The 139,751-nt window shown below is 52.3% G+C and overlaps 6 protein-coding genes and 1 long non-coding RNA gene across 8 annotated transcripts; 4 read left to right on the top strand and 3 right to left on the bottom strand.

Moving 5' to 3' along the window:
* The first annotated feature begins 57 nt into the window (after nt 1-57).
* ANKRD34A (ankyrin repeat domain 34A) lies at nt 58-14,238 on the top strand. Its single transcript, XM_054011444.1, has 2 exons — nt 58-440; nt 8,068-14,238. The coding sequence occupies exon 2, from the start codon at nt 8,159-8,161 to the stop codon at nt 9,746-9,748; it is 1,590 nt and encodes a 529-aa protein (XP_053867419.1). The 5' UTR covers nt 58-440; nt 8,068-8,158; the 3' UTR covers nt 9,749-14,238.
* Nucleotides 14,239-22,387: 8,149 nt separating this feature from the next.
* Nucleotides 22,388-30,325, bottom strand: LOC128827267 (uncharacterized). The gene is made up of 5 exons (XR_008442949.1): nt 30,075-30,325; nt 29,604-29,690; nt 26,789-27,113; nt 24,559-24,774; nt 22,388-22,854 (listed from the first exon to the last, which is right to left on the bottom strand). It is a non-coding gene; the product is annotated as an uncharacterized LOC128827267 (long non-coding RNA).
* Nucleotides 30,326-36,077: 5,752 nt separating this feature from the next.
* On the top strand, nt 36,078-39,749 carry LOC128827205 (gonadotropin-releasing hormone II receptor-like). The gene is made up of 3 exons (XM_054011016.1): nt 36,078-37,432; nt 38,187-38,391; nt 39,126-39,749. Exons 1-3 carry the CDS (start codon nt 36,857-36,859, stop codon nt 39,614-39,616), a joined length of 1,272 nt encoding a protein of 423 aa, XP_053866991.1. The 5' UTR covers nt 36,078-36,856; the 3' UTR covers nt 39,617-39,749.
* Nucleotides 39,750-41,536: 1,787 nt separating this feature from the next.
* On the bottom strand, nt 41,537-50,398 carry RBM8A (RNA binding motif protein 8A). The gene is made up of 6 exons (XM_054011017.1): nt 50,248-50,398; nt 45,960-46,019; nt 45,267-45,344; nt 44,480-44,616; nt 42,888-43,024; nt 41,537-41,803 (listed from the first exon to the last, which is right to left on the bottom strand). The coding sequence occupies exons 1-6, from the start codon at nt 50,312-50,314 to the stop codon at nt 41,758-41,760; spliced, it is 525 nt and encodes a 174-aa protein (XP_053866992.1). The 5' UTR covers nt 50,315-50,398; the 3' UTR covers nt 41,537-41,757.
* Nucleotides 50,399-53,526: 3,128 nt separating this feature from the next.
* On the bottom strand, nt 53,527-73,981 carry LIX1L (limb and CNS expressed 1 like). The gene is made up of 6 exons (XM_054010582.1): nt 73,614-73,981; nt 66,843-67,006; nt 65,581-65,721; nt 62,916-63,011; nt 60,009-60,086; nt 53,527-59,794 (listed from the first exon to the last, which is right to left on the bottom strand). The coding sequence occupies exons 1-6, from the start codon at nt 73,900-73,902 to the stop codon at nt 59,552-59,554; spliced, it is 1,011 nt and encodes a 336-aa protein (XP_053866557.1). The 5' UTR covers nt 73,903-73,981; the 3' UTR covers nt 53,527-59,551.
* A 3,890-nt stretch (nt 73,982-77,871) lies between these two features.
* On the top strand, nt 77,872-90,860 carry PEX11B (peroxisomal biogenesis factor 11 beta). The gene is made up of 4 exons (XM_054011226.1): nt 77,872-78,525; nt 86,519-86,634; nt 86,920-87,121; nt 89,230-90,860. Exons 1-4 carry the CDS (start codon nt 78,470-78,472, stop codon nt 89,594-89,596), a joined length of 741 nt encoding a protein of 246 aa, XP_053867201.1. The 5' UTR covers nt 77,872-78,469; the 3' UTR covers nt 89,597-90,860.
* Nucleotides 90,861-98,648: 7,788 nt separating this feature from the next.
* LOC128827135 (perilipin-2-like) lies at nt 98,649-137,799 on the top strand. 2 transcript variants are annotated; one of them, XM_054010886.1, is made up of 6 exons: nt 98,649-98,738; nt 100,559-100,757; nt 101,852-101,931; nt 103,262-103,517; nt 105,538-105,725; nt 135,669-137,799. In XM_054010886.1, exons 1-6 carry the CDS (start codon nt 98,724-98,726, stop codon nt 135,840-135,842), a joined length of 912 nt encoding a protein of 303 aa, XP_053866861.1. In that variant the 5' UTR covers nt 98,649-98,723; the 3' UTR covers nt 135,843-137,799. The 2 variants fall into 2 exon arrangements, with proteins under 2 accessions (XP_053866861.1, XP_053866860.1); XM_054010885.1 differs by having other exon boundaries at nt 101,849-101,931.
* The last annotated feature ends 1,952 nt before the right edge of the window (nt 137,800-139,751 follow it).

Here is a 139,751-nt window from a genome sequence, read left to right as displayed (position 1 = left end):
ATGTATCTTGGTGCAGTGTGATTGCTCTGTGGAGTTGAATGGAATAGCTACTTCTGGTCTATGGGAAGGGAGCTAAAAATAGCAGCCCGGCTCTGTCTCTGCAAAGAGCCCGGCAGGCTGTGACAGTCAGTGGAAAACACCGGCGCTCGGGCCCCTACCCGCAGGGCTGCAACCGGCGCGGGGCGGGGGGAGAGGAGGGAAATGCCGCTAACAAAAAGATGCCGAGAAGGGCTTTGATGGAGCGAATGCTTCGGCCTCGCCGTGTCTATCCCCCCGAATGGGGTCGATTTCCTTGAAACACCCGCACGCACCCAATGCACAACAGGGGAGCAAAGGGCTCAAGCCATGAAAACTCTCCAGGCTCCGGCTCCGGTTTCCCGGGGGTGAGGAGGAAGGATGTGACCGGCAGCAGGTGACGGGAGCGGGTCCAACCACGCCAGGTACGAAACCGCTTTTAAAAAGGAAGAGAGCCGCAGGGGCGCTGGAACGAGGTGTGGAGTGGGGGCGCTGAGAGCCAGTGAACCAAACTGCAACCCCGGGATAGGAAGGAAACCACTTCAAGCCAGGGGCTGCGGCAGCCCCCCAAGTGCCAGCCCCTATGGAGAGCGGGCTATCAAAGAATGCTAGGGCAGCTAGTGGGTGATGAAGGGAGCAAACACCACCATTGCTTCTGGCCGGGGATCAGCGCCTGGGTCCTGCTTTTAGGCTAAAATGCAGACGCGGCTGGGAGAGAAAGTCTCCTGGCCAGTCTGAAGATCTTGTCTGTCTGTCACATTGTCCTAAAATCCCATCCCTCAATCGCTGCTGGTTTCCAGAACAGCCCCGTTTGCATGGCAACTCTGGGATTCTTTGGTCGCACTTATTTCATGAATGGTTGATTCGTTGTTCTTATTAAATGTGTTTCTTTCCCCTCAGCCTAATCATTAATTTCTCTGTGGCTAGATGTCCCCTCAGGTGTCTTTCTGCTCTTACCCGTTCTGGTCCCTTTGGTGTTTTATTCTGCTGATCCAAACCAAGCCAGAAATCTGTTTTATATTCAAATCTAATCACGTTTTATTGCCACTAGCTGGGGTATTGCTTTAAATCCACCTGGTTAATAGAATTAGAACAGGAATAGGATTAGCCTTTGATTTAAATGTATTTCACTCGCTGTACCCATCCTGAACCCAATATTCAGCATCACAAGTTCAAATTCCACATATATATATATATAATTTCTCTCGCTCCATTCAGTAGGTTGCATTCATGCTGATGTGGTTATGTAACCAGACGTGGGTGAAAGCTCTTGCTAATTTAGACCAGAATATTTTCTTTAGGTTTCTCTCATCACCCCCAAGAAAATCCCTTTGCATCTGAAATCCCAGATCCCTGCAAGAATTCAGATTCCAATAAATTCCCCTCAGACCATCTCTACCCCGAAATCCACTAGGCATTCCCAGTTCACCTCCGTAGCAATTTGCCAAAACCCGAATCTCTTCCTTTTCCAGTTGCAACCCACAAATGCAAAGATGCGGCAAAGAATCGATCTGGCTTTTTTCCCCTCTTTGTTTTCATCCATCGCATGCCTTGATATTCAGCGTCGCTGTCAGAGCTTTAAACCTTTGTTTCCTAAAGCCCTAGTGCTCTTCAGGGATTTGGGATGGGTTTTTTTAAACGAAAAAAAAGGGCTGCTTCGTCTGGAAAAGGCTGTGGTTTTTTTCACCCGAAAGCACGGGACTTGTCTTTGAAAGCTGCCAAAGGTAAAATGGCTTTTTATACTTAGAGGTCCTGTGGGGACAAACTGAGTGAGATCTTACCAGACCGTAGCTTATTTAGCCTGCATTCCTGGACAATAAATGATGAAGGGTTTACAGGATTCCCGAGCTGAAATTGCCTGTTTTATTACACCCCAACATGACAGATGGATTTTTCTGATATGATATAGGGCTCTCATAGATTTCCTATGGTGGAGCTCAGGAGAGAAACCGGAGGAATGAGAGAGGTAATTGCTCATTCATTCCCCGAGCAATGTGGAAGACAGTGTATCAACACTGCCTCCAAACTGAGACAGTAGCTGGGGTGGAAGGGGTGATGGTCTCACAGGGAGTAGGACCCAGACGATCTGGTTTAATTCCTGAGTCTGCTACAGATTCCCTGCGTGACCTTGGTCAAGTTGCTTCATCTCTCCTGGGCCTTTAGTTCCCCACCTACAAAACGGGGATAACCCATTTCTGATTGTGAAGAGCACAGATGGGATGCTGATGAGGGCAAGCTACATAGACAGAGGGGAGGGACATTGTCTAGGATGTTTAAGCCAGAAGGGGTCCAATCCTATGGTGATGGTAAATGGCCCGGTGTGGTCTGAAAAACCTATGAACCCTGAGCAGTTCCATTAAGCCCAGGGGAGAAGGGGAGATTCACACTGAAGCGGGCCCAAGCCCACTGAAGTCAGTCCAAAGGCCCTGCCTTTGGACCAGGGCCCGAGCCTCCCGCTGCCGCAACCCTCACTCGGGTGAGCGATCCTGGTGAATCCATAGAAGTGACCGAGGCGACTCAGGTGAGTAAGGATGACTTGTGGGATCAAGGGTAGCAGATTCAGCCTGTAGGAGCCCAACTTTGCCCGCCTTGCTGGAGCCAACCTCCCGTTGGGGTCGGAGCAGGTAATTGCGCAGGATATGGGTTCCCTTTGGCAAAGGACGGGGAGGGGGGCGGACATCCCAAGCTAACGACACAATGGGCCAGATCCTGAGCGGGTGCAAATCAGCACAGTTCCGGGGAATGCTAATGGACAACAGCTAGGCCTTGACCCATTGATTTCCTGGAGCTCTGGCCCAGTGGCACCAGTTGGGAATCTGACCCACTGACTCCAATGGGGCTCTGTTGATTTCCAGCTGGTGATCTGACTTAATCACCTCCTTTTATTTCTAAAGCCCGTGCCCCCCCACCCCCAGTCCCCACGTCCCCACTGGGGATCCTGTTAATGAACCATCAATAGTGCAGTCGCCGGTGATGCAAACATAGGTTGTAAGATCTCTGGGTCCGGGGCTGGCTTTTTGTTCTGCGTGCGTACAGCGCCTAGCACCCCGGGGGACCTGATCCATAACGGGCTCCTAAGTGCTACTGAGATACGGATAATAAATTATAACAACCAACCACCCAAGAGGCCCTGCTGGCACCAGTCCCTTGAAAAAGCCCCCAGAAAGTAGCAGCAAGAGAAAAAATAATATAAAATAAGGGGCGGGGTTTGAGCTTTAAATGGTGAATCTGACAGCTTTAGGTATATTCATGGAGGCCTCAGCAGGGGAGGTTGAGGGAACAGGGGTTGTTCCAGAGATGAACAAAAGCACCCCACTCTTGTTGCGCTCTCTTGCTTCCAGACTTGTGACCGTGAGGTCCAGAGGAGAGAAACTGACGCAGGAGGAGAGCGCCTCATTTTTGAAGCGTCTTGCTTGTCAATATCTCCTCCGGCATCTTGGGGGCTAGATGCTTTTCTGGAAGGGAAGATGGGCAGAAATGTTAGTGCTTGCTGCCTCTTATCGATCGACTTGTTTTCTCTTGCGTGCCTTTTGGTGTCACTGAAAAGTTGGCGGCTGCTCAGGATAAAATCCCTCAGAAATAAAATCCCCATCATAGGGCATCGCACTTCAGTTCTGATCCGCAGCCCGCTAAGGTCAATAGAAAGCTGTCGCTGACTTCAATGGAGTTTGGATCAGGCCCTTATGTGGCACTTTTCAGTTGGGCTTTTCAATGGGCCTCTGAGATTTAGGAGCCCACTGGGCATTGCAGGCACCTAACTCCTTTAGGTTTCTTTGAAAATCCCTCGCCTCCTGCTAGAGATCGCAAAAGTGCTTTGAAAAAGGTGGGTGAGTCGCTGTGATCCCCAGTCTAGAGTTGGGGGAAACTGAGGCACAGAGGGAGGCCATGATTTGGTAGAGCCAAGAAGAGAACCCAGGAGTTCCCAGTCCCCTTGCTCTAATCACTAGATTGCACTCTGGCCTACAACTGGTAATAGAACCCAGGAGTCCTGATTCCCAGTCCACTTTCCCAACTGCTTAACCGCATTCCCTGCTACAGATATTAAAAAAATAAATAAATAAACTCACGGAGTTCTGATCCTCAGACCCCTTCTGCCCGCTTTAACTACTAGTGTGCACTGCCTACAAAGCTGGTGAGAAAGCCCAGGAACACTGAAGCCCTGGCCCATGCTCAAACCATACTAGATTCCTTCCCCCCCACCCGTGAAAGCTCTGGGGAGTTAAATCTAGAAGTAATGAGGAAATGACTGGGTGCTAATAACAAAACAGATAAAGCAGGTCACTTAGTGTGGGTTAGCTGGCAGCTCAGTCATTGTCTGACAAATGACAAATGATTCCAGGGCCCTCCCGCGGCTTTGTGTTGCTGCACATGGCTGGGTTTTGAAATGACACTTTAACAGAGCTAGTCACTGCAAGTTAATCCAGTGTTTTCTCAAAAGGAATGCTACACTGGCTCAGAGGGACGTGCCAGCCTTTCTAATATGCTTAATTTGAAAGACTATAGGAAATGTTTCATGCAACAGATAGATGGAGAGAGATACAGACGAAGATTAGGTAGATAGATAGATGGGAAGATTAGAGAAGAAGGCTGAGATGTTTCAAGTTGCTGAGAGCATTTGGATGCCCAGTTCCTATTAGGTTCATTGGGAACTGACCATCCAAATCCCACAGAAAACACCAGCCTATCTATTTTCAATCTTCCCCCTTTTCTCCTCCATCAGCTGGGGCTATCAAACTGAGCTGGCCTCTTCCAGCTTCTCTCCCGGGTCCAGCCAGCCACATAGACTAATTGTCCTGGGCAGAATGAATGACCCGGCCGATCCTTGCAGAGAGGGGTGAGCTAGTTCGGGGTGGGAGTGGGGGGCGGTTCCTAGAAGGGTTTGAGAAGGCTACGTGAGAATGATGGTTCATATGCCAGGTTCTGACCCGACCCACAGGTGTGCACAAGAGACAAATCCTGAGCGTAAACCTTTTGCCTCTGTACCTACAGAAATGTCGTCTGCCTCTTTCACATTCACAGCCGCTCACCGTGTTACACGTTCACCAGGAGATAGGGATTCAGTGCCCAGCTCTGTCACAGACTCCCCGGGTGACCTTGGTAATGTCACATTGGACCAGATTTCCAAGCTCCCGGTGTAGCTACTCTAACCAGTCTTTCCCAGCGCCGTGCACAAAACCCAGGCGTCCTGGCTTGCAGTCTCCTGCTCTAACCATTGGACAACACTCCCTCCAGGACAGAATACTCCCTAGCACTTTAGGATAGGAAGCAAAGATCGTTGTGGCCAGTGACTACCCCGGTCGTGCCTCATTCAGGCCACCAGCTTTAGCAAGAAGAGGACTGCTGATGACCACATGTGGTGGGGCCTTCTGAGAAGAACAGCCCCCATTGAGTCACCAATACCACTGGGGGCAGGGGTCTCCCATCTAAGCCATAACCTCAACCAACCCTGCTTAGTCTGCGGCCCAGAGCCATGTGCTATAACCACAGGCAGCCTGCTGTCTCTTACTGGAAGGGCTCTGAGCAGGCCGATTCGGTGCCATTAATCTGCCGCGCTCAACGTCCGTGATTCAATCAGGCCCTGGTTCCCGGGGCACCGGGTCAGGGGATGGCGCCAGCCTCTGATGATTTGTAGGACGCTGCTCGTTCATTAGCCCTGCTAATTCGCTTTCCTTTTCTGCCTCTTCTCTTTCCACACCTCTTTTATCCTCTTCTACTTTGCTCCTCAGCTCTCCTCTGCGTCCCCTCTATTTACCCTCCGTCTTCCAGGCCCCTTTTTCTCTCCTCCTCCCCTGCCTTTCCCCCCTTGCGCCTTCCTTCTTCTCCTTCTCCTGGCCTTTTTGTTCCTTCCCCCTTTTCTTTACCTTCCCTCATCGCTTATTCTTTCCATCTATCTCATTCTTCCTCCCCTGCACTCTTCCTTTCTCTCCTCCCCCCGCTTCACCCCTCTTGCCTCTCCTTTGGCTTCTATTTCCCAGCGTGGGCCCAGGTGGGAGCCAGCGTGAATCAATCCCGCAGAACACGTGGCCGGGTTTTTCCAAAGAGCTGCGCAGGCCGGAAGCCAGGCCCTTCTGAAAAGTCGCTGCCCATCTGTGTCCCAGTGGGACCCACACAGAGGCCTTTGAAATTTGAATTTATTCAGGTGCCTACGCTGGCCGCTTGCCCTGATTTGGGGGGGAAGGGGAGGTCTGAGCCCTCGGGAATCCAACCTGCAGCTCTTTGGGCAAGCTAGCCTGGTTTGCATCAGACTCTGCAAGCTGTGTCACCTACACCCCCGAGTGAGATATTTCTGGTAAATGAGGCAGGACCAGCAGCCCTTCTCCAATGCCCCTCCAGCCAACCAGCTGCCAGGGCAGAAGGGGCTGGGGGCGGGCGGGGGGGATGGGATGCGCTCACCAGCCAAACTCCTTTTGATTAGTTAACTTGTTTTTTTCCAGCGTTGAATTAATTACCCTTTTCCACGCGGGCGCCAGCTGGTAGGATTTTGAGTCAGGCAGGCAGGTTGGGATGGGAAGCCAGGGGGATCTGCCAGCGCTCGGTGACATTTTTCACGACACATGCCTGGGAGTTGAGCGTTTAACGCTTTGGTAACCTGCTAATGGCTGTAGGGGAGCATCCCCCGCGGTAGACAAGAATCTAGCCTGGGCTGTGGAGAAGCGAAAGGGAGTAGACCGTGCTGCATAAGAACAGCCAGACTGGGTCAGACCAATGGTCCATCTAGCCCGGAATCTTGTCTTCCGATGCCAGGTGCTTTGGAGGAAATGAACAGAACAGGCAACCACTGAGTGATCCATCCACACGGAGATCCTGGCAATCAGAGGTTAGGGGCGCCCAGAGCATGGGGTTGCCTCCTTGCCTATCTTGGCAAATAGCCATCGATGGACCTTTCCCTCCATGAACGTGTCTAATTCATTTTGAAGCCCGTTATAGTTTTGGCCTTCACACGATCCCTGACAAGGAGTTCCACAGGTTGACTGTGCGTGGTGTGAAGAAGTCACCTAGCACCACCAGAGAGGGGCTGCTTAGGTCCTGGTTTGGATTAATGGACAGTGCATAAAGCTATACCTGAGATATGCAGGACAATGCCCCGGAGCTGTCCCATGTGCCATGAATGCAGGGTGAGTGAGACTCAGGCAAACCTGGATTCTATTCCCAGCTCTGCTGCTGGGTGGCCTTGGGCAACACCCCGTGCCTCGGTTTCCCCATCTGTAAAATGGGGGTAATGAGCCTCCCCTCCTTTGAGACCCACCAGTGATAAGAGCTAGAGATTAGTCTTGTCTGGATTGCTCTATTGCCACCCCTCCGTTGACAACAGAGTGGGACGAAGGTGGGTTTTTCTGCGGCAGGAACTGCTGAATTCCCCACTGTTTTGGCCTTGGTTCTCTGGGAAGTCTGAATATGGGCGCAGAGGTGATGTGGAAGGAAGGGGCCTGCAAACCAGACACATGGATGTGAAACTGAGGCCTTGTCCCGCAGAGGCCTTAAAAATCCCAGGGCACTTCTTAGCCAGGCCCAATTTCAGTATGAATAAGGAGATTCTGCCTGCCTAGTTTCACCCGTTGGAGCCTTCACTTCCTGTCCTAAACTGTTGTGCAGCCTTGCGGTACACCATTGAACAGCTCCCCCCCCCCGAATTGGCTGCACTTCAGTGTTGGGGGAGTGATCCCGGTGCAGCACTGCTATGTGGTCATCAAACAGGTGTTGTCCTCCACCTCAGAGGTGGCTGCATTCCAATGCTGGGTGAGGGTCCCTGTGGAGCGTTGCTGTGGCTTTTAAGCAGCTGCCATGCTGCACCCCAGAACTTGCTGCATTTCAGTATTGGGTGAGTGTTCCCTGTGCAGCATGGCTGTGCAGTGGTTAAACAGCTGCCCTGTTCCACCCCAGAGCAGGCTGCATTTCAGCACCGGCTGCGTGCTCACTATTAACCAGCTGCTGCATTGCAGCCCAGAGGTGTCAGCTCAGTGGTGAAGGGGTTGCTTGGTGATGAACGATGCTGGAGCAGGGTAAGATTTCATTATGTGCTCTCCCTCTCTCTCTCTCTCTCTCTCTGTCCAGGGAGGTGCTCTGCCTGTGCAATGCCCCGCCCCGCCGCCCACAACCCCGGCTTGCCCCCACGAGACCGCCCGGCCCCAGGCCCCGCCTGGCGATGAACGACCCAGCCGCCATGCCACACGCGGAGGGGAATGCCCTGCTGAAGGCCGTGTGGCAGGGCAAGTTTCGCCTCACTCGTCTCTTGTTGGAAGGCGGGGCCTACATCAACGAGGGCAACGCCCAGGGCGAGACCCCGCTGATCGCCGCCTGCCTGGCCCGCTATGACGACCCGCACAACAAGCCCCGCATGGTGCGCTACCTGCTGGAGAACGGCGCTGATCCCAACATCCCCGACAAGACGGGCAAGACGGCCCTGATGCACGCCTGCGCCGACCGGGCCGGGCCCTTGGTGGCTTCGGTCCTGCTGGAGCACGGGGCCGACCCCAGCGCCAGGGACTACGCGGGGGCATCAGCCCTGGTGTACGCCATCAACCGGGGCGACCGGGAGACCTTGCAGGTGCTGCTGGACGCCTGCAAGGCCAAGGGCAAGGAGGTGATCATCATCACCACCGACACGTCCCCCTCGGGCACCAAGAAGACCAAGCAGTACTTGAACTCACCCCCATCCCCGGGCCTGGAGGAGAAGTCGCCTGCCCTGTGCATGTCGCCCTCCGACATCGACGTCAAGACCACACAGTCTCCCGGGGCCAGCGAGAAGGAGGAGGCGAGGGACGTCTTCAACTTCACCATGGCCACCCGGCTGACCTGCCCCCCGCTGCCTCTTCCCAAGGGGCTGGAGGCTGAGGCCTCCGCGGAGCAGCCACCGGCAGCCCCACCGCCCAAGGGCCGGCCCAGGCAACTCAAGAGACTCAACTCAGAACCATGGGGGCTGGTGGCGCCCTCCACCTTGGCCGCCACCCATCTGGAGAAGGCCCGGACGCCGGAGGAGAGGATCACGGCCGAGATGAATGGCTTGAGCATCACCAAGAGGCCCGTGCTGTCACGGAGGCACAGCATCGAGGGCCAGGAGCCCCCCGGTTTCAAGACGCTTGCCCCGCAAGGCTTCGGGGAAGAGGCCCCAGGTCCGGAGGCACCTTGGGCCGAGAAGGTTCATTTTGGTCACCTCCACCAGCCTCTGTCGCGGCGCAACACGGCCCCCGAGGCCCAGGAGAGTGGAGGGGGCCCGGCGCCCGGCCTGCGGGGCGTGGCCCACCATAAGCTGGCCCGCATGGAGCACTGCGAGTCGGACGCGCACCTCTGCCCGGACTCCATCCCCGGCTCCCCGGATTCAGGCCGCGTCTCCCTGGAGAGGAGGAAATACAACGCCTCCCCCCTGACCCTGCCGGCCAGCTCCTCCCGGGAGTCCCTAGAGAGCATTCCCAGCGCCGTGTCCCCCATGACGGGGCGGCGTCGCTCCCCGGGGCTGCTGGAGAGGAGGGGATCGGGGACTCTCCTCCTAGATCACATCGCCCACACCCGGCCTGGCTTCCTGCCCCCGCTCAACATCAACCCCCACCCTCCCATCCCTGACATCCGGGCCAACGGCAGGCCCCCCTCGCCCGTGCACAGGGGGCTCATCCCCATGGCCCCCAGCTCCCCCAAGGCGAAGAAGAAGCTGTTCAGAAGGCATTCTATGCAAACGGAACAGATCAAACAGCTGGTCAATTTCCAGAACCTACTGGCCCAGGGCGACCCGGCCAGTTAAAGGAACAGAAGCCCCAACAAGGGAAAGGAGAAGAAGAGGCCTAGATTTAGTCTATCCCCATCCCATTGGCTGCTCCTGGAGTGGGGAGGAGCTGGAGACACCACCCCATCCCATCTCTCCCACCCCATCCTGGTTGGCGAGCCCATTGTGTCTGGGTTGCTGTGTATCCTCCGCCCTGCTGTGTATCTATCCTAGCCACGGGCCACGCCCAGGGTCCAGGGAATCTGACCGGAACAGGAGCACTCAATTGGGCCAGGATCCCCATGCGACCAGTTTCTGGATGGCACTGGGCCCCTTCGGTGGAGGCCGCGGCCTGGCAGCAGAACGCCCCCAAGCATTACCGCCCAGGACTGTGCCATGTGGCCACAGAGCGCCCGGAGTCCGCTGGGAAATCTGGCCTACGTTGGGGGCGGGACGGTGACAGCTTCTAACGGCTGCTCCCACGTGCCAGTCAGGAAACCAGAGGGGAGGCGCGTGGGTCCCGTCCCTCCGGGTCCTGCCGGGCACGGCCTGGAGATGCAGAGGAGGGGAAAGAAAAAGGGAATGAAAGGGTCGATTTGGGTTCGAGATCAGGAACGTGGCCAGCCGGAGCTTCTTCCAATTTCCAGCAGCGGTTTGTGCCCGATCCAGGTTCAAAGCCAAAGGCAGCCCTGCTCGGTTTGCACGGCTCTCCGACCTGGAAGGAAGAGGCGGCGATCCAAAAGACAGACACCCCTCTCCCCCACCCCCGGTGGCCTTGCACCCCACCTGCTGCTCCCTGCAATATCCTATTGATTAGTGTGAATGCCGTCGGGACTCCTGGGTTCACTCCCCACCTCTGGGGGGGCAGCGTTGTCTGGCGGGCCCAGTAAAGGGACACCTAGGGCTACGTTTGCAAAAAGGCTAGTGATTTGGGACGCCCAACTGTGCTGAGCACTCGCCCGCTGGAAACCAGGCCCCTTCGAGGCGTCTCAGACGGGAGCACTCAAAAACGGAAGCACTTTAGGCATGGGGCTCTGTTCCCAGCTCCAGGAGGGGGAGTGTTGTCTAGTGGTCAGAGGACTGGGCGCTAACGACTCTCAGGTTCTCTGCCTGTCTCTGCCACTGACTCACTGGGTGACTTTGGACTAGTGACGTGCCCCCCCCTGTGCCTCAGTTTCCCCCACCTGTCAAATGGAGGGAATGATACCGACCTGTGTCTGTAAAGCGCTTGGAGATCCTGGGATCAGCGGCGCTCTAGAAATGCTACATCCTATTTGTTATTTATTTAGCATTCGGTCTCTGGTGGAGCCGCAGCCCTAGACAAAGCAATATGACTGGGGACACACAAGAAGTTACCCCCAAACACTGGTGGGAGGGCTGGAATAAACCCTCTAGGCACATGGGGAGGGATTGACCAGAGCATCACTGATGCAGAGGGGAAACCATTTGGGGGGGGGGGGGGACTGACTCAGTGTAAATAGGCAAACAGACACCCATTGCTAACCCCACAGTGCAGACCCAGTGCACTGGCATGGGTTACCCTGCTTTTCCACTAGGGGGAGCTGTGGAATTGGGCATTGTCATTGTGCATTGCACAACCGCGGTGGTGCAAACAAACCCCGTTGCAAGCAAGGTTTTAGGCCCAAGTCCTCAAAGGTATTTAGGTGCCTGATTCCCAGCAGGAAGATCTGGCCCCTCGTTACCAAGCTATGAATCTGCAGATTGCTCAGGTTTCCCTGCCCTTCCCTGAGTGATGCTGCAAAGTTCGAGTTAACTAAGGGAGTTAACATTTGCACAGGTCTCCCTATAAGCACAAGGAGACTGTAATCAGGGCCCCGTGTATCCGCTACTCTGCAGAACCCACCCCCTAGCTGTGCTCCCTTTTCTGTTTGCAGAGATACACTTGTAGCCCTGATTGACATGTATCTGATGCCATGTGGCCTGACCTAGTCTTTAGACAGCCTACAATGATCACTCTAGATGTGAACCCATGGATGCCAAGTGGGCGTTGACTCTGAAACCTACTGACCACCAAACAGACAACAACATTGTTAACTATTCCACTGCTGATTTTAGCAGAAATGTTGCATTGTATTGTGCATCTCTCACAACTCCCAGTTAAATCCCCAGATGCCAAAAGCCCCCAACTGCCACCCCACCCCCTCTCCCAATTGCTCGTGCTAAGCACTTATGCCTTTTTTGTTACAAAATTCTGTAGCACATTGAAAATGAAGGGCCATATTCTTGGCTAATGTAAATTGGTGCCTCTCTTGACTGACGTCAGCTGAGAATTTGGGCTTAAAATGATAGGGGCCGCATCTGATTAAATTGGCCAGAGGATTAGCTAGCACACTTTATCCCGTGCTGATTGCGTTAGCCACTGCCATGTTTAGTTTAATAGAAACCTTATTAGTTCAGTGTATCTGACGCTGTTCTGGGATTTCCAGTTTCCTGCAGGATTTGGGGCCTTTTGCTGCAGGATTTGGGGGCTAGTTTGCTGCAGATATGTGGGGCCATCCTCGACTAGGGCAAATGCCCTCTCCGCCTGTGTATATCAGAGAACATACAGCATGTGAGTATGGTTTCAGGTCTGTATGTGGGACACTTGTAGGGGTTGGATCTGGGGTTTTCAGTCAGCAGGTTAGAAGGTGTAACGATGCGGGACTCACCCCTGCGGCGCCTCCTGCTGGTGTCTTCCGGGAATTAACTCTGCCAGCCTTGGAGCGCCTTCTGCAGGCCAGTATCCCGCTGCCACTTGGTCCCCATGTCCCTCCCTGGACTCCGGTGCCCCTTTATCTGGGGTGCTGCCCCCTGGCAGTACACCCCTCAGTCTCGGGGTCTCCCCCCTAGCCCTATCCACAGTCGTAGGCTACTGCCAGTCACCAACTCGCCCCTGCGCCCTGGGGCAGACTGCAGTGTAAGCCACTCATCATAGGCAAGGTTGGGTCTGGACCTGCTGCCCCCCTCTGCAACCCAGTGCCTCTATGGGGCCTTGGACAAGGCCCTGCAGCCTGGGGTGTTGCCAGCCTGGAGTTCCCCAGCCCTGCCTCACTCTAGGCACCCTGAGCTTCCCAGCAGCCAGCCCCCTCTCTCTCTAGGGCACTACAATTTGGGGGGCGGCGACCGTGGCGGTATTTCGGCGGCGGGACCTTCCGTCGCCTCTCTGGGGGGCAGCATTTTGGGGCGGGACCTTCCGCCGCCTAGAGCGGCAGAAAAGCTGGCGGTGCTCAGGGCAGGAGTGGGTGACCACCACGCTACAGCAGGATGGAGCTCAACTGTGAAATTTGGAACCAAATTCACGTTGAGATTTCAGAGGCCATCAAAACTGCTTTGAGCACATCTGTCTCCAGTATATGTGTGGCCATAAGCCACTGGTGCGTGTCCCTTACAGGCCCCCATCTGTGTCTGATTCACAGAGGACCTGTCTAAGGACTAGAGCTGGGTGGAACTTATTCCAGAAAACGATTTGCCGTCAGAAAGCGTTGAGTCATCAAAACCGAAACGTCCAGCAGGAATGTGTCAATTCGGCCGAATTTTTCATTTAGAAAAAAATGGAGATGAAAATGTTTTGAAAATGTCAAAATGCCCCTTTTCGCCAGCCTCGGAACGAAACGTTTCCGTTTTCCAGCTCCCAATGACCCTTTCCTTTGGCAGCATAGCTTATTCGCTAGTTTTAATGTTTAAAAGGTCAAAATCAAAACGAAATGTTTCAAATTTACCAAAACAAAATATCAGCCAAAAAGATTTGGGGGGGGGGGGTGGACGGGGGTGGGAACTGGGTTTGCAAAAAAAAAAAAAAAAATCGAGATTTTGGGATTTGGTTCCAATTTGGGACGAGAAATTTTTTGAAATCGCAAGTTTTGTCTGAGGATGGGAAATTCCCACCAGCTGTAGACCCCCAGGTATCAGCTCCTGCTTTTAGCTCTGGAAGTCCCTGGTTCAAGCCCTGATATGGCTCAAAATAGCAGCTGTCACACCTGGAACACACACATGCATTTCTAGCAGGCCTGGACAGATCCCCTGATGAATCTGTAACCATACACAGCTTATTAACCCTTTAAGAAGCAAGGCTCCTGGAACAAGCCTGTCCCAGGGTCTCCCACCCAGTACCACACTCCTCTCCCTGTGCCTATGGTGGCACTAGCAGAATGCTGCCCCCTGCTGGCCAAATGCGCAAACTGCTGGGCAGTGGTTTCCTAGCTAGGGGTTGTCTTACAGCTTTTAGGTAGTAAGTTCTAGATCAGTGATACTGAGACCTCTGCGGTTCAGGAGTCAAATTAGTGACCAACAGAGCCACAGGAGTGTGAATTCATTGTTTCACTTACCATATATATTTCATTTGCATAGCGAAATGACTGACCGAGTATGATTATTTTATCAACGACAATCGGTTAGTAACATGGTAAAAGCCTCCTGATTGGTTAATAACTTCGATTGGTTAATAATTAAATCCCCCAGTGTTTTAATATCATGTGCTGCAAAGAGCTGCAGGCGACACATTAAAGAGCCACTCGTGACTGCAAGCCTCAGTCTGAGCAACACTGGCCTGTATGGACAAAAAATGCACACAAAAGGAACTGATTTCTGTGTGTGTGTGTGTGTGTGTGTTACTCCCCCCCATTCCCGCCTTGGGTATATTGTGTGTGTGTGTGTGTGTGTGTGTGTGTGTGTGTGTGTGAGAGAGAGAGAGAGACCTCTTAACCCCTCCATCCCCACCTTGGATATATTGCGTGTGTGTGTGTGTGTGTGTGTTACCCCCTCCATTCCCATCTTGGGTATATTGTGCGTGTGTGTTACCCCCCCCATTCCCCCCTTGGGTATATTGTGTGTGTGTGTGTGTGTGTGTGAGACCCCTTGACCCCTCCATCCCCACCTTGGGTATATTGCATGCATGTGTGTGTGTGTGTGTGTTACCCCCTCCATTCCCACCTTGGGTATAGTGTGTGTGTGTGTGTGTGTGTGTGTGTGTGAGACCCCTTGACCCCTCCATCCCCACCTTGGGTATATTGCATGCATGTGTGTGTGTGTGTTACCCCCTCCATTCCCACCTTGGGTATATTGTGTGTGCGTGTGTGTGACCCCTTGACCCCTCCATCCCCACCTTGGGTATATTGCATGCATGCGTGTGTGTGTGTGTGTCTATTACCCCTCCATCCCCGCCTTGGGTGTATTAAAGGCAGCCACAGAGAACTGCAGATAATGAAGTAGAACTGGGTCAGTTTCTTAGTTCATTCCCCCACCTGTAGAGTTCTGGATGAAACCAGGTGGCTGGTCCCTTTGAGTTTTGCTAAATCAAAACCTGACGGATGAGGGGATGTTTGACTGAAACAACTTCCAGGGGCATTTTTACCCCTTTATCAACTAGCCAGTGGGGAATATTCCTGAGCATTAGGTGGCATCCCAACCACTGTGGCCAACCAGGAGGTCTCTACACCCTGTGCATATTGTGACACAATCAGTTTTACCCCTTCCTGTAACCCAGTCCCTGTGTGTGTCACTGAGCTGCGTCCTCTCTGACCCAATCCAGGCTCTAGCTCAGAAGTTCGCAAACTTTTCCATAGCAGGACCTTGCCCCCACCTACCCTTCCCTAGGGGGAGCCCGAGTTGGTTCTGGGGCTGCCCAGATGATGGTGGTTATAGAATCATAGAATATCTGGGTTGGAAGGGACCTCAGGAGGTCATCTAGTCCAACCCCCTGCTCAAAGCAGGCCCAATCCCCAGACAGATTTTTGCCCCAGATCCCTAAATGGCCCCCTTAAGGATTGAACTCACAACCCTGGGTTTAGTTAGGCCAATGCACAAGCCACTGAGCTCTCTGTCTAGCCGGGCTCTGCATTTAGCAATGTGGGAAGGGCAAGTAGGTCTTGACCCCCCTGGTTGTCTTGCAGTCCACAGACAGATGTGTGTAACTATGCTCACCAGTCCTCCTGATTCCCAGCTGTCCGTGCGGGAGCCCTGCCCCAACTCCATTCTAGGAGTCGCCCTCTGCCTTTGTGTCCTCCTGGGGCTCTGTTCCCCTTTGCCTGGGGGCTGTTCCCGTTGTGCCGCAGGTGGAGAGAGAAGCTGTAGCGTGGGTGCTGTGGCGGATCAGAACCTGCTTAGCGCAAGCTGGTTTCTTCAGCTGCCCAGACACAGCAGTGATGGGGGCACAGAAGTACAGAGCTAGCCAGAGAATTCTGTCGGGCAGGCCAGGCCTCAGAGCACCGTTGGGGTGGGCAGCTCGGTCATTCCATCCCAGCGCTGGTGATGCCCAGCGAAGCCGACCAGGGGGAGAGTCCAGGCACACGGTCTCCATCCTCTTCAGAGCTGAGCTAAAAAAATGGATCCAAGCAGCTGCCGACTCGGGGGAAACTTGGATCCAGACAGATGCTTCAGTTCAGCTTTAAATCCTTTACACTAAGGGTGAGATTTCCAGAAGTTCCTGACAAGGCACCTAATTCCCAATGGCTTTCAAGGAGAATTAGGCACCTAAATCACCACCGAGGCCCTTTGAAAATACCCCTCTCCCTCGGATACGTGGGGTTATCATCTCAGCAGCCACAAGCTCCAGTCGCCACCAGGGCTCCTGACACGCCACGCGAGGGACGATCGGAAATAATGCAGTGCCTGGTTCATCAGCAGGAACAAATGATTTTCCATTTCATCCCACCAGCTCTCAATGCTATTTGCAATATAGACAGGAATCCCCTTCCCCCATCCCGCCCAGGGCTGAAATGCTGCCCGTTCTGGGGTGGAGCGCGGCAGCTACACTGTACAGCCATTGAGGGCAGGACGCAAAGAGGAAGCATGTGACCCATGCAGGTCAAAAACGTGGGCAGGACAAAAGTGACCGGGGCTCGCTGATGAATACCAGGAATCGGTGTCAGGCCTTCCCTGAAGGCCCATGTGCAGCGTCGCCTTTCGGGGCTGGGGGAAGTGATTCCTCTGCACAGAGCTTGTGTAGGAGCTTCCGGGGCCCCGTGGGCTGAAAGCCCATAGGCGAAGCGTACAGCGAGTCCTCCCTGTTAGAAACGCAGCTGGGTGTATTTGCACGGGCCCCTGCAGCTGCGATGGGCCGTGTGCTAGGTTAGTGCAGGGTCCAGCCGTCTGTTCAGCCGATCGCTGGGTAATATTGCCAAGGGGCCGGGGCAGGCGGAGGACTCACACACTCCGCTGTGCATAGTCATACCCTCTGCCGATCCCTCGCCCCTCAGACCCGCCTCTGAGCTAGGCAGGATGGCAGGATTCCTGGGTCCACCTCCCCATCCCGCGAGGGAGCGCGGTCTAATGGTTAGAGCAGAGGAACTCGGCATCAAGATGCCCGAGTTATCATCCCAATGCCGCAAGGGGAGTGTTATCTAGTGGTTAGAGCAGGGAACGGGGCGTCAAGATGCCTGGCTCTGCCGCTAGGGTGACCAGACAGCAAATGTGAAAAATCGGGATGGGGGTGGGGGGTGTAATAGGAGCCTATATAAGAAAAAGACCCAAAAATCGGGACTGTCCCTATAAAATCGGGACATCTGGTCACCCTATCTGCCGCTGACTCACTGCATAACCTTTGGAGAGCTGTGGCCCTGCTCGGTGCCTCAGTTTCCCCACCTGCACCATAGGGCTAACAACCCTGATCCAGCCATAGGATTGAGTAGCTAATGTGTGAACACTGCCAGCTCTGCTCTAGAACACAAGACCCTCCCCAATTTAGCAAACGAGGCGGTGGGGGGGGGCACCCCTCTGAGCCGAAGTGAGTCGTGTTTGTGGTCACCATTCCACCCCAAAGATGGCGAGACTTGTATTGACGAGGCCACCTGCTTTCTCTGCCTTGGGCGGTGTCTGATCTCCTTCCTCCACCCCTTCTCCGCTGAGCTCTTCCTTTGGGCTGGCCAGGGTGCTCCTGTCCCCACTGGGGCGTGGCGGGCGAGGAGGAGAGACGGGAACGGAGAAGAACTCGGTTGGGGGAAGTAATTCCAGCCTGCCCCAGCTGCTCTCCCAGCCAGGGGATCTCCTGGTCTTTACGTAGCAGTGAATAAAAGCCCAACATAACTGAGTCTGGCTCGCACCTGCGTCTTCTTGGGGATGGGGGTGGGGGTTATTCTAGCACCTAGTGGCCTTGTAGTGGAACAGAAGGTTTTGGGAAAAAGCCACTGGTCCATCAGTGTCAAGTATCAGGGGGTAGCCGAGTTAGTCTATATCCTCAAAAACAACAAGGAGTCCGGTGGCACCAAAAATCCCACTTCTTCAGAAGTGGGCTTTTTACCCACGAAAGCTTATGCCCAAATAAATCGGTTAGTCTTGAAGGTGCCACCGGACTCCTTGGTCCATCAGTATCCTCCTGTTTCTTCCCTATGCCAGATAAGATAACCGGTCCGTCTATTCCTGTATCCCTCCGCCCGCTGCACCAGATCAACCCCAACCAATCCTTAGACCCCCATCTCCTCCTTGCACTGGTCCATCGATTCCTGTATCCCTCCGCCCGCTGCACCAGATCAACCCCAACCAATCCTTAGACCCCCATCTCCTCCCTGCACTGGTCCATCGATTCCTGTATCCCTCCGCCCGCTGCACCAGATTAACCCCAACCAATCCTTAGACCCCCATCTCCTCCCTGCACTGGTCCATCGATTCCTGTATCCTCTCTCGTGCAGCACCGAATCAGAGCACTGCTCCCTCTAGTCAAGCATCCCTCCACCTGCCCCACCAGACCCCCATCACTGGTGCATCCAGGCCAGTGTCCCTGCCTCCAGCAGTGGCCAATATCCAGTGTTTCAGAGGAAGGTTTAAATTGCCCTGGGCCTACCGTACATAGCTATGCACATGGGGATAAGAGGCAAATCCTGGCTGACCCCGGCACGTGTCCCACTTAGGCCCTGAAGCATGCTGGTTCCCCAAGCCATTATCACTGCTGGCATAGCTAGACGTGGGATCCTGGGTACTGTGTCTCCAAACACCTGCCTGAGGGGGAGAGCGCAGTGTGTGCATCTCCTCTGCAACACGCTGAGCAACCCCGGGGGACTCTGCACAGCAGAGCTTTGGGGAACTTAAAGCCCCCCCCCCAAAAAAAAACCAACCCTCCCCCCTCCTAGAATGATCCAGCCCTCACTGAAAAGTCTCCGTTCCTGGCAGGAGACCTGCAATGTGAGATGTAGATGGAGTCGCGCCTCTCTTGCTTCGTCCATGCCGGCGATGCTGCTCCCTCATGCACAACCCACCTGGCAGGCTGCTTTCGCTCCCCACCACGGTGCCCTGATTGTTGAGCCTGCATCTTTGTCCCATTCCCTCCCACCCAGGCGAGCAGCTGTTCACCCCCAACTCAACCCACTCACGTGGAGCAAGAGGCAGAGAGGAAAATCCAGGGCTTCCGTCTCCGCCTGGATCCCCGCTCCCTTCCGCCTGCCTAGCAGAGGCATTCCCTTGTGCTCTGGCCTATAGCCAGACCTCCGTGGGCTGCGAGCTCATTGGCTCTGCTAGGCAGGGGCTGAATGGGAGACCCAGGATGCTATCGGCCTCATGGAGAGGTGGATTAACCACCCCAACAGGAAACCCCCTTCTGTGGATGTAAGACGTGTCGACACGCAGCTGTCCTGATGTAACAGCCGTACATACCCCTAGGATGGGGCACAAAGTTCAGGCCCGGATGGTCTGCGGCTAATAAACCCAAGGCACTATTTCCTGAGCGGTAAGTTACTGGGCAGCCTGGTACCGTCCTGATTCCAGCTTGGATAATCCCATTCAGCCTCCAAAAACCCCTCCTGCTGTTTCATTTGTACGCAGGATTCTTTTTCCTTTTCTGCCCTAAATCCTCACCTCTTGTTGGTGAACGCGACTAAGCACCTGACACATTCCACCCCAGAGGCGACTGCATTTCAACCCTGGGTGAGTGATCCCTGGGCCGCAGGGCTAGGAGGCTGTTAAAGAGCTGCCCCGTTCCACCCCAGAGGTGGCTGCGTTTCGGTGGCTGCCAAGCCCTTTGGCATGGACGGTACTGCACGAATGTCAGCATTGATTGGTATTGTCCATCTGCGGCTCCTACAGCAAGCCCTGACTGGCTCGGTGGGAACAGGGAGACAAACACACCCACATATAATGACTAAAATCCGTGCCCACCCCCTCCCCACCATCACTGCATGTCCCTTCCAGGACCAATAAGGCCCTTATCTACTGCCTCCAACATCAGACACACCATTCCTCTCTTTGAGTCATGCTGCCATCTGGTGGCTCTAACCGGGGTTGCTACATCGCAAACACCGTTCATGGTTTCAATGCAACCCCATTGTTTGCATCTCAGATTCCCCCCCCCCCATTTGAAGTCAGGCCCATTTGGGGGGGACTCCACCAGCCCTGGCCACTAAGAGAGGCTCGCAGACTGCAGCTGAGCAGCGGCAGAAAGGACGTCAATTGCTAAGGAGTGTCACAAGTTCTTGGGACTTAGATGGGGATCGGAGCTTTCCCGTAGGTCATGATGTCTGAATCTAGGACGCTGGCTGTGGCCTGCTCTAAGTTGTCCGTAGGGAGGGATCCATTCATGTGTATGCTGACATGACACTGAAATCCACCGCAATTTCATCTCGTCCATACAGCTTAGCAGCCACACAAACGCCTCCCCCCGACTCGGTATGTTAGCTCTTGCCAAGAACCCGGTGTCGACGGAAGGGGATTTAAACCCTCAGTATGAACAGCCGTCGATGTGGGATCCAGCAGGGAACGGGACTCACGGGGGAAGCTGCTCGATACGAATGACCCGACACAGAATTAATTGGTTCAGGGACAGAGACTGACTCAGCGGGCTGAGATAGGAGCTTCCCCACATCTGGGGGCTGCTTGGATGCAGGGGTTCAGTTCTGCCTGTTATGGAGATTGGGGACTGGCTGCCAGGCTGGCCCTGGCTTATCTGGGGGGGCTGTTTCCATAATGAATATGTGAGTGCCTGGAAGTCAATACACGGAAGTCAACACTGCTGTAGTGTGGGAAGATGGGTAAATTTCATCCCCATTTTGCAGATGGGGAAACTGAGGCCTCTCAGGCTAAATCCACCCCTGGGGTAACACTTCTGCGGTCCCAGAGTAATGAGGGGACTTCCCCAGGGCCACACAGTGAGGTTGTGACAGAGCCAGATTAAAAACCTGGATGGGTCTTGGCTCCCAGCCCCCTGCTCTGACCAACAGACCATGGTCTGGTGTAAACAGAGGATGGGAGGGGAGAATTATCCCTGAGAAAATTGAGGCAGGGGAAGAATTATGCATGCAGTGGAGTGGTTTTGGTAGGGTCTCTCTTGTTTTCAATGCACTGCTCTGTGTTTATATTAGGAAAACCTGGTTAGAGGAGCGCCCTGGGGCTGTTGGGGGAGGTGAGGTTTGGGACAATCTTTCTTCCCCGGAGGGGTTTGTCCCACAGTCTGGGACCGGCCCCTGGGAAAGCTCCATCTTCCACACGAGATTTCCCCTGCTGGTAGAAAGTTCCACTGGGCCTGCCAGAGGTGCTGGAACTAGGGGGGCTGGGGGGCTGCCGCACCCCCTGACTTGAAGTGGTTTCCATTATATCCAGGGTTTACAGTTTGGTTCAATGGCTCTCAGCACCTCCACTGTACAAATTGTTCCAGCAGCCCCTGGGGCCTGCGGAGCAGAGCTGGCAGCCCCAGCGCCCCACCCAGCATTTCAGGCTCTTTGAGATACGCTGGGCCCAGGTTCCTGACCACCATGAAGCTTCGGACATTGCTAACAGGGTAGGTGCCAGTGCAGAGCTAAGGGGAAAACCCAGAGCTAGCGGGGGGGGGGGGGGCCTCACCTCTGCACTCCAGGCCTCCTTTCTGTTCCACGTGCTTCAACCATTTTTCCTGAGCTGTTCGGTTCTGGAACCCGCCCAGGAACCAGACCATCCAGCTGCTGGAACAGAGACGTGAACCCTTCGCTCAGCTATCTCACCGCTCCGTTCCCTGCCCGATCTGGGAATAGAACCTGGACCCCAGTCCTCTGCTCTGACCCTAAATTATAAGCTCTGTGGTGGGCAGGGACTGGCTTTTTGTTCAGTCTATACAGCACCTAGCACTGTCGGGTCTTGGTCCGTGACTGGGCTCGGCGCTACGGCTAGTGATCACACTCCCTTCCAGCTTCAACAGTCCCATGTTCACTCAGGGCCGGCGCAACCCATTAGGCAACCTAGGCGGTCGCCTAGGGCACTACAATTTTGGGGGCAGCGACTGTGGCGGTATTTCGGCAGCGAGACCTTCAGCTGCCTCTGTGAGAGGCGGCATTTCAGGGCGGGACCTTCCACCGCCTAGGGCGGCAGAAAAGCTGGCAGCGCTCCTGTGTTCACTGCACGAGACCGTATCATCCAAAGCGCCTCACTGGTTTGGGAAACACAGCTGCAATTCCCTTGGCGCCGGCCCAGCTCTCTCTTTTCAGAGCCGTACGGCAGAGCAGACGGAGCTCCGGCACCGCTCGCTGCTGGGGTGAGGGGGAGAAATCCAGTTTTCTCTCTCACTGCACCGGGGCCTGATTCGGCTCACCCCTGGCATTGTGGAGTTGTAGATGCCCAGGCCGGGAGGGATCACTGTCATCTAGTCTGACCTCTTAGATAACACACGCCAGAGACACACCCTGAAATCACTCTTGGGGGGGAAGAGATCTTTTAGGAAAAACAACCAGTCTTGAAAAACATCCCATCTGCTTCCCCCACCTGGGGATCGGGTGCAGGCTGAAACTGACAAACTGGGTGGCTGCAAAATGCCAATGAATTATTTACCGTCCTGCTGATCGAATCATCCAGGCAAAAACTCCTGACGCTGACTCGGCACCTGCTCCCATAGGTCCTCACCCCGCACAAGCCGGTCAAGGGGCCCGCGAGGTTTGATGGAGACATTTCCACCGGCCCTAATACAGTTGTGTCTTTAGCTCACCGTTGGGGCTCTCTCCCGGGGTCTGGGTGCCTTTAAGAAGCCATGCGGTGCTGAGTTCAGTGCAGATGGTGCTGAGTACAGGTGAGAGAGACACGCTGGGCTCTCACTCTATGAACAGGAGTGTCGTGGGTAAGACATGGGCAGGAATTTTGCCACTCTGCTTGGCACTGGCAAGGTGTCAACTGACGTCCTGCGTCCAGCTTTGGGCACCACACTTTAGGAAAGATGCGGACAAATTGGAGAGAGTTCAAAGCAGAGCAACAAAACTGATACTGACCTAGGAGGAAAGGTTACAAAAACAGGGCATGTTTAGTCCTGAGAAAAGAAGACTGAGGCGGGACCAGATAACTGTTATCAAATACGGTTACGGTTGTTATAAAGAGGGACCAACTGTTCTCCATGTCCACTGAAGTTAGGACAAGAAATAATGGGCTAAATCGTCAGCAAAGGAGATTTAGGTTAGAGATTAGGACAAACTTGCTAACTCTAAGGGCTTGTGGGCACTTAAAATGCCTCAGCGGCGCAGCTGTTACCGTCGGTGTAGGTAAGCCACCTCCCCGAGAGGTGGTAACTGTCTACATGGGAATTTAAGGCAGCTTAGCTCACTGGGGCCCAAGGCAGAAACTAAGGAGTGGGCCCCACCCCGCCGTGCGGGGCTGGCTTGGGGCTCCAGGCAATTGCCCTGTTTGCTACCCCATAATTCCAGTCCTGCGCTCCAGGTGTGGATTTTTCACACCTCTGGGTGACGTTATGATGACCAATTTTCTAGCGTAGGGGTTAGGCTCTGGAACAGACGTCGCAGGGAGGTTGTGGAATCCCCGTCATTGGAGGTTTTTAAGAACAGGCCGGACAAACGCCTGTCAGGGATGGTCTAGGTTAACTTGGCCCTGTCTCAACGCAGGGGGCTGGACTAAGTGATCTCTCGGGGTCCCTTCCAGCCAGACATTGCTATGATTCTATTTGCATTCTCTCCTCTAATTTAGACTAAAAGTCACTTGAAGCCAAAAGTGGCTGTGGGCAGGGAAACAACTGAATACGCTGGGCCGTGTGTGACCTCTGCTCATGAGGCCTGATGAGCATCCACACAGGAGATAAATGGCAGCATGGGTCAAAGACGCGGCGAGTGTCTGCTCTCCTCTGCCCCTGTAACCCCCCCACAAACTGGATACAGAACACGCGAGCGGCAGCCCAACCTGCTGATCCAACCAGCCGCCCAGTGCAATGCTGAGCCCAATGGGCCAGTGACGAGCCCGAACCAGAAGCGACAGAGAAGTGAACGGGAATCTCTCCTCGCAGCGTCTCTGCCCAGCACGGTAACTTGGATCTTACAGGGATGTGTTATTCTGTAGCCATGCTGGTGTTCGGGCTGGGAGCAGGGCCGGCTCTGGCTTTTTGGCCATCCCAAGCAAAAAAAAAAACAACAACCCTGCGGCACGGCTGGAGCACGGGTGCAGGGGGACCGGCTGGGGGGGGGAGGGAGTGGATGGGAGAGAGAGAGAAGGGGGCGTCCAGGGCTACAGCAGGGGTGCTGCCACGCGGCCCCTCCCACTGCGCCACCTCCTGCTGCGAGGGCTCCGCTCCGGTCGGCGGGGAGGGAAGGAAGAGGACTGCCCTGCAGGGCGCTCTGGTTCTCCGCGCCGCCACCCCGTACAGGGCGGCCGGAGCGGAACAAAAAAAAAGTGGCCGTGCCGCCCTAGGATTGGGCAGAATGCTGCCTCGAACCTGGCTGGGAGTAGGGTGACCAGACAGCAAGTGGGAAAAATCAGGACAGGAGGTGGGGGGTAATTGGTGCCTATATAAGAAAAAGCCCCAAATATTGGGACTGTCCCTATAAAATCGGGACATCTGGTCCCCCGAGCTGGGAGAGCGTAGGGTGAGATGGGGACAGGGCGCATGATGCCCCGATCAGTGGGCATGGACTCAGGGGACAGTTGTTGTTGGCCCATTAAGAAAACAGGGGGTTAGGCTGGGAGCAGCTCACCCCAATGAACAGAGCAGCACACGGGGTTTAATGCAGTTTCACTTGCCCTGATGAACCTGCATTCAGCTTCGCTCTTTGCAGCTAAAACACCCTCCGCTGGCGTGCTGATCAGACGGCCCCTTGGCTACCATCACGGCTGAATCCAGACTCCAGCGCTTACGGTCCAGTGCCGCCCGTCTGCAACCCCCCGTCACTGCACCTCCTCTGAGGGGTATGCTGCAAAAGAGGCAGAGTTGTCTAATGGTTAGAGTGAGGGGGACTGGGAGCCAGGACTCCTGGGTTCTATGCCCAGCTCTGGGAAGGAACATTATCTAGTGGCCTGAGCAAGGAGACTGGGAGCCAGGACTTCGGGGCGTCTACGTGCACCTCTAGGAAGAGGCATGGTCTAGCCCTGGCTGCAAACAACCAGGAGTCAGGACTCCTGGGTCCTATTCCCAGTTCTGATGCTGGTTCGTCAGGTGAGCATGGGCAAATTGCTTCCTTCATATTTTAATCCAACAGGAAGGCCAGGCCTTGGAGAGCACAACCCCGACATTATACAAGGCCCACTAATGGCTGGGCAGGGGGCTCCAGGGCGGGTCACTCAGTCCAGGAACAGACATTAACTCCAGTCCCTGGGCCCATGCTCTTGTTGTGCCTTGATGGAGCCTGGCCCAGCTGGCTGCAGATCCAGGTGGCTCGGGTCCCTGAGGCAGGGGCAGGGAGGAGAACCCCCCCAACCTGCCACTCCTTCTGCTACTCCAGCCCTGGGATCTCCCCATACACAGCTCTGCCGATGCCCCTCAGTCTGGCCCAGAACCCCCCACACACACTCTGCTGTTCCAGTCCTAAGATCCGCCCCGCCCCCCCCCCCCCCCCCCCACAGCTCTTCCAATGCTCCTCAATCCTGACCTAGAGACTCCACACACACTCTGCTATTCCAGCCCTGGGATCCCCCCATACACAGCTCTGCCGATGCCCCTCAGTCTGGCCCAGAACCCCCCCACACACACTCTGCTGTTCCAGTCCTAAGATCCGCCCCCCACCCCACAGCTCTTCCAATGCCCCTCAATCCTGACCTAGAGACCCCCCCCACACTCTGCTATTCCAGCCCTGGGATCCCCCCATACACAGCTCTGCCAATGCCCCTCAATCCTGACCTAGAGACCCCCCACACACTCTGCTATTCCAGCCCTGGGATCCCCCCATACACAGCTCTGCCAATGCCCCTCAGTCCTGACCTAGAGACCCCACACACACTCTGCTATTCCAGCCCTGGGATCCCCCCATACACAGCTCTGCCAATGCCCCTCAATCCTGACCTAGAGACCCCCCACACACTCTGCTATTCCAGCCCTGGGATCCCCCCATACACAGCTCTGCCAATGCCCCTCAGTCCTGACCTAGAGACCCCCCACACACTCTGCTATTCCAGCCCTGGGATCCCCCCATACACAGCTCTGCCGATGCCCCTCAGTCTGGCCCAGAACCCCCACACACACACTCTGCTGTTCCAGTCCTAAGATCCGCCCCCCACCCCACAGCTCTTCCAATGCCCCTCAGTCCTGACCTAGAGACCCCCCACACACTCTGCTATTCCAGCCCTGGGATCCCCCCATACACAGCTCTGCCAATGCCCCTCAGTCCTGACTCACAGCCCCCACCCTTTCACTCCTAGGCTCCCCTAACCTGCTGTCTCCCTCTTAATCCAGTCCTGGGATTTCCTCCCCGATCCCCTCGCTGCGCTGATGCAACCTCATTCCCAGCCTGCAGCCCCCTTCACTCCTGGGCCCTCTGAGGAGCGATTGGACAGCGGGAGCTAAAGGCGCAGCAGTTTGGGGCATGTGCAGAAGTGGGACTGGGCGAGAGAGACCCACCAAACTCACATCACTGGTGAGCTGCGCCCGACTGTGTCCAGCGGCCCAGGCAGCGCGGCACTTGTGACACCGTGGGCACTGGAAATGGAGTCTGTCAGGAAAACTGAGTGCCTGACAATGGGCCAGAACACGACCCTATAACCCAGCCTCTAAGCAGCTGTATTGCAGGGGAGGGGACAGAGATCTCAGCAGGAGGTCGCCTGACTCGAGGGGAGACGATGGAGACCGTTTACTATGGCGGGGAGCTCTGCCATATAACCACACAGGCAGGGTTCTATGCCTCAGTTTCCCCATCTGGACAAGGGGGGTAATGCTATTCAGCCAGCTTTGTAAAGTGCTATGAGATCACGGGCTGATTTAATAGCGGCACCTACAAATGTTTAACATCTAACCATCGGACGACTCGGCAAGGGACGTGGTGGATTCCCCGTCCTGGCACGTCTTTAAATCATGACTGGACGTCTCGTTCGAAGAGATGCTCTGACTCAAGCCGACGCCATGGGCTTGGTGCGGGAATCAACAGGGGAGGTTCTCTGGCCTGGGTTAAGCAGGTCAGACGTGATGATCAGGAGGGTCCCATCTGGCCTTAGACGTTCTGAACAAGCGGCGTGCGGTAGCAGGGGGCACACGCCAGACATTATTACAACCCTGCCTCAAACGACATCCACCTGGCGAGAGACAGTCCCTGCCGCAAAGCACCTACAATCGAAACAGAGAAGACAGACACAGGGGAAACAAAAAGGAACTTGCCCCAGAGCTAGGAATAGTACGCTCAGAAAGCAGGACCCAACACACCCACCCATACGATCTCCCTTCCCCCTGGCTCTGAATGCATTGTTCAGTGCCAAGTTAGAACCGATTGGCAGTGTTTTACATGCTATCAATAGCCGATTCATTTTATTATGGCTGTAGGGTTTGTGCCAGTCACGCCACCGGCTTTCAAATCAATGCAAACTAATACAAAGACTTTGCCTTTCAGAGAGGAGCTGAGGAAGAGATGTCCATTTCAGTGCACCAAGTTCTTACTTATTCAAACTCCCACAGCTCATCCCATAATAAGGGGCGTTAATCCCCATTATCCTGGCTACGTGCCATTCACCTTTCTACTGGACGCAGCCTTCGTCTTCCTTTCGGTCCTAAATGATTGTGTAGTGTTGCTGGGTGACATTAAATAGCTGCCACACCCCACCCCAGAGGTGGCTGCATTTCAGTGGTGGGTGAAACTGTTCCTTACACACCTCACCAGGTGGCTGAGATGAGAGTCCCGATTACTTAAACATTTTGTTAAGTGCTTTGATGCTCCAAGGTCAGGTTCTAAGAAAGGGGCAAAAAGGCTGGATTGGGAGTCAGGAGTCCTGACTTTTACCACAAGTTCTGGAAGAGCATATGATCAGCTGCTTAGAGCAGGAGCCTAGGAATCTTGAGTTCTGGTCTCAGATCTGCTATGTGAATGGGACGCCACCTCTCTGTGCCTCAGTTTCCCCAGATTGAAGAACTGGGGATGATGCTAAGAGCCTGAGGCAGTGTTTGTAAAGCATTTTGAGGTTCTCTGGCCTCATCCCGACAGCTGATCGGAGAGAGTCCCGCATCCCACAATGCTTGCAGACAGGGAGATTGGCTGCAGATGCTAACACGGGAGGTTCAATCTGCCAGGAACAGGGGCCAAAGGGCCGAGCTGAAAAAGATCAATCCTGCTAATTAAGACAGCACTGAGCGCCAACAGGGAGAACCCGGGGTGAGCAGCAGGCTATGGCGAGCTTTGCTAGGTAGCTCAGGGGATCGGGATCCTTTGGGCTGTAGGTTGCTGGTTCGAATGTGGGTCTGTGACTGGTTGGCCTCCCAAGGACCGAAATGCTTCAGTCTAACCCTCCCGATGGGCTCCCCAGAGGGGTAAGTGGGTGCAGTTCAACGCCTGTGCTATGCAGATCAGACTCAGGGATCTAAGGGTGCAGCCTCCAGGCTGACAGGCTCCCGCGCTGGGCAGACGCTGCAGCGTCAGTTCCCGCTTAGGAGCATAGGTTGTACCTTCCAAGCACTGGCTAGGCCGCTGTGTTTAGCAGGAGCCCCAGTCTGTCAAGCGGGGCTCTGAGGCTGCTGCCGGCTGTGTCCACAGCGTCCCCTTTGAAACGTTCTGGCTTTAAGGCCAGCAGGGCTCGGCAGATCACCCAGTCTGACCTGCTGCCTGAGAACCTCTCCCAGCGATTCTTGCGTCAAGCTTCACGGCTCACGGATTTCTTATAGGCAGTCACCTGGTCCTGAGTTAAAGCTTCCAAGTGCCGGCCAATCCACCGTGTCCTTTGGGAATCCAACCGCAAGTTACCCTCCCTCTGACAAAGACGCAGCTTCTTTGAGCTTGAATTTTTCTGCAAACCCCTCCCTGGGCTGTGGTGGTGCTCAGCCGACGAATTAGCCGGCACGACTGGCAGCATCGGGCCTACGGGGAGCAATCTTGCTGTGTCAGCCACTAACATGACCCCTCTGTCGCCTGGCCTCAGGCTAGCACCGTGCAAGAACTGGCAGCTCCTAGGCAGGGGCCATCTTTTTCTGCCGTGATTGTACAGCGCCTAGCGTAAAGGGGCCCGGCCCATGACTGCTAGGTGCTATGGTCACACAAATAATAAAATAGCCCGCCTATGTGGCTGTGCAGCGCCCACCTGCACTATTAATAATAAAAACACTTTGTAAAAAGCCAATGGAAAATAAGACAGAAATGCTAAGAGAGAAGCTGTCAGATGAATGGTGCATCTGGCCCAATACCCGGTGCCTGGGGCCAGCTGCTACCGGGGACAGCTGGTTGCAATTTTACAAACAAAACCAAATTTTCATTTTTTAAAAATGGCCTTTTTATACAAGTGAAACAGTTTGCAATTTTTTTTTTTTTTTTACTTCTCTAAATTTTTTTTGGATAAATCCGCAGAACAACAACAAAAAATGCAGTTTTTCCTTCTCCCATCTTCATTTACGAGCGCCAAAATGGAGGCGGGGGATGGGGGGCACGGAGAGACAGGAAAAAATAAAATCTAACATCCTCGCCCCTTTTTGAAACTGAAAATATCCTAGAAAAAGGTATGCCTGAAACGGCAACGGAAGTTTTTGTGCCAGATTTCCACCAAATGAACAACAGTTTCTTTTTTTTCAAAACAGGCAGATTTTGAAATTTTCAGAACCTTTCCCCCCAAAATGCATTACCTATTTTTCGACCAGCAGAGACAGGTGAAGAGAATGCTGCAGTCGCATCACCAGCTTCAGACATTCCAATGTCATGATTCAGGACCCCTAAAAAAAATCATCGTCAGTCATCATCATCACTAGCCTTCTTTTTAATTCAACTTCCGGATTTGGAGCATTTAGGGGTCAGGTTTGCAAGCTTTACTCTGCAACTCTCACGGCTAGAAACGTTTATGTTTTAACAAAAACTCGTGTCGCACGTCACATTAGTCTCACATCATCACATGACTCCGGGAGCTGGGGATGTAAGGAAAAGATCAAATGTTAACAATGATCCTGCACAACAATGTAGCTGCTGCAGAAAAATCTCTGTGGGGGGAAGTGAAGAGCCCTTATCTAGCATTTGTCAAAGCACTTTACAAAGGAGGACAGTATTCTTATCTCCGCTTTATAGATGGGGAAACTGAGGCACAGAACAGGGACGTGACTTACCCCAGCAGCAGAGCCAGGAATAGAACTCATCTCTCTCGAATCATAACCCAGTGTGCTTTATACTAGAGGTTAGTTTATACATTGGAGTAGATGGATTTAGAGTCCTGCTAAACTCCCTCTCATTTATAATTCACTAACTGAGGGGCTGTTGCCCCATAACTATCCACCGGGGGCATTTCTTGCACCTGCCTCTGAAGCAGTGGGCGATGCTGGTCCAGTCTGGGAATTCCTAGGGTGCTTGGATGTCTCCCTTAGCTCCAAACTCCTTGAGCCAAGAAGCATGTCCTCATTGCACGGGGCCCTGCCAGCCCATCAATAAATAATGTCCCGAGCGCCACTTTCCAGCGCAGCCTCTACATTTCCATCCATCTAGCGCTGCCTCACAAGAGCCAGCCCCTGCGGCTCAGCTGGCATCTCTCAGGGATAACAGCCTCCTGCCCCGCGAAGCCGGGGGCCTGACGCGGAGCCGGCCGGGGAGCGGTGCACCTTTAAATAGCCGGGAGAGGTGAAGGTGGAGGAGGGGTGGGGTAAGGCAGCGACAGAAGGCAGCGGAAGGCAACCAGGCACTGCAGTGACCTCCAGGAGCGTGAGGAGCAGGTCCGGAGCGCTGGGTAATTAACCGGCGGGGTGTCGCGGGACCAGGAGACGGGAGATCCAGCCTCGCAGCGGAGGGCTTTGTCAAGGAGCCGGGGTGCAGCGCTGGGAAGAAGCCAAGGAGCTCGGGGAACGCTCTTCCTCCCCCGTGCTGGAAGGATCTTGCTGCAGCAGTCGCGCTGCTGTGCAGGGTTGCAGAGGCGGCAAAGGCACAGGGATGGTAAGGGAAGTTCCACCCGCGCGGGCTGTGCAGGGCGGCCCTGAGACAGGGCAGAGGGAGCAGGCAAACCAAGGAGGCACCGCGAGGCAAACGGATCGTGCTGTGCTCCGAGCCGGGGGAAGCGGGAGCAGGTGTTGGGGGCGGGGTGGTTTAGAGGCAAGCTGCAAATTTGATTGGCGAGATCTATTTCTAAGGGGTGATTCAAAGAGCTGAAGAGAGAGCGTGAGGGTCTAGGTATCTGGAGCGTGTAAACAGGGATGGGGCAGGAGTGTTACATATTGGGGGGGATAATGGGGAATATTGGGGTGAAATATAGGATCAGATCACCCCTCAGAGTGAGATCTCCTAGGCTGCGGCCTTGTCTCCCCGTCGGAGCCCCCATCGCCTGGTGGGACTTTTCAAATTACACCAGGACAAGCCCTTGGGGACTGATCCCCTCTGGCTCGCCCTGTGCCTTCATTTACATCACCACAGCAAGGGGGGGTGAACCGCCACCCGGCCAGGCCAGCACGGGACCAACTTCCCCCCGCTGCGTCAGGTGCCAGGTGGCAGAGATTCGGCCCCTGGGAAATGGCCCTTAGGGCTTCTGAGAGCCAGCTAAAGGGAGGCCCAGACTAACTCCTGGGACTAGCCGACCCTGCTCGCTGTGGGTTAGCGCGTGGCAGCGAAAGACAGCAAGGAGGTGGGTGCAAAGACCCCGTCATTCTATCTGTGATGGACCGAGCCCGTCATCCCCGGGGAGGGCAGGAGACGGGACAGGGATAATGGATTCATAGGGCTATTGATTCCAATGCCAGACGGGCCTATGGGGTTCACCTAGTCTGACCCCTTCCCTGTATAACACAGTGGACGGCAGCAGGATGGAGGGGGCAGGGCTGCAATAGGGGGCCAGGCTACGATGGGGGACCGTGGCCGAGTGTCTGTTAGCCTTGCCACGTCTGGGCTAGGTTCTCCGGCAGGTGTGACTCACAGGGCTAGATCTGGGCCTGGAGGGGCGGGGCAGGCCAGGGGGTGCAGCGATGCTGCCGGAGGGGAAGGGGTTAAAAGGTGAATCTCCCTCGGCTGCCCGCTGGGCGCCCTTGCTGTTTAATGACTTCCTTCCTTTGCAGCTGGCACCTTGCTCCCCGAGCAGAGAGGGGGACCCAGGGCAGATCCCCGACCCCAGCTGCCAGCTTCCCTTATTCTCAGTGGCATTCCCCCCACAGGAATCAAGGAAGTGGGCTCCCCTCCTGAAGAGCGGCAGGGCACAACGGCCCATTAAGCAGACTGGAGGGGCTGTAGCTCAGGGCAGGAGTGGGGGGTGGGAGCTGAGGAGGGGAGTCAGTGTGGTCCATCCCACTCCTCTCCCAGGGCTGGGCACAGAACCCTGGAGTCCTGATGCCCCAGTCCCCCTTGTTCTAGATCCCACTCCCCTCGCCTAGAGCTTGGACTAGAAGCTCCAAGAGCCCCGACTCCCAGGCCCCCCTGCTCTGTAAGGCATCGGGAGGTTCAGAGCAGGACAGGGGCTGGAGGGAAAGCTTCTCCAGCGCTGAGAAAGCCCAGCTTGCCAGCTGTCGTGTTCTCCTCCTCCCAGACCGGATGAGACAAAAAATGCACCACGTACTAGGAAAAATAAAACCAGCCCCAAACGCCCTTAGGAGCTGAAATATTCAGCAGTCCTGCCGGGCTCTGCCCCTCGAGCCAACACCAACAGCCAAAGCGAAACGACAGGCAATTTTGCGACTGGTTAGTGGCTTAAAGTATTAGCCTCCCAAATTGCTATTATTTATATTGGAGTGGCACCTAGAGGCCTCAGACCAAGCTCAGGGCCCCATGGTGCTAGGTGCTGTACGTACACATAGCGGGAGGCAGCCCCTGCCCCAAAGAGCTGACCATCTATATACACAAGGGAAACTGAGCGGGGACGTGACTTACCCAAGGTCCCTAGCGAAGTCAGGACTAGAATCCAGGTCTTCCAAGATGCAGTCCACTGCGCTATCCCCTAGGCAACACTGCCTTCCCTCCAAGATTGCAGCTGTTTCCCCCAATCCCAGCCTTATTCAATGGCTATAGCGAGGTAGGAGGGAGGCGCTCGGTGTTAGCTGTATAACTGCTGGGCGGATGGAGCCCAATGCTCGCCCTGCTTTCCTGGGCCTCGGCTGCACTCCCATCAGGGTGGGTGGGGGGCTCCCAGGAGAACCAAATCCCAATCAGGAGGCTTGGGAGCTGCCCCCCCCCCCAGGTACAAAAAAACCCCATGACACCTGGGGTGACCCTGAGCCCATAAAACTGGCCAGCTGGCCATGTCCTAGGTCCTCTTCCAGATGTCCTGGGGCAGCTACCTCAAACAAGGGATGATCCTGAGAAAACCCGGACGGGGACATCCCTGGGAAGGGAAAGTGCTGGAGCCGGATGCCTGCTGAACAGAGCAGCGATGAGTCCATGTCAATTCCTACTTCTAAACACTAGAGGGAGACAAAGGGGAGGCAGGACCTAGGTGGGCGGAGCTACCACGACAGGTGTCCTCGGTGCACTGGCGTCTGCCCGCAGTGTAGGGACAATGGCAGAGCCGGCAGGGGCTCACCCAGGTCCCAGCGCAGGATGGTCTCAGGTTAGCTGAACTCGACGGTGGAACAGGTTGAAGCTAAACTGAAGTAAGCGACTGTTAACTTGAAATAAGAGCATGCAGACCGAGCCCTGCGCTGGTTTGACTCAGGTTTAAGGAACTATTGTAGTTAAACCGGCGCAGTTGCCTCAGGCAGACCAGGTCTAAGATGCATGGCACCAAGTCAGTGTGAACGCAAGTTACAAGCTGAGGGGGTGGTTGGGGTTCAGGTTTACACCCTCACCCTGCGGGGCAGTGTAACCTAGTGGATAGGGCACCAGACAGACTCAAGAGACCCGGTTTCATTCCCAGCCCTGCCACTGGCCGGCTGGATGACCGTGAGCAAGTCATTTTCCCCTTCCCGTGCCTCAGTTTCCCCACGTGTGAAATGGGGATAATAATCTTGACCTCCTTTGTCAAGCGCTTTGAGGTCTACGGCTGAAACGTAGCCTGGATCACCACCGCGGGCCGGGGTTTGGTGATCAAATAGCTCCCTGAGAGGATGGAGCTGCCCAGCTAAATTTTGGAGGGTGGGGGGGCATCCTGGCATCAGAAATATCACTCCCCATCTCTACTCCAGCATCATCCAGAGGGGCCGAGTAACTGAGAATCAGCCTCCCTCCCCCATCCCAACACATGCCCCAGTTAGTGGCTCTAACGCCAAGGGAAATCCCAGGGGATTCCACTGGGGAAACCCCCTGGCGACAGCTCAGCCATGAGAATGTGGGACAGGCCTCTGTGCCAGGCCCCTGGTAGGCAGCTACATTCCCTGGGCTGCTGGAAATAGCTCCAGCCCTCTGCCTCTTATCACTGGCTCCTCTATTCCTCCCTGCCAGCAACTAATAAATCAGCCGCCGGCAAATCCTCCAAGCAGTTGAGCTAAAAATAAAGCGGCTGGGATGGGTCAGGGTGAGGTGGCTGAGATTGGCATATGGGGATGTGCTCGGAAGCAGGCTGGCATGCACAGAGCCTGCACCGGGGTCCGGCTTGGAACCTGCCAGGAGACAGGCAGCCCCTTTGGGCTCGGATCGACCCGGCGGCTGCTCCCCCAGCTCTGGGGGAGGCAGGCTGAAAGTCCCATGAACCAGCCGGGCCCGACACTGATGCTTCCATGGCTAGCGTAGCCCAGGGTTTGTCCGATTCTCAGTCCGTGTGGGCACCGTTCCCATGCGATATGTCTTGCCCTGCTGTTGCCCGAGCTGACCTGCGGTCTCCGAGGCTCAGGCTGGCACCTCCTGCCAACACTGAGCAGGGCCATCTGTTTGGCAATCTCTGAGGAGCTGCACCCATGGGAGAATGCTGGGGCATGAAAGATGGGGAGCTTCTAGCAGCCGGGCAGCAGTGGATGGGGCGCAAGATAGTGAGGTGCTGCTGGCAGGCATGGGGAGCTGTGGATGGAGACAAAGCAAGAATCGGAGGAGCCGTGTCTCCTGAGAGCCGCAAAAGATCCCCAGCCCGGGGCAATAATTGATTAATGAGCCAGCAACTACCAGGGCATAACAGGAATCAATGCCAGCCAGCTGCTGTCAGCCTCTTTTGTCACTCTCAGCCAGTCCCTGGGCTCCGATGGATGCTGGATTGATTTCACCTATAGATCGCCGGGATCTGGACGTGGCAAGGGTGGTCAGTGACTTCTCACCATTGGAAGAGCAGTCCTCAGGGAATCATAGAATATCAGGGTTGGAAGGGACCTCAGGAGGTATCTAGTCCAACCCCCTGCTCAAAGCAGGACCAATCCCCAGACAGATTTTTACCCCAGATCCCTGAATGGCCCCCTCAAGGATTGAACTCACAACCCTGGATTTAGCAGGCCAATGCTCAAACCACTGAGCTATTCCTCCCCCACACAGACCCATGCTCTGAAAACCACTTTAGGATCTGGAGCCTTTTGTCCTCAGAGCACCCGTTCCCATCCAGGTTAGCAGTGGCTGGAGGATGACCCCATCTGGCGGCCCGAGTGAGAGTTTGGTGGGTCTCAGTCCTGTGCCCAAAGTATCCCTCAGGGTAAGGAAGAGAAGTGGGGGCTGTGATGGACACAAACCGGAGCAAGATCTGGCCTCAGCGCGGCCCGGTGGTTCTCTCTGGCACTCCAGTTCCTGGCCCAGGACTGCTCAGCCCTGGGGATGCTGATCCCACCTCACCAAAACCACCACTGGCCCCTGCTACCCTCAGTCCCAGAGGGCTGGTCCCGTGAACAGAGCTCTGCCCCGGGGCATTCATGCTCTGACCGTCAGCCAATGGGAGCGTTGACTCCTCTGAGTCAGAAACTGGCACCCTCTGCAGAGAGCCCAATCGAATGGGCTTTGGAGACTAGACCTGCCTTTTGCCCCTTTGTGGCAGATAGAAAAATAGCAGCTCACACACACATCTCTTTTGGTCCATTCACAGATTCCTGGAAACAGAGGCCAGATCTTCAGGCCGCCGGCTGCTCTGTCACATCCCAGAGGTGGGAGTGAGAGATTGACGCACACCCTGTAAAGCACAGCTCGCCCCATACAGATGCGTCTCCGCATTGCTCTGCAAGCGCCAGGGTGGGCAGGAATTCGCCCACGTGCATCCACCCGGGATGACACCAATACCACGCAAGAGGGGCCGTATCCTTAGATGCTGCTGGCTGTCAGGGAATGAGAAGCCCTCGGGGGGAATCTTACCCTGTAACAGGCAGGGCTAAGGCCGAATTTGCACCCCAGAAGGAGAGCACCTGCGTTTGGAGTCACGGCACGGAAGAACTTGGAGGCTCCGTATTAAACTTCCACCCACACCAGCCACACGGATTGTCTTTAAGAGCTGAATTCAATTACAGGAGCACTTCTCCCAGCTGGGGAGGTGACAGCCACCAAATTGAGCCAGCCAATGAGATGCAAGCTAGAAGCGTTACCTCCTCAGAACCAGTCCTGATTGGCTGATCAGAGATGCACAGGTGCCTGTTCACTCCTGTGAATCTGGCCCATCTCTAGGGCTAGTGGAACCACTGGGAAAGCAGAGGGGAGCTACCGGCTCCTCCCAGTGGAGATTTGGAAGCGAGAGTCGACCCGAACTCTTTCTGTAACTGTGGGACATTTGTCGCCAGAGGAGCCGTCCCTATTGAGTCTCACCAGCACAAGCCACGAAGGAGTTAACTGCCACTCCATGAAGAAGGAATAAAGTTCCCTGAGCCAGAAGAAGGTGGTTCTTGTTAAATCCAGAGCAGAAGCCGGGCAGCTCCAGTTTAGCGGCGTCTCCATCCAAGCAGCAAAACATGCTCAGGGTCTCCGAGCCCTGCCACAGTCTAGGAGGAGCTTGGCTTCCCGGGGACGAGCCGGATTCGGCCCCCTGGGTCCCAGCTACTCACGTCTCCATAAGGCTGCTGTGCAGATTCTGGGTGGGAATGCCCAAGCCTCCGATATGAACGCCACTTTCCGCATGAAGGTCAGTGAGCTGCTCAAGCCGGGGTCGCCCGCCGTGGGCAACCAGAGCCGTGGGCAGCCTTGGGAGGAGGTGGAGGTCTCGCCTGGCGGTGGAGCCAACACCAGCCTGCCTGGCGAGGAGGTCTTCCTGCTGCCCACGTTCTCCACTGCTGCCAAGGTCCGGGTAGGCATCACTTTCGTCCTCTTCCTCTCCTCGGCCTGCTTCAACATCGCCATGCTGTGGACCGTCACCCAGAAGTACCGCAAGAGGCCGCACATCCGCATCCTCATTGTCAACCTGGCCGCGGCCGACCTGCTGGTGACCTTTGTGGTGATGCCCTTGGACGCAGCCTGGAACATCACAGTGCAGTGGTATGCGGGCGACCTGGCCTGCCGGGCCCTCATGTTTCTCAAGCTGGTGGCCATGTATGCCTCAGCCTTCATCACCGTGGTGATCAGCCTGGACCGCCAGGCGGCCATCTTGCACCCACTGAGCATGGGCGATGCCAAGAAGAAGAACAAGACCATGCTGTGCGTGGCCTGGGCCCTGAGCGTGCTGCTGGCACTACCTCAGGTAGGTCGCCATGGCAACGGTGCAGGTAGGGAAGGACCGTGGAATGGACCCCGGGACAAGCTTCCCATGGTGCAGCCTCCTTTTGCCATGGCATTTGTGATACTGTCAGGGTCTGGTTTAGGTAGAAAGGCCTCTGATGCACTGTGGTGTGGGGGGAATAGATTGGATGGGCCAATGACCTGATGTAGCATGGGCAGGATACAGGAATACCAAACTAGATGGATCAGCTATGGCAGTGGGTCTCAAACTTTTTTTTACTGGTGACCCCTTTCACATAGCAAGCCTCGCAGTGCGACCCCCCTTATACATGAACACTTTTTGATATATTTAACACCATTATAAATGCTGGAGGCAAAGCAGGGTTGGGGTGGAGGTTGACAGCTCACGACCCCCCCCCCCCCATAATAACCTCGTGACCCCCTGCAGGGTCCCGACCCCCAGTTTGAGAACCCCTGAGCTTTAGGGGTATAAGACGAGACAGGCCAATGGTTTGATGATGTACAGCCAGGACACCAGCCTGCGGCCAATGGATCTGGGATGGGCAGAGGATGAGTGAGATGGACAGTATGGTCTGGAGGTGGCCTAGATAGATGGATCCGGTATGGGCCAGAGGCAGCGATGCTGGAGCACTGGTGCAATGGGCAGGAATACGAGGCTGGATGGCCAGTGCTGTGTCCAGGGTGTAGCTCCTGTGGGGGTGCCGAGATCTAACTGTTTCTCCGGGCCGGGCCGGGCGGGGGGGCGTCTCTTCCAGATGTTTGTCTTCCACGCAGTGAGCCGCTCTCAGCCCATCTACTTCATCCAGTGCGCCACGGTGGGCAGCTTCCAAGCCCACTGGCAGGAGACCCTCTACAACATGTTCACCTTCTCCTGCCTCTTTCTGCTGCCGCTGCTCATCATGGTGCTGTGCTACTCCCGCATCCTCATCGAGATCTCCGGCAAGATGAAGAGAGCTTGTGGTGAGCCTGGCCTGCCTCTCGTGTCCCCTGGCCCTCTTCCGCGGGCTCCCAGCATGCATGGACCCCCCCCTGTTCACTGCAGCAGAGGGTCTGCATGGGGGGACCGGTGTGTGTGTGCGCGCACACGTGTATGTGAGGACATGCATGTGTGCACCATGTACACCAATGAGTGCACCTCTCCCTATCCATCCATCCCCACACATCTTTCCATCCGTCTTCCTCCTCTGCCTCTCCCCAAGAGAAAATCAATCCCAGGCCCCAGCACTTAGCTGCAGAGAACCGTCCCCTTCATGTCCCCCCGCACTCCGGCTGTGGCAGGCCCTGGCTCGGTGCCCCGTGCAGAACACCCCACCTCCCCCTGGGCGCCACCCGCTGCCATGGGTGGCCTGCCACGGCCCATTAAGCCAGGCAGCCAGGAACCAGTTCCCAGCTGCCCTCCACCCTGGGCATTTCTCCAGCTCTGGGAGGCTGCGGGGACCTGTGCCAGCACTCATACACACAGGCTTGGAACATAGGGACCCTCACTCTTTTTCTCCTGTCTTTCCCATTCTGCCCTTCTCATTGGATTTCCCCTCCTCCCTCTGCTCAGTTTCTTTCTTGTTCTCATTCTCCTGCTCTCCTTTCCTCGTTCTCTTCCAAGCGCTCTGCTTCACCCCGCAGAATTTCCCTCCGTGTCTCCCCTCTCATTCTCTGTTCCCTCCCTTCTTATTCTCTCTCCTCCCTCTGCCCTGCAGTCTCCTCCAAGGAGGTCCACCTCCGCCGCTCCTACAACAACATCCCCCGGGCCAGGATGCGCACCTTGAAGATGTCCATTGTCATCGTGCTGACCTTCGTCCTGTGCTGGACTCCCTACTACCTCCTGGGCCTCTGGTACTGGTTCTCCCCAGAGATGCTGAGCCGGAAGAAGGTGCCTCCATCCCTCAGCCACATCCTCTTCCTCTTCGGCCTCTTCAACGCCTGCCTGGACCCCCTCATCTATGGCCTCTTCACCATGCACTTCCGCAGGGAGATCCAGCTCGTCTGCCGCTGCACCCACCGCAGGAAGGAGCAGGCCTCCACGCCAATTGGCTCCTTCCGGGCCTCCACCACGGCCGCGCCCATCAGGAGTGCCGGAGAGGACCAGGGGGGCTCGGGCAAGTACGAACTGGAGGTGACGGCTAATGTGGCCCTGCCTGCTGGGAGGTGTGAACTGTGCAGGAAGAAGATAGTGGAGAGCTTCATATGAGTGGACCTTTGCCACACCTGGCTTCCCAGCAAGGGGAGAGCCCAGTGGGACCCCCATAACATGCCCAGTGGGGGCTACTGGGCAATTGTTCCTTCACTCAAGCATTCACCAATAAATCTAGATTATTTTCTCAGCCGGTGGCCTCTCCTTGATCCCCTCCCTTTGTGCCCATCAGTCTCTCGCTACCCAGAGGTGCGCCAGGCTGCACACTCCCCAGCTGGCATGGGTGGAGGTGGACACAGAGAGCGGACTACCGTGGGCTTCTGCTCCTTGGAAAAGTCGCCACTAAAAGTCTGCTAGCAGGGTGGCCTAGTGGACAAATCCCTGACTCAGGAGACCCAGGGTTTATGCCCAGCTCCGCTGCTAGGTGACCTTGAGCAAGTCACTTTGCCCTCTCTGTGCCTCAGTTTCTCCATCTGTGAAATGGGGAGAAGGCTCCTGACCTCCTTTGGAAAGTGCTTTGAAATCTACTGAAGACAAGAGCTAGGGAGTATTGTTATTTTCCAGATCCACCTCCCCATTCAAACACACACGAAGGAACCTGGGCTCCTGCTCTCGAGAGGGGATCCCCAAGTTTGCACTTCCATGATACCGTCCCCCACCGAATACACCAGTCAGTTCCTGAGTGCAGAAAGCCTCTGCTCCCCCAACAGAAACAGGGAGGGGGGGGGGGGGGCGGGTCCTGGTACATTTCCAAGGGGTTCCCCCTACCCAATAACTCCCGTCAGTCAGTGTGTGAACTAGTGGTCAGAGGAGGATGACAGGACTCCTGGGTTCTAGACACCCTCAGTGACAGAGATGGACGTCAACACTGCAATTTTATAGCCCCGCGAACCCACGTCAGCTGACCCGCGCAAGCCGTGGCTGTGGCATGCATCTTTCACCGTAGCGTAGACGTACCCTGGTGGTGCAGTCTCAGCCTTTTCCCATCCTTAAGTCTAATGCAGCAAGAAACTGATGGGCTCTCGTGGCCGAAAAGAAACGGTTGGCCCCAAGCAGAGCAACCCAGCAACTGACAGGCAGGACAGTCTAGTGGTTAAGGCACTAGTCTAGGATCCAAGACACATGGGCTCATATCCCTGTTCTGCCACAGACTTCCAGTGTGTGCTTGACCAGCTCGCTTAGCCCTTCTGTACACAGCAACTAATAGTCCTAGCCTGTCTCCCAGGAGGGTTGTGCAAAGAGATACATTGAAGGTTTTTCGATATTATAGTGATAGAAGTCAGATAAGGACCTTAGATAGACCCTATAAATCTCCATGCCCTAGAGGTTGGGCTTTTCTTTTTTGGGGTTTATTAATTTCATTTTTGGAGGGTTATTTTTAGCAATTTTTGAGCTCTACGTAGGTTTTTCAGGGTTCTCTCTCTGTAGGTACACAAAGTACTGTTTCAAAGAGCACTAAATTAAAGCAAACCAGGGAATCTTTAGTGCAACCCAGCAGGGTCTACACCAGTTAACGTGTTACGAATTACTGGGCCTTAGAAATCACACTCACTGTAGTCCACACTACTGCTCCATTAGACAAGCCCTTGATGCAAGCCAGGGAGCAGGGACGTTACCTGTACAAACTGCACTGGACAAGGGGTGCAGACAATACTGAAAACCATTTCCAGTGCTTACCATATAAACAACAATTCTGATTGTATTGGGGGTGCTTATCCGTTAAAATCTAAAACCATACGCTCTACCCACAGGCTGGACAAAGACTAACCTCTGCTTGAGAATGAAACCCATGCATCTGATGTCCCATCAACTGAAACACACAGCCTCCCTTACAGATACAGGCAGTCAACAGAAGAGGGCTTTTTTTTAAAAAAAAAGCAGACTTTTATTCAGTATTTATGGGTAACATTTCTCCTTCAAAATGAGAGCCCCCTTCAGCATCACCGGATGAGTTCTCTCATTTGAGGTGTCTGAGGTCAAAAGGAGATTAAGCGTCTTAACACAAATCAAGAACTTTACAGATGCTGTCAAAAATATGACCAAGAACTCATAGGTAAAAATGCAGCACAATTAAAAACCCAGAAAAAGATCGATACAGGAATCTGCACAGCCGGCTTACGAGAGACCTTCTGCTTCTAGAGCTATGCAGGGAGAATTTACATCTAGGAACCACCAAAAGGAAATGGAGAAATGTGAGATCAGCGTCGTCTCCTGTCTGGACTCCTGCTCCGCCTACGCCCGCCCCTGGAAGACAGAGACAGGGACAGAGTTAGCTCAGGCTAGCATATATCTAACATCTCGAAAGATTTGAACGCTATCGACGACTTCTATGCACAAGGCCCATGTTCCTTGCCAAAGACATGCAGCCAGCTCTGGAGTGGAAGCTGGCAGGTGTTTAATAATGCAGAGCAACAGGAAAATATTCTCTTAAAGCTCATGCACAGACCTCAGTGCGCTTCACTGAAGGTAGGTAAGTCGGGTTCTCGTTTTACAGAAACTGAGGCACAGAGCCCTTACATGACTTGCCCAAAGTCACATGCGTCAATGGCTGGGTCCAGACTAGTAAGATCTCTCGACAGCCAACCTCCTGCTCAGACCATTAAAGAACTGAAGAACACAATCCAACAGAATTCCCGATTGGCGAGAATTATTCATGATCCACTGGACATTTAGCCCAGGGTTAACATTCCTGTTCTTGAATTTTTCATGATCTCAAGCGGTCAGGCCTTCAATTTCACCCCTCAGCAGAAACGTCAGAATCCTAAACCACAGAAGGGCTCTAAAGCATCGTTTTACTACAGGGCGTTTCCCAGAGTGCTGTTCCTGGAAGCAGGCGGCACAGACTGACATTTCCTGCCCTGCTTCAGGCAGTTCCTTTGTCTGTAGCACAAAGGACATTTTCCTCTGGGAAAATCTGTTCCCAGGAATTTCGAAACCGAGTTCCCAACATCTCCGGATGAAAAGCACGGAGGCTAAGGTGAAAGCCCCTAGAGCATGCACATGGACTGAATGCAGGAACTCAAGAGTTTCACGCAGCAGCTCCAGGTAAAAGAGGGAGAGAATCACTCCGTGGGAAAGAATTTCCAGTTGGTCTAACATAAAATCCTGTTTGTTCTTTAGTGGCTTCAGGGCTCTCAATCCATCACGTTCCACCAGCACTAGAAAGCCCTAGGCAAGTGTTCTCCACACTGCCATGGAGGGTCTCCCTTTGTGAGGGAGCCTGAGGCTAGCTCAGACTCCATGACTCACTCAATCCTCGATATCTCTGATGAGACTGCCAAGCTGAGGACCAAGCCGGTGTCAGCCCTCAACCTTGGCTGTATCTTACCTTCTCTTTCCTTTCGGAGGCCCCCTGACAAAGCACCAGTCCACGCTGATTGGCTGCCCCATCAGGTCCTGTCCGTTAAGACCTTCCATCGCTGCCTGGGCTTCTTTGTACGTTTCGTATTCTACTAGAGTGTATCCCTGTGGGGTGCAAGGAGACAAGCCTCAGTCAGCGAGTGGCCCAGTGGGGGGCTTAGCGAACACGCCAGAGGCTGGGCCAGCGTTGAGAGCAGATCACAGAAACCGACCGATAGCCTCCAGTACACTCGGCTCCACTGTTGGCATCAGGAACGCTGTCAACAGTGGCAGGAGAAATACCGACTTGGCAGTAAGTGGAGTAAATAGAGTGGGCCCTACCATAAATAGAGATGTTCAATTAAACACACACACGCTTCCCCAAACTAGTGCCTTGAACTGTTAGTTTTAACCAGAAAGGGATTTAATAGAGAAGGGGCATTAACTATTACACTGATATGCGTTACCTAGGGAGGTGGTGGAGTCTCCTTCCTTGGAGGTTTTTAAGGCCCGGCTTGACAAAGCCCTGGCTGGGATGATTTAGTTGGGAATTGGTCCTGCTTTGAGCAGGGGGTTGGACTAGATGACCTCTTGAGGTCCCTTCCAACTCTGATATTCTATGATTCTATGATATGTCCCCTACCCCTTCAGTAGGACTTCCCTGGTGAGCTCAAAGCACATTAGTTAAGACAAAGCAGATTAATTAAAGCCTCACAGGCCTTTGTTTGCGGTATTCTCCTCAATTTAGAGACAGAGACCCAGAGAGCTGAAGTGACCTACCCCAGGTCACACGGCAATTCAGAGTCCAAGCAGCCCCCTCCTGCTCTAACCAATAGATTACCCTGCCCCTATCAAAGCTGCAAACACAACCCCAGAGCTCCTGGCTCCCAGCCCTGTGCTGTTTATTTTCCTCTCCCAATTGCATGGGGGCAATTTCATCTGTATGGCTGCCTAGCTTACCTGGTCCCCATTACCACCGTATCCAAGCCCCATGCAATCTGTAAGGTATTTATCCTCACAGTCCCCCTCGCCCCCCCCCCTCGCCCCCCGCATGAGGTAGGGCAGCGTTGCTATCCCCATTATGCAGATGAAGCACAAAGACACTAAGGGCTTGTCTATACTTACGTGCTGGTTCGGCGGCAGGCAATTGAACTTCTGGGTTCGATTTATCGCGTCTTGTCTGGACGCGATAAATCAAACCCAGAAGTGCTCCCCGTCGACTCCGGTAATCCTGCTCGGGGTGAGGAGTACGCGGAGTCGACGGGGGAGCCTGCCTGCCGCGTCTGGACCGCGGTAAGTTCGAACTAAGGTACGTTGACTTCAGCTACGTTATTCACGTAGCTGAAGTTGCGTACCTTAGTTCGAACTGGGGGGTTAGTGTAGACCAGGCCTAAGGCTCACGTCCTCAAAGGTGTTCAGGTGCCTTGCACCTATTGAAACCAATGGGAGTTAGGAGCCTACATACTTTTGTGGATCTGGGCCTAAGTGACCTGCCCGAGGTCACACACCACGTCTGCGGCAGAGCAGGGAATTGAGCCAAAGGGGAACGCCATAACCACTGGACCATCCACCAAATCCTACCTTCAGGTAGCCCGTTCGTCTGTCTAGATTCAAATGGATGTTCTTTATCTCGCCATACTCTGCAAACTTGTCGTGAATATCCTCTTCAGTGGCCTCCTCGTGAACGCCGGTGACAAAGAGAATCCAGCCCTCCACCGCTGTAGCCACGGCATGCAGGGAAAAGCAACGCTCGTTACACAGAAGGCAGGGTGCCCTCCTCAGCTTGGTACGCAAACCCCACTGCGCGCACACAATGCCTGTGTCTACCCAAGCAGGATGGAAAGGGATCCTCCCAACACCTTGGCCAGACCCCCGGCTTAGCTTGGAACCCATTGGCAGCAGGGAGCTAAGTGAAAACAGGTGCAGAACGGATGGAGGACTGAATCTAGCCCTGGGAAAAAGGCAGCTTGACAGCCCTGGAGACAATCACTATTTATCCACACAGTGCGGATGGTCTGGGCACAATGTACATATCATTATAACGATAATCCTTAGCTCGTATATGGCGCTTTTCATCAGTCGATCGCAAAAATTTTTTTTACAGATGAGGAAACCGAAGTGCAAAGAGTTGAAGTGACTTGCCCAAGGTCATCCCACAGACCAGTGGCAGAGCTAGGAAATAGAACCTAGGTCTCCTGAATCCCAGTCCAGTGCTCTATCCACTACACCTCACTGTCTCTCGGAATAGAACTGGTTTCTCCCCATCTTTAAAGCAACCCCACAGCATGATGTCCTGTGCAAGCAACCCCACGCGGCCAAGGCTGGGTGACCACACATGCTAAACCAAACATCTCCAGCAGATACTCACATCTCTGAGGCCCAGGTTCATCCCCATCTTGTTCCACGCTGTCATAGTCCTCACGTACTCTGGCCCTCGAACCTTCCTCTGGCCACACAATGGGGGGAGACAAAGATCTTTTTAGATGACTAGAAACATTTATTATGCTAGTGCTTAGGGACCAGCCAAGGATACAGCCCGATTGTGCTAAGCACTGCACACACAGTGGCAGACAATTCCTGCCCTGAAGGGTTTACAGTCTAAATACATTTAACTATGTATTCTAGCTGTTCTAAGCACTGCTAGGCACACACGCATGTCCCTGCATTTAAGCTTTACAGCACATACAATCCTGTCGAGTGACACAAGCCCAGTAGTTAAAACAGGGATAAGAATCAGACTCCTGGTGACCTTGGCCAAATTGTGTCACCCTTGTATATAAGTTGGAGGGGTCTATTTTACAGACGGGGGAAACTGAGGCAAAGGGAACTGAAGTGACTTGCCAAAGGACAAAGCAAGTCAGTGACCGAGTCCCAGATGGAACCCAGGAGTCCTGATTCCCATCCTAAAACACACTCCTGGGGCTTAAGCCATCGGGCAGTTTCTGTTTAGAAGCAGCCAGGTGACTCCAGTAAGCAGCCAGACCGTTCCAGTTAGCTACATGACACAGGAGGCTCCTCCGGATTCACACAGTAACTCAATTGTTCATAACAAGATCTTCACCTGAACCAAACCCTCGGCCTTTCCTCTTCTTTGCTTTCTCCTTCAGTTTGTGGATGCTTTCTGCAGAGAAGTTCAATGTGTTAATTTCAACTGGAAGGAGGTCTGAAACAGGCCATTTGCGGTAGAAGGGGGAGGGGGTGTCAATGTTATCGGATCAGAACCAGGCTCGACCCAGATGGTGCAAGTTTCAGAACAATCCCAAGGCAGGGAGGAACTAGGGGTCAGAACCGGATGAGCTGGGCACAGAGGGTGGCCGGGTCAGAACCTGTCGGGGATGGGGACAGGACTCGGGTCAGAACCGGGTGAGCTGGGCACAGGGGAGGCTGGGTCAGAACCTGTCGGGGTGGGGGTGGGGACAGGACTGAGAACCGGGTGAGCTGGGCACAGAGGGTGGCCGGGTCAGAACCACTTGGGTGGTGGACAAATTGGAGAAATGGTCTGAGTTAAACAGGATGAAGTTTAACAAAGACAAATGCAAAGTGCTCCACTTAGGAAGGAAAAATCAATTTCACACATACAGAATGGGAAAAGACTGTCTAGGAAGGAGTACGGCAGAAAGGGATCTAGGGGTTATAGTGGACCACAAGCTAACTATGAGTCAACAGTGTGATGCTGTTGCAAAAAAAGCAAACATGATTCTGGGATGCATTAACAGGTGTGTTGTGAGCAAGACACGAGAAGTCATTCTTCCGCTCTACTCTGCTCTGGTTAGGCCTCAGCTGGAGTATTGTGTCCAGTTCTGGGCGCCGCATTTTAAAAAAGATGTGGAGAAATTGGAAAGGGTCCAAAGAAGAGCAACAAGAATGATTAAAGGTCTGAGAACATGACCTATGAAGGAAGGCTGAAAGAACTGGGTTTGTTTAGTTTGGAAAAGAGAAGACTGAGAGGGGACATGATAGCAGTTTTCAGGTATCTAAAAGGGTGTCATAAGGAGGGTGGAGAAAACTTGTTCACCTTAGCCTCTAAGGATAGAACCAGAAACAATGGGTTTAAACTGCAGCAAGGGAGGTCCAGGTTGGACATTAGGAAAAAGTTCCTAACTGTCAGGGCGGTTAAACACTGGAACAAATTGCCTAGGGAGGTTGTGGAATCTCCATCTCTGGAGATATTTAAGAGTAGGTTAGATAAATGTCTATCAGGGATGGTCTAGGCAGTATTTGGTCCTGCCATGCGGGCAGGGGACTGGACTCGATGACCTCTCGAGGTCCCTTCCAGTCCTAGAATCTATAAATCTATGAACCTGTCAGGGGCGGGGACAGGGACAGGACTGAGAACCGGGTGAGCTGGGCACGGGGGAGGCCGGGTCAGAGCCTGTCGGGGGCGGGGACAGGACTCGGGTCAGAACCGGGCGGGGTTGGGGCGGGGACAGGACTGAGAACCGGGGGAGCCGGGCACGGGGGAGGCCGGGTCAGAGCCGGGCGGGGACAGGGCTGAGAACCGGGGGAGCCGGGCACGGGGGGAGGACGGGCGAGAGCCGGGCGGGGGCGGAGCGGGGCTGAGAACCGGGGGAGCCGGGCACGGGGGAGGCCGGGTCAGAGCCGGGCGGGGACAGGGCTGAGAACCGGGGGAGCCGGGCACGGGGGAGGCCGGGTCAGAGCCGGGCGGGGGCGGGGCGGGACTGAGAACCGGGGGAGCCGGGCACGGGGGAGGCCGGGTCAGAGCCGGGCGGGGCGGTGCGGGGCTGAGAACCGGGGGAGCCGGGCACGGGGGAGGCCGGGTCAGAGCCGGGCGGGGACAGGGCTGAGAACCGGGGGAGCCGGGCACGGGGGAGGCCGGGTCAGGGCGGGGCGGAGCGGGGCTGAGAACCGGGGGAGCCGGGCACGGGGGGAGGCCGGATCAGAGCCGGGCGGGGGCGGGGCGGGACTGAGAACCGGGGGAGCCGGGCACGGGGGAGGCCGGGTCAGAGCCGGGCGGGGACAGGGCTGAGAACCGGGGGAGCCGGGCACGGGGGAGGCCGGGTCAGGGCGGGGCGGGGCTGAGAACCGGGGGAGCCGGGCACGGGGGAGGCCGGGTCAGGGCGGGGCGGGGCGGGACTGAGAACCGGGGGAGCCGGGCACGGGGGGAGGCCGGGTCAGGGCGGGGCGGGGCGGGGCTGAGAACCGGGGGAGCCGGGCACGGGGGGAGGCCGGGTCAGGGCGGGGCGGGGCGGGGCTGAGAACCGGGGGAGCCGGGCACGGGGGGAGGCCGGGTCAGAGCCGGGCGGGGGCGGGGCGGGACTGAGAACCGGGGGAGCCGGGCACGGGGGAGGCCGGGTCAGAGCCGGGCGGGGACAGGGCTGAGAACCGGGGGAGCCGGGCACGGGGGAGGCCGGGTCAGAGCCGGGCGGGGCGGAGCGGGGCTGAGAACCGGGGGAGCCGGGCACGGGGGGAGGGCGGGTCAGAGCCGGGCGGGGGCGGGGCGGGACTGAGAACCGGGGGAGCCGGGCACGGGGGAGGCCGGGTCAGAGCCGGGCGGGGCGGGGCTGAGAACCGGGGGAGCCGGGCACGGGGGAGGCCGGGTCAGAGCCGGGCGGGGACAGGGCTGAGAACCGGGGGAGCCGGGCACGGGGGAGGCCGGGTCAGGGCGGGGCGGGGCTGAGAACCGGGGGAGCCGGGCACGGGGGAGGCCGGGTCAGGGCGGGGCGGGGGCGGGGCGGGGCTGAGAACCGGGGGAGCCGGGCACGGGGGAGGCCGGGTCAGGGCGGGGCGGGGCTGAGAACCGGGGGAGCCGGGCACGGGGGAGGCCGGGTCAGAGCCGGGCGGGGGCGGGGCGGGACTGAGAACCGGGGGAGCCGGGCACGGGGGGAGGCCGGGTCAGGGCGGGGCGGGGCGGGACTGAGAACCGGGGGAGCCGGGCACGGGGGAGGCCGGGTCAGGGCGGGGCGGGGCGGGGCTGAGAACCGGGGGAGCCGGGCACGGGGGAGGCCGGGTCAGAGCCGGGCGGGGCGGAGCGGGGCTGAGAACCGGGGGAGCCGGGCACGGGGGAGGCCGGGTCAGAGCCGGGCGGGGCGGAGCGGGGCTGAGAACCGGGGGAGCCGGGCACGGGGGAGGCCGGGTCAGAGCCGGGCGGGGCGGGGCTGAGAACCGGGGGAGCCGGGCACGGGGGGAGGACGGGCGAGAGCCGGGCGGGGGCGGTGCGGGACTGAGAACCGGGGGAGCCGGGCACGGGGGAGGCCGGGTCAGGGCGGGGCGGGGCGGGACTGAGAACCGGGGGAGGCCGGGCACGGGGGAGGCCGGGTCAGGGCGGGGCGGGGCGGGGCTGAGAACCGGGGGAGCCGGGCACGGGGGAGGCCGGGTCAGAGCCGGGCGGGGGCGGAGCGGGGCTGAGAACCGGGGGAGCCGGGCACGGGGGGAGGCCGGGTCAGAGCCGGGCGGGGGCGGGGCGGGACTGAGAACCGGGGGAGCCGGGCACGGGGGAGGCCGGGTCAGAGCCGGGCAGGGCGGAGCGGGACTGAGAACCGGGGGAGCCGGGCACGGGGGAGGCCGGGTCAGAGCCGGGCGGGGCGGGGCGGGGCTGAGAACCGGGGGAGCCGGGCACGGGGGAGGCCGGGTCAGAGCCGGGCGGGGGCGGGGCGGGACTGAGAACCGGGGGAGCCGGGCACGGGGGAGGCCGGGTCAGAGCCGGGCGGGGCGGGGACAGGGCTGAGAACCGGGGGAGGCCGGGCACGGGGGAGGCCGGGTCAGGGCGGGGCGGGGCGGGACTGAGAACCGGGGGAGCCGGGCACGGGGGAGGCCGGGTCAGAGCCGGGCGGGGACAGGGCTGAGAACCGGGGGAGCCGGGCACGGGGGAGGCCGGGTCAGAGCCGGGCGGGGACAGGGCTGAGAACCGGGGGAGCCGGGCACGGGGGAGGGCGGGTCAGAGCCGGGCGGGGCGGGGCGGGGCTGAGAACCGGGGGAGCCGGGCACGGGGGAGGCCGGGTCAGAGCCGGGCGGGGGCGGTGCGGGGCTGAGAACCGGGGGAGCCGGGCACGGGGGAGGCCGGGTCAGGGCGGGGCGGTGCGGGGCTGAGAACCGGGGGAGCCGGGCACGGGGGAGGGCGGGTCAGAGCCGGGCGGGGCGGGGCGGGACTGAGAACCGGGGGAGCCGGGCACGGGGGAGGGCGGGTCAGAGCCGGGCGGGGCGGGGCGGGACTGAGAACCGGGGGAGCCGGGCACGGGGGAGGCCGGGTCAGAGCCGGGCGGGGGCGGTGCGGGGCTGAGAACCGGGGGAGCCGGGCACGGGGGGAGGCCGGGCCAGAACCAGCCCGGGCCTGGGGCTCGGAACCGGACAAGGCCCAGTTGGGGGCGGGGCTCGGCCCGGGCCCCCATTACCGTCCCCATCCTCGTCCATGGCGAAGTCCTCGCCGCCCGCCTCGTGCAGATCCAGCACGTCCGCCATCTTGCCCACCGTGCGACTGACTGCGCCGCGGCTGCCGCTGCTAGGGCGGGCGCAGAGGGAACGGGAAGCCGGCGGGGCCGGGACCGCGCTGCACGCCGGGAAGCGGGGCGGAAGTTCCCCTCCAATCATAAGTGAATAGCGAGGGGGCCGCCATCTTGGGAAGGGCACGCTTTTTTTTCCTCCGCCGGCGGCCACCATCTTGGTAGAGTCACGTGGCCTCGCCCCTCCCCGGCTGGGGAGACGCCATCTTGGGAAGGTCCATAATTGTCACCCCTGTGTGGTCGCCATCTTGAGAAGGGCAGGAGGCAGGGTTCCCTTCCAGCCAGCTGCTTTCTTATAGCAACCAGCCAACTCCCTCCTCCTCATCTGGGCCCTGGGATTCTCCTCCCTGCCCCATGAGGCTCTGTTCTTCCTTCTCCCCCCACTCCACTCCTCCCACCCCCACTGGGGTTACCGCCTTTGAAATATTAACTCCCCTCCCCAATGTTAGAGATAACTAAGTGCTAATTGCAGTAGGGTTTGGCTGATAGGGACATCGGTTTAGAAGGAACTAGGATGAAACCCCCCCACCTGATTCCACACAAGCCCAGCAAACAGCCGTCCCGTGACATCACTACTGCCATTCGCTAAATTCAAACCAGCCATTTACAGGTGAAGCAAACTTCACCCACGGGTGTACACTGGCCCCGTTTCACGTCTCAGCTCTTGTCTGAAACGGCCACGTATGGAGATCTCATCTGATCCCTAACACCGGGGACGGCCCAGTTACAATCATTTCTCCAAAAGCTCACAAAGGCCAAGTGGTTTTGGACAGCTTCTGCTCAACGTGCAGCAGATGCTGTGTCTGCCAGTGGGATGAGCCTGGTCCCCTTTTTCCAGATTACAAACAAAGCCTCATTAGGGAATTAAACGCTGCTACTTCATCTATTTTTAAGAGTGGAGGTTTACCATATGTCCCACTTGAAGCGGCTTGGCACCTGGTTTTTCAGCAGGCAGGTAAGGTATGATAGATACTGCCTCCTTCCCACCCCCAAGAAAGTGCAGCAGAAAACTGCTTTGCTCAAGTTCTTCTAAATAAGTTATCCCCAAAGGCCGTGCAGTTGAAATGATGCAGCTACAGCATGAAGCAACAGGCGGAAAGCAACAGCCAAGGAGATTGGGAGAGAGAACACATACTTGGAAACTAAACCAAGGGAATGTTTCCAGGGTCTGATGCTCCCAGCCCACGCTATGGTCACTAACTGCCTATGCCGCTCCTCTGAAGGCTAGGCCCTGCAGCTCTCCTCATGAACGGAATAGGCTACTCCCCTATGCAGTCACAAGTAAAGAAGAAACCCATTTCTCCTTATTCAATTTAGGCCGAGAAGTTGCTCTTTTAAGCTTCCCCTCTCAGCCAAAGCTTCTCGGCTGCTCTCCCTTTACACTTCATGTGGCAGCAGACAGGGCAGTGCATGCATGAGCAGTCGGGAGATCTGAATTCTCTTACATCCATCCCGTAACGCCTCTGTGCCTCAGTTTCCCCATCTGTAAAGCTTGGGCTAATACCTGCCCAGTGCACACTGTTAAGTGCTTTAAAAACACTTGGAAGATACTCCGATGGAAAGTCCCAGAGTAGGAACAAGCAGATTTCTAATTCACGAAGAATGGTCATAGCAATAGAAATACAAAATAGTTAAGTTACCATTTGCACCATTTGGTTTTAGGTACCCACTGATTAGGGTAGCTGTTCCTGTTCTGGTGCATTTAAACAGATGATAGTCCCACGCAGAAAGTCCTTGTGAAGCGGGGCGAGGGGAGAAGAGGGAAAGAAATAAGAGAGAAGATGGTGTGGAGATAGAATTGGGGGGTGGGGAAGTTAAGTAGCTAATTCAACAAGGCCAGTGAGGGCAATGCAAAGCAAACATTCTCTTTTCACAAAGATTTAAGCCAAGGCTGGTGTAGCAGGACCCTGAGTGGGACTTCAGTTATTACACTCCCTGCTCAGACAGAGAGTGCTAGAACCAGAAGACAGCTGCTTTTGATTTACAAGTGCCTGGGATACGAGGTAGTAAGACTTAGATCTGGTCGACACCTAAAGTATAGGTACGTTGCTTTGGGGGGGGGGGGGGGAGGGAGGGAATTGAAAAATCCCCCCCCCCGGAATGACATAGTTAAGCCATTCTAAACCCTGGTGTAGACAAGATAGGGCGACAGCAGAATTCTTCTGGCAGCCTACCTATAGCGAGTGTCTTGAGGGGGTGAATTTACTACAGCAATGGGAAAAAAAACCCTTCGGTCACTGTAGTAGGGGTCCACGCTACAGCAGCACGTGTGCCGCTGTAGCGTTTGTAGTGTAGACATACCCTGACAGTGCCTTCAGCGGAGATACTCCAGGCCAGAGGAGCGACAGCCTGCCACACTGCAGAGCCACAAGGTCCAATGTGCAGAACAGCTAATGTTAGACGGCAGTATTGCCTTTGGGGGACTGCAGCCATCCGACCCCCCATTGGGGAAAGACCCTTCTGTAAAGAGGGTGTGACGTGGCAGCTGCGAGATCTGGCCTGCGCCTGCCAGCTAGCACCGTAATGGCAAGGCAGAGCTGGTGTGATATTAACAGGGCTCAGAGGCTCTGTGCCAGGAAAGATGGGTCAAAAGAAATGCTGTTTGAATTGATACAATCAGACACCCTGCGATACTCCAGCCAGCAGGGACTCATTAGCCAGCAGCCAAAGAGGATAAGGGAGTTATTCCAAGAGGCTTCAGATGCCCTGAGCACCCAGCAGGGAGCATAAACAGCAGCAGGAAAGGCGCTCAGAGCAGCTGACAGTCCCCCTTTGGCTGCAGGAAAGCCATTCCTTCTGCAACGTTTAGTGTTTTAAACGAAAGCTCAGCAGTCCAGGTGCTTCTGCTGACAACCGTTACAGCTCAGGCCAGCCTGGCTCAGACCCCAGAGCAACAGCCCGTAAACCAGGCAGAAGGAAGACTGGAATATTTAGTTTTTCCTACCCCCATGGCTAGCGTGTGTCTTTAGTTAGTTACTAAAGTGGAGCAGGGGAGATGCCGGTTAAGAAGCCAACAGTCCGCTGATCTTTGTACTTTGCGGTGGAAATGGCAGACACTCAAGCGATCTTTCGAATGCCCATGGTGCACCTGAATAGGGGGATCTAGACCAAATGCACACTGCAGAGTTTGTCAATCCAGCACGCCTCCCTAGGAAGGAAAGAGAAACCAGCTCCTCAAAAAATCTATTTTATTGTATAAAATTATACATACAAAATCCATGTGAAATACTGATTATATGATATAATGGAACGAAGGCAGAGACAGCATGTGAAAGGTGATTTATCTTACTGTAGTGTTTGATTCGGAATATACGGCATGAAGGCAGGAAAGAAGAGACATTGGATGCTTAGGAAGCCAGGATATTAATAATGCTGGTACTACGGATTAGATCGACAGCCAAACTTCCCCCTTGAAGCTCATGGGGGATAGAGGTTTCAAGACAACTTGTGATTAGAAGGGGGGGCAGGGGCACGGGAAAGACACTCACAGACACTTGATGCTATTTATAATAAAGCTAAACTGGGTCCTGCCCAGGAAATGCTCTTCCCAGTAGAAAAAGGCATGAGGCAACGTCCCATAGCTCTGCATCAGTTCGTGGAGTGTCTACAATGAGATGCCAGGGCTCTAGATTAGCAGAAACAGGCAAATCCTCTGGTGTGGCTCTACTTATAAAGACAGATTTTATTATATACATATAAAAAACTACCTCCACTACGGTCATGGAAGTCTGAGAGCCTGCCCAGACTCGCCTGGAGGAAGATTCACTGTGTGAATGGATTAATGGAATTGGAGAAGGCTGATATACGCTAACATATCATCCTTTTAAAACAAACTGCTGTGGGTGAAGTCTTGATATGCCTCTCCTACTGCAAAGAAGTCCCATTAAAGAGAAATAGTCTTTGATCACAGAAACCATGTAATCCTTAAAAAGTTATGTTAAGAACATAAGAACGGCCATACGGGGTCAGACCAAGGGTCCATCCAGCCCAGTACCCTATCCGCCGACAGTGGCCAATGCCAGGTGCCCCAGAGGGAGTGAACCTAACAGGCAATGATCAAGTGATCTCTCTCCTGCCGTCTATCTCCACCCTCTGACAAATAGGTTGTTTTGTTTCAATCCTTTGTTTCAAAGCTTATGTTTGCTGCCGTTTTTGGCACCAAAAAGCATCTGAAACGTATCCCTTACGATTCAGAGTATAACACTGTGCTGATGATTGAATAGAGTTAGCATTTCTGTTTTAGTGGAGAACCATTAGGGTCTCACATAAACAAATAAATACACCTTGAAAAGATCTGTAATTAGCACCGAAATGAGGAGCCGACAGGCCCTAAGAAGCTTCCAGTGCTTGCTGGGAGCTGAAGTGCCAGACTTCAGAAGGGGATGAGTTTGATTATTCAGCTGTCACAGGGAACGCAGCCTATGTTTGGATAAGTGAGGACATTTCTAATGCAGTTTGATTTCTGCAGCACCACCCTGTGTCAGCAGTAGGGTTAATACTAATTCAGATTAGCCAATTTAAAAATAAAATAAAGTCCAACATGGATGAACTGAGGTCTAGGCCCATATTCTGCCCTGCACCAAGCAATGTGGGAGGAAGGTGTCCAACTCAGGGAGCATCTTATGCCTCCAGGAGAATCATGGAGGAATTGTGCCAGCTCTGGCCCACTGACACATTAGAGCAGCCCCATAGCTGCTCTAATTTATGTCTATTGGCCCAGGTCTTTATGGCTTATACACAACTGCACTCCATCCTGACCCCAGCACCAGGACAAGGAGTGTGGTGGCCAGTCAGCACAAGAGCTGGCTAAGTGAGAACTTCCCCATGACAGGTGAATTCTCAGTTAGGGCTAGATTCGGCCACCTTGCTCTGCCAAAGTGGTACAATCCGGTCCATAATTCAAAAAGTAATTTGATTGTGGGCTGCTCTGCACTGGAAAGTTAGATCAGCATCACTACATGTAAGGGGTGTGAAAAACCCACACCCCTGAGTGATGTAGTTAAGCCAGCCTAACCCCTGGTATAGACACCGGGAGGTTGACAGAAAAATACTTCCGTTAACCTAGCTACTGCCGCTCAGGGAGGTGGATAATCTACGGAATGGGAGTGCCCCTCCCATCGTTGTAATAAGTGTCTACTGAAGTGCTGCCGCTGTAGAATTTTACGTATAGATGGCCTTAAAATAAAGAAGAAACTGGAAGTAACATTTCTGGAGATAAACACTTCGGGTTCCAATGCTGTGAACGCCACCTCTCTCATGTGAAGGTACTCAAGGTCTTAAGCATCTGCAGGATTAGATCCTTAGACAAGTCAGTGTCACATGATTTATTTTAACGCTACCCACAAGTGGAAATGTTCGCAGAAAGTTAAGACTCTGTGCTGTTTCTAGAGAAAGGAAATGATTAAGTGTCTTAGTAACGGTCCAGAAACCAAGAAACCAACCTGAAAACCAAAAAACAAAACCCAAGAACTAAAAATACCATTTACAAATCAAGTTTATAAATGCATTAAACATTAATACTATCAGGTAAAAAGGCTGCATATAAAAATATATATACACATATAAAAACCATCAGACATAGGCTTGTTAGGACTGGAATACAACACTAGAAGGCCGAAGAATAATGCAATTGCTTCTTGATCTCCCTCTTGTGATAACATTGCTTCAATATCCACATGCTACTAGTTGAAACATCCTCCGCAAGAGGCTTCTTGAGAAAGATGGAGTGGGGTTGAGAGGTGATCTCTGTGGAGATACCAAAAACTGTGGCAGGCTCCTGCTCTCGGAGTGGGACCTCAGAGACTAGTCTCAATTAGTGAGACACCAAGAGCCAACGTGAGAAGAGATCCACAAGGATCCTAAAGTGGTAGAAATTTTTTTTTTTTTTTTATAAAGTAAAAGACAGCCTTTGACTCAAGATCCCACAAGAGATCCCATCAGCTCTTCTGGATTATATGCTGAAAAGGCTTTAAAGTGTTATGAGGAAGATTATTTTGTGCACCAGCAAATCATTGCTTTGTTAGACTGCACTGTCTAGCTGGCTATTTAACCTGAACTACACTAGTGAACGGAGAATACAAAATACTGTACAAAGTGCTCAACTGTTACCCCCTGCTTCCCCACCGCCTGAGGCCTCCTACCTCTTCAATGCTGATTAGAGGAAAAGCCAAGAGATCGTGACAGACATCTCGTTTGAATTACAGGCAAATCTATTGCATTGCACACTACATGTTGCAAATCAAACAGTACAGAAAATGTACCACGTGGCTGTTTTACAAAACATTAGTTTTCCCCCTACTTTGTAAAGGAAGAGTCTATGACAACGGCCTTGGATGACTGACCTACGAGCAAGCTTAAAACTGGTCCCATTACAGTGTGGGCGTAGCTGACAGATACTTTCTGTACCATGGCTTCCTACTCCATCAATCCCCGTGCCTTTTATGTCACCACAAAAATAGATTTAGATTTGCTATTAATTGAGGGAGCCCAATACTGTAACTTTTCCTTTACAAAACTAATCAGACATTAGCAAGCCCCCACAAAGCAGGATACGAGATTAAAGAGTCCCACATCCTTTCAAATAAATGCCTTGCACAGCAGGCTTACAAAATCGACAAGTCACTAGATAAAAGGTAAAAAGGTTTGGTAGTTATGATCTGAGAGATTAGTTATTGCTGTAAACTGGAAACACTAGAGTATGACTTCCTGTTAGGAATATCAGAAGCTACGCTTTTGCTTTTTGAGCATTAATATTCTGTTTCAACTCAGCAGAACCAAACGGATCTGGATCTTTGATCAAAGTGCAAGTTTGGGCTAAGGCCCCACAGCAAAATATGAAATATGGGCTCCCTAATGCCCATTAGATTTGTCCCGGAGATGCACAAAGATCAGAAATCCAGGAACTTGGATGGTCTGGGCTGGAATGACTTCCCATTTTTCCCCTGGTGCGAGCAGTGAAATGTTTTCAGTTTGTAACCAGAGCAATTAATCCCTGGCTTGCATTGTAGTGGCATCTATGTGCACAGGAGAATTTAGCAGACTGGAATCATTTGAGGGCCAATAAGTAGTAAGGGGTGCCCAAGGTGTTGTTAACCCCTTCCTTCCCCTGCCCCCCTAACTGTGTAGAAGCCAACAATCAAACAGTTCTATGGTTGTGCTTTGATTGCATCTTCAGTAAATATGGCCTGATTACAGTGCTCGCAACTGCCCCCATCTCCACAAAGCTGCAGTTTTTCTGTCCACGACAGACATCCACGAACTATTTCTGAACATGAGGTTTCTACGTGGGCAGAATGGATAAACCCCCGGAGATTTCTTTCAACTCTCTTCGGGCAGTCGGGTAACTAAGAAACAGTTCGCAACGGAGTGCCTAGCCTGTTAGGAAAGCTCGGCGTCAGTCCCGGGGATAAGCAGACCCTAGAGAGGAGCTGGGAATGCAGTTTTTCGTCTCTTGATTGGGTTTCCCTTTTGTGCTGCTATTCTGCAGCCAGTAATTCCCCCCTCTTTCTGCTCTAAATCTGAACGACAGACACAGCTGGGTATTTGAAAGGATGCTTTTAAGCTACGTGTACTACGGGGCTAGTATTTATACTAAGTGCGGGGCTCTATCAGTTTAAAAAAATAGTGCAGATCTAGATTTACATTTCAGGAATCGACACTGTAACAAACAGAGCAAGTTCCAAAGTGGAGAGTAAATGCAGCCCTTTGCAGCCTACTATTATCTATTTTGCATGGGTAATCTAAACCTTTTAGGGAGTAAAACCATGTAGGGAGACTGTTCTTGGCATCCTCAAGACGGATCTGACCCATATTATAAACAAGTTAGTGTGCTATAGACTAGGTGCAGCCCTGTTTATAACTTGGTTCAGACCGCTTTACGCCGGCCAAAAGAAACCAAGTGTAGCTGAGGCTGAACCATAGGGTTTGGATCCAGATCTGACCTTCCACAGCTGGGGACCAGCTGGATCCAGGTTCTGCTTCAAGAGGTTAATACAGTTGTGGTCAATAAGGTAGTAAACACAGGGCCTTTGGTGATACACCTGGATCAGTTCCCCCAATGTTTCCATTAGCCAGTTCTAAATATCTGGCAAGTGTTTATTAGGTCTTCCTGAAAAAGGTTTAGTCCGACATTGTGTTCAAAAGCAACCCAAAGCCAGGTAGCTAGCATGGAGACAATAGCATGACACCAGACAGTGGTAGGATAGCCTCAGAACTCTGGCGTCCCCAGCCTAGGCGAGGTGAGACTAAGTAACTTATGAAGATGCTTGACTTCTAGGAAAGTGTACTGTCCACTTCATAGCACCACCTACTAGTCAGCCCATTCCAAGCTCATCCACTCCTGCAGGGCTAGGGTCAAATCCCCTAAAAGTCCAAAGGGGATTCAAGAGGGGGACTGCAGAGCTCTCTCTAGTACAGACGTAATTAAAAAGCTGAGCCCAATTCCTTAATACCAAAGCCAATCCCTTAACCACCACCAGAGTCTTGTAATTTGGTATTAAGTTTGAACATGTGTCAGCAGCTGATTCTTTCTGTACAAGAGAGAAAAGATCGAAGCTCAAAACAGATCCAAACATCCCATCCTGTAACACTTGGTGGAGTTTTAAATCGGATCTCAGATGCAGATGGCAATTTTACAGACTGACCCCATATTTCTATAATGGAGCAAAATCAAAATCCCAGATCCGAAATTCCATGCGTGTGCTCTGAGGTGCTCTCCATTGGAGCATGAATTCTAGTACAAAGGAGCAGAACATATTGCTAAGTGCTGTGCTTTTCAAAAAGAGGGGTTTGACCAAACCCCTCAGACTGCAAAAGCAGAAGGAAAGGCAGTTTTGCGTAACATACCATCTGGATCTCTTCAAATCCAGATCTCCCTGGGGAAATGCTACATTTCCATTGAATACGGTCATCTGTACAGTACCTGGGTTGAACGGAGGTCTTTAGAGTAGTGTTAACACTGAAAGGCTGTTAAAGAGAAGGAATTCTTTAGCAGATAGAAAGCTGAAAAGTAACCTAAAGGCTAGTACTAAGTGTAAAAATCTGTACAGAAACGTTTAAAAACATCTTAAAAAAATGTGCAAATGGGCCACGACTCTGGAAAAAGAGGCAGCTATATGCCCTAAGTGATACGGTACAGATCCCTTCAATGTGGAATTGTTAGTAGGCATGGGGAAGCTGAACAGTTTGCGTGCAGCGTCTAGCAGTTGGAGGTGTGCATGTTCCCCAGCTGGCCAGCCGCCAGCATCAGGATGTCTTTCTTCTCCTTGTGGAAACGCAGCTCTTTCCCAGCCAGTCGGGCTTCATCCAGCTCCCTCTCCGTCGAGGACAGCTCTCTGGAAAGGGCTCCTGGGGTGCTCTGCTCCCTGTTCACCCAGTCCATGGCCATCTGGTTCCTTATGTCGTCATCCAGAGCACGGTGCGAATAGTGAGCCAGCACCTCCTAGGGGGAAGAAATATGACGGGAGCTTATGAATGGCGAGTCGCTAAGAACACGCGCGTCGGCTAGTAGCATCTGGCTCAGTGGCACACGACAGCGTGATGGGAAATGAACGACGGGGCTGGATGAGCACCGAAGCAAAAGGTCCAAGAATCCCTTAGGCACCTGCGGTACTGCTGCCAAAGCAGCGCTCAGCCAGCGCCCGGGCCAGCCTTACCTGCCGTGAGCACTGCCTCTCTCGCATGGCTTTGAGGCTGCCATTCCAATGCAACAGCTGGAAGACGGTCATCAGCTCCTGCGAGGGGAAACGGCAGTTAGCTCTGAAGGGCAAGAGCATCAACAGAAGGAACTGGCGAATCAAGGGAAGGGCAGCAATGTACACAGGCAAAATGCTTCTCTAGCACACAGCTGAAAGCCTTTCTGTGCCGTAGAGCCCTCAGGAGGCAGCGTTCCCTAGTGGGAAGGGCACTGGACTGGGACACAGGAGACCTACTGTGACCTTGAGCAAGTCACTTCACCTCCTGGTGCCTCAGTTTCCCCCTCTAAAATAAGGATAATGATACTGAGCTCCTGTGTAAAGTGCTTAGAGGTCAGCTGCTAAGACGTGCTAGGGCTACAGCTGGTAAGAGGTGCAGATTATTATTAGACAGACAGACTTAGGTGGGGAAGACACACAGGAGTGAATTAGTCTTTCCTTCCACTTACATTTTTGCCCATCTAGTTACTAAGCTCGCAGCAGGGAGGGCTTAGTGGTTTGATCAGAGGACTGGGAGCCAGGACTCCACGGTTATATTTCCAGCTCACCATGTGGCATTTACAGACCGGTTCTATTCCCTTATCTGCAATCCTGGGCAAGTGGCTTCATCTTTCTAGATCTTTTCCCTCACCCGTACGTTAACCACCTCACAGGGAGCTGACGCTTCAGGAAAAGTTTGTGAAGTGCTTTGAACTCCTTGAGCAGAACAGGCTAGAAGCCATTACTGCTACTTAGATGATAAGCTTCACAGGGCAGGGACCGTGTTATGGGTTTGTACAGTGCCTACCACGGAGGACTCTAGACTGACTGGGCCCTTCAGCACTATTGCAATATAAATACATTTGTGATCACAGCAGGCTTACTTAAAGTTGAGGCCGTGCTGATAAAGTCCTACAGTACAGAGAGATGAAAAGGGCCATTCATGGAACAACTATTTAAAAGGACATATGTTATTGTATAGGCTGATCCATCAGCCAAGAGCACTGCCCAGGCCTTGCATAGCTAGACAGAAGACCACTACCAATGACGGGATGGGAAAGATCCTTCAGACTGCTGAATCTTTATATCTCTTCTGCCCGTAACATCCTCTGTTGGTGCTTCCCTCTGCCCTTTTCATCCCCAGAGCTATTGCACCAGACGCTGGCCGGTGATAGTGCAGAGCTTGGTTGTAATGGAAACGGGGCAAACGTTTCTCTGATGGCCGCACAAACCCCATTCCATAAACTCCCACAGAAAGCCAGGCTTCCCACAGACAATGCCGCCAGAGGAATCTACAGGATGTGGCGTCAGTCTGTGTAAACAGGGCTATTAATATAAACACTTATCCTCCGCCTACAGAATGTTACCATTCAAGGGAGAGCAGCCGGGCAAAAAGTCAGTGTCAGGAAAGTTTGCTTTCAGCAGAGAGTTCCAAATTAAATAAAAACTAAGTTACGAGCTTAAGGAGCCTGCCTACATGCATGAAGCTGCCAAGCTCCTTTGAGCATCTGGCAAGTGAAAGTAGGGTCTATTTCTCCCCTTCTGAGAATCAAATCCCTGAATCCGGATAAATCAGCTACTAGTGGGGAGTGTGTAAAGTCCCTGTTTCAAGTTTCCAGTGACAGTAATATCTGTACTTCCATAAAGGGCCTTTCCTCCAAGGATCTCAAAGCACTTGAAAAAACAATTAAACCTCAGAATACCCGAGAGGTAGATGGCCCCATCAAACAGAGAAGGGAACACGCAGAAAGATGTGGCAGCAAGTCAGATGCAGAATTGGGAACAGAGTCCCAATTCTGTGTGCCCACTGCTCTAGCCATTGGACAAGCCTCCCTCCCAATGGCAGGGAATAAACCCCAGAAAAGCCTTGGCTCCCAAAGCATCGTCTACACTGATTAAAGGTGTATCTATGAAGTGAGGCGATGTCTACTCCGGAGCTGGAGATGTACATCGCTTGAACTGGGAATTACATTATACTAGCTTTGATTGAGCTAGCATATAGCAGTGTAGCCACGACAGAGGGACAAGCTACAGTCCCGACAGAGACCCTAGGTACGTACTCGGGCGGCTAGCCTGACCAACCAGTTCCACTGTGGCTACACTGTATCAGAGGGATAGCTGTGTTAGTCTGGATCTGTAAAAAGCGACAAAGAGTCCTGTGGCACCTTATAGACTAACAGACGTATTGGCTACATTGCTATTCTTAGCATGCTGACTCCATCAAAGCTAGCACGCACGTATCTACCTGAGCTGGAGATTACACCTGCCAGTGCAGATGTACCCCAGGTAACCAACTAAGATGATCTCAATGATTTCAAGACTTCAGTATGCCTAATTCTATACACTTACATAGTGCCTTTCATCCAGATACCTTCAGTTGCTTTAAAATGGAAATAGCTAGCCCATGTTCCCCTCTCTGAAGATAAATGACAACAGGTGAAACGACTTGCCCAAGGTGTCTCAGCCACCAGTGGAAGAGCTGGGAATAGAACCCAGAACTCCCAGTCCTCTAACCACTAGACCATGTTGCTTCTTGCATTACCAATATATTCCAATACTGAAGGCATTGCACAACCCCTTCCACAATACTGGTCTCTGTGAGCGTCTCCAGAGCTGTTTTAATCAGAGGGACACCCAAAACAGAACCCTGCACAATCCAGATATTGTTGAACTTTGGAAGGCTTGAAAAACCCTGGTCTGGAGTCTGTGGCTGGAGCTCCAATCTAGCACTAAGGGTATAGCAACACAAAAGCCATAGCAGCACGTGCTTTCTGAATGCACAGGCCTGGTACATTCTGTAGCACTGAATGATGTGACTAGAAGATTTAAAAAAAAAACAAAAAACACTTTAATCAAGACTGGAGCAGGGAATCAAGTTATGGATAGTACCTGAAACTCTAACATTGATTTTCCCTTGTTGGATTCCAGCATGAAACGGAAAGCACCAATTCCAGTGTTCGGGTTATCGGCTTCTTCTCGATTACCCTGCAGCAAAGAGGAATATTAAAGAATTACAACCCCTAAACAGAAAAAGGCAACCACACAGCTGGCACGCTGCTAAGCAGTGTTCCCACATGGCTCTACTGCTGTTAGTCAGACATTTTCAGGCTCCACAGACTTGGTTTGTTTGTACTCTGATGAGGCAAACTTTAACCACCTTGAATGTTTCACAGATTCTACAAACACTTGCATCTGAAGAAGTGAGGTTTTTACCCACGAAAGCTTATGCCTAAATAAATCTGTTAGTCTCTAAGGTGCCACCAGACTCCTTGTTGTTTTTACAAACATGGAAGAGATTTTGAATTCCTCCAACTCCCAGTAAATAGTGTGCTCTTGCTCGGAGACGTCCCAGGACAGAAGCGATCGGGACAAGACAAAAGCCAATGACTTGTCTCCATCTTGGAGAAACGTGATGATACTTTACAGCAGCCATATCTAGATGAGGAGTGCTCAGAGGTACTTTGGAATTAACTGGATTCAGGTGGACAACAGGAAGTGGGTATTCACCCACGAAAGCTTATGCTCCAATAAATCTGTTAGTCTTAAAGGTGCCACAGGACTCTCTGTTGTTTTTAACAGGAAACCTGAGATTTGAGCAAGGAATCTTGGAACACCCAGAAAATGTAACATCTGTGACCTGATGCTCTGGGCAGATTTCCTCATGCATACTTCCACAGACTTGTGTGAGCTATGATGGCTTATATTTTCATGAATCATAGAAATGTAGGGCTGGAAGAGACCTCAAGAGGCCATTTACTCCATTCCCTTGTGCTGAGGCAGGATTAAGTAGACCTAGAACATCCCTAATAGGTGTTTCTCCAACCAGTTCTTAAAAGCCTCCAAGTTGATCTAGTGTGAGGGACCAGCGACCATTTCAATGTCTTTTGGACCACCAGGATCATCACTGAAATCCAGCAATACCAGCTTTCCAAGAGCTACATCGCAGTATTTTCCTAGTTTCAGTAGTTGATGAGGTAACAGGTCTTCGAGGTCACACTTTGCATGCCTGTTGTATCTTGTACTTGCTGACTAGCATATTAGCCAACCACCTCATAGGATCTAGGCAAATTTTGACCATGATTTCAATGCAAATGGTTTCATGCTCTTGGCACAAGACAGGGGACTGAATTTGACTTCCAAGTCCCTTCCAGCGCTACATTTCAATGATGAGATGCTCTCTTTCGGTAGCATTTAGGATTGTAAGATTGTTTCACAGTTCACAGAGTAGTTTGGGTTCCATTAGGTGCTGTGTGAATGCACAGTAAAAACTCATTCTGACAAAGTAGGATTTTGGCACTAGGAAGTTTAACATGCCTACCACCAAGGATATAAACAGGTACGGCTTTGTAATGCATCTGGCTTAAATAACGAGGCTGCACACAATAACAGGCTGATCAGAGAAGCTCCACACCCCAGGAGTTCATCAGGTTTGAACATTGCAGCAGGCTCAGTAATGGAACGGAGTTGATCTTGCTCCAGGCCCGGTGAGCACCAGGAAGTCAGACACTGTTTTTGAAACAGCAAGGTGCAGTTATCTGTTACATTTTGATGGGGGCAGTGCCTTGTAAAGTCTTAACAATATTCCCCCACCCCCATGCAGTTAGAGAAACTTTTTTGATGCTTTCTGGCCTAATTAGTCTTGTTTTTCAGAGGCTATCCCTATAAAAGTACACAGGATCCCAGATAGGTGGCAACCTTACATTGACTGTAACATCTATGGCAGAGAAGTCACCATGTAATAAAATGCTCCTGTTTTTAAATCACATGCTCCATTTTTGTGTCATCAAGCCCTATTACAATGAATTAGGGGAACATTTTCAAAAGCTCTAAGGGATTTAGAGCACAAATCCCCTTGAAAGTTAATGGAGCTGGTGCCTAGTTCCCTTAGGATCCTTTGACAATCCCATCTTGCAGGCATTCCAAGTAATACCACATGGAACCCACTATATTCCAGCAAGTTATTATACACCTTTATCTTCTGCAGAAGAAAAAGAAGAGAGACTATCTAGTCAACCTTTCGGGTTACTGGTAGTACCAGACATGGGCAGGCATTGAGTAAGCCAGTCTTTCATTTTAGCTCACATAAAAGCAGTTCTATACAAGAGAGACATTTTTATATTTAAAAGAAACTTGGCCAGAATTGTAGGAAAGGGTGTGAAGTGCTTCTCCTGGAAGTGGAATAACTCCAAACTTAACAGGCCCTCAACAGTGGGAATGCTGAAAACATTAAGGGCTAAATGGTGCTCTCCAATACACCAGTTCAAAGTAAGTCTGCTGATCTAACTGGAGGCAGATTTAACTCCAAGTGCAGGGCTGAGAGGATAGATGGAGAAGGGAGTTTGAATCCAGGAAGGGAACAGTTTGAGAGAAAACAAGAATTAGAGTAATAGTTTATTTTTATTTTTAGTATTTCTGTATCATTCCAAGAATCACTGGAAAACCTGCCATAAGGGTTTCCAGATGCAAAAGAAATTTCCCTTCCCATAGATTTATGAGATTTTCCAACCAGTCTGTCCCTATCAACTGCAACAGTCAAGACATTCAAAGCCCTTACGTTGAAAGACGCCAAGGCTTCCGAGACACTCTTCTCAATGAACTCATCCGTGATCCTCCGGGAGGGGTGCTCGTTAAAGACAGAATTCATTAGTGCAATCTTCGCAGCGCTCCTCCTGGCTTCAGCCTTGGTCGGACAGAACTGGGGACAGACGTACATGCCATCAGAACAGAAAAGCAGAGACGGCCGAGATCAGTTAAGGCCGACACACTCCAAAGTTCTCCCCGCGTATACGAAATGGCTGTTAAGTGGCAGTTGTTGTGAAGTGCTGGAAAGCTATTTTCTCAGACATCCTGAAGTCATTAGGAGTGTGTTTTTAAACCACAGCAAGCCCAGCCATACTGAATGCAAAAAATTAAACTGGAAGTTGAAGTCAGCACATAGTATGTGGACATGGAAATACCACCAACTGGATTGCCAACAAAATTAATTATCTTAAAACCAAAACACAGCCAGCCTTCTCTAAACACGAGGGCTACGCTGCAGGATGGGGAGGCAGTTCAGCTGCTGGAATTGTTTCTTTTGGATGCCTTCTTCAAACCAAGACGAGAGCATAACTCGGCCTTAAGCCACTGCAGGAAAGGAATCCGAAATGCAATCAGGACCCTGTGTGATTTTTGGACTTTAATCTTTCTGGTTAAGTATTTGGATTGGACCTTTTCCTTCGCAACAAAGGAAAGGCAGAGGCTATTGATCAAGCCTTATTAGTTTGGCTGCCAAACTTTTCTGAGCATCTTGGGAAGAGACACTGGGTCGAATTCAGAGCTGTATTAGGGATTGAAACGCTACTGAAGTTCATGGACTCTAGAATTCACACTGTAACCGTACTCAACTACTTAACCCTGTGAAGCATAAGGCATTTAACTTAAGGCAAATATTGCTATACAATAGTTATGCTAACACTTGCCAATTGCCTTAGATGCCATGTATGCAACCTCACTATTTGCAGAATCCCTATTAATTCCCTGCAGTGAGTATGTAATCCTGGGGTAACATAGCTAAAGCAAATCTCAAGCTAAAGACAACCACTGCACTTACCATGTTGAACTAAGTTGGGTTGGATTTATCCCTCTACTATGGGTCCGGATCCATCTGTGTTTTGGGGCTCCCAGAAAATCTCCAGCACCCACCCCTCACAGCGAGGAATTTGATTCCATTAGAACGGGGACTTGAGGGAACTGATAGACTCCCCTCAGCCAGTTCTATGGAGAATGAGCTCTGTAGCTAGAGCCACTCAAGTCTCTGTAGCCATGTGGTCCTACCTGGAAGCTACCAAAGCAGCTCCCCCCAGGCAAGGTGACATAGCAGACATAAGGGGGGCTGTTGGAAGGGACCATCTCATACACCACCAGGGCTCCGTTTTTCAGATCAGCACCGCGTGACTGCTTCATCTGCCAGAACTCCTGAAGAGCTTCCACAACGTTCACTGAAGATATAGAAGTCAGGGGGAAAAAAAAAGTTAAGGACGGATATCAGAGAGAGAAATGGTCTTTTCATACCGCAAAAACTGAGCGCAGGAAACGGAGCCTGAGAAACTGGTTTTACTGCTCCCCACTTGTGATTGCTGGTCTACAGAAACCGAGAGTCACTTGCACATTAACACACATTGAGCTGTACCAATATGACAGCAGGGTCCCTCCCCATGGAGCTAACGGTCCAATTCTGAGAATGGTCAACTTCAAGCAGAATTGTAGGTGCTCAGCACCTCTAGACCCAAGTTCTAATCTTGAGACACAACAGTCTAAACATACAGTGAGTGAGTTAAAAGGCAAGGCTTTTGGTAGAGAAATTTTCCTCTTAGAGAAAGCTGGTGGGGTGTGGGGTGGGAAGACTGAAAGGCTCTTGGAAGAGTATTTTAAAGAAGGGATCGGAGTTAATAAGGGAAGAAATCAGCAATGTCTTTTTCCTAAAGGCAATCTATATTGGTAGTGATGTGTTTGCCCCTTGCTTGGGCCAATCAGCTGGGCTGTCAGTGTCAGGAATCGGACTGGATGCGATTCTTCAGACATTTAAGACCACAAAAGATTCTGCAGTGTTCAAGTGGCACGGTGCGGCAGATGGCAGGGCTAATTAGAGCCAATAATAACCACACTGACCTGCCCTGGCACTAAGATGCCCAATGGAGATCACCTGCCCTTAAGTCAGACATTTCATGTCCAGTTGGAGATGGTCACAGTTTTAAGGAGCAGCACAGAGGGCTCATTCAGAAAAGGCGTGGGCTGCCCAATTCAATCCTTCCCTAATTCCACTGACATTTGGGTGGGAATGGAGAGGCCTCATTTATGAATCATGACGGTCTTTCTGAATGGGAGGCGGTATAATTGAATGGTGAATCCCATACTAAAATAAGGAATATCATTTTTAGTAGAAATGTTTTGTTTTTTTCCCCCATTCATGTCAGGAAGCCAGAGTCCAAAGCATTAACCCTGGCTTACTTTGGCAATTATGGTCCTTTCAGGATAAGAGCCAGTCTTTAACAGTCTTCTAGATGTTCCTTAAATAAGTAGAACATTTGCTATCCTAGATTCGAGCAGATATCCCACCTCTGCCTGAGGACAATACCCCAATGCTTCAGAGAAGGCAAAAATCCCACTACGCACCCAACTGACTGTGCAGGGCTGCACATGGTGGAAAGATTGCTTCCGAACCTCTGTGGTGATAAGCGTGTGGCCAGGAGCATGAGATTCAATCACTCTTATCTTTGCATACGTGAAGGAATTACAAACATTATTCAGGATTCCCTGCAGCTATTTCACGTGCTGTGAGGGAAGAAGCATTTCCTTTTATTTGTTCTAAATTTATCTGCCCTTAACATTAGAGCAATTCCTCCTGCCACTGGAGGGATCCCACAGCTGCCATCAAAATCCTGAGTCTGAAAATTCTCTCTAAGCTACTTTCTACACTAAATAGTTCTAGGTTTTTGCGATATCTAGTTCTAGGAAAATCCTCTCTTAATGCATCTTCCTTACCCTTCTCTGGGCCTTTTCCAACCTCAGTTATCACTTTGAAATGAAGCAATGTACAAAATGAATTAGAGTAACATTTTGCGAACAAAAGAATGCTACTGGAAAGAAGAGTTAGGCTCTTCCATGCGGAATCCTGCTAGAGAGTTATTCCAGTTTCTTTTACAGAAAGACAGAACAAGCAAGAGGACTCCCCTGCTTACAGAAATCCCCCCATGGGAATAGGACAAGACGGAAGATCAGTTTGGTGACACAAAGAGTACCACGTTAGGTACTTCAAGCTATCCAGCTAAACATTTTATTGGCCCACACACTGTACTGTAAGTAACACTTTAGGTTTTCAGCCATGCGGTTTTCAGGATAAGAGAACTAGCTTTATCTTATTGCCTCTGAAGTTATTAGTTTCATTAGCTTCCTGTAGAATGGAACCAACAAGATAGTTACCTGAAGTTTCTTACTAAAACATTTTGCCCGCCTGCCTCAGATGCAGTGTTTCAGGGAGTTAGTTAATAACGAGCACTTGGCTTGGATCACTTTCAAGTTTGGGGTATGGATTTTTCCCTCAAACACACAACACGGGGGCAGTTTTAAACCCGAGAGTCACAGGGAAACGTACACAATCTATGTGGTTCCTGGCCAGCGCTACAGCACACCAGCCAGAGCACGGAATTCAAACATGGGCAAGCAGATTCCCTTTCTACTGACAAGATAAATCATGCATATAATCCCCACGGGGAGCCAGAGACAATGCCTTATTCAACAAACAGTCTGACACCCCGTTTGGCACAGGGCAACTGAATCTTTGCAGCTATCACCGAATACCAGCAACTTCGCAAATGAAAAACTGAAATTAAGCCACATCAAGCAGCATGAAAAGTCTGAAATCACCCCTCCTCGTTATTATGAACATTCAAAACAATAAAAAGTTTGTTAATTTAGTTAAGACAAGAAACGGGATGCTGAGCGCCTAAGTGGAGGTAACAAGGAGACACTGTTTAGCCAGCGCATGGGACTTGAGTTCTCAGTGTGAGACAAGCTCCTTTCTATGTTGCACACTGCTTATTTGTTTTGCAGGGTGCTTTGTTAGCGACTGCTGGAGCATTAGGTCTGGCAGCTGAGGGAGTATCCAAGAGGTTCTCTCTCAAGGACTGAAATCGGTGCTTCCAGCCCAACAGAGAATGGGGGCGATTTAAAAAGAGAGAGGAGAGAGTTAAACAAGTAACTGGAACTCGGCAAAGATACTTTAAAAGAAAAAACTGCAAGAGAAACTCAACAAGCCTGGTTGCTGTGAATGGAAAAAAAGACTTTAAAAAAATAATAGTATCAGAGCTTATGGTATTTCTTGAATAGTCTGTCTTTTCCCTTTCAGCATAGTTACAGCTGAATAGCGCTATAAAGGCCACACCACCATGCATATTTATCAGGTAATAAGTGCTTAGCCAGTGGAGTGATCTTTCAGCCAATCGGACGGCAAAGAGCATTTGTTCACGGCGGCATACGGATTCTGGGGGGAAGACAACTTCCATCTTGTATTTGTTCTGGGTAGCAATCTTCAGCTCTTTGCCGGACTAGAGTTCTCAAAACGCATCACCGATTCACCCCCATCATCCCAAAGAGACCGTGCTTGAAATGGATGGATTCATATTGTTCAGAGTTAGGGTGACCAGATGTCCCGATTTTATAGGGACAGTCCTGATTTTTGGGTCTTTTTCTTAGATAGGCTCCTATTACCCCCCCACCCCCGTCCTGATTTTTCACATTTGCTGTCTGGTCGCCCTATTCAGAGTTCTGCTGCTGCCATGTGAATTAACAGGAGGAGGAGTGGGGAGATGGGAAAAATCAAAAGCCACAAGGGAAGAGGACTGGAGGTTCTGATCCAAACAGGATGTAAAATAACATCTGTTTTGCAAGCCAGAAGTTGGATGCATATTTTGGCTGTGACCCTTTGAGAAACAACTGAAGATGTTGAGTTGTCCAGTTTTCCATTAAAATATTAAAACTGTTATGAGCAGGCCCAACCCTGCTCACAACATCTGATGACTAGGTTCAACCTGGAAAAGTGTCATTAAGATCAGCTTTTTGAAGACTCCTAGTGGCAGCCAGAATACTATAGAAAAAGTAGTCATTTGAGACACTGCTTGACTGGGAGAGAGGGCCAACTGAATCAAATGGTACATTCATTTAGTGCGGAAATGATGTGTTGTTATTAGCGCAAGGGACCACGTTAGGACAACTCAGTTATATTTGCTGCTGACTTGCTGTAGGACCCTGGAGGGTTGTTTTCCATCCATGCCTCAGTTTCCCTATCTCTAACCAGGGATGTCACCAGGAGGTTGCCAGGTTTATTTTAATATTTAAAGTGCCCTAAGATCCTATTGGACTAGTAGTGACAGAGCATATACATGGCTCTTTACAACCTTAGGACATGTTCCCACCCCCAGAACAGTTTATCGTATAAATGAGAATGTGAAGCAAAGCAGAGCACTTGGGGTTTGAGAAGATACAAGAGTCTTGAAACGAAAAGGGAAGAAGATTGTTGGGATTTGACAGAACAGAGGGGCCGCGAGGCAGATGATGTATCAACTTCCATCTTGCATACAAGACACCAGTATTTAGCCAAAGGAATTTTAACACATTTGAGAACTGCAGCCACTGGGTCAACAAGCTCTAACATTGACACTGGCAGCAAGTGGTCCAATCAAAATCCCTGTTCAACATTTATGACCATCACCCGTGAGGGAATGGAAAATGCCATGCACACATGCCCCCCATCCAGAGAAAAGCACAGAATCTACAGAGTACTACATGGAGCGAAAGCTTTTCTCCCTTTTCAAAACTTAACCAGTAGAAAAGCAGCAATTCCCACTTCGTTTTGTTACTTAAAGCCAGGCCAGGAAGAGATGTAGCCCAGTCACACATACATAGAGTGCTTTGGCCATCAGTCATATCAATTGTTTATTGCCTTGGAGCGTAGACCCCGGTCCCTGTATTGTGTATATGATAGCACATCTGACTCGCATATTAAATAAGGAAGAATAAGTGATTCCACATGGTGCTGAAATGCTTCCAATGCATTCAACTCACATAACGTCTGCCAAGCATTTATCAGTTAGGATGTGTACAACTGCATCTACTGGACCTGCCGCCACAACCGGAACTCGGGAACTCGAAACAGTTGCAGAGCATCTCCAGATGGGTGGGGAGAAGGATACTTTCCACCTTTGTGCCAGTAAAATCTGAGGTTTAATCCTCTTTACTGCTTCCACATTTCTTAAGAGGACCAGGTGGGATGTGCAGGAGACTCAGATTTGAGGCTTCGCTGGAGCGCTCTCATATGAATTGGGAGCATCTGAGGCAATACTTGGAGTCCTCAGGATGGGGTGTGGTGTAGTTAACACTCCCACAGCAGCCCACTTTAGTGCAGACATACAGTCTGAGGAGCTAGTCACTTCTTCCACTCACTGTTAGTGGTGAAAAGAATCGCCTGTAGTGGCAGGTAAGCTGAGCAGGGAGAGGGATCTTACGGAAAATACAGTCACTTAGAATGCAAGCAGGAGGGTGGGAAAAAAGGAAACCATCAGTATGCCCAGCAAAACACCCTTCATAGCTGCCTGGTGGGTGTGAAAGAGCCTTTTGTCAGGCACTAACCAGAGAGTAAAGGTCTCATACACATGCTTAGGACCCAACCATTAACACACACCAACCAGGCCGCCCAGAAGATTCAGGGGGCCTGGGGAAAAGCAATTTCGGGGGGCCCTTCCATAAAAAAAAGTTGCAATACTATAGAATACTGTATTCTCATGGGGGCCCCTGCAGGGCCCGGGGTCTGGGGCAAATTGCCCCACTTGCCCGCCCCCCCACCCCCAGCCGGCCCTCCACACAGAGCTGTCAAACAAAACCTTACTCCTCTGATAAGGAGATTAGTAACTGGCGTACATTTATGCAGCAAGTTACAGAAGCACCATGAGTTTGAAACCTACCCATCTTCAAACAGAATAAAGAATTGTTCCAGATCCTACACCTAACCCCCCTCCCCAACATTCCTGCCCCCCTGCCAGTCTTATAGTGACATTTACCTATTTTTTCCAGGCCTAAGTTTTCAAAGACTAGTGATTTCAATTGACCAACCTGAGACACATTAAAGGGACTCGATTTTCAGATGCCAGATGGCTCAGCACTGTGTGAAATACAGGCCCTTTTAGGGGTCTCCGGTTGAGCACCCAGGCAACCCCCAAGTGAAAACAAAGGACAGGGGGAAAGAGTGCAACTGACATGATGCAAAGTATTATCAACTGCAGGAGGTGAAACGGAATGATCAGCTGTTTGCCTCAAGAGCTGTCCATTACCCTGATCTTAGGGACCACTTGTAAAGAGAAAGGTTTTTGTTTTTTTAAAGAGACATTATAAGAGAAGAGCAAACACATTAGCAATGTCTTCTGCTCACTTCCAATCCCCTAGTTCACCTCTGCCACATACATACATACATCCCTGAGTGTAAGGGTATCCCCAGCCCCTGGAGCCCCCCGTTAGAAGTCAGGATGGAGTAGCAGGTCTCCTTCCTCACCTTTACTATATCCCCAAGTACAGGGAGTCCCCCCTCTGAAGGGCCGGCAGAGTGGGGGGATCTCCCAGCTCCCCCCTTCTCACTTCAATAGTCACACTGCTTGCGGGGGACGGGGCCCACGCCCCAGGACCAGGTGGCCCTGCGGTGTGGGGTAGGAGATCCCGGCTCCATCCACTTCCCGGATTCAACAGGCCTGGGGATCCCCAGTGTGTCTGTGGGGGGCTAGCCGGGATCCCAGTCCTTGGGGCAGGGGGACGGTCCCCCCCCCCCCTCCCCTCACCCAGCCGGGCCCTAGTGCGGTGTACAAGGGGTTTAGCCCCCCCAGGGTTGGGGGAGGGCTCAGATGGGGAGTGCCACTCACCGCAGCAGAGACCCCCCCACCCCCGGCTCAGCCACAGCCCTGAGGGAGGGTCTCCATCGCCGGGGGAGGGGGGGGGGGTCCCTCGCACGGCGGGTGCCGGTCACCGGGGCGGGGAGGGGGGTCCCCCCGGTGAACCCTCACTCACCTCGGCCGTAGCCCTGCGTGTGCTTGGCGAAGCTGCGCACCACCGCCTCCACCGCCTCGCGCAGCACGGCCGGGGGCCCCGCTCCGCCCGGCGAGGCCCCCGGGCCCGGCAGCCCCGGAGGAGGCGGCGGCAGCACCAGCCCCGGGGGCGCCGCCGGCAGCGGGGGAGGAGCGGGGGGCGGGGGGGCCGAGGCTGCCACGGCGGGGGCCCCGGTCACCCCGGGGCGCAGGGAGCGCAGCGTCCCCACCCCGGGCTGCAGCCGCTGGGCGCGCACCGACTCCATCATCATCGCCGCCGCCTGTCGGCCTCCGTAGCCTGCCCCGACTGAGCCGAGGAGGGGGCCGCGCGGCCCCGGGGCTGCCACTCACCAGGCGAGCTGCGGGGGGGGGGGGGGGGGGAATGGGCGGGCCTTGCAGGATGGAGAAGCCAATCGCAGCGCAGAGCGCCGGGGCAGAGGCGGGGGATTAGAAGACATGGCCCAATCACCGAGCTGCTTCCCAAAGGAGTGGGCGGGGGGGGGCTGAACGTGAGCCGTCCAATCAGAGCTCGTGTGCCCCAGAGATGAAGAAGGAGAGAGGGTGGCCGAATCCAAAGAGAGTATTCCCAAGAGAGGGCGGGGTTTCAAGGAGATATACCCAATCACAGCCCGCATCGCTAACGATGACTGAAGAGCGAACGAATCAAAAGATTATCATTTGAGGGGGCGGGGACTTCTATAGTCGCCCAACCAGTGACCTGGCTGGATGAAAGTGGGCGGGGAATGAAAAATCTAGCCAATTTAATTACGCCTCACTGGAAAAAAGACGAAAAATATGATAATACTCCAATCACAGCCCAGGCTGTGCTGTCAGGGGGCGGGGACTATGGGATTTAACCAATTAGAACCCACCTATCTCCTGCTAGAGAAGGACAGTCATGTTCTAGCGCAATGGATCCTGGGAGTGTGGCCAAGTGCAAGGAATTCTGGGAGTTTGGCCAAGGGCTGAGAATTTTGGTAGTGCGGCCACGGATTCTGGGAAAGTGTGGCCCAGGGCAAAGGGTTCAAGCAGCCAGGACTCCTGGGTTCTATTCCAGTGGTCGGTTGCGGAGGGGAGATGATTAGGCTGGTCCCCACCACATCATGGCAGGGAGCACTCATGGGATCTTCCGTTCTTCCCACTTAACCTCCCTCACTATCTGCCCTCTCATCTGCCCCCCTTAATTTAGACCCACCCTCCCCATGATCAATCCCCAGCAAATGACTCCTTTCTCATTCACAAGCATCCAAACCCTCCTACACCCTCAGAAGCCGTGGGTCCCCTAAAGGCAGGGCTGAGTGGGAAAGCAGCATCACCAGATGTAACTGGATTATGTTGAATCAGCAGGAGGGTCCTGTTCCTCTCCTCACTCTCTCTCTCTCTTTTTTTTTTTTTTTTCTGTTAATGCCATTCAAAATATGTCATCCCCAGGACAGGCTAACAGAAGTGTCGTCAACGTGTGGGAAAAGATAGAGACCTCCGGTATGTGACAGAAGTAGTGATGATATGTTAAGCATGTGCTTAGGATAGGGTTTGCATTTGTGTTTGCTCTATCAAGTATCTGAACATTTTACAGGACTCTAAGAGTCAAATCACATTTCAATTGTATTTAATCTTCTATCTAAAATGTATATATTTAGATCTTTACACCATGTCGATCGCCTGAGTATCTGAGCACCTGTGTCTAAGAAGTGGGCTGTAGTCCACGAAAGCTTATGCTCTAATAAATTTGTTAGTCTCTAAGGTGCCACAAGTACTCCTGTTCTTATTTTTCCTCTCTAATTCTGGACAAGAGCCTCCTCCTTTGCAGCTCCCGCAGTCTGGAACAGCCCCACCCGTATCTTTCTGCTTCAGCGATTTTGCTTTCTGATCTCAGCTGAAAATGTCTCTTTTTTCTCACATCTTTCTGCTGTTATTTATTTAACTCTGTGAAGCATGCTGGGATACCATTTATATGAAAGACATTGTAGAAAATAAAATGGTCTTTTATTGAAGTGTATTATAAGGGGCCCATGGAGTCGCAGAGAGAGAGAGGATCTGGAACAAATAGCCTTTATTCAGGGCTTGTAATTAGATATAGTGCAGTGGAGTGAGCAGAAAGAATTAAGAATTGTTGTCCCTCTGCACTATGCTCTGGCTATCCCTTTTGTTTGGCAGGAGTTGGCAGTTGAAGCAAGCGAGGGCACCCACTGGCTCTCCTATGTTCTCACCACCGGGAATGGTTACTCAGCACGTTTTTAAATTAGAGCCTCTCAGCAGCAGCATGAAAGTGACAGAAAGAGACTTTGTGTGAAAGGGCGGAAGATGATCAGTAGAGTGACACGGAGGTTTTATTATGGTTGCCTTTAGATGACTACTGACAGGGCCGGCTCCAGGCACCAGCTTAACAAGCAGGTGCTTGGGGCGGCCAAGGGAGAGGGGCAGCACCTGTGGCAATTCGTGGGCGGCAGGTCCCTCACTCCCTCTAGGAGCGAAGGACCTGCCGCTGAACTGCTGCCGCCGATCGCAGCTTTTTTTTTTTCCCCCCCAATTGCCGCCGCCGATCGCGGGGTGGCAGAAATGCTGGAGCCGGCCCTGACTACTGAGGACAGGTGGCAACTGGACAGACAGTCTTGAAAACATACTCCTTTAGGGAGGGAACATTGTTCAGTGGTTAAAGCAAAGGGTCTGTGAATCGGGGTTCTTATTCCCAGTTTGAGGGGGGAGTCTGTCTAGTTGTGAGAGCAGGGGACTGGGACTCAGAACTCCTGGGTTCTGTTTCCAGCTCTGCCATTGGCTTGCTGTGTAACCCTAACCCAAGTCACTTCCCCTCTTCCAGTGCCTCACTTTTCCCCTCTGTGAAATAGGGACAGTGATACTGACCTCCTTTCCAGGGAGGCTGTGAGCATGTTAATTCATTAATGTTAATAGAGCTGTGAGACCCTCCGACAGGAGATAGAATCATAGAAGATCAGGGTTGGAAGGGACCTCAGGAGGTCATCTAGTCCAACCCCTGCTCAAAGCAGGACCAAAACCAACTAAATCATCCCAGCCAAGGCTTTGTCAAGTCTGACCTTAAAACCCTCTAAGGAAGGAGATTCCACCACCTCCCTAGGTAACCCATTCCAGTGCTTCACCACCCTCCTAGTGAAAAAGTTTTTCCTAATATCCAACCTAAACCTTCCCCACTGCAACTTGAGACCATTACTCCTTGCTCTGTCATCTGGGACCACTGAGAACAGTCTAGATCCATCCTCTTTGGAACCCCCTTTCAGGAAGTTGAAAGCAGCTGTCAAATCCCCCCTCGTTCTTCTCTTCTGCAGACTAAACAAACCCAATTTCCTCAGCCTCTCCTCATAAGTCATGTGCTCCAGCCCCCTAATCATTTTTGTTGCCCTCCGCTGGACTCTTTCCAATTTTTCCACATCCTTCTTGTAGTGTGGGGCCCAAAACTGGACACAGTGCTCCAGATGAGGCCTCACCAATGTCGAATAGAGGGGAATGATCACGTCCCTTGATCTGCTGGCAATGCCCCTACTTATACAGCCCAAAATGCCATTAGCCTTCTTGGCAACAAGGGCACACTGTTGACTTATATCCAGCTTCTCGTCCACTGTAACCCCTAGGTCCTTTTCTGCAGAACTGCTGCCTAGCCATTCGGTCCCTAGTCTGTAGCAGTGCATGGGATTCTTCCATCCTAAGTGCAAGACTTGTCCTTGTTGAACCTCATCAGATTTCTTTTGGCCCAATCCTCTAATTTGTCTAGGTCCCTCTGTATCCTATCCCTACCCTCCAGCGTATCTACCACTCCTCCCAGTTTAGGGAGTAAATTATTTACATTTAACTGTAAGGGTGTTATCATCTCCTCTGGGGGAGAAGTAAAGGGGACACAGATGTATTGTCTTGCGGGAGTTACACAGATGAGTCCCTGGCCATTGAGGGGTGCAAGGGGAGGCAGGGTGCTGAGTTATGAGGGGATTGGGGGTGCTGGGAGGTCATTGGGGGAAGCAGAGGTGCTGGATTGGGTGGACTGGAGGAGGGGGCGCTGATTTGGGGGACTGGGAGATACGAGCTAGGGGAAAGGGGGCTCTGGTCCTGTCTGTAACAACAAGCAGGGAGCAGGCAGAGAAGGGGTGCGGGCCGGGGGCTACAGGGAGAACCGCTGCTGCCCTTCCTCCGCTGGGCTCTAGGGGGCGCAGCCATATCGCGTTGGGTGGTTTCTCCAAGTTTGACCCCTGGGCGCCACCGTTGCATCCCCGGAAGTGGTTGCAACCGTCTCGCCTGTGACCGGAGGGGACTTCAACACCCCCTCCCCTCAGGAACGGAGCGACCCGTCCTCCCCCGGCTTAGACTCCTGGACTAGAAGGCCGAGGGTGGGGGGGCCTCCGGCGGAGCTGCACCAGGAGGCCTAAGGAACCCCCCACCCGGCGGAGCTGCACCAGGAGGCCCAAGGCGGAGGGGCCCCAGGCGGAGCTGCACCAGGAGGCCCAAGGAACCCCCCACCCGGTGGAGCTGCACCAGGAGGCCCAAGGCGGAGGGGCCCCAGGCGGAGCTGCACCGGGAGGCCCAAGGCGGAGGGGCCCCAGGCGGAGCTGCACCGGGAGGCCCAAGGCGGAGGGGCCCCAGGCGGAGCTGCACCGGGAGGCCCAAGGCGGAGGGGCCCCAGGCGGAGCTGCACCGGGAGGCCCAAGGCGGAGGGGCCCCGGGCGGAGCTGCACCGGGAGGCCCAAGGCGGAGGGGCGCCGGGCGGAGCTGCACCGGGAGGCCCAGGGCAGGAGGGTGAGGACCCTGTAATCAGCTCACCTAGGAAAGCACGAAGACCTTGGGCCCGGCTGTGCCTGGAGGAGGGGCACCAGCACCATGGATTTCTGGGTGCAGTTCAGTGCCCAGAGCCAAGCCAAGGAGCGGGTTTTCAGGTGCGGTATCAGCCCAGCAAAATATGGGGGGGAAGTCTGGGGCTTCACAAGCCAAGGGTTGCCGGTGCGTAGCGGGTTGCCCCTGCGCCAGAGGGAAGGGATTAAGGTGACCCCAGGTGAATCCGTGCCCTGAGTTGCTGGCTTTGTTGGATCATCCCGGGAATGGTACCGAATTCAGTTGCCAGGGCCTGTGAAATTCCATTGGGACATCAGTGTCAAAACAGTCACCGGTTGCTGCAAATGTGCCACTAGCGTTAGGCCTGGTCTGCAGTGAAAGGTGTTGCTGGCCTACCTGTATCAGGAGTGTGTGTGTGTGTGGAGGGGGAAATCACACTCTGAACCCACCTAACCATGCCAGTAAAAGACTCTGTGTAGCTTTAGTTACAGTGGCAAAAAAAGTCCTTTTGGGTATGTCTATGCAGCCGCAAGCCTCCCAGCCTGGATCAGCAGACTTGAGGTTGTGGGTGTGTGTGTGTGCGCGCTAGGACTCTGAAAAAGCTGTGTAGACCGTGCTTTGTAGTTGCATCTCAAGCTCTGAAGCCAAGGGGTTGAGTGGGCTTCAGAGCCCATGCTCCAGCCTGAACGTCAAAGCCTGTCAGCATAGCTATTTTCAGGGTGCTGGCATGAACTCCTCACACTTGCGTCTGTTGATCTGGGCTGGAAAGCTCCCTGTTGCAAGCTGCATAGACGTTCCCCATTGTCAGCCCAGCTTGTTTCATTCAGGAAACGAGTATAAGTTATACCAGCAAATGATCTTTTTTGCCAGTATAAGTTATGTCTCCAGGAGGAAGGTGAGCCAGCAAACCCTTTCTAGCCTAGACAAGGTGTCAGTCCCTGCGGAATCCTAATCACTTGCTCACCAGAACGGTTGGCTTCTGCCTTTTTTCCCCAATCCTTGTGATTTTCAAAGATTTTGCAGGGTGCCTAAGAAGCCCAGAAATATTTTCAGGGCTGAGGTTTGTGCGGGACAGAGGCAAACTTGCCTGTATGATAATCAACGGGTGTCTTGGGAATTTGGCCAGACCAATAGTCCCGTCTAAGGACTTGTCTGCACAAAAAGTTGTTACCACTTGAACTGTCCTAGTATGGTAAACATGTACAACCACTGTAGTGTGGGCACTTACAGGAAGGGAAATAAGCTATACTAGCATAAGGCCCTTTAAAACAGTGTAACTGCATCCACTCTGGGGATTGTCCTGTTATAACTTTCTGTTAAAAACCACACTCCTAACCAACAGTTATACTGGTACAACAACCTATGCGTTGACCAGGCCTAAGTCTGGTTTCCCCAGTGCCCATGGCATCTTATGGTAAATGTCCCAGGAAATGGCATGTGCCAAATTATCCTCTGGGCTTGTGGGAAAGACTTTCCTTCTGGACTCCCAGCTCATGCCGTGAAGAATGAGACTCAATAGATGAAATTTTACCATAGCTACAAATCTTTGAGATCGGCACCTAATATTTAAAAAAAGAAACTTGAGTTGTTTGGCTGGTGGGGAAAAAGCAACAAAACCACCAAACTTACGAGAGTGTTGCTAAACCTGGTTTGAAATCCCTTTATATTGACAATAAAAATAAGAGTAAAAAATGTATCCGTGATAAGTGTTAAGTCTGTGTAATTGATTTGTGTGTGTGTTGAGAGGCTGACCGAGAATATTTGCCCTTGAAGGGGAGGAGGTTAGTGGGGGAATGAGATTTGCTTTGCTTTAGACCAGTGGTCCCCAACCTTTCTATTGCAATAGCATATTCGTGTTCCCTGAAGAGTGTGGCGGGCACTGGACGACCAGCCGCCGAGAACTGGCGTCATCGAGAAACGTCGCCACCGAGAAGCAGCGGCATTTCAGCAGCGATGCTTCTTGGCGTTGCTGCTTCTCGGCGGCATTTTGGCGGCTGGTTGTCCTTGTCAGTAGGTGGGCACGCATAAATCCCCCAGTGGGCACCATGGCACCCACGGGCACCGCATTGGGGACCACTGCTTTAGACTGTAATAACACTTTCAGTGCCTCGCCATCTCCCTGGTTGTCTTTTGTCTCTCTCCCAGTTGAGAAACACTCCCTACAGTATCAAGTTCCACTGGCTGATCTTTTTTTATGCCATGTATATTTCTGTTTTAAATGTGTTGCTTTAAAATTTTCAGTGTCTCTTTGGTCTTGTAATCCTGCAAAATACCTTTGCTGGGCAATAGTTATGTTATATAATGCACCTCTGTTAGATTTCCCCTCCTATACAGGGCAAATAATCCTATTCTTCCGTAATGTCATCTTCTTCTGTGGAGCTGGAATTACCTTGCAATGAACTGGTTAAGCAGTATATAGAGAAGGCCGGGGAATAGCGAGCCCTGTAGGTAAGCAGCGAGAAGCTAGTGTTTTCCTGCCTGGAAGCGGCATTGGTCTTACATATCCCCTTGTAAACCCTTGTCCCAGCCTAGAGAGAGGTTGAATGCTTAGAGGATTTCTGTGCTTGTGAAATCTGTTCACCAGTCGTGCTTTTCCCTATGTTCTGGACAACTTGGGCTTTCAAAAAAAGTTTCCATATTCATCGTGGGCTTAGATTTAAATTCTGGTAATTAATAAGAAGCATTTTTTCTCCAATGGGGCAGGCAAGTTTTGAGATATGTAGGCTTTTTCAGCCAGCCAGAGATGAGAAACGGTTAAAAGATTCTTCTTATGAATTTGTTTTCTTGGTAGCTTGTTTTGACTTGTATTCTGTGGCGAATCAAAGGAGGGTGACGCTTTATGGTGCATTTGGGGCAGAGACTGTCTTTTTTTGTTCTGTGTTTGTACACTCCTAGCAGCATGAGGTCCATGTCCATGGTTGTAGCTCCTGGGTGCTACTGCATTGCAAATAATAAATATTATTTATTACAGCTTGACAAATACTCCACGAAGTTTCCCATTAGTCACTAGAAAAAGCAGTGTGTGCTGGATCAGACCCCTGTAGGGGAACCGCTGTCAAGATAATTATGTAGTTTTAAACAAATTCTCTTCTTACATTATTCATAGCACCAATTCTGTGACTAGTTCAGTCTCCCAATAAACAATGGAAAACTTCTTAGGCAACCGAAGAGGAAAAACAAACCTAACCTTCAGGTTTAAATCGAACAGAGTCAGTTTGATGGACACCAGTTTATGTGGCAGAAAAGCCTCTAGATTAGGAAAAAGCCATGTAGGGCATTTTGGGGGAAAGTGCGTGTGTGGTCTAATAAAAGGAGTATAGAATGGGGAATTAGGACACCTGATTTCTCTTCACAGTTCCATGAGGGAATGTTGGCTAGTAGTTAGAACTGAGGACTGGGTGCCAGGACTCCTGGGTTCTGTTCCTGACATCCGTGATTTCTTGTAGTTTCTTAACTGTGTTGTCCTCAGTTTCCCCTTGTGTAAAATAGGTATAATACCTATCAGGATGTTGTAATGCTTGATTGTAAAGTGCTTTGGGATCGGTGGATAGAAAGGTGCTCTTAAAGGGGAAGAACTAGCTAGGCAAACTAGTATCTCAGAAAGATTTGTTTTGACTGCTGGGTGGGATGAAAACCATGCAGAAGACAGTTTGATAATCCTCTCTGAACAAATGACTAATAAACCCTTAAGACCAAGGCACTAAACATTTGTTGCTTTGCTATGAAGTTAGTTGGCAGCTTCTGGCTTGCACAGGATATGACATCAGAGTTTTCAGTGCCACGTGGTCGTGATTGGAAATACCTTCTAGAAGCAGGTTACTCCTGCATGAAGCAGATGTTCAAGAACCTAAAATTTCTGATTTCAGGATTTCATAGTTTTCCAAGGCCAGAAGGGACCATTGTGATCATTTCGTCTGACCTCCTGTATAACACAGGCCTTAGAACTTCCCCAAAACAATTCCTGATTTGCTTTGTTCGGTCCCAGAGCTGGGCTAAAAAAATCATTGCTAGACCCAGGAGACGGTGACAGATTTAAAGGTCTGATATATTATGAACCATTGGGTCTAGAGACCGTTGAGTTTTCTTCTGGAGAGCTGGGATTCTTAACGTTCCAGTGGTTGTGGTATTAATATTTTATTTCTTTTAGAGTAGCACCTACCGACCCCAACCAAGTTCCGGACTCCATAGTGCCAGGCGTTGTGCATGCAGACAAGACACAGAGTGGGAGGAGAAACAAGCAGGAGAAGGGGAAGTGACTTGCCCAGGGTCAGTGGAAAAGCTGGGAATAAAACCCAGGTCTTTTGGCTTCCAGCCCAGGATTTTATCCACTAAACCACACGAGGTCTCAGTGGTAGATAGTGTCCGCTCCTAACTTGGACAGTTTGAGTTATGCTGCAAGGTAGGGTGTTCAACACAGGAGCAATGAGCCGGATCACAAGGAACCCAGTGGAACAGGTTAAACTAGTTTCACTGTCCAATAAACTTCTTATTTGTGTCACACAGCACTTAAATGCCCCGATTGGAGACCAGGGCTCCATTGTGATGGGTGCTATACAAACAAGTAAAGACAGTCCCTGCTGCACTGAGCACAGTCAAGGGCTGTGACAAGGTGCAGCTGGTGGAAGAAGCAGACGAAGGGGGTGTGATGGGAGAATGGGGTTAGTGAAGAAATCTAGCACGAAGCAACTTTTGTTGTCTTGTTTTAATAATCTAAGGCAGGTGTTCTCACAGTCAAAGTGTAGACTACATCTTAGTGGGAAGTGTCTTCAGTATTGTTAACCCCAGTGTTGAAAAATGACGAGTCTGGTCCCGGCAAAATTATGAAATTGTTATAGAAATCATGAGATTTAAGGTTTATTTGCTAAATATTTATTTCTATCTCTAAAGGTTTTCTTAACCTTTAGAGCTAGAAACTTCCTTTTTATTTTAAATTTTAAGATGAGATTCTCCCGTAATCCCAAGACTCCTGGAGCTGGAACTTGAGGAAAATAGCAAAAACCGTCAGGCTGGCAAAACAATCGCGAGAGTTGGTAACACTGGTCACTCCTCCCTCTGCAAACATGCCTGGATCCTGCCCTTCCACAAAGAGGGATGTCCTGTTTCCATGACCCACATGGGTCCTTAACCTTTGCAGGCTTGGGCCAGCGCAGCATTAAAGTCCCTGGGAGCCGGTGTGCTCAAGCGCCTTTTCATATCAAACCTTGTTCCTGTACTCACAATTGGGGCCGTTATTTGTGAGACACACTCCTTTCAGTTTGATCTAATATTGAATTGCTTCCATAATGTTTTGTCCTCCTCCCTTGAAGTCTCCATGAACGGACACTTTTTTCCCTGTCTAACGCAAGCATGATCAGCAGGCATGTTACATATTGTTCCTGGCTTTGCTTGCTTTTATTCAGATGATGTTTATCTGCTTGAAGCGTTTCCAATTGCTCTGCCTCCCTCCAACTCCAGCCTCATCTGGTTCCTCTTCCTTAAGCAGCCCCTTGGAATCACATGATTTGAACAGGAGAAACCTCATTGTCAGACGATGCGGGGGGAAGGGGGGGATCCTCTCATTTTCTCTCCTGGACCCTATTTAGGTTTTCTCCCTCAGACCTGTTGCAGCCACATTCCTTCCTGCTGAACATGGCTGGGTCTGGGATCTTCCTAGGTTCATTTTAGGAATGACAAATTATGACCACAACTGGCACTAATTGGGCCCCCTTCTCAGCAGAGAGGCTGGGGACTGAATTGGCTGTGGAGACTAGACATTGCTGCCCAGGGTGGAATTGGGGCTCGTTGGCGGGAGAAAGCTGCCCAGGTTGTCCCTTTTCTGGGGATAAACAGCAGATCAAATCCTGGATATCGACGTGACACCTTCTGGGAGGACTAAATTCATTCGAAAGAGCAGTTCAGGATTAGACAGTAATGTTTTAAAGCTAGGCTGGGGGAGGTAACATTTTCCAGCCAAAAGTTTTACGAGGAGACAATCTATAGACATCTGCTGAGATTTTATCAGCGTCTTCAGTGCGTCTTTGCATCCTCCCCATGCACAGTGTTGGAGCAAATGCTTCTCAGAACCTACTTCTAGTTTTTGTTATTTAAAAACCATTTTTCTCTGTTAGGTGTTGCGAGGGCAGTTCTCACTATGGTATCTAAGCTCTGGAACAGATCTTCCATAGGCATCAAAACGATCTCATGATGGCACAACTTTCCCCAGTCCTACTTCATGAACGTTTATTATCTGGGTTAAAAGTACGTTGGCTTTACGCAGAGATGAAAGTGTCAGATCTGCAATTTCATACCAAGCCAGATGGTCAAACAGGGAGCTGTTTATTAAGAAGTCACATGCACTGAAGTTTGCCAAGAATCTCCTTATTTTTTCCACATACTGAAAGTCAAGGCATATGATTTCTGTTCTGATTTCTGTGTGCCCTTTCCAGAAGGATAGGAGAAGGACATACAGAAGCCTCAAAGCCATGACACCCATGAGATGTTTAGCAAATGCTCATGTGAAATGTTTAGCTTGCTAATGTAAGATTAACACAAATAAATAATAATATAGGGGCTAGCATAATGGGGCCCTGATTGGATCCCCAGGTTCCACTGCGATATGACTAAAAATAATAATTCTGTGGTTGGGAAGCAGTTAAAGTGGTAATTTGGGTCCTTGCAGGGTTATTAGAATGATCAGTGGAATGGAAAACCAATCTTACCAGAGGAGACTAAAAGAGCTTGGCTTTTTTAGCATAGCAAAACCGAGGCTGAGAGGGGGATATGGTTTGCTCTCTAAACACAGCCCAGGGAGGAAGAAGCGCTGTCTAAGCTAAAGGACAGTGTCGGCGCAAGAACAAACGGGGATAAACCGGCCAGGAATATAGGCTGGGAATGAGGTTTCTCGTCAGCAGAAGAGGAAAGTGCTGGAGCAGCCTCCCAGTAGGAGTTGTAGGGGCAAACAACCTCTAAGCAGTTTGAAAATGGAGCTTGATCAGTTTCTGAACGGGATGGGATGAGGGGGTTGGCCGTGATAGCACGCACTGGGCGCAATGACCCAGGAGTCCCTTTCAGGCCTAGGCCTGTGTTCCTAAATTAGGCCTTTCTATCCCTAGTTAGCCCGCTAAATAAATGGCCTCCTTTCCAGAGGTGCTGAAAACCCACATGTCCTATGGAAATCATTGCATTACAGGTGCTTAACTGCACTGAAAATCAGCCCACTTAGGACGTGATGCAGCGAGGCACTTAAACGCCGGCTTCACTGGAACAACTCCCATGCATTAAGTACCTTGCCGAATCAGGGTCTTATTTAGGTACCCAAACTTGAAAAATTTGACCTCAAAGTTGAAAGCCAGGGAAGGGGGGGGAATTTACCCCTCTCCTCTAGGAAAGAAAATAAGTTGGACGCTATTGAGTCTAGAGAGAGTTCTGCTTTGCTCCAGGAACTATCTTCTTAGCAGAATTGAAACCGGTCCCGTCAGCTGGGTCCAGGAACTGGCCCATGTTGGGTCATTTGAAAAGGCCTGTAAATGCTATCCAAGGATGTGCAGCTGCAATGGGAAAGTGCTAAATATTCAGGGCATGTCCATTCTGCATGGCGGGGAGTGCGGAGGTCCCAGGCAGACTTAGTTAGCCATCAGATCCTTTATGCTTTTATTTTTAACCTAAACGCTTCAGGGTCTAACAAGCCTCAGATGAAATGAGCTAGTTGGACTCGTGTGTGTGTGTTGGGTTTTGTAGGGCTGAGAGGCGAGTTATTCTCCTCATTGGTTAGTCACTGGATGTGGGGTAGAAATGGCAAGCTTTACAGACCATTGAAGGGACCACTTTCTAAAGCAGCCCGTGGCCAACTTATGGAACTCCCTGCTGCAGGAATTTCCTGGCCAGTAATAATATTGGTAATTGAATCTCATACTTCAGTATGATGATCATTGCAGGGCTCAGGAAGAAATCTCTCTTCCCTGCCACGGGCAGCACTCCATAGATAGCCAACCGGGGTTGGAAGAAGAGGGTGTTTCATCCTCCACTGGTGGAGGCAAGAGGCTGGGCTTGCTGGACTGATCCATTAAGGCAAATCCTGTCTCGCTAGGTGCATTGCCTATACTCGGTTGTCTCTTTCAGAGCCGCTCAGTATGCCTGCACTCTGCTCGGCTACACGCTGCAGAAGAACGGAGCGAATGCTGATTTCCTCGCCAGGATCAAACAGCTCGAGGCTCACATGAGCCTGGGGCGCAAGTGTAAGTGAAATCATCTTCTCAGAGGGGATGTAATGGGAGGCTTCCAGGGTCTCTGAACAAGAGAAACCCAGTTCTTCCTACCCCGCTAATTACCTTTGGTTGTAGTTTTGTGCCACAATGCTGGATGGGGGTGGTCTGTGGCCCCGCAGCTTGGCGTGGAAGGCTGGAGGGATGTGTCAGTTGTCCCAGATCCCTGGCCCGTTTGGCATCAGTGACGTGCTTAGTAGTGACATAAGAGCAGGGAGTGTCTGGCTGACTCTTCGTTCGACCCGCTTGATGTTCCAGTGTTCCGGCTGGGGAACTCGGCGGACGCCCTGGAGTCGGCGAAGCGAGCCATCCACCTGTCGGATGTGGTCTTGCGCTTCTGCATCACCGTCAGCAACCTGAACCGAGCCATGTACTTCGCCTGCGACAACATCCTGTGGGCGGGGAAGTCAGGCCTCCTCCCTCACATGGACCAGGAAAAGTGGAGCCAGCGGTCCTTCAGGTGAGGCTGGGCTAGTGCCGTTTGCTTTTCCTGGTCAGGGATGATCCTGTCAGGTAAGTGTGTGTGGGGGGGGGAGTTTCCGACAAATCCTTGCAAACAATAGCTGTGTTGCAACAGAAATAGCTCTGTCTTTTCCCTGCTCCCTATCACTTTCCATCCCAAAGCACCTTGCTAACCTTGCGTACAGGAATCACTTTGCCCAGCTCTGAACTGCAGCTACCTCTGGGGTGGACCATAGGAACAGTTCAACAGCCCACAGGAACGGTTCAACGGCCCGCAGGAACTCTGTGCTGCGGCTCATTGAAGCGTAGCCGTAGAAATTCCTTGGGAAGTGCTAATAGGCAGAATATAAAGCCCTAGTTTTGAATTTACATAAGGCAATGGCGTTAGCACCCCTACGCTTGCAAGAAAAAATGGCCAGGGCTCTTTATTAGCAGTAGTGATACTATTGAACACAGCCGATTGTGTCTGCAGATCTCGGGGCTGCACAGAAATGGGGGAGGATCGTTTTCTGTGCTTTTACACACGAGGAAACCGAGACACAGAGCAGCTCACCCTTCCCCTCCCCTCCAGTACACAGCAAGGTTGTGGCAGCCCTTGGAATAGAAGCAGGATCTGGTGCTGCGTCCTGTGCACTGAACTGTGTTGCTTCTGACATCCACACAGCGTCAGTGAGCTCAGTTTAACACCCCACATGTCAGGCTGGGTGAACGTGAATGTCTGGGACGGGGGGAATCTGCATTGGCCATATTGCCTTCCAATAAGGTGACATGTCCTGTCATGCAGCTGACCCTCAGATGGGATTCTAGTAACACTTCCCTAGCATCCATCCAGAGATCCCAAAGCTCTTGACAGACATAAAGCCTCCCACCCCCTGGAGAGGTAAGTGGTGCATCCGTCCAATAGCTGGCTAAAGCAAAGCACAGAGAGGTGACGGGACTCCTCCAAGGTCATTCCAGTAGAACCCAATCCACTGCTTTAGCCTTCAGTCACACGTCCAGCTAGGAGCTGGGAATAGAACCCAGGAGTCCTGGTGTCTCGACCTGTAGACTGGCCACTGAACAATACGTCCTACAGTTATATCCTGATGAAGATGCTTCGGTTCTGTCCACGCTGCCGTCGGGAGGTGCGATCGGAGCACGTGCGCACATGCCCAAGGTAGCTTTAATAGAGCCAGGTCTCATTCCAATGGCGGCACGGGCAGCGGCACAGGCTAGCCAGCGCCCTGGGTATGTACTCAAGCGACCGCCGCCCATGCTGCTGCTGCTTCACTAGCTCTGTTAAAACTACCGGTAGCTCAGGTGTGTCTGCACGTGCTGCAGTCACACACCCCAGCTGTGGTAACGTAGCTTTAGGGGGCCACCCTGCTCTTAGAATCATAGGCGATCAGGGTTGGAAGGGACCTCAGGAGGTCATCTAGTCCAACCCCCTGCTCAGAGCAGGACCAACCCCAACGAAATCATCCCAGCCAGGGCTTTGTCAAGCCTGACCTTAAAAACCTCTAAGGAAGGAGATTCCACCACCTCCTTAGGTAACCCATTCCAGTGTTTCACCACCCTCCTAGTGAAATAGTGTTTCCTAATATCCAACCTAGACCTCCCCCACTGCAACTTGAGACCATTGCTCCTTGTTCTGTCATCTGCCACCACTGAGAACAGCTGAGCTCCATCCTCTGTGGAACCCCCCTTCAGGTAATTGAAGGCTGCTATCAAATCCCCCCCACCCTCGCTCGTCTCTTCTACAGACTAAATAACCCAGTTCCCTCAGCCTCTCCTCATAAGTCACGTGCCCCAGCCCCCTAATCATTTTCATTGCCCTCCGCTGGACTCTCTCCAATTTGTCCACATCCCTTCTGTAGTGGGGGGCCTAAAACTGGACACAATTCTCCAAGTGTGGCCTCACCAGTGCTGAACAGAGGGGAATAATCACTTCCCTCGATCTGCTGGCAATCTCCTATGAATACAGCCCAATATGCCGTTGGCTTTCTTGGCAAGGAGGGCACGCTGCTGACTCATAACTCTTGTTGGAGTCAGTGGGAGTTTCGTCCCTTCAGTGGACAGTAAATATTAGCTGATAAACCCTCTCTCCTTCCCCCTTCTGCCTTTCAGATATTACTTCTTTGCACTGATCCTGAACCTGAGCCGGGATGCCTACGAGATCCGGCTCCTGATGGAGCGCGAGGCCTGCGGGAAGCGTGCGAAGGGCAGCGAGACCCGGCACGCGCTCCGAGCGGACACCAGTCTCCAGCAGCTGGTGTTGAGGCTGAAAGTCCAGCTGCACCTTCTTGTGCACGTGCTGAGGAGCAACCCCCCTCTGCTTGTGGACGTGGTGAAAAACACCTGTGATATCTTCATCCCGCTGGACAAGCTGGGGCTGTACAAGACCAACCCGGGCTTTGTGGGGCTGTGCGGGCTGACCTCCTCCATCCTCTCTATCCTCACCATCGTTCACCCCTGGCTCAAACTTAAACCTTAGCCGGGAGGACTGGCAGGTTGGTAGAGGGAGGTGGAACCTTCGCCTTTGTTACCAGTTCCAGGCCAGCCCAGGATGTTAGGGGTCCAAGGTTGCTACTATCCAGTGGCTGGTATGCAGTGAATTTCGGGGCAGGGGCTCGATCCTATGATAGGACAAGCGTTCACGGTCTGCCACCAGAATTGATGCTAATTCACAGCCTTAGCCAGGGATCGGATGAACCATGGAGACTGAGCTCCCCTCTTGTCCCTACAGGGGTTCAATGCCTCAGTTTCCCCACCTGTAAAGCCAGGAGGTAGCGAGTAGGGGAGGCCTTTGTTGCTGCTGCCCGTGTACTACCTAGTCTGTGGATACAGAGTGGACTTTGGTCTCCACGGCTGTCCATCTGGCACCTTTCACGTGGAAGTCCTGTTTTAAATATAACCCTTGAAGTACTGTGAGTAACAAGCGCCTGGAGTTTGTGGCTAGAGACTCCTGAGGTCGATTGCTAAGCCCCGTTTTTTTAGGAATGCCAGGTAACTTTGAAAGGTGCCGGGGAAGCTCACGGTGTAGCGGCACTTAACGGTGATGACATGATATGGCATGTCCTTGTGTGCGCTGGCAGAGTGCAGGCTGCAGCATTCCCAGCCGTTCCTGTTGATGCCGTCCCCAGTTCTGACACCTCTGCCATGCCTGGAAACCGTGGATTTTCCTGCTGCCTTGGTAACAACATTAGGTTTGGTTTGATGGTAGGAAAACAAAGGTAAACAGCAATATTCAGTCTCTCCTCCTGCCTCTCCTATTTGTTTCAGTCTGGCTCTGTTTTTCCATTGTTTGTTTATAAAGCACGTAGGGATGTTCAGGCATGGAGCATGGTGACCTGTGAAAGTGGGTAAGTGAAACCGACATGATCTGCACCAATTTGCAGCAATGGGTAGAGACTGTAAGATGAGGTGTGATCTCGGGGCAGGACTGAGGACTCCTAGTTCTGTTTTGATTTATTTATTTATTTTTTCCTTTGTGCCCACACAGACACATGTCTCTGTGCCTCAGTTTCCCCTTCTGTAAAGTAGGAATAACACAGACCTACCCTCCTGTGCCTGCACTCCTGTTCACCCAGCTAGCCAAATGCTCACCCCGCTGTTTTTTTTTTTTTTTTTAAATGGCTTCTTTGGTGTACTTTAATAAACTGGAGAGGAGGAGACAACAAATGGGGCAGTGCTAACTTTGAATGGAAATCTGTATTGAGATTGTTTTCGTAATAAACGTACGTGCTGATCTGAAATTACCACTTTACTGGAGTTTATCGAGTTCTGTTTCTCTGTGCAAAGTCAGATCATCAACGCAGCCCTCCAGACTGATGGCTGATCTGGCTGCAGAGAGATCTTGAGCACCAAGGATTGCATTTATACCTAACGCCACTGCGTTCTTCGGTGATCTCTTTTAATGATGTATGTCGGGTAATGAGAATGATCTTGCTTGCGTTTAAACTGTCGCGGGCTGTACACTTGGATGCTTTTAGCAATCAGTGCTCTTTTTCCTATGCCTTCAGGACTCATCCATGCCTTCAGGACAACCCCTCTTTGAGGTATGTCTAATATTATCTCCCTTTTTACAGCTGAGAAACAGAGGCACAGAGAGGTGAAGTGACCCACCCAAGGGTAGACAAGTCACTGGCAGAGCCAGGAATTGAACCCAGATCTTTGTGACAGCGTGAGGATTCTGAGCCGGGTTTCCACCTGCTGTAAATGGGTGGTGGTCCCTCAGTGGAGCTGACTCGCATCACCTGAGAAGTTGGCCTGTTCTTTCCAACCCCCTGGACATTAAAATCCCACTGATATCCTATCCTATCTCCTAGAACTGGAAGGGACCTTGAAAGGTCATAGAGTCCAGCCCCCTGCCTTCACTAGCAGGACCAAGTAGTGATTTTGCCCTAGATCCCTAAGTGGCCCCCTCGAGGATTGAAATCACAACCCTGGGTTTAGCAGGCCAATGCTCAAACCACTGAGCTATCCCTCCCCCCCCCCGATGCCTCATCAGTACCTAACAAAAGCTTCCATGGCGGGAGAATTCGCGGTATTCTCTGTTTAATTCGCTCCTTCTGCTTTGTATTCGGTGCTGGTAGTATTAATGTGAAGCCAGGCTCTCGGCTGCTTTGTTCCTCACCCGAAGGCGCAGTCCTCTTCTTGTGGTATCCAGGCACATATTGCAGAGTGGATTACCGTATCTCCAATAGAGAATTTTGCCTTTGGTCAAGGCCTGAAGCAGCAGGAACATACAAAGATCTCATTCACATGCAGCCATGGTTAGCAATGAAAGAGAGGGACAAAACTGTCTTTTAAATAGAACATTTTAAAGACACCCCTCTGCCCCCTCCCCGAATGGCAGCTTAAAATATCAGCTCCATCAGTTAATGTTTCTGAATTAGCAGTGTCTGATGGTTTACTTCGATTTGTGCTGGAATTCTGTAGACGCGAGGTGCCTGTCTTCGATCAGAGAGGTAGATAGTGCAGTGCGTAGAGCACTAGCCCGGGACTCCGGGGAGCTAGATTCAGTTCTCTGCTCTGACACAGATGTCTTATGTGACCATGGGCCCATCACTTAGCCTCCCTGTGCCCCAGGTCCTCAGCAATACAATGGGGATGACAGCCCTGCCCTGCCTCCTTGAGTGTGGTGAGGATAAATATGTTAGAGTGTGAGGTGCTCAGATCGGTAATGGGGGCAGATAAGCATCTGAGATAGTCGGGGCAGGGGTGTGTCTAGCAGTCTTTAACCAGGGACCAGCCCAGCAAGCCTGTATGGTTCACAAACACAGTACTTGATACGTCTCCAACCTTGCCAGCTCCCTTGGATGAAGCTGGCTCAATCCTTGCGTATGCACGTGCTGCACACGAGGCCTTGCCAACCACAACCCCACCAAAATGCCTGTGTCCAGAGCCTGCTAGGAGAGAGACCACTTCTTCGAGTCAGAGGGTTTGAAAACTTGATCTCTGGCTGTCATCATGGAATGAATGAATTGAGTAATTTGCTGAACCTGATTCTCATTGCCCTTCACACCACTTGGGCAGTGTTGTAAAGGGCCCTTACAGTGGGTGTCAGTGGCCTACTTTAAGGTGCTTATACACAGCCGGAGCCCTGTAAAGGGGCCTTAAGGTTAAATGGGAATCTAGCCCAGTGTCTGAATGGCACAGAGCTCTGTCGTCTGCTGTCCAACATAACAAACTTGCTATGCTATCAATCTGTGAAGCTGTACTTCCATTGTGCTCAGGGCCACCCCACTCTCTGGACTGCCGTGACTCTCAGCCAGCATAAAAGAGAAGGGTTTATTGTACGTCTGAACACAGCACAGGCCGTTCTCCGGGCCCTCAAGCCTAGAACGTCCCAGCACAGTCCAAACTGAGTCTGTCTAGCAGGGGATGTGGAAAACTCCCAAAGGGGGTAGTGAGTTATCAGGAACAGGGTTTAAGAGGGCTGAGGCTTTGTTCCAAGGCGGGGAAAGTGAGGCACAGCCAACGAGGGATGGACCCCAAAACCAGCAGCTGAATTCCAGACCGAGCAGCAGAAGGATCCCTCCTTGAAGAAGCCGAGGGCCCTTGCGGGCCACAGTGTCGGAAGACCCTGTGAGCGGACTGCAGGAAAAGATCCCTGTGGGAGAAGGGGTCTGGTACCTGGAAAAGGGCACCCCGAGGGAAAATTGAACCTTGGAGAATCAAGAGCTAGTGGTCCTCCAGAAGTACCCCCAGCGGCTGTTGTACCTTATTAGACTCATCTCCCCCTTCATCGTTTGTCGCCTTAGTACAGCCTATAACAGTTCGATCCTTGACAATGGCCGAGCACTCCCAAATTGTAGTGAAATCTGCAAGGGCTGCAGCTGCTCAGGACCTTTAAAAATTAGTCCATCAGGGTATGAAACCACCTTTGGAGGCAGCTGGTATCTCCATTTTTCATATGGGTAAACTGAGGCACGGAACAATGATGCGACTTCCCCCAAAGTACCCAGCAAGGCAGTGGCAAAGTTGGGACTAGAACCTAGGAGTCCTGACTCCCTGCCCTTTACTTAAGCCACTAAATAATCCTTGCTACCATCTGTGCATCCTGACAAAGATACTTTATCGAATGAGCTGTCAAATATCTAACGACCTATCGTTTGCAAAACCTAATTTCTCTGAATGGAACAGAGTGGTCATTTTAACAGATCAAAGTAGATCAAGCTTTGTTAGTTCGCAAGTCAAGCCGGTTCCTCCAATTGCTGGTGCCAGAGACTCCCAGTCGAGATGTGAAAACCCAGCTGTTTGGTCAGCTTCTGACCTAATCACTGCGGTAGTAGGTTCTTAGCTGCTCATTTTGTTGGTGCTACATGAGTCAGAATGGACTCCAACTCGCTCTCCCGCAGCGCAGAAGGGAGATCTTTCTTTTCATCAGCGATGGGAACTCCATACGTTCAGGAAGCAGAGATCTGAGTAACGGGGGGCCATTTTTATGTAGACCCCCTTTCAGCAGGAACTGCTCCTTAATTGTCTCACTTTTAACGCGTCGTCTTTCTGTATTCTAGAACCCCAGCTGTTTACTTTATCTCAGGGCTTCTCAACCTGGAGCTTGTGAGCAGATGTCAAGGGATTGTGACCAGGCTGCCCTTCCCTGGTGCTAAAAAGGACGGAATGGATGGATCCCAGTATGGAAAAGGTTGAGAACCACTGCATGCCCTGGTGAAGAAAAACCCTGGCTGTGCACGTACATACACAAATATTCATTCACCCGGGTAACTTGGATTTTAGCTGCCTTGCACTTAGGGTGACCAGATGTCCTGATTTTATAGGGACAGTCCCGATATTTGGGGCTTTTTCTTATATAGACTCCTATTACCTCCCCACCCCCTGTCCTGATTTTTCATACTTGCTATCTGGTCAGTCTACTTGCACTATGATAAGCTATACCAAGAGAAAACTGACGGCTTGTTAGCCAAACAAATCGCAAGGGGGTTATAAGAGGAACTGGGCTCCAGACTTTCAGTTGGGTCACAGCTCTGCCACCGCCTGCAAAATGAAGATGTTTTAAATTGTCCAGGTAAAATGTAAGTAGAGTTGTGTCTTTTGGATATCTGCGACCCGTATGCATTATGCAGGTGCTAATCTCAGTCCGAGTACAGAGCCCGTAGACGATCACATATCAGTAAGAATAATTTAGCTGTTAAGTGCCATTGTTGCATATTGCCAGATGTTGCTCTGACCCTTCCCAAGGAGAGAGTAGATCGAACATAAATCAGTTAAATGGGTCGGGGTTATGCTAAGTAAAAATATCACGGTACATTGTTTTCAGACTATTTATTAACACCCGCTTCTGCCTCTAGCAAACCCAGCCGCCAGCAGCTTCTTTATACGGTGAACATGAAGGTTTTGACGTTTTAGAGCAATATTGTTAAGTTTCTTGAAGCTTAAAATGAACAATAGACAGCCGAGTGTCTCTAACAATCACGTTGTCAGTTTGATATAAATATGGTACAATTAACTTGTAAATAGTTTAAAAAGAGAGACAAGGTGGGAGCGGTAATATCTTTTATTGGACCAACTTTTGGTGAAAGAGACAAACTTTCCTGCTTACACCCAGCTCTTGCTCAGGTTTAAGGTGACACGGCAGTTTGCAAACTAATGAATTAAAAAGCAAAGCTGCTGATATTTTCCTGTCATCTTGTGTCTCTTAATTTGCAACAGATGTTTCTTTTGGGGAAGGCAGCATTCACATGCTAACTTACAAGGGCAAGGAGGATTGGAGCCATTACAGCGGAGTTCCAGTTGGGAGCGCGGTTTGGACATAAGAATGGCCATACTGGGTCAGACCAAAGGTCCATCTAGCCCAGTATTCTGTCTTCTGACAGTGGCCAATGCCAGGTGCCCCAGAGGGAATGAACAGAACAGGGAATCATCAAGTGATCCATCCCCTGTCGTCCATTCCCAGCTTCTGGCAAACAGAGGCTAGGGACACCATCCCTGCCCATCCTGGCTAATAGCCATTGATAGACCTGTCCTCCATGAAATTATCTAGTTCTTTTTTTGAACCCTGTTAGAGTCTTGGCCTTCAGAACATCCTCTGGCAAAGAGTTCCACAGACTGACTCTGTGTTGTGTGAAGAAATACTTCCTTTTGTTTGTTTAAAACCTGCTGCCTATTAATTTCATTTGGTGACCCCTAGTTCTTGTGTTATGAGAAGGAGTAAATAACACTTCCTTGTTTACTTTCTCCACATGATTTTATAGACCTCTGTCATATCCCCCCTTAGTCATCTTTTTTCCCAGGTGAAAAGTCCCAGTCTTACTAATCTCTCCTCATGCATATAGCTGAGTCCATTCCAAAGGCAAAACACTGGCTATTCCTAAATCGTATGTGAGCTATGGATAAAAGTCCTCCGATGGCAGAGACGATCAGACTTTGCACTTAAGTTGCAAAGCTGGTATGGTCCAGCAGATTGGCCACTGGACTGGAGCTCATGAGAACTAGAGAGAGGAAAAGGAGGCAAAGAGAAGGGAAGTGACTTGTTCACAACTGCAGCAAGTCAGTGGCAGCGCATACCCAGTGAGTAGGGCACTGAACAGGTGGTGAATGCCATGCCCAGTCGCCACTGTTCCTTAGAAAAGTCGCGTCTGATGTACTGACTGAGAGGCTCAACTAATTCAGCAAAGGGGCATTTGGATTTTTGCTGGCATTTTTGAGGCGGCTTTGAGATGACTTGAAATAAGCTGTTCTGATAGGTGGCTCTGTGCAGTCATGCGGCCAGGGCCCTGCCTTCATAGGGGGGTGGATACCAGCCAGGAGTGGAAGGTTGGAGACTGGAGTTGTCCGGGTCCCACCAGGGCAGTGTTGGGCATGGAGTCCAACTTGCCACAATGATGACTGGAGCTCCAAGCTGCCGCACTGCATTCGGCAGGTGCAATATTTAGGACCTGGGTAGATATCCATGAGGTTGGAGCACCAGCACCGCACGAGTGGCCGGCAAGCTGAGAAGAGGTACGACTCTTGACTGGATTTTAATTCGTGTCTTCTCGATGTGTTGGCAAAAGGACCCAGAGCAATCAAGCTTTATCCCCGGATACGTAGGTTATGGTTCAAAAACGATGGTGGATAGGCGAAGGGGCCCACAAAATAACAAACCCGTCTTCCCAGTGTCCCTCCAGGCATCACCCTGAATCCGTTCCTAATTAGGCTGTTTTGCAGACTTCCCGTAGCAGTGACGTCTCTGCAGATGACCTCCAAGAGAGATTTGACACGGGGGCGAGCGCTAACCGCCGGAACGCATCGAGTTCACATGAGCGTGTGTCAGGGCTCATCTCCCTTCTCAAACAAAGGCTCCGTAATCTGGCTGCTTTGTGCCATGTGGGAATGAAACCTATCCCTCCCCCACCAACCTCATTGTGGGGTTCTCCCCATGGAAAAGGGGGGACTCTGACCCCAAATTCTACCCTGCTCTCCTGTATAGCTGAATATGCAGAGAAAATGTTAATGAGCTCTTAGCTGGCTGCATATAAATCTAACCCCGTGTATCACTTCAGATGTATTTGATGCTCTGCTCTTTATTTCAACTTGAGGTTATGCGTACAATACAGCAGCACAGTTCTGGAGCTGCAGGTGCTGCCCACGTTGACAGGATTTTTCCATCGGTGCAGGTAACCCGCCTCCCCAAGAGGCAGTAGATAGGTTAATGGAAGAATTCTTCCATCAAACTAGCCGCATCTACACTGCGGATTAGGTCGACCTAACAACGTCGCACAGGGCATGACATTTTTCACAGCTGAGAGCTCTTTTGTCATAAAGGGCAGCTTGTTCTGGGGAGGGAGGGGAGTGATACCAGGAGACGCAACCAACAAGCAGTTCTAAGCGTTAGCTTTACAAGTGCTTAGCAAGAGAAAAATTGCTCCTTCGGAAGGATGCTGCAACGAAGAATAAGTGGGATGTTGCAGTATCTGGTTGGCTCCCACATTGGTTACGTGGGGGATGTGGGAAAGTGAAATTCTGTTTATAATAGTTGGGGGAACCGGATACAGAATTTGGAGTTGGCCCTTTACAGAGGGAGGAGCCGGTTCGGATCCAGCTCTGAACGCCACAAAATCAGGATTACGTCCAATCCTGTGCTCCGTTCCTAGTTCTAGAATCAAGACATTTCTCAATGAGCAAAAGCTCTTCTCTAGGGTTCGGGCTATGGAGGCTTTCGCTCCTTGGGCTTCTAAGAGCTTGGGTATACAAATACTTCGTTCATGGCAAGCAGGATGTAAATCTACCCCGCACTAGCCTGCTGCGCACTCAGGGTATGTCTACGTTGCAAGGGGAGGAGTGATAGTACCACAGGTAGGCCTGCCCGTGCCAGCTTTAATGTAGCTAGCACCGGGTAACAATAGCGGTGTAGCACATGGCAGCATGGATTAGTCACCCGAGTACAAGTTCGCTGGCGAGCCTGGGTTTGTACATGGGTTTCTAGCCCCTGCTACCATGTTGACTACTGTTAGCCACACTAGCTGGATGAAAGTTGATACGGGTATGCCTAGGTATGCTGCAGTGACACCTCCCAGTTGCAATGCAGACATACCTAACGTGTGGGGTATATTTACACAGCAGCTTTCCGTGACCGAAGTGTTCGTATAGAGAAATCCCCTCAGTGAAATTGTGCCAACCTCCCTTGGTTTTCATCTAGAAGCCACACATGGCTCCCTGGATCCATTTGGAGCTGGGCTTTGATGCGGGACGCAAGATTATCTCGTTGACAAAAGTTGAGTTTCAAGCTTAGTACCTCCTTGGGCACCAGGTTCGTTTCCCGTGATGCCGTGTTCCCTGTTTGGGGCTTTCTTCTTGGAGAACTTGGTCCTGAAAGACTCTTGAGTCTGGCTGTTGGGTTTCCCCCCCCCCCCCCCCCAAGCTGTTTAAAACTATGAATGTGGCCCTGGGCTAATCTGATCCAGTCTATTAATCCTCGTTGAGGCTGGAATTCCGCTCGACAATCAATTAAAGCCATCAAAGGCGAAGGGGTGGAGACTTCTCCAACATAAAAGGTGCTCAGTGGAAACTTTTCCCCCACTGGTTGGTTTCTAGAGAGGAGAGCAGCTTCATCGTACTGCAGGACAGCTGGTGCCAGCGTTCTCCATTCCCCCCATACTTGCTGAGTGGGAAGCATGGCTTTAAAGAATGTAAGTAGATTGCATCATATTCATTCTCTTACCCTGGCCCATCAGATTCGGGCAGGCACGCGGGAGGCCGTGCCGCATAGACAATACATTTCTGCCTCTGGTTATGTTAAATAGAAAGATTGCATGGATGCTCCCCGTGGAATTATTATTTATTAGGTGTATTATGGGAGTACCCGGGAGCACCATGCATGGCCAAGACTCCGTTGTGCTAGGCGCTGTATACAAACAAAGCAAAAAGCGGCCCCCAAGTTCTGCAGAACAATTTGTTGAGAAGACTTCGGGCCAGAACTTCAGAGGGTATAAATGACAACAGCTGAACTGGCTTCAATGGCGATCTGTTAGTGTACACCAGCTGAGGATCGTCTGTGTCTGGGGTGGGTGGGCGAAAACCAGGTTGAGATCATCCCGCCACCTGTGTCCGTGTAACCGGAGCGTGGTCTGGTTCATGAGGGGTCACCTGCCGCCAGTCTGAACTGAATGCAAAGGAAGGACTGAGAACTTCAGGAAGAGAAACAGCAGGGGCGTGTGTGTGTGTTTGTGGGGGGAGAGAACCTTACCTTGAGGTGCACTTCAAACAGAGCAGCGCAAAGCTTTGGGGGGGGGGGGGGAGAAGACCCCCTGGGGCCCTTCACTGAGAGAGGAAATGGACAGCGAGTTGCCTTTCTGCAAAGGTGGTCACAACCAGGCGTGGTTGAAAATGCCGAAGAGTACACTGGGCGAGAGAAACGTCTTTAGACGGGGGGTTAAGCTGTTTGCTAAGGTTAGGCTCTGGGAAGCATGTTAGGATTGCACCGCGTCACTCTTTGTTCCTTTGGGCACAGCACGCGTGGATAGTCCGCATGGCCCCGGATCAGGGGCTGGACACGGGGTTGTTAAACTGTAGAGGGAGCAGGGCCTGCGGTGACCTGGAGGGTGCGGCGTGAGAGGGGCTGATGCACAGTAGGCCTGGATAAGACTGCTTCACCGAAGGGCAGGTGGGGATGAGGCTCCGCGCAGCCCTGGCTACAAACAACAAAAAGAGCAAAAAATCTTGCGGAGCAGCAGGGGTTTGAGCAGGCTGGGGCGGCGACTGCGATTTTTATCTCCTTGCCCTAATAATCTGAGGTACTAAGTCAGTGGGAGTCTTTCCGGATTAAGGGCTTCAGGATTTGTCCATAACGGAGGAGAAAGGAACGGGACAAACGCAGGCAGCAGCAAGGAAACCAGTGCAAAGAATGTATTCAACAATGGGTGTAATCCTGACGCAGTTGCTGGAGTGGGTGGCACGTGTAGGCATGGCTCTGCACCTACAAACGAGTCCCTCGTAGAGACTCAGACAAGGAAGAGGTTTAAAACCAAAACAAAATATTAACGTCGTGTTTTCCCCAAGATCTCGCTGCCTGTCCATTCAGTTAAATGGCATTTGTGGAGCATGTGGGTCCGTCCTAGAGACTTAGGTAGGAGGCAGAGGTCAATAAAGAACTGCACCACAACTATCAACACAGCATTTCATCCAGGATCTAACTGCCGATACATTCAGCTAAATAGAACTTGTTAGACTGCCTGCAACCTCCCAATAATCTTACGTTGTATTAGGTGGGTGGGGAGGGAGACTGCACAGGGCTTTGAAAGGGAGGACAAGGGGTTTGTCCTCGATGCACTAGAAGCCAGTGAAGGGGTTCCAGGATGGCAGGGTGACTTTAAGGGCTGCGCTTAGCAGGTGGCATCATGCAGTTGGGTAGCTGCTGTTCAGGCCTGAAGGCGACGGCACTGAAAATGCTTCTGTAAAGATGCTCGCCAGCAAGCCAGACTCATGCGAGTCCCATTTTCCTCCTCCCTAGGGCAACACCTTGGTGCGCATAGCCAGTATCCCTCTGTTCAACTCGGCTTATCAGATCGCTGTGTTCACCTACACGGACATAAAAGGTGTCCACCCCGTGGTGGGTTTCTTCTGCGGCGTGGCAGAACGCAGCGTGAGCACCGCGGTGGGGGTGGCCGTGATGGCAGCCACTCCGGTCATGCAGAGGCTGGAGGTGCCAAGTGAGTATGACCCGGGGGGGAGGGGCGAGGCTTTCTGTATGACGTTGCTAGGACTGGTCAGACTGCCTACGGCATGGGAATGGCCCTTTCTTTGCCCTATCTTAATATTTCCACTTCTGGAGCGAAGGCAGAATGGCACCAAAGCATTGGTGCAAGAGTCCAGCCACCATTCCCAACCTGCTCTACAAAGGAAGTCTACCCTCCACATGGCATCCAAACCCACTCCCCTCACTGGGCTTGGCCTTCTGTCACAAACCAAACAGCAGCAAGATAACCAAGTTCCGCTCAAATCTTCTCCCCAGGCTTGGTGGCTCCTAAGGTTCCTCCCACAGGACTACTCAGCCCACACCCTAGATCCTCTTTCCCAAGAAAGCCACTCCCAGCTCCCTTTTGTCCCAGTAGGGTAATAAGCTACCTACACCAGCAACTCAGCAAACGCCCTTAGCACTTTCATAACAGACTAGAACCCTGCTACCAAGGTGAGATGCTTCAGGTCAACCCATCTACCCTGATCCCACGTCCCTTTTGTGTTCACTTCCTGCACATACTCTCCAGGATGAGCTTTTAGTGGCAGGAATATTTATGGACGCAGCAAATTTTAAGTGAACGTTCAGATGCGTCATGGCTCCATTCTCCTTTTAGGTGGGGCTCCCTGGCCAGATTACAGCTCCCATTATGCACCGCAGCATCCCTTCTTGTTGAAAAGAGGCAGTGCATCTTAGGAGATGAAGTCCGACAGGGGAGCCCAATCCCTATAGGAGAATGGAAGCATGGAGTACCAGGACTACAACTCCCATGAGATCCCCTGGCAGCATTTCAGAATTGCAATATTTTGGCTTGGGGGGCGTTTGGTTTTTTGACAGAGACTTGAAGTTTTCTGCCAGAGGGAAACCATTTTTGTGGAAAATGTAGCTTACTCAATAACTCAAGTTTCCATTGAAAACCAGGCTTGGCGGAAAGTTTTCAACAGCCCTAACTTGAAACCCGAACCCAGATTTGGATCTCCAACCCATCCCCTGTAGGCTGGCACCCTACTGAGTCCGAGATGCGGGTGCTCATTTGTGACGTGCATATGGCTTTCTCTTGCCCAGTAGCTGCGGTTAATAGCTACACACTGAGAGGCGTGGACGAGCTGGAGGCGAGATTCCCCATTCTGGATCAGTCAGCGGACGAGGTAAAAGGCCCATTGCTGGGGCGGGGTTATGCTTTGAGATTTGACAGAGGTGCCATGGATGCTGTGACTAAAGAAACAACCGCAAAACCATCCCGTTTTCCTTGTCATAACTCGTGGGTTCTAGTCTGGACTCTGGGAGGGGGGAGTAGGGTCTAGTGATTAGAAAATAGGGGCTGAAAGTCAAGACTCCTGGTTTCTATTCCCAGCTGTGTAGCCTTGGACGACTCACGTCCCAGCTCTGTGACTCAGTTTCCCCACCTGCGAAAGGGGGATAATCTCTGCTACCCTGTAGGGAGCTGATGAGCCTCAGTTCATTTGTGCTTGTAAAGTACTCTGGGAGCTCTAAAAGCAGGCCCCCCTATTATTGTCGAATATTGGGGGGAGAAGCTGCCAATTTCATCCTTGTTGGCACCCCTGGTTTGGATGTATGTAAAAAAGTTATTGAGAGACTGGAGTGTGTGGGCATCATCATTACAGATAAGCAGCGGTCCGGCCTGATGCCATACAGACCCCCCCGACCGCGATGGCCCCGTCTCTGGCGCTGGGGGAGGTAACTGTGCCAGGGTATTTTCCCAAAAGCACATATCCAGGTGGCATGCACACCTGCCATACGTGGCATTGCCACCAGAGGGCACCCCCAGACAGCTCTTTGCAGTTGAAAGCCATTGCCAGGGCCCCAGAGGCAAAGGATGCGGTGGCCGGTCAGAGATCTCCTCTCTCTCTCTGGCTGCCCTGGGAGATGGGGAGACGCCAGGCCTAGCACTTGGTTCCCCTGCTCCCAGCCTGGTTGCACCAGTCTGCATTGCCCGTAGCTCTGCACTGAGCAGGCTGCAGTGCCCATGTGCCATGTCCCCCAGCAACCTCCACCGAGCAGGGTTACCTCCCTCCCCCCCCCCCAGCCCTCCACTCTGCCCCTCGTCCGACCCTGCTGAGACCCCTAGCCCCACATCCCACCCCCTGCTCTCGAATTCACCCTCCTCAGACCCCTCCCTGCACCTGAAACTCATGCCAACCAGCCCCCCGCCCTCCAAATTTACCTGCACACTTTATCCTCCCCACAAACTTACACCCCAAATTTACCTGCACCCCACCAGCCCCCCCCAACTTACTGAACAATTTACTTTCCCCTCACGCTTACCCACACTTTAATCTTACTCTTCCTTGTACCCCCTCATGATACCGGGGGCTCTGAATGGACTGTCTCCTTATATGGCCCAACACTTAACCCTCCGCCTGCACCCTCCTCCCCCGTGTAACGGTGCCACCCCGCGCTCTGCCTGGGAGTCAGTGGGTCCCCCTCTTGATGTGAGTTCGCCCCTGTCGCCCCCAGGTCCTCGGGAATTTGCGAGACAGCCTGGCTGCGAGCATGGAGCAGCTGCAAGCCAGCACCGCCGAGCGAGTGGGCCGGCTGACGGAGAGGGCCAGCGGGGTGGTGGAGGACGTGGTGGGCGTTGCGGCCTTGGGGGTGAACATCGTCCTGAATGCCAGCGTCGTCAGCCAAGCACTGGAGTCCGGCGTGAACGCAGCTCTGAGCCGTGTGGAGCAGATCGCGAACCACTATCTCCCTGCCACAGAGGAAGAAACCAGTGAGTAACAGCGATACCCTCAGCCTGCCAGCAGGGCCATGCCAGGCAGATCCTGGGGCGGTCAGGGTCACGAGCCCCACTTCCCAGCTGGGGAAACTGAGGCACAGGGCTCAAGGAAAGTGACTTGCCCAAGGTCCTCCCATGAGCCAGTGGCAGAGTGAGGAGTAGAACCCAGGAGTCCTGACTCCCAGTCCCCTGTGGTAACTTCTAGGCCATACTCCCTCCTGGAGTGGAGCATGGCAGATTTTGAACAGCCCCAGAGCAACAGTTTACTGAAGCAGTGGCAGAAAGGGACGAGCCAAAATAGAGCCACTTCCTTTGGCATTTAGCTGAGATATTGGGGTTCCCACCAGACCCCCCTTCTCTGGCAGCTCATTGTTGGGGTCCCCAGAGGAATGATGTCAGCCCTGTTCCCGCTCACACCCCACCACCCCCTCAGTCCCAGGTGGACGCTAGCAGCAGGTAGGGGGGTCTGCTGGCAACCTGCCCGTCGGCCAGCATGACTCACGGTTCTGCCAGTGTTCAGCAGTGGGAGGAGATGGCAAAGCCCAGATTCCCAGAGGCAGCCCACCCGCTGCGTGCGGCACGGCTTTAGCCGGAGCCAATTCAGGAGGTACTAACCACTAGCCCACGCTCCCCTGCTGGTGCTGGGAGTGGAGCCCAGGCATCCTAACTCCCAGCCCCCTGCTCTAATCTCTCAACCCCCCCCCCTGCACCCCACCCTCCTCCTGCCTGTCTGGTGAGCTGCAGGTGACCTCGGTGCTGATGTGCCGGTTGGAGGCGGGCAGGGGGCTGCTGTCTATTCAACTGCTGTCATTCCCAATTTCCCCTGGGCTTGGTGACACTCTGCAAACACCCCTGGCTGCTGTGTCACCCACACCAATGACACTCCCTCTGAGGCTATATGGGCTCTGGCACGTAGACTGCCTGCCAGGCCTGGGGGTCTGGCTGTATCTGTGCAGCAACCCCGTGGCGTGTGTGACCTGCGGCGCTCCAGGCCTCTAGAGAGGGGGAGTGCTGGAGGGCAGGTGGATATCCCTTAGCTCCCCACCACAGCACTCGGGGTGAAATCCAGCCGCCAGGCCTCACTCCGTCTGTGTGAGTGTGGTGCACCTGGGATTGAACCGGAGATCTCCAGAGCTGAAGGCACCAGCTGGGGGGTGGGTGAACGCTGGGCGGCATGCGCTGGCTTGTTAACGGGCGGTCGTGGCGACAGGGTTTGCTGTGCCAGGGTTGCTTGTGTGTGGTGGGCTGTGTAGCCTTTGTTATTGCAGAGATGTCTGTAAGCATTAGGCTACACACCCTGGTTTGTTATTGTAGGGTTGCCCCTAGATGCTAGGCTGCACACACTGGTTTGTTATTGTAGGGTTGCACACCCTGGTTTGTTATTGCAGGGTTGCCCATGGGCACTGGTTTGCACACACCGCTTTGCCCCTGCAGAGCTGCACACAAGCCCAGAGCTGCACACAGGGACTGTTAAACCCGTTGCGCTGATCAAAAGCCCCTACAAAACCCTGCGGCGCTTTGCACGGGGATTTGAGCAGACAAAGGCAGTTTGCTGCCCCGAGCTTCCCCCAGCGCCCCTCGGCCTTTGCTGCTCAATGACCTGGAGCAGAATTCTGCTTCGCAGCATTTCTCCAACGTTCGGCTCTGTCTAAACATCCCGTCCCTGGGCCTTCCCGCCCGGGGCCTCCCCGAAGCCTGCTGTCGCTCCGCAGTGCGCTCCCGCTGCCCTTGAGCTGAGTTCTCAAACCCACGATGACGCCGCTGATTGTCTGGAGCCTCTTCTGCCCCTGCCACCCGAACTAGGGGAGAATCTTCATGAGCCGTGAAGCTCTCTGACGCCCCGTTGAGCAGTTCTGAGTCCATCCAGTAGGGGGCAGTGGTGCACGGGCTCCCCTCCCCCCGCAGATTGTACTTCATTTTCAGGAGCTCGTTTGGTACCTTTGCCCAGCCCCTTCCACCCAATCTCACCTCCTGTCCCATCATCCGTCCCCGTCCCCTCCCCCCCCCAAAACAGGAAGGCAGGTGCCAAGCCTCAAAGGCGTGAAGCAGAGCCCGGAAAGCGAGCAGACCTATGCCAGGCAGCTGCAGCTTGTGATGGCTACCTCTGCCCGGCGAGCGAACCAGAGAGCGTGGTCGTATGCAGAAGGACTATGGAGTTGGATGCTCTGGGCCCTGAACCAGCTGCTGGAGTTTGCTGTCGAGGTACGGTATGGATTTATTACTTAGGGTTAGCTATGGGACACACGGGAACCCCAGTTCTGCCACGGCCCCTTTCGTGCTGCTTCCCATCATCTGTTGTGGCGCTGAACGTGGTGGGTTAGGTGCGTGACCGGAAAAAGCCAAGTGAGCTGCTAGCAAAGCAGGCCCCTGGGAACCTCCCGGCTTCTGATGGAGGAGCTAGGGGTATTTGTCTTAGGGCCGCACTTAGCAATCCAGAGCCCGATGCTGAGCAGATATATAGTAAGGGTCCCTGACCCACGGAGCTTACACTGTAAGTAGGCAAGACGGACAAAGGGTGGAAGGGGAAACCGAGGCACAGAGTGGGGACATGGACTTGCCCAAGGTCACCCAGCAGATCGGTGGCAGAGCCGTGAATAGAAGCCAGGTCTCCTGGCTCCCAGTCCAGTGCCCTTCCCAGCTGCCTCTCCGGTGCTGTGACCCAGGTTTCTGGCCTTGCCATCGGCGAGATGCAGGGCGTGGCGATGAGGAACTGAAAGAGATCCAAGCTGCTTTGCACCCTCTGATTGGGAAGGGGGTGTCCCCAACTGGAGGATGAGGAGGGAAAAGCCAACCCCTTTGAATCTTTAAGAACATAAGAACGGCCATACTGGGTCAGACCAAAGGTCCATCTAGCCCAGTGTCCTGTCTTCCGACAGTGGCCAATGCCAGGTGCCCCAGAGGGAATGAACAGAACAGGTGATCAGCAAGTGATCCATCCTCTGTCGCCCATTCCCAGCTTCTGGCAAGCAGAGGCTAGGGACACCATCCCTGCCCAGCCTGGCTAATAGCCATTGATAGACCTGTCCTCCATGAACTTATTTAGCTCTTTTTTTAACCCTGTTATGGTCTTGGCCTTCACAACATCCTCTGGCAAGGAGTTCCACAGGTTGACTGTGCGTTGTGTGAAAAAATACTCCCTTTTGTTTGTTTTAAACCTGCTGCCTATTCATTTCATTTGGTGACCCCTCGTTCGTGTGTTACGAGAAGGAGTAACTAACACTCAGTTCCATGCGGCAGAGCTGTGCAGTCTGTTCTGACCCAGGGGCTCACAAAGAAATGGCTTGAATCCGGGGGGGCAGGTTCTTTGCTCCGTGCCTAGCGTGAGCTAACCTGAGTCCTGCTCTCCCCCACCCGTGCTGCAATCTCGAGTAGTTTCGAGCCCTGAGGAGGCCTTTGCGTTGGGGTAGGGAGGTGGATCGCCCCATTGTAGCTGGGTTTTCAAGGCAGCGCTGGCTGGCTGGCTGTATATAATGCTATTACTTGCACGTCTCGCCGGGGGATCTAATGAGGGAAATAGGCCGTTGAGTGTTTACAAGGACTGTAATGAACCCCTTTCTGAATGCAATTTGATCGGCCTTCAAGCCTTTGTCTGCCCTGCTAGGACGCCTGCCATTATTCCAACCACTTCTGTACATTCCTCTGCGGGGCTTTGAACATTCTGCACTTGAAAAAGCAGGTTGGCTTTGTCTCATCCACCCCACGGTCCTCGGCTGTTTCACATCCTCTGGCAGGCGGGGGAATGAGTTTGCAGGTTCTCAGCCCAGATCCGGGGGGGGAGGAGGGACCCCTCCCACCATAGAATGGCCCTGGTGTGAATGGGACACAGACTGATCAAGTGACGTTGTGGGCAGAAGGGGGGTGTTGGGGGGCGCTGGATTCGTTCAGTTCCTGGGTCTGCCCCTGGCTGACCTTGCACTAGTCACTTCTAGCTGCGTCAGTTTTTAAAGCCAGCAGGGACGCTGAGATCACCTAGCCTGACCCCCTGTGTAACGCGGAGCAGAGAATTACATCCAGTTAGGGAGCCCAAGAGCTCGTGTGTGACTCAAGCATCCTTTCCGGAAAGGAATCCGGGCTGGATCTGAAAACACCAAGAGATGGGGAATCTGCCACTTCCCTGGCACCTGGTTACTCACCCTCCAGGCTTGTAACTTCGTTCTAATCTGAATTTGTCGATAGTCCCCGTGCCTCAGTTGCCCATCTGCAAAGTGGGGATAATGCGCTGTAGCTCCCAGGGGTGGTGAATTCGTTAATGTCTGTGAGCCGGGGCTGCGGGGCACCATTTAAAGCTGGGGGTGGGGGCGCATGGATTTGGTCTATCCAAGAACCTGCTCTGCGGCCTGTCCAGCTATAGGCAAACTAGGCAGCTGCCTAGGGCCACAGATTCTGCCTATGGCGACGGGAGCGGCCAGGTCAAACCTGAGCAGGGCTGTGACCCCGTGCGCCGGGTCGCAACGCCACTCGCTCAGATTTGGCCCCAACTCCCCCCCATCCCCTGGGCATGACAGAAGAGCAGACGGGCCAAACCTGAGCGGCGCTGCAACCTGGCACTTAGAAGTAGTTGTGCCACCGGTCTGTAAGGTGCTCGGACACTGGCGTAGGAGCACCTAGATTGTTCAGGGATCAGCACGTACGTGTGTGGCTGGAGAGGAGCTTACGCTGCTGCGGCCCACGCTGTACCTGCTGTGAGGGTAGAGGACGTCCGGGTGGATTCCACTGGAGCGATGACTGATTTACACCAGGTGGGGGTCTGGCCCAGGCCCTAGACCACCTTTCATATGAAGCAGACCTGAGAGCTTGGGACTAGCATATCCAGATCCACAGGACCACCCAGAGCGAGACTCGTAAATATCAGCCAGCGTTGTGAGCCCTGCGGCTTCTCGGCACGAGTCCCGCGCCACCCGCCTGGAGTCAGCTCAGCCCAGAGCAGTAGGGGATCTTGCACCTGCCTCCGAAGCAGCTGGTGTGAGCGAGAGGGGCCACAGCTGTGATCCAGTCCTCCTGGCCACTGGTTCCAATCCAGCCCAGGTGGGATGCTGCATGGCGGTGTTGGGGGGCCTTAGCCTGTGTGGATTGAGTCAGGCAGGGCCTTGTCTGGCCCCACAGCACCCTAATAACTAAGCACCCTCTTGAATGAATTTATTCTCCCACCCCACCCCTTATGGGGAGCCAAGACCCAGAGCGGCTAAGTGACTAGCCCAAGGTCACACAGGAAGCCTGTGTCAGAGGACAGGATTGACCCCGGGTCTCCTAACTCGCAGGCTAGCGCCCTAACCACTGGGCCGTCCTTCCTGCTCTGCTGAGAAATGCAGCATGAAGGATGTCAGCTCACAGGGGTCTCAACCTGGCCCCTTCCCACTCAATGCACGTGGTATTCCCCCCCGAAAATAATTTCCCCTCAAGGATGAGCCGAGCGGCTTTCATCCCCTACCACCTCCAGGGGCCTGTACTGAGCGCACGGCGCGTTGAAAGGCAGCGATCAAGTGAGAGCAAAGATCCACCCTTATTAAGTTCGGGGCTCGGCAGGGGTCGCAGCTTGGGGGGATCTGGCCCTCGTTGCCAGGAGCCGGGGGAGGAGAATGGGGGTGGGGCCCCGTGCTCTGCCATGTGCAGCCCCTGAGCGGCAGCGATGATGACAGGTAATGTTCCTGCTCTTGACGACAGCCCCGCTGCCTGTAATTTGGCACAGTGGGTTGTGAGGTTGGCGCGGCTTGCCGAGCTGGGAGAAAGGCTGGCTTTGTTGTGGCTCCCTGACGGCCAGAAAGGACGGGCTGCGGGGGGGACACACGGGTATTTCCACCTGCCCGCATGTGCGTCACCGTGTCTGGGCAAGGGAGAGTGTGTACATGCATGTGAATGCACACCTGTGTGTTGGTCGGGGGGATGCACACACAGCTATAACTGCAAATCTCAGCCCAACCTTAACTATTAACCCTCTAGCAATGGTGCCGTTGATCCTGCATGTGGGTATTTTATGTGGCTGTGCGTATATCCCATTGACGTACCTGCATTCGGAGCTGTGTGTGTGTGTGTGTGTATGTGTGTCAGCCTGTCAGCAGGCCTGCAGGTGTGTGTGTGTGTGTAATCAGGTGTCTGTGTGTGGTGAATGTATAGTGTGCATGTGTTCACTTGCAGTATGTGTGGGCGTAGGCGTGTGGATTGCATGTCATCTTTGGGTGCTTACGTTTTCCTGGCAGGGGTGTGTGTGTGTGTGGGGGGGGGGCGGGGAGGTTCTTTAAAACTCAGACCCTGCCTGCTTTGTTAGGCCTCTCTGACCCCTTCGCCCCATGTGGAGATAGCTGCTGTGTGCTGGGGAGGACTGACGGTCCCCTCTGTGTTGACTAGAGATTTGTCTTAGGCAGCTGGGCAGCTGGCTGCAGGTTCGAATCACGCAGTGAGAGTGAACCCGGGGACAGCCCCTACGCTGGTAGGGCCACCCAGCCGCTCCGTAAATGGGAGCTTGGAGGCTGAGCCTTAAAGTAGACACGGAGCAAGTCTACGTGATGCAGGGACAGAAATCCCATAGCTCTGCCACCAACTGTGCTAGTGCGGAGCAGACCCGTGTGTTTGTACAGCCCCTAACGCACCAGCGGCCTAATCCTGCATGGGATTTCTGGGTGCTATTGCAATATAGCTAATTGCACACACAAAAAACATGTCCAAAGAACACTATTAAGGTGGCAAAGTCAAGCACTTGGAGGTCAGGAGATGCTGGACGGAAAGCTGCCGGCAAATCCTTAATTCCACCCCTTTGTGCCTATGCATGGAGACTGTCTTTCCTTTTTTTTTTTTTTTTTTTTACCCTAAAGGAGCCTGGCCCCGTTCAGCACACAGGGTGGAGCGGTCACTTAAAGAACGTCTATTTAATCGTCTCTTTTCTGCTCCTTGTTCAGTAGGTGGCCGCAGGCTTTATTTATTTCACACTCTCCAAAACCTGCACTGAAGAGGGAATGATTCATTTCCTCATGGGCTTCTCTAGGGCATCACCCCTGTAGCATCTGAGCGCTTCCCAGACGAGTTTATTTTCCCCACACTCCTGTGAGGCCAGGGGATGGTATTATCCCCATTTTACAGAGGGGAAACCAAGGCACAGAGCGTTCGTAGCCACTAATGTTGGGTGTCTGATCTGAGATGCTGGTTTGTTTTCAGAGTACATAGCATTATATAGACCTTAATGTATATCATAGAATCGTAGAAGATTAGGGTTGGAAGGGACCTCTGGAGGTCATCTAGTCCAGCCCCCTGCTCAAAGCAGGACCAATTCCCAACTAAATCATCCCAGCCAGGGCTTTGTCAAGCCTGACCTTAAAAACCTCTATGGTGCCTGGACCCAGCACAAACCGCAGCAATCCAGAGCTGCAGTTGCAGGGAAAGTCTTGGTCAGCGCCAGGCTGGCTGTACGTGGACCAAATCTTTGGGAATTTAGCTGCTTAAAATCTAAAAAATCTCTACTGAGCACGTGCAAACGGCCATTTTTAAAAGGCTCATAATTTGGCCAAATTTGAGTGGATTTCCACTGGCACAGCAAAAGGCACATCCCTGACACAAAGGCCACCCCGCCTCCTGCCAAATTTCAGGACCCTACTCCAAAAGCCATGAGCTCTCTAAAGAAAAGCTTGCCAGATTTTTTTTTAACATGGGCTAAACAATATATTTTCCCCTAGTCTCATTATCAGAAACAGCTGAAACGTTTTGGCTGACACTTTCCACAACAGGTCAGCCTGAAGCAGACCACCCAGCAAGGAAAATTTCCCCCCACGGGGTTGAAGTTTGGTGAAGCTGTAAGTGACTGAAAACAGGGGCTTGTAATGAGAAGTGTCAGGCGACCTTAATACCAATCCCACCTATAATAAACCCTGTCAATTTTAAAAATGCTAGTGTAGAGCAGGCCTAGGTGTTTGTATAGCACCTAGCAGGCGAGGCCCTGATCCTGAGTAGGACCTCTGGGTGCTGCCGCAGTTCAAATAATTATTAGTCCTTCGTTTTTAGCAGTGCAACGCTCCCACTGTTATCGAAGGGAGGACTAGAATTGTGCCTTCCAATTTGCTTTTAAACTGCTGCTGACCTTGCATGTTGATTCCGAGCAGGCTTCCCCCACTGACGACCCCTGCGGTGTTTGTTCTTTGCTCTGTTCGGCCCCTTTGATGGATTGCTCCTTCTCCGCTTAATCCCGTCCCGGTCCCCGAAACGGTCTTGACATGGCCTGCGTCAGCGCGGCTGTGAGGAGGTCAAAGGGGACGCTGTCAGCCAAGCGGGACCGGCTGTAATTGGGGTGTGTGTCTCGCTCTAATGAGGTTTGCGTGGAAGATCTCGAGCCAGGTCGGGGTGCGACGGGTGCTCGTTAATCCCGCTTAGCGGCGCAATGGTTGGTAAAAGACATACCGGCGCCTGTGTGGCAATGCCACATTGCCAAGGTGGTTAGCCTGTCGCAGAGCCGTGTCCATATTGGAGGACATGAGGGAGGGAGGGTTGGTTTGTAGGGGAGGGGTCAGATGCGGGAGGAGGCATGCAAGCGGTTGCTGTGTCTTCCTGCTCCATAATTAACTGGAGCGATGCTGGGAGCAGTGTGATAGCAGTGGTGCAGTGTACCCGCTCTCGCTGTGCTGTTCCGGTGGCAGTTACACTTCGCGTCCACATGAGGCGCTCTAGTCACGTGTTGCAGGGCCCTCCTGCAGTCCCTGTCTGAGCTCCCTGGACCAGCAAAGTAGCTTGTGGGAAAAGGATTCTGGGAGCCTAAGGAGATGGTGGATTAAAACTGGCCGGGAAGTGGAATTCTGTAGTGTGGACCAGGCCTCTCTATGCCCGGCAGTGCTGGATCCAGACTGAGATGGAATGTGGGTTACACCCAAATTGTGTGTGGGCGGGGAGGGGGGAGCCACCTATCTAGTCTGTTTCTGCAGGACAAGCCCTGATTCTGTGCCACATGGTACAAACATGGCTGTTAAACTGCCCTGAAAAGGATTTTGGGCTGGCAGAGCATCAACACTGTTACCTCTCATGGTCATGCTTCAGTGGCCGATGGCAATGGGTCAGGAAGGAATCTTTCCTAGCTGTTTCCCAAGCTACTGGGAGTTCCACTGGGGTGCATCATTTGGGGGGAGATAGCTCAGTGGTTTGAGCATTAGCCTGCTAAACGTAGGGTTGTGAGTTCAATCCTTGAGGGGGTCCATTTAGGGATATGGGGCAAAAATCTGTTGGATGATCTAATTGGGGATTAGTCCTGTTTTGAGCAGGGGGTTGGACTAGATGATCTCCTGAGGTCCCTTCCAACCCTGATATTCTTTGATCAGGTCAGCACGGTATTTGGGATGGCTGCGGCCTTGGCCAGCACACCTGGGATTGAACTGGGGACCCTCCAGAACTGAAAGCATGTGCTGCTACAGCTTGTACTAATGAGCAAGTCCCATAAGAGACACCCTCTCTTGGAGCAGGTGCAAGGAGACTAGTAGCACTCAATGGATTGTATGTGCACAACCAATGCTGGGAGAGTCTTTGTCCTCCACTACTGGCAGGTCCACATGAAAAAAAGGTTTGAAGCTGCGATCTAGCAGGCTTACGTTTGTTAGCTCAGACGGTAGTCGCTCGTGCTCAGTGTGTGGAAAGTCTAGGGTTCAAATCCTGCTGTCAACCTAAATATGGTCAATTACACATGAGCATCTGTACAGCAAGGATCTGACCCCCAAACCCTTCTCCCAGCATGCAGAGGGGTTGGTGTGAAACCTGGGACTGTGTAAAAACCCCAGAAGGAGCAGGCAGGGTGGGTTATTTTGGTTTTAAGGGTGTTCCAAAATCCAGGTCAGGGATGTAGCGGAGGAAAGGGACGGAGCCACCTGCCCATGGACATTTCTCTTAAGTTAGCAAACGGTCTCTCTCTGCCGAGAAATTGACACGCTAGTGTGGGAAGGCGCTGCTGGGAGCATGAGCCTCTTAACGTGAGGGTGCTTTGCTGCAATTTGAGGCATTCAGGAGAACAAACAACTTCCCTGGTGGAGCTGTAGCTTGCGAAGACTAAAAGCCGCCCCCCCCACTCCCTACCCCGCCGCACAAAGCGAAGGAGCAAAAGCCATTAAAGGCAGCAGGAAAGAGACATTGATATGTTTTTCGGAGCCATGAAAAGAACTGCCTTTGTGCTGGGCTTTTAGTCCCAGCTGCATCTTGGGCCGGGCAGGATATTAATACTCAAAGGCATTTTAACAAAGCGCTGAGCCCCCGTGGATCAAGCGCCTTATATGGCTGGCTCCTCGGATGGTATAAATAGCACAGGAGTGGAGCTACAAACCATTCCCACCAGCAGTGGATCTGGCCCGTGGACTTCAATGGAGCTGAGCTGTTTTGCAGCAGCTGGGGGTGCTGGCCTGTTTTTCAGCCCCACATTTTTGACCCGGGCTAATCACAACCCTCTCCCGCAAAACAGGTGTTACCTCGATTTTTATAGCCAAGCAGAGGTAGCTATACCAAGTCAGTGGCAGAGATAGAACCCAGGCGTCCTGACTCCCAGCTGAGCGGCTGTAATCACTAGACCCCCCCCTCCCCCCGGCTCGATTCTCTTTTCACATCCCCCCTGTAAATCAGGAGTGACTTCGGTGAAGTAGAACCGCTCTGAAGCCTGGGCTCGGGCCCCATTGTTTTTAGTGGGATTATACCAGGGGAATTTGGCTCATTGCTTTCCCAATGCCGCGTTGTCTTGCAGCTTGCCGGCGAGAAATGATCGCCCCAGTGTTGTGCAGTCTCCCCGTAACACGTGGGTACAGATCCCACCGGGAGTACTGCAGCAGTGACCTAGAATATTGTGTAATGGGATCACCGCTTCCAGAGAAAGGTCAGTTGTTCTTAGGGCTGGAGAAATATTGCGTCAAATATGCAGCGCCGTGGCTACCTGGCTTAGCTCAGATGGTGTGGCAAGCGTCCTTGTTGAGGCTGCGGTGCGATCGCTGGATAGGCGGAATTGATATCTTTCCACTGAAAAGATTTTTTTTTTTTTTTTTGGAATAATGCTTAAAAATCAGTCTCTCCTTGGGCTGGAGAGCCTCTTGGATTTCACAAGCTATGCAGAATCCTGCTGTGGTCAGTATGGTTACCGTGCAGTTATCGAACCAGCTGCTGGGCTCCACCCCAGAGGTGGCTGCAATTTCAGCGGTCTCTATAGATACAGGCCAAGATTTGCAAAAGTAACCAGTGATTTGGGGAGACACTCTAAAGGGGCTTGATTTGTCAGCGAGTGCTGAGTGCTCATCCTCTGGGAATCAGGCCCCTTAAAAGGCATCTCAGAGTGGGACCTCCAAAAACAGAGGCACCCAAAATCACTAGGTGTCTTTGAAAGTGTTAGACCCTGTGTTCTATTCCTGGCTTGGGAGGAGAAGTGGTGTCCAGAATAAAGGAGACTAAGAGTTTAAACTCCTGGGTTGTATTCTTGGCTTTGCAACTAGATTTGCTGGGTGACATTGGGCAAATCACTCTCCCGCTCAGTACCTCAGTTTCCCCATCCAGCGGGCGTCCGTAATGCAGACATTGTTCACTCTCTCGGCCTCAGCCTGTGAAGCTCTTTATATACAAAGGGAATTCTGCCCTGATTTCCCATGGCTCCCCATTTGTGCCAGTGAGGACAGAATTTCAGTTAGTGCTCACGTTCATTATGGACCTGAGCACCACCAGCATTCTATAGGGACCAATTCTGTATGTGCTTAAGGATCTTACATGAGATGAGACCAAACACATTTTTTTTTTTTAATCTTACGGTTTTAATCCGTTTGTTCTTAACCAACAATCTATCGGGTATTGATATGGTCCCCGTGATCTCAGCATTTCACACACACACTCCCCCCGATGCAGGGCTGCTAGTCCCGTTTTACAGATGGGGAAATTGAGGCCCAGAGTGGTATGGCCAAGGAATTTGTGGCAGAGGAGTGAATTGTATGCAGGTCTTCAGAGCATCCTAACGCGGGACCAGCCTTCCTCGCTGTTCTGGTACCTGTAACTCCAGTGTAGGGTGACCAGATGTCCCGATTTTATAGGGACAGTCCCGATATTTGGGGCTTTTTCTTATATAGGTGCCAATTACCCCCCACTCCCGTCCCGATTTTTCACACTTGCAATCTGGTCACCCTACTCCAGTGTTGCACAGTAGAGACATTCCTAGGTGACGTTGGCTTTGTAGGGTCATTGGAGTAAAGAGCCCTTTTCCCCCCTCGTCACCTGCGACCCGCTGCCTTGGCCAAGGAATGTTAGGAATGTCCAGGTAGATGCTGCCCCACGGCCAGGAACCCGGCTGCCTTGCTGCTGAGCAAACCGGATGCTCCGTTCCGCAGGGGGGAATATTTTAATTTTTGTTTCCTGCTTCTTGAGGCAGGTAAATAAACAGGGCGGCTTGTTTGGCAGACAGCCGTAGCGCTGGAGCGTAGGGTAAACTGTGAACTGCCTTAGTGCGCTCGTAACCTCTGGGGGGGCGGGAGGGTTTGTAAAGCAGGGGGTGTTTTAGTGATTCTGTTTATTTTTTTTTTTTTTTTTAGCTTTTCATCACCGCCCCTTTACAAAATGGGATTTTCCAGTGTAATCTAGATGGCGCTGGGGTCATTAATACATTGATTGAAATTCCCTTTGATTGGAATCAATCAGGCCTTTGAGCTGGCTGGCTAACCGTGCCCGGGCTAGGAAACCTTCTACAAACCATGAACCTTAATATCCACACGGTTGTCAGGGGGTTGTTTCTCAATTTCAGCATGATCAGAGAGTGCTAGTGGGCGTGGTGAGCCCATGCGCCGGGGAGGTCGCAAACGTCACTCGCTCAAATTCGGTCTGGCCACCCCTCCGTCATGATGACAGGGGGCAGCTGCCCCAAATTTCAGGAGCGGGGTTGCAATCCCATGACTGAGTGGGAAGGCCAAAGTTTAATGCCCAGGGGAATGGGGGGAGGGATAGCTCAGTGGTTTGAGCATTGGGCTGTTAAACTCGGGGTTGTGAGTTCAATCCTTGAGGGGGCCATTTAGGGATTTGGGCCAAAAATCTGTTGGATGATTTGATTGGGGACTGGCCCTGCTTTGAGCAGGGGGTTGGACTAGATGATCTCCTGAGGTCCCTTCCAACCCTGGTATTCTATGATTGCTCTAGAGGCTAGTCTTCACAGCAACAACGACACAGAGTGATTGGGGGGTATGGCTAGCCTGCAATCGGGGGGTATGGCTAGACTGCAATCATGGGGTATGAGCACCGCTGAAGTAGACATACCTGAGCTAGCTTTAATTGGGCTAGCTCAGGTCCCAGAGCCGTGAAACCGCGACAGCTGTAGTGTTGTGTTGCTAGCGAGGGCTGCATGCCCTGGATCGTTATTGTAGGGTTGCTAATGAGGGCTGAGCTGGGGTAGGGTTACTAAGACAAACAGCATCACGCTTCACGGTTGTTCCCAGGCAGCAGGGTGTGTTCACCATCCTCCCTGCAAAGCCAAGCAACTGATGACGGGGCAGGGAAGGTGTGAACGGTCACATCCCGTCCCCTCCCCTTCTCTCAATAGCCACCCAATGTGGAGATGCAACAACATGAAGCAATCCCCTGCTCTCCCACCTCGCTGGTGCTATGCACAGTCAGGCTGCAGCAATGCCCAAGGAGGGTTGATGAGGGAGATAAAGCCCCTGCTCCCTCTCTGGATGATTAAACAGGTGCAATGCTGATGATCTGATCTTGACTGCTTGCCTTGGGAAGGCATTTCTGGAATAACTCCCTCCCTGGGCCGCTGAGATGGGTTCGGCCAAAGCTTTTAGAGCAAGTCTGGGAAACTAGTGCTGGTCGGGAACTTGCAGGGGACAATCCAGCATTTTTTGGGGAAAATCCGCTTCCATTTGGAACAAAAAGCAGAACTGTAGGAATTTCCCACCCAGCAAAAATTTTGAAAAACGTTGATTCAGGATGGTTGGAACGTTTCCTTTCACCTGCGTCATTTCGGTTTGCATTTCATATTGCATTCAAATATCAACTGGCCTAAACATCACATTAGAGATAACAAAAAGAAAGAGACTGTATTATTGTCATACGTTCATAGAATATGAAAGTCAAAATGACCCTCACACAACACTTCAACTTTGGTGGGTCAACAAAATTCATCACAATCTGGCAAGAGGGTTCGATTTTGACAAACCTGCTATTTGCTGTCGAAATTTTTCCAACCTGCTCTCTGCAAAACTAAGCAAGGCACTGGGGACCGAATTCTACTGCACTCCAAAGGCTGTAGGAAGCATTTTGTCCTGGTCCTGTCTCTCTGAATGCTTGAATTCCCCTTCTCCTTTAGTAGGCAGGTCTCCTCTTCCCCAGGGCATCTCTGGCCTCCATTCCCATTGCTCCCATGTTAAGACTGACTTTGCTGGCCTTTGGGGAAAGAACTTGCTACCTTATTGAAAATTTGCTCATAAGCGTAGGTGAATGTGATGACGCTAAGCTTTTTCTCCTTCCAGGCAGCCGGGAGTTATTTCTTCAGTGTTTCTTTTCTCTGTTAAAATAATTTATAAGCTGAGAATGAAATATGCAACTGCTAAGAACTGCCGGAGTGCACAGGCTGATGGTCCATCTAGTCTAATGGCCTGTCTCTGACAGCTGGGAGGATTTGATTTAAGAGCCTTGCTTCCAAAATGCACCTTCCTCTGAAACAGCTGGTTCTGGCCACTACCTGAGATAGGCGTGTGGCCTAGATGGACCATCAGTCTGATCTGGGGTGGCCGCTCCTCTGCAATACTGTATCATGCGGGGAGATTTCTGGCTGGGTCCCCAACCTGTGCAACGAGTATGTCACTGGTGTAATTCCATTTTCTGTGTCCTGCCCCTTTAAATCTCTAGAACTTGCCAGCCTGCAGAGACAGGCAGCGGAGTCCAGCAGTTATGAGAGTGGCGGGGTGGGGGTGGGGGGGTAGGGACTTTATTTTGGTTCTTTCTTCCTTTGCTCTGAATCGAAAATAAGTCAGTTGCACTGAAGGTCACCTGGTTGCCTATGGAAAATACAGATCAGTTCATGCCCTGAAATGAGAGGATTTGAAAGTCCTTCTAATAATATCCCAGCTTGTAATCACAGACTTATGCAATGATTGCTACTCATTATTAAGGCCCTACTTGAATCGCGAGATGATTGTCCAATAATTGCGTCTGAGTTGCAGACAAGACAGAAAATAACGGAAAAGTAATAATTGACCTTTTTTAATTGTGGCAATTTGAAAAAGCCAGAGATGGCCTGTTTGTTTAAGAAAAAGTTGCTGGAACAATATAAACACTCAAGTACTATGTTATGCCTGCTTTAATTTTTTTTTTTTTTTTTATAACTAGACATTTTGCTGCAACTATATTAGTCAATGCGCAGGGCTGACAGCCCGACCCCAGCTGCTGTGGGCTCGGATAAATGGGGTTCTACTGTACTAATGGGGGGGTGGGGTGGGAGTGTGTGTTGCAACTCTCAAAACGGGTGCAAAATTGCGGACTGTGCAAAGTAAGCCAATTAAAATCAAAATTGCAGCGGAAGCCGAATATTGCAGGATCCGCAATATTCGCAGTATTGCAAATTAAGCAGGGCCTTCGTCATGGTCTGTTAATTAGTATGACAGTAGTGCATAGAGCTCTAAAGACTGACTCCCTGTACGACGCCAATCGCGATCAGGGTTCTGTTGTGTGAGGTGCTGCACGTACACCGTGTGAGAGACAGTCCTCAAAGAACTGACAAGCTAAAGAGATGAGACAGACAAAGGGTGAGAGAGAGAGAGAGAGAATCTCTCCACCTCCCACCCTCAGTTTTACAGATTTTGGGGGAGTTTTTCAAGGCCAGAAAGGACCAATATGATAATCTTCTCTGACCTCCTGCAGGACACAGGCCAGAGAATCCCACCCAGTTATCCCCGTATTGAGCCCAATAGCTCGTGGTTGGACTAGAGTATATCATTTTCAGTCCTGGTTTAAAGACTTCAAATGATGAAGAATTTCACACACCCGTAGAGAAGTGGTTCCAGGGATTAATGACCTGCCCTGTTAAAAATGTGTGCCTTTTTTCTAGCTTGAATCTGTCAAGCTTCGCTGTTGGATCTTGGGATGTCTTTATCGGCTGGATTTAAGAGCCCTTTAGTATCAGATGCCTTCTCCCTGCGTAGGTACTTTGGGGAAACCGAGGCACAAAAAGATGACGTGACTTATCCAAGGTCACACAGTTGCAGATCTAGGAAGTGGACTCTGGCCTCTCACGTCCCAGTGCAGTGCCTTGCCCACCAGACTCTTTTTACACATAAAAGACTCATCCCCCTTCTAAAATGTACTGAGATAAAGAATATTCTATTTTGTTTAGAATGTGCTGTACAATGGAGATAATCCATTGCTTTGTGGTGGGTCTTGCAGAGTGTGTTTTAATAATGGATATTCCAGATTTACCCAGGTAGAGCTGAGATCAGAATATGGCCCTGTACAAAGACGTTAAATTAAATGGCTCTGTATCTGCTTTTCGCTGCTGTGAGTCCAGACCTGTTTCCTTTCAGTGAAACACACAAGATTTGGCCGCTACGAGCCCCGTGCCCAGGACCCAAATCAGCCATAGGCGAGTGAGCTAGATTCCATTCTTGCTCGCGCATCGTCTGTATCGTTGCTAGCTGAAATCCCGATTGCTGGTGCTTTTGTTTCTTGCTGCTGTTGCCAGAGTCAAAGAGCATCATGCTTTTAAATTTTTTTTTTTCCTTCCCGGAGCCCAGCTGGGGTCTACACCCGCCTGCCGTTTGCGAATCGGCTCTTGATTCTAAGCAGACCCAATCTGCTCCAAGAGTCACTGAGCTGGAATAAGTCTGGAGCTCCCCAATGACACAGTTTTGAAGGGGGGGGCGCTTAGCAAGGCCAGGGGGCTCTGTAGGGAAGGTGTGACTCCAGCTGACTCTTCTCACCAGGCAGGAGCAGTAAACCCAGCAGGGGAGAGAATTTAAATGCCCTTTGTGCCATCCAAGGCAAGTATAAACCAAACACGATCCTTATACTATTAGCTGCCTCCCCGAGAGATTAAAAGCACCGCAGCAACCTTGCTGGAGGTTCTTGGCTGGGTTCCTAGTGGTTAAATATTGACCCACCCAGGAGAAATGGGAATGCAATCACTCAGGTTTCATGTTCTGGAAAAATACAGAGCTGCTCCTCCTACTCCACAGAAGGGAGGGTTGGGAGAAGCCAGGCAGGAGCTGGCATGTAACTTGATATTAAAGTGACCCCTCTTCTGCCCTGTAGATGTGACCCAAACCAGGTGCTGGACGGACATGAGCTTGCTAAGGCACTTTGCCAGCTTAACAAAGAGGCTGTAATGCACCCCCCGTTGCATTGCAACTCACAGACCCGCACTCCTGTGGAACCAGGGCTAGAACCTTGCTGCTTGGATGTGGCCATCTACCGTTCAGAGGTAAAGGAGCGCTCCCCTGGGTGGCGCTAGTAATATGCCCTTTATCCTTTATGGCAGTGGCTCTCAACTTTTCCAGATTCCTGTCCCCCTTACAGGAGTCTGATTTGTCTTGCGTACCCCCAAGTTCCACCTCACTTAAAAACGACCTGCTTACAAAATCCAACCTAAAAATATGCAAGTGTCACAAATGCCATTACTGAAAACTCGCTGACTTTCTCCTCTTTACCATATAATTATAAAAGAAATCAATCACAATAGAAATCTTGTACTTACATTTCAGTGTATAGCCCATAGAGCAGCATAAACAAGTCATTGTACGAAATGTTAGTTTGTACTGACTTGGCTGGGGCTTTTTATGTAGCCTGTTGTAAAACCAGGCAGATATCTAGATGAGTTGGTGCACCCCCCGCAAAGACCTTTGTGTACCCCCAGGGTCTATGGTGCCCATTATAGTCTATTGAGACCCAACCACCAAGCCATGGTACTGAAGCTATGCTAGGAAATATTTCGAGTTTCAGATACAGACGCTCCCCAACTTATTTCAGGGTAGCAGCCGTGTTAGTCTGTATCCTCAAAAAGAACAGGAGGACTTGTGGCACCTTAGAAACTAACAAATTTATTAGAGCATAAGCTTTCGTGGGCTACCACCCACGCCTTGCGTAAGTCAAATTTTGCGTAAGTCGGGAACGTATACCTGACCATTACGCCCAAAAAAAAGAAGAGCTTTTTCCGTAGGTCGGGTCTTGCGTAACCCGGGGAGCATCTGTACAAGAGTGATACATTTATACAACTAGGGTGATCACACTCAGTAGATTATAAACTTTGTAATGATACTTTACAAGAGACCTTTTGCATGAAGCAGATTTTAGTTACATTATATTCCCACTCATCCGCATACTTTCATAAAATCCTGTCGAGTGCAACGTCACCCCCTCCTCCTGAACTTACTGCCAGAGACTTGGACGCTGACCATGGTGGAGGCAGTATACCTAAAATTCGTTTGGGAGGCAGGCAGATCACCCCGTGAAGCAATCCTAAGGCAACTCTATTTACCAGGCTGAGTTAATGAGTGCCACTTGAGTTGGCAGCAGTTGGGGAGGAAGGAGATCCGAGCTGGTTAACGATTGCAGAGCAGTTTCGGCCCCACAGACAGTGGACTGAACGGAATTTTGCCGGCTAGCTCTGTACAAAGAAGCGTAGCTTCCCGGAAGGGGCGGCGAGGTAGGTTAGAAGGGCAAAGGGCTGTGGTGAAAGGGCGGCCGCCCAGATCAAAAGACGTGGGCCTGCTACCCTTGCTGACAGCACAGCATCCCGGCAGGGACGAGAAAAGGGATTCAAATGAGAGATTGAATAAATAAATCACAAACCAGCTCCATCAGGGAAGAGAACTGGGCAGAGGAAATGACTAGACCAGCTGCGGGCTTTGCCTGGAGGCCACTTCAGGCTGGGGAGTTCAGTTTGGCCATCCTGTTCTCGCAGGGGAACAGAGCATAGTGGAGACGTTGCCGCTGAAGAGCTGATAGATTGGGGATAATGTCCGGTGGCAGGAGGTTGTTGCTTTGAAAGACAAACGAAGCGGCGCTGGATGCTTGATGGAAGTTGTTACGAGTCCTGGCAGCTCGGAAGAGCCGTGTCGAGAAGGGCTGAGGGGCCAAGCGAGGAACGCGCTAATGGGAGTTTTCACGTAGCCTGAGTCGGTGACAGCATCAGAAATGTATGACGTGGCTTAAGGCAGCCGGTCATGCTAATTTCCTTCATTAGCTATATTCTGCAGATCACAATGAGCTGGGTAATCTGTTTGATCTAGCTACTGCTTCTCTTCACGTAGCCTACTAGGATTTATGTAACCTCATCTAAGGGTGTCCACACAAGAAAACGATGCAAGGGTGATTAAAAAAAAAAAGAAGATTTCCTTAACCCTTGTGTGCAGGCTTTTATTTTGGATTGAAACTGGTTTCTTTCGGTTCAGTTTGTCGATTAAGAGCCACTTCAGTTTAGCTTAAACCTGTTCCTAAACCAGATTAAGAGCATTCACACGGGGATTTGTCCCAGGTTAACTCAATCTTTTTAAACTGGTTTAAATTAATTTCTTGCATTTAGACAAGACCTGTCTAATCTATCAGTTGAATGCGTTATCCTGCACTCATAGCTTGCTGGATGTGTCTGTCTAACCTGTCTAGCAGTTAGCTCCTTTGGCAACATCTTGCAAGATATCTTTAAAATTAAATCCATCTGTGACACACACCCCCCATCCCATCCCATCCCATCCGACGCTGCATTTCATAGGCACAGTGGATGGTTAAAGCACCTCGCTGTTGTCAGAACAAACAATATGGAAAGATAGAGACAGACCCACAAGAATGTCACTTTGGAACTATGGAAGCCTAGCCTAGTGGTCATATGGTCTCTGTGTCATAGGCCCTATACTGCTAAAAGCTACTGGAGATTCTACCATAGTTCAGAGAGCAGAAGCTTTGAACTGAGAGGAAACATAGCCCAGTGGTCATAATATCATGTGTGTCATAGGCCCTGTGTTGCTAATAGCTGGAGGAGATTTTCCCGTCACTCAGACAGCAGAAGCCTCTGTTTTTGGAGCAGGAGCACTTGAGTTACATGTAGCCACGTGCTGTGATGTTCCAAGCAGCCATGGGATGTTGTACAGTGTCAGATGGGAAGCCCTAAGTAGCCCCAAATTTGTTCCATCAGCTGGCTAAGAGTGCAGTTCTGATGGCCGGAGCGCCTCCCGGAGGAGACGGGTGGGGTGTGGGCAGATAATGGGACCAGGGTCAGGTGGCAGGTCTGATCTCTCAGGAGTCAGCTTCCTGTCCCGCTCTTATTCCCTACGGGAGAATCAGGCCGTGGGTGGCACAAGGAAATAACTTGTTGCAGCCGGAGATGAGCCCTGCAGGACTGAGCGCTCCCTGCGTAAGAGCGAAGGGAAGGGGATATTGGAAAGGAAATGGGTAGTTGGCCAGATGCATCCTCTACTTCCTGGAGGGTGAGGATGGGGGCAGCATTTGCTCTGCCTGCATTTCTCCCTTCCCAAGTTTTTGGGGACGGAAAAGGTGACGGGGCCTGATCCTCCAAATGAGGACTACGAAAATGGCTCCTGGGAAAACCCCGGCCACCCAGCAGGCTTGGGAGAGTCTCCTTTAGGATGTCCATGGGGAGATATATATGGAGAGAGACACTGTGATAGCTGCATAGGTACCAGACACGCTTACATACTACGGTGATCGTCATTATAGAAAGCCCTTGGGCTTTGTTTGCAATGGACGTTGGTGCAAACCTCTAGGCACCGTTTACATGGGGGAGAAGCTGCACCAGTGCAAATTCATATTGCACCTGTGCAAACTGTCTCTCCACGAGAGTGTTGCAGCTCCAGATTCCAGCTGCAGGCAAGGGCTTAGAGCCGCTAGTTGTCCGTGGCACTAGATTTTGCAAAGGAACCAGATTGCCAAAGGCGCTCTGTTCCAAGCAGCTCCCATCCTTGTGAACGCTTTTCCAAAGCCCCCGGCACTAAACTCTTTGGAAAATCTGCTCCTCGGCGTCGCATTGGGAGCTTGGAGCCCTTTGGAAAATGTGGCCCTCGGTTAGGGCCCTAATTTGGGGACAACATCCTTATTCTTCACCGCATTTCCAGACAGGCATGTGCTTCAATCACTGTTCATCAGGCCTAGCTCTTCTGGAGTCCGTCTACAGCACAGCTGGCAGCTGTCTAGACGTCGCGTTGATGCTCGGGCTCTGGCTTTCAAGACCCCACCCGGCCCCAGGCCTGAGAGCGCCAGCTCCAGCCCCAGCCGCGACATCTACAAGGCTATTTTTAGCATTGTTGGCATGAGCCTCGCCAATACAAGTGGCGAACCCAGGCTGGGAGGCTCGCTCCAAGATGCAGTGTAGACGTTGCGGGGCCAGTCCCTCCGGGTGCCTCAGTTTCCCCATCCTCAGCAGGGGAATGACATCCCTCTTTGCAAAATACTTTGAGAGCTGCGTCTTTTGTAAGAGTTCATTATTATTCCCCACCACCACCGTGTTACCTAACCTGCTCCTCCAACCTTGCCTGTGATGAGCTATTTATTATTAGCACGGCCCTCGGCTGAACAGCAGGGCATGAGCCGCTGAGCTCTGCTACCTTCCTGGCATAGCGGGATCATTAAGGAAGCAAAGGCCTCTCTGTTCTCAGCGGCTCTCGCTAATCGTGTTATCCCCCTGCTCACTGTCTTCTTGCCAGAGCTAAAGTGACAGGAGCCATGTGTCTGGGGAGCAATTCCTTGTGGGGCTACGGCTGCGTCCCCTGGCACGTGGCAACTGTTCCTGTCTCCCCTCTCTGGGGTCCCCTAGGGCCTAAGGTCCTGGCAGGTTGTTGAAGTCAAAGGAAGCCTGCCAGTCCGTTCAAGCTCGAGCCCTCGCTTCGTTTCCTAGTCGCTGAAAAAACGCAGCCTCACCCAGTATGTGCAATTATCCAAAGCCTTTTCCAATCCTCGGGGTGGTCCCCCCCACATTGTTTTAGTTCCCGGAGGGGCTGTGGGAAGCCTCCCCTGTGAAGAAGAGCCCAATCAGTTGTAAGCCGCTCATACATTTAATACAGCGGCCCTCCGCCGCGCCGCATGGAGCTGTGGTCTCTGTCACACCTGCCTCCAGCAGGCCCACTGGCACGAGGGGTGATTTTGCAGGTAGCGCTGGAGGTGGGCTGCAACATTAACAGCCTGACCCCGCCCCCGAAATGCTCCGTCTCAGCAGGTGGGGTGCACCTCCTGCTCATACTAGAGTAGCATTATCCCACTTACCTACTGCCAGGTAAATTCCCCACAGCTGTTAGCCGTGAACAATGATCTGCAATCTTGGAGTCTGTTAATATCGAAGCAGTTTACTAGTAGTAATAATGCAGGCAGCATGACCTAGTGGGTAGAGCATAAGTCTGGGGTGCAGGAGACTTGGGTATATTTTCCCGCTGTGCTGCAGGCTCCCTGCATGTCCTTGGGTGAAACAGTTTAAAAAAAAACAACTCTCCCTCAGTTTCCCCATCTGTGAAATGGGGAGGACAATATTTCCCTGCCTCCCGAGTAAACGCATTAATGTTCAGGAGGTGCTCAGATACCATGGTGACAGGACCCGCTTATAACTAGATAAACTTCCCAGGCGTCTGTGGTTGCTCACGGAGAGTCCGGGGGCTAGGATACTAACCTGAGACTTTGGGGGCCAGGTTCAATTCCCTGCTGTGCTACTGACTCTGTGTGTCCTTGGGCAACTCACTTAGTCTTTAGACTTCTAACTCCCATGGAGGATCTGGGAACTTTGTCTCTCTGTGCCTCAGTTTCCCCATTTCTAACAGCCCCGCGCCACAGAGGGTGTTGTGAGGGTAAACGCATTGAAAGTCGTGAGGTGCTCCGATACTATGGGTAATGGGACCGTGAAAGGACCTGAGATAGATAACCTCATGCTCAGGGTATTGCCCTGGCCTCTGACAGGGTCAGGAAGAAGTGTCCCCGGGGAAGCAGGTTCTCTCATCCCTGCAGGGTTCCTCAGGGGCAGCTGAGGCTCGCCACTCTCTGAAACAGGGCTAAACGGACCATGGTTCTGACTCAGGCTGACAGTTTCTATGTCCACCAACTTCTACTGCGTCTGAGAGAATCTCCGGTCTCCTCCTGCTCCGAAATGGGGGGAGGGCAGGAGGGAAAGCTGATGGTAACAGCATCTTCCAAGTGACCGAAGGTTTCCCCCACATGAGTCAGATGGAGGCCCAGGCTAGCAGCCTTCAATGCCCTAATGAGTCAGTGACTCAGAGGGTCATCTCTCCTCCAGGTGCTTATTCCGGGAAGAGGCTAATTGTAAGAGAGGCAAAGAGCCCTTTCATCTTATTAGGGAAACTGAATGTCTTTGACCTAGTTCCATCACGTGGCACTCGGATCCACCACCTCTTGCTGGGCTCCAGTTTCTACCCTGGAGCCATGCTGGCTACAATGGGCCGGAGATGGTGGCTCTTAGAAATTCAGTCACTACGGACTGGGTAGCAGGTAGCCTGGTTGTTAAAGTGTTGGCCTGGGGGACGCTGTAGACCTCAGTTCAGTTCTTTGCTGTGCTGCACACTCTCTGTGTGATTTTTAGTTTGTGCCTCAGTTTCCCATCTGTACAATGGGATACTGTCTATCCCTCCGTGGTACTTAGCTGGCCTCATCGCTGCAGTCTCTGAGAGCACCTCACCATCTTTAGTGTATTGATCTTCACGACACTCTGGGAGGTGGGGCAGAGCTATTATCCCCATTGTACAGATTGGAAACCGAGGCACTGTGCAGCTAAGTGAATTGACCAAGGTCACAGAAGCTGTGGCAGAGCCAGGAATTGAACACAGGGCTCCTAAGCCCTAGGCTGTCACTTTAACCACTAGACCATCCTTCCTCTCCTGGGAGCACTGCCCTACCTCACAGGAAGTGTGAGGCTAAAGACCTTAAAGACGGTGAGGTGCTCAGACACCAGTGTGATGGGGGGCCCGGTAAGTACCTTAGCCAGAGAGCTCAAGCTCCAGCTACAGCCAGTATCTGGGAGCTGGTGGTTCCCACGGCTGGGTGATGTCAAAATGACCTTGCCTGGCTGCTCTGGAAGCTTTAGGTACAGAGCAGGAGACAGGTACCGTAGACAGAGATCTGCAGCATCAGCATCAGCAGAGAGCGCAGCGCACCGAGAAACAACTCGATGGGTTAGGTGGTATCTCTGCATCCTGGAAAACGTTAATGAGTCTTTCCCCGGGGGGGAGAGGCTGCCCGGCGGCCTCTCGAGCCAGAAGACTGTGCAATTCTTGTTCGGAGGGGCCCATGGCCTTGGGTGGCTGCTGGTTAGAGGTGGGCCCGGCCTGCAGAGCTCAGATGCAGATCCCAACTTGCGCAGCGTTCGGGAGGGGCTCCTCTGTAAGCGCGTCGCCCCTGCAAGTCAAGGTGTGATGCCCGGGGGGCCTACCTGCGTCGTTTGAATCTAGCTAGCACCGGTGATGGCAGTAGTGAAGAGACCTGGTAGCACGGATTCACCTAATAAATTCCCTGCCCATTTTCGGGGCGTTGGTGCACCTCTGACCCTCCTATTGCTGCCTGTTGCACTCCACAGTTTAGTCTCTGGAGGGTTGTGATACTTTGGTCTAATCCAGGCTCGATTCAGGGCTACCTGAGGGAGAGGGTTAGTCGCCGGTCATGTGCAGTTCGTCTGAGCTGATCTGGTGGTCTCTCTGCCCTGTGCTAATCCCTGTGCCACCGCCCCTTCTCTTGCTAGTTTAACACTGGCATGGGTGGTGTGGGGAAAGGGAACTGGGGGTGGGGGGCTCCTAATAGCCAACAGGGCTTATTTTCCAAAGGCCCAGAATCAGACCCCCTAGCAGAGGCTTGTGACGATGACGGCCCTTACAAAAACCAGCAGGCCAGGGCCTGAACAAAACTAGACAGCACCATTCCCTGCCAAATTCAGTCAAGGGTGATGACCAGAGGAGGGAGGGAGAAGAAACAATGCAAGAAATCATAACCGCTTTAGCAACATCATAACTGCTTGTTTATGAAATATAATAACCGCTTATATGAAGAAATTGCTTCTTGCACAGAGCCAGTTTGTCCTGTTTTCCAGCCAACTGCCAAACTAGCCAATCATATATCTTCTTCGGGCGTCCTAAGAGAACCCCCTATACCCCTAACCGTAAAAATCCCGGAAAACAACATGCACCCTAACGAGAAAGTCATTGGGATGGCGCCAAGTACCACCCATGGCGGAAAACACCAAAAAGCCCCCCCACCCAATATGCACCCAATTCTCGTAAAATAATGAGGAAGATACCGAGAAAGGGGGACTGACCCCAACTCTTATTTCTCGCAAATGACATATAATTTGTACTTTGCTTGCGGTTTGACGAAATAACAGGCCGCCTGCGTGCGGTCCTAGGTGTGTCAGTTTTCGGACTGTCACCCCAGCGCGTTTGGTATGTATTGCAGGCTTGAGTCTGTGAACTAAAATTAAGGCATGGGTGATTCTTTCCCCGACAGCGGGCGTCCTCTTGCTACCATCACACCTGCACTTGCAGCGTCGACCTGCCCACGAGAACTGGCCTCTCCAAGGATTCTGGGAACAGCCTTGCTTTGGCTGGCCGACAGCCACCCCGCTGGCAGCTGTGCTGAGGGGAGCATCTGGCCAGCAGGGTCGGTGGCACCGCCTGGGCACAGCCGGGTGGGAGGGAGCTTGTCTGGTCTGGCACCCGTCACCCTCAGCAAGAATCCTGTCTCCTATAGCAGTGAGCGGCACGCGGTGTCCTGCAGCTCTGTGGGTCGCTGTCCAGCCCCCTGGGGGCCTGCTCCGTGACTGGAGCTGCCAGGCACTAGGGCAAATCCAAAGAATCAGTAAACATCCAGGTGCCGGGCTGTGAGGAAGGGGAAGGTGAGGAAAAGGGGCGGGGGGAGTGAGAGAACAGGACAGGGATCTGCAGAGAGCTCAGATTGGAGCTGGCCCACGGGCAGAGGCCGTGCGCTAACGAACCCCAGCTCCTGACGGAGGAGGCCCGAGGTGTGAGAAGTTAATGAAGCAGGAAGGGGCCCGGGGTGTCTCATTTCCCCTCTGGTTAATTAGCTTCCTGGGCTAAGGGTCCCCCGTGAGCTTTTATCGCACAGGACGTTCCGCCCTGTCCAACGGGCGTGCAGTCAAAGAGCCCTTAATCCCCTGTGTCCCCGTGGCACTTGTTCACAGACGCTTGTGCTGCGTGAGGTCGGCTGCTATCCCTGACCGCCAGCTCCCGGCCTCCCAGTGCCTATTGAAGCAAAGCTGCTGGCACAGCTGAAGTCAGACCAGGCTCGGGGTTTAAAGCGACCTTGTGTCCATGTGGCTGGGGGGGACCTGATTCTACTTTGCATCTTGTCTCCCTCCCCGCCCCCAACCCTCCCGATAGCTCCCATTGAAGGCAGGGGATTTAAATAGGATGGATGGTTTTATGGTTAAAACATTGCAGTGTGATTCAAGGTACAATTCCTGGCCCCAGACTCCCTGTGTGTGACAAGTCAATCGCTGTGCCTCAGTTTCCCCACCTGTAAGCTGGTGAGAACAGTTCTTCCTTTGTGACTCTTGTCTGTGGAGATGGCAAGCTCTTCGGGGCAGGGATTGCTATTATGGATTCCTGGGCAGCGCCTGGCACAGTGGGGCCCCGATCTCAGTTGGGCCCCTGCAATGTTACTGCTGTACAAAGAATGAAGCTCTAGCTAGAAGTTTCAGTCTGGCAGCTGCCTCAGTTTCCTCTGGGGGATGGGTTCCTTCCCTCTTCCACCGAAGAATCTGGTGCTGGTCAGTGCTAGAGATGGGACACTGGACTAGGTGGACACTGGGTCTGATCCAGGCTGGCAATGCCTATGTCTCCGTGGATCTGCTGTGTAAGACCTTCAGTTCCAGATGGTCTCTCTTTGAAGCCATGGGGCCCACCAGAAGACGAATGGCCAGGTGACTCTCTTCCAAAGCACCTTGGGGCCTCATGAACCGCTCGTGACTTCATGCAATAGCCGTGTTCCCTTCACGCCGACCCCTGTTGGGAACAAAGCTTCCCCTGGCATGGCCTGCGCTCTAGCCAGATTTCCCCCAGACCCCTCTCCTCTACAGGAGGGAACTGCACTTCTCCTGAACAGGGGAGACGGCCCGGGGCTGCACTGGTGGCCATGCTGCTAGTGGCAAAGTGCAGGGCACTCAGGACAGTCTGTGCTAGGACAGTAGAGTGAACGGGAGGGTAGAAGAACTAGATGTGATTTCTCTTCCCTCTCCCCAGGTTCCTTCTCTGCTTTGTCAGTGGACATCCGTTACCCTGACAAATCCAAGCGCTAAAGCGTTTTCGCCCTGCTCGAGACAATGAGCCGAGCCGCAGCTGCGTCTCCGAGACCATGAAGGGGGTGTCTGAAGCGCCGGGAGGGCAGTTTGGGTAGCGATCAAAGGGGGAAATTGACAACAGGGCATGATTCATATGTCTTCCCGAAAGCATGTTCTGTTCCCGGAAGCCTGAAGGCCAGATTCTGATCTCAGGTACACCAGTGCAAATCCAGAGTGAATCCCATGACTTCCATGGATGTATATACCAGTGTAAATGAGAATCTGGCCCTACCTCCATTGACTCCAGTGGGGTTACTCTGAGCTTACACTGGTATAACTGGGATCAGAATCAGCCCACGATTCTATTGACTCCAACAGAGTGACTCCAGATTCACATCAGTGTCATGGAGATCAGAACCTGCCCCTAGCTCCAGAAAGGGTGCCCTGCATCAGAATCGCTCCTGAATTCTCCCATCATCTAATTCCCCCCCCCTACATTTCAGGCTTCAGCACTTATGTCCTTGAAAATAATATTACTTTCCTCTCCTGGCCTTGTGTTTCAGTCTGGAGAAGGACCGGAGAGGGCTCTGATTAGAGGCTGGGACAAGGGTCAGAACCTCAACTCCTAACCCACCCCTTTAATTTTGGGGCCAGGATAAAAGCTACAAAGCCTCACACCCTACTACTTTCTGTTCCGAGTGCGAGGTGCGCGTCTGTGACTCGCCGCCTTTAATAGCGAGCACAGAACACAGCCATAGAATAGATACATCCGATTGAAACAAAAAACCCTCTTGTGATTTTCCCTTTGGGTGGAATCGCATGCTACAAGTGCCCGTCGTGTTGGCTGGGAGGTGCTCAGATGCCACAGTGGTGAGGGCTGTATAAGAACCAGACCCAAATCAAATAGCAAAACCCTTCTGCTAGATTCGAGAGCAGATTCACAACGATAGTTAGGTACCTAGAGGTGCATTTAGTGAGATTTACAAAGGGGCCTATGAAAGTCAATGGGAGTTAGGTACCTAACTCACGGAGGTGATTTTTGCAAATCCTTTTGCCAGTTTGGCACATGATCTAGAACCAAGTGCCAAAGTGCTGAGTAGATTCAGTTTGGATGGCCCAGAATTGTCAGAAGTCCCACGAGATCCACTAATTTCTCCTATTTAGTAGATGTTTTACTGGTTTTATTATATTTGTCTGATGGTAGCACCTCGGAGCCCCAGTAATGACCCCATGGTGTTAGGAGCTGTACAAACATAGAACAAAGAGACAGGCCCTGCCCCAAAGATATTCTATTTCTATCTTGCTCCCCCTCTGCTCCCTGTTTCACAGTCTCTGGTAGACAGAAAATAAACCCAACGAAGTGTGAGCCAAGCTTTGACACCCACCCGTTACAACGGGCTATTGCTGTGGTTAACCTGCAGGACACACTGCTGTTGGGTTTTAATGTGGTTCACCTGTGGAACTCTCTACTCTAGGATATTAGTGAGATTAACTTGTGGGACTCACAGCTGCTATGTATTAGTGAGATTTGCCTCTGGAACTCTCTGTTCCAGGATATTACTGTAGTTAACTAGCGGTTTTACTGTGATTTAATGTGCTGAATATTAGTCCAATTTGCCTGTTAAACTCTCTGCTACTGGATATTAGTGAGGTTACCCTGCGGGATTCACAGCTATGGGGTATTAGTGAGGTTTGCCTGTGGAAATCTCTGCTACTGGATATTAGTGAGGTTACCCTGCGGGATTCACAGCTACTGGGTATTAGTGAGGTTTGCCTGTGGAACTCTCTGCTACAGGATATTAGTGAGGTTAACCTGTGGGATTCACAGCTACTGGGTATTAGTGAGGTTTGCCTGTGGAACTCTCTGCTACAGGATATTAGTGAGGTTAACCTGTGGGATTCACAGTTACTGGGTATTAGTGAGGTTTGCCTGTGGAACTCTCTGCTACAGGATATTAGTGAGGTTAACCTGTGGGATTCAGTTACTGGGTATTAGTGAGGTTTGCCTGTGGAACTCTCTGCTACAGGATATTAGTGAGGTTAACTTGTGGGATTCACAGCTACTGGGTGTCACCCTGCCAAGGAGCTTAGTGAGATTCAGAAAAGAATTAGATGTTTATATCACTAAGGATTGCACCTGCTAGGACCCTAAGGGAAGGGGTCTCCAACTTCATGCTGCAGGGCTCCATCCAGTCACCAGACTCCCTCCCGTGTAGCATGGCCCGGGCATGTGTGAGCAGGGGGAGCTACTGTCTGACTGTCGGGGGCGGGTACCACACTCTAGAAGGACCATAAATCTGCTCCAGGAGCAGCGATTCTTGTGGCTCGGGTGAAAGTCACCGTTACATACCAGATGCTCACCTCGTCCGGCTTCTCCAGACAGCCGGGTGCCGTCCCGTAAGCCGCCTCCGAAACCAGAGCTAGCAAATACCTTCTGGAAAGACAATGAGCTCATGTGTGAGGCCTGCAGGATGAACAGCAGCCAGGGGTCACTGGGGAGTGGGGCAGGTCTGGGGCTCAGCAGTTCTCTGCCGTCTGTCATCAGCAGGGCAGCGGAGAGATCCAATGTCAGTAACTCGTGTGCTGCGGAGGTCTGAGCCGAACGGCTGGGTCAGGGTGGGGGTGGGGTTGTAACTGGGCAAAAAAGTTGCAGGAAAAAAAAAATTCTGTTGCAAAATGCTGTTTCGGGGGGAATATGTCGGTTTCCAGGGAACGGTGCCCGACAGTACGTTGGTTTAGATGAAAATGTTGCCGGGAAGGTTGCTTAGGCCTAGGGCCGGCACAACCCATTAAGCGACCTAGGCGGTCACCTAGGGCGCTAACATTTGGGAGGCGGCGACCGCGGCGGCCGGATCTTTGGCCGCCCCGGTCATCAGCGGTATTTCGGGGGCGGGACCTTCCGCCGCCTAGGGCGGCAAAAAAGTTGGCGGCGCTCCTGCGTAGGCCCCGGATGGAATTTGTGCTCAGAGGGAGAGAGACCTGCTCGAAAATAGCCAACAGCCTGTTGGTTAGGACGGGCACGTGGGAGGCCCAGGTTTGGGTCCCTTCTCTGTCTGAGTCACAGCAAGTGCCCGAACCATTGGGCTAGAGAGTTGGCCTGTCTCTTTGGCCCAAGGGCTGTTTAATTATTTGTAAGAGAGGCGCGGGGGTAGGATGACCAGATAGCAAGTGTGAAAAATCGGGACAGGAGGTGGGGGGTAATAGGTACCTATATAAGAAAAAGCCCCCCAAATCAGGACTGTCCCTATAAAATCGGGACATCTGATCACCGGGGGTAGGGGGGTGAGGTAATATCTTTTATTGGACCAACTGCTGTTGGCAAGAGAAAGAGGAGCTTTTGAACTACACAGAGCTCTTCTTTGGGTCTAGGAAAGGTACTCCAAGGGCATTTCTACACTGTAGTGTACGCCCAGGGTTCTGACTCCGTCGCACACCTAACCCCGCTTCTGTCTACACACAAATCGCGCTAACCCAGGTCTCAGGACCCACCCACTTCCCAGGGGTGGAGGGTCTGAGCCTGAGTCAAGTCGGGATTCAGGGTCCAAGCCCTATTGCTTTGCAGTGTAGACACAGCCACGCTGGATTCATGCTCTGGGAGTCCACCAAAACTATCCCATAATCCCCCTGGCTCACGTTCTTTGTCCTCTGGACAGTCAGGTTTGGTGGGCAGTCGAGGTTGCCCGCATTGCATCACGAATGAAGGACTGGAGCGGCCACGTTTTGGGAGGTCACTAGAAAGTCTGGGATATGGTGGTTGGACTTGTGCCGCAGTGTAGACGCTGGAGCGCTGGTTTCCTTCGGGTTCAACAATTCCTAGCCTGGGGTCCCAAACGAGTGTAGACGACATTTCAAAGTTCTGCATTTCCCAGGAGATGGAAATTCTGCTTTTTTTGGCCAGCTCTAACTCTGAATGCCTCCAGCCCCTGTTAAAGCCATCCCAGTGTGACAGTAATGGCGGTTAACCTACAGAGCACGCGGCTGCAGGCTAAAACCTGTGGAGTTCCTGAGAGCTCAAGAGACTCTGAAAACACAGATCCAGCCCTGAAAATGTTTATTTTCAAACATCAGGAGATAGCCATGTTAGTCTGTATCCACAAAAACAACAAGGAGTCTGGTTTTTTACCCACGAACGCTTATACCCAAATAAATCTGGTAGTCTTTAAGGTGACACCGGACTCCTGGTTCTTTTCAAACAGCCGCTCGTGCAGTGAACGGTGAATGTTTCCGTCTGGGGTAGCTCCCTCGTGTAGTATCAAAATGTTAGCTGATGGTAGCCACGGGGGAGATTTGGCTGAGGGTGCAGAGGGGCGGTTAACCCTCTGTAAACTCTCCCAGTATGCTTGTGTAAGTCCCTCTATTTCCCCCCGCAATGAAGATCCAGTTTCTCCTAGACAGAGCATGTGTGCGCCCTATGGAGGGGTCAACCTAGGCAGACCGTGTGTGGTGACCCAGGCAGCACAGGCTGGGAGCTAGAGACCCACAGGGTCTGTCTGTGTCCACCAGACTCAGTGAGCGAGCCCCTTTCCATTCATTACAGCCCAGTCTGCTTCTCTGCCACCAGGGATGCTGTGGGGTTTTGAACCAGTAACTCCCCATTGCCAGCAGCTTCCCAGCCCCACTGACCGGTCCGGAACCAGTCCAGGGGGGAGCTTGGGGCCTCACCGGACCAGGACCGTCCCGGTAAGGCCAGCCGTGCCAGGCCTCTGTACAGGGCCTGAGTGGTTTGAAAGCAGCAGCTTCCAGAAGGGACTGTTCCCAGCAGTGCTCTCTAATCACATCTGAGCAAAGTGACCCTGCGCTTCCCGGGTCTTACATAAGAGTCGTTAATGGCTCATATAGGCAGGGATGAAAATAGACTCACATCAGGACGTTTGGAGGGATGGGCAGAGGGGATGGGGTGTATGTGTGTGATTCCCTGCCAGTGACCTCTCCAGGTTCTTCTTCTTGTTCCCATCCAGCTGAGACGTCGACTCTACCGCGCTCTCGTTGCTCTGACCGAGACGGGTGACTCAGACCCAAGCCCCCAGCCTGGCTTCCCCCAGGACCCCATCCCTGTCCGGCTCGTCCAGAGGAGGAGATCAGGCTTGGGAGACACAAGCAACAAGGCCTCTAGCGACAAACGCAGCATCTAGGATGGGAACGGTCACAAGTCCGCCCCGTCGCCGGTCCAGAGAGGGCTCCCCGCCACCCTGAATCGGGATCCCCTTGCCAAGAGGACTCGATCTCCACCCCCTGTGGCCAGCCGGCTCTGGGAGGGCAGGGACCTCTCCTCCTTGGGCGAAGCGATGTGAGCATGCAGCCAAGACATCCGCCCCCCCCTTCTCTGCCACAACCGCCGGGAGCCGGGCAGGAAGTGGGATTTGCATCCTGCAGGGCATTCTGGGATTTTGAAATTTCGTTTTCTCCCAGATCTGGGCAGAAAATCGAAATCTCGGAATCTTTCGCAAAATGAAATAATATGAAATCATGTGTGATGACCGTATCGAAATTGTTTCATTTCCACTTTATCATGTCACCTGTTATATAGGGAGGCAGAGTGGCCTACTGGTTAGCGCACTGACCAGCGACTCAGGAGACCTGGGCTCATTCCAAGCTCTGCCAGTGGTCTGCTGGGAGACTTCCCTCTCTGTGCCCCAGTTTCCCCATCTGTAACATGGGAGAAATGAAGCACTTAGAGGTCTATGGATGAAACATGCTATATAAGCCTAGGTTAATAGGATATTTATTATATTATAAAGTCAAAATGATAAGGGCGCAATGAAACATCTCGATAATTTCCCTTTGAAAATGTCAACGAAATTGTTACGTTCCCGCAAGACATTTTGATTTTTGTCCAATCGAATTTTTCCCAAGGGAAAAACATTCTGTTGGGAATTTTTTAGTTGGTTCTAGGCTGGGAAGCTTTAGGCCAGCAATAGAATTGGGGGGGCTGAGCAGAACCAGCTAATACCCTGCAGCAGGGGGCTCTGTAAGTTAACCTGCCACATTGTTCTGTAGCAGGAAGTTCCACAGGGTAACCTCAGTTAATATCCTGTGGCAGGGTGTTCCACAGGGTAGTCTCAGATATCATCCTGCAGCAGAGAGTTCCACAGGATAACCTCAGTTAATATCCCACAGCTGGGCGTTCTGCAGGTTAATCCCCCAACACACCCAGTGGTAAACATACCGACAGCCACCCCCCGTGGAAGGCATCTTCTCCAGTGACCAGCACGCCAGCCCAACCCCATCGCTGGTAGCTGCCAAGCCTTCCCTCCCTTATTAACTGAAACCCCTTCACATCTTCCCCAACTACCACAACTGTGCTTCCAAAAAGACCTCTCTTTCCCCACGGCAGTAACGGTCCCCACAGCCGAGTGGCGCTTACTGAACGCCGTCTTGGGTCTCATGCATTTCCAGCTCTTCCAAGCAGCTTGCTCTGACATAGAGGAGATGGTCCAGAGCTAAATCTCACGTGCAAAACACCCCCAATGCACTGCAAGTGCGGGGGTTACTGAATAGCTGGCTACATGCCTCCAGTTTAACTTTAGCACCCAGTCCTGCCAGCCGCAGCACGCCCTTCGCTCCCTCTGGCTTCAAACACCCAGGAACAGTGTGCAAAAGGGCGCCCTCGCTTTTGTATCCTGTCCTTCCAGGCGAGATGCACCCTAAGTGGCTTTATGGAGTTAGGAAGCTAAATCATAGAGAGCAGAGAGGATCTGCCGAGAGGCTCCGGCCGGGGAGGGGAGATGCAGGACGGCTGCCCCGGGGGAGCGAAGCTGCGCTGGAGAAGGCTCTTGCGTCGGGAAAGGCCGGCCTGCGTGTAAGGGTGGAGTTGGACAAGCCAGGAAGAGAGAAGAGATGGCATTACAGGGAGGTGGTTCCAGGGACAGCTGCTGCACCAGAACCCCTTATGACCCCGCATGACCGAGACGTCCCCTCCAAAGACACTGCAGCAGGACGGGCTCCATCAGTCCAGGGCCCTCGTGAATTAGCTTTGATCAGTTTCGCTGTGAGGCTAGGTTCCCCTCCCTCTCGCATTTCCCTTCCTGTGCTTATGTTCTGTAAAATGTAATAAAAAAAAAATACATGAACCCAGCCACGTTCACTGGAGCCAGGGCTGCGTCCCCTTGCCGTTCGTTCTCTTGGGTCTGCAAACGGGCACAGCTCACTCAGAAATAGCGATCCTTGGTTCTTGCATCACTCGCGCAGACTCTCAGCACATGCTAAGCACATGGGTGTTATCCCCCCACTTTACAGGTGGGGAAACTGAGGCACGGAGTGACTGTGTGACTCGTCACCAGGCACGTTAGTGGAATAGATTCCAGGAATCCTAAATCCCAGTCCTACACAACACTCCCCGCCCCCGTGTTGGGAATGGAACCCAGAAGTCCTGTCTCCCAGCGCCCTGGTTCTAATTGCTAGACCCCACTCTCTTCCCAGAGCCAGACACAGAATGTCCTGTGTCTCAGCCCCCTGTTTAAATCACTAGACCACGTTCCTCCCAGGGCCAGGAACTTGCATCCTCCTGCAGTAAGCATCCTGCAGCTAGTTCCCCATGTCTGTGTTTAAACAATAGGTAAAGGGTTGGGGGGGGGCACTTTGGATTGTATCTAAACAGGCGCACCTGTCTCAAATAACCTGTCATTCCCATTCAGGCTGGCTTGCGGCCTTGTCTCTCCTCCTTTCCATTGCAGTTCCAGAAGAGGGCAGAGTGGCTGCAGGCTCCGGGCCCATGCGAGCGGCGAAACGCATGCCGTGCGCATTGCATGCGCCCTCAGACTGTGGCTTTGCAAAATACGCATCCCTCTTTAGCTTGAGTCCCCCCTCAGGGACACGTCCAGTGACTCCCGTGTGCGTTCCCCTGACTTACACCAGTTTGAGGTGCAAATCAGGCCCTGCGAGACCACTGTGGAATTGCTTCAGCCCTCCCTTAGCTCGCACACGTACATTTCACTTGCCCCGCAGCCAGCGGGTGCAGCACAAGGGTCAGCAAGTGGGCCAGAATCTGATCTCACTCCGGTTTCACACCGGCGTAGCCCCATTGCTTGCAGCGGAGCTGTTCCTTTTTGGCACTGGGGAAAGCGAGTGGAGAGTCCAGCCCCGTGTCTCTGTAGTGAGGCTATTGACGGCCGAGTCTGGCGTCCCCTCGCCTGCTGTTAAATGAGTCGTCTGTTCTATTCCTCGCCCTCCTGTTCTTCCTTTTCAGTTCTTTGAGCCTCCTTCAATCGCCGCCTTGCTGAGAGCGCACAGAAGCCGATGCTTATTGGTGTCTCTGCAGACACAGGACAGGTATTACCTCCGTACTGCAGGGGGCCTTTTGATCAATTAATTTGCCTGGAGCCTTCCAGAGATCTGCCTTATGGAGCTGATTTTCCAAGATCCTCAATGCCCCCAGCGGCTGTTGACTTCAGCGGCATTTGTCGGTGCTCAGCCTCTCTGAAGAGCGAGCCCCAGGCCTCTTCTCTATCTCACCGTTCAGAGGCTGCTCGACCCTTCCTGATAGGGCCAGGTGACGGTGACCCCAGCCCATAAATGTTACAGTGGAGTTAGAGGTGGACCGGAGCTCCTGACTCCCCCCAGGGTTTGGTTTCAGGCCGTTCTGGAGCTGAGATCCACCTGCTGAACTTCCCTGCAGTCTGGAGGTGTTTGGCTCCAGGCCCCAGCTCCATCACGCTGCCCCTGGTGCAGTCATGTACACCAGTGCAGTGTGCGTGTCGAATGCTGCCGTTCTGAGCCCGTGGCATTTCACACCTGCTTTGCGTGGTATAAACGACAGCCGCCGGTGCAGAGAATCAGGCCCCTGGTGTATGGGAGGTAATGACTGCTGCTAGACAGGGCAGTGTCTTGAGAGCCTGGGGCCCCTTTGTAACTGGGAAGTCAGAGCCCCATGCACCCAGCTGTTTACCCAGAATTGCATTCCACTTTAACTCCTGGTAGGTCAGTAGATACTTATTGGGCACGATGGTGGTCAGTGGCCCTCTGTGCTTGGTTCCTAACACAGCACATGCATGATGGCATTGTCCAAGTTCACCTTTCCCCACTGCTGGCCATCCTCTTTCATT

The sequence above is a fragment of the Malaclemys terrapin genome, chromosome 21, assembly GCF_027887155.1.
Source record: "Malaclemys terrapin pileata isolate rMalTer1 chromosome 21, rMalTer1.hap1, whole genome shotgun sequence".
Taxonomy (NCBI): Eukaryota; Metazoa; Chordata; order Testudines; family Emydidae; genus Malaclemys; species Malaclemys terrapin.
This window is presented reverse-complemented; position numbering and strand designations above follow the sequence as displayed.

Bases quoted from the DNA above. Each gene is read 5' to 3' on its own strand.
- ANKRD34A (XM_054011444.1), top strand. From the start codon at position 8,159: ATGAACGACCCAGCCGCCATGCCACACGCGGAGGGGAATGCCCTGCTG.
- LOC128827205 (XM_054011016.1), top strand. From the start codon at position 36,857: ATGAACGCCACTTTCCGCATGAAGGTCAGTGAGCTGCTCAAGCCGGGG. The intron at 37,433-38,186 runs GTAGGTCGCCAT...CGTCTCTTCCAG, and splicing joins TGCTGCTGGCACTACCTCAG to ATGTTTGTCTTCCACGCAGT. The intron at 38,392-39,125 runs GTGAGCCTGGCC...TCTGCCCTGCAG, and splicing joins CAAGATGAAGAGAGCTTGTG to TCTCCTCCAAGGAGGTCCAC.
- RBM8A (XM_054011017.1), bottom strand. From the start codon at position 50,314: ATGGCGGACGTGCTGGATCTGCACGAGGCGGGCGGCGAGGACTTCGCC. The intron at 44,617-45,266 runs GTGAGTATCTGC...CCGTGGCTACAG, and splicing joins TGAACCTGGGCCTCAGAGAT to CGGTGGAGGGCTGGATTCTC. The intron at 43,025-44,479 runs GTAGGATTTGGT...TGCACCCCACAG, and splicing joins GACGAACGGGCTACCTGAAG to GGATACACTCTAGTAGAATA.
- LIX1L (XM_054010582.1), bottom strand. From the start codon at position 73,902: ATGATGATGGAGTCGGTGCGCGCCCAGCGGCTGCAGCCCGGGGTGGGG. The intron at 63,012-65,580 runs GTAAGGGCTTTG...TCTTTGCTGCAG, and splicing joins AAGCCTTGGCGTCTTTCAAC to GGTAATCGAGAAGAAGCCGA. The intron at 60,087-62,915 runs GTACTATCCATA...TTCCCCTCGCAG, and splicing joins AATCAATGTTAGAGTTTCAG to GAGCTGATGACCGTCTTCCA.
- PEX11B (XM_054011226.1), top strand. From the start codon at position 78,470: ATGGATTTCTGGGTGCAGTTCAGTGCCCAGAGCCAAGCCAAGGAGCGG. The intron at 78,526-86,518 runs GTGCGGTATCAG...TGTCTCTTTCAG, and splicing joins GCCAAGGAGCGGGTTTTCAG to AGCCGCTCAGTATGCCTGCA. The intron at 87,122-89,229 runs GTGAGGCTGGGC...TCTGCCTTTCAG, and splicing joins TGGAGCCAGCGGTCCTTCAG to ATATTACTTCTTTGCACTGA.
- LOC128827135 (XM_054010885.1), top strand. The intron at 101,932-103,261 runs GTAAAAGGCCCA...TGTCGCCCCCAG, and splicing joins TGGATCAGTCAGCGGACGAG to GTCCTCGGGAATTTGCGAGA. The intron at 105,726-135,668 runs GTACGGTATGGA...GTTCCCATCCAG, and splicing joins TGCTGGAGTTTGCTGTCGAG to CTGAGACGTCGACTCTACCG.